At 46.1% G+C, this 144,179-nt stretch overlaps 1 long non-coding RNA gene across 1 annotated transcript; it reads left to right on the top strand.

The window, feature by feature from the left end:
- Positions 1-35,854: 35,854 nt before the first annotated feature.
- LOC146789172 (uncharacterized) lies at positions 35,855-130,559 on the top strand. Its single transcript, XR_014969760.1, has 5 exons — positions 35,855-35,945; positions 78,313-78,567; positions 79,061-79,162; positions 80,047-80,137; positions 128,365-130,559. It is a non-coding gene; the product is annotated as an uncharacterized LOC146789172 (long non-coding RNA).
- The last annotated feature ends 13,620 nt before the right edge of the window (positions 130,560-144,179 follow it).

Genomic DNA, 144,179 nt, shown 5'->3' with positions numbered 1-144,179 from the left:
TTGAGAACGGGGGCTGAGCTAGCCAAGGAGTCCTGGAATTCCCGTTTATTAAGGGTACTCCATTTCCTGATCATGCCTCCCTCGGCCGTGGGGGTCTCACTACTGATGGGAATCTTTGCTGTGAACTTTATTAGGTGGTGATCCAACTATATACATGGCAAGATCGTGGGCACAGATACTGTGAGGTTTGTGGTCCAGACTTGGTCCAGTGTGTGCCCTTTGATGTGAGTGGCTGAGGATATATGGTGAGTGAAATGAAGGTTGGTCAGTAGGTCAGTGAGATCATCAGAATGAGGCCCACCGTGTACGTCGTTGCATCAATAATTCATATCACCGATTAACAGTATTTTGGCATAATTCGTAGCAAGGTTAGCTATTTGTTCACTCAGCAAAAGAGGGAATAAGGCCATGTGCTGCTGGGGACTGTAAACAAGGACGCAGATGAGTGTGCCTGAGCTGGAATCGAGTTTAATGACCATATTATCCACTGCGGGGAGACTTAAAGGGGTAATGGTAGTGAATTTATGCTCCTTATGGATGATTGCAGCTACTCCATCACCCGTTTTTCCTGGAGGTCGATTCACATGTAGAAGGTAGTAGTCATGCGGTAATGCTGCTAGCATATCAGGGGTGGAGTCGGGGTTTAACCAAGTTTCTGTAACAAGTAAGATATCTGTTTTTTCAGACATTAAGAGAAGGAAAATATCCAGCTGGTGCTTGACTAGGGACGGGTATTAAGATAAAATATGCGTAACACTGTATGTTTAATTTGGGCAGAGCAAGGTGCACGAGGAGTGTGGAGGATAAGTGCCGGTAATTCAGCGCAGGATCTCCATGCTTGAAGAATAACCATGAGGCTTAGGCTCTTGAGAATGGAAGGGTTGGGTGGGAGCGCCAGCTGAGCGAGTTTCCTAAGTCCCTCCGAGGAGTATTTAAGGATTTGGGCATGGATTCTGGCCCCTGGGCCTGTCAGTGCATGGATGGGCGCAGACAGGCATGCCTTTTGCACGCCCGCTGCGCGTGTACGCTGTGCTCCCGCGTTGCAGCGGACATATGTACCGTGTCCCCGCCTCTGACTCCTCCCCCACAGCCCCGTTGAGAAAGCAAGTAGGCTCTCATTGACAATGTGCCAAAAGGTGGCCCTACTCACACATAAGTAATCTCACACAAAACACATGCACATGTGCAGTACCCTGAAAAGCTGCAGGCCTGTGAGCCACACTGACAAGGCAAGTGACAGGGCATGATGAATAGCATGCCTGCAGGAAAAACATATTTACATGGTGCAGGACACCTCACTGATGTGGCAGAGTGTGGACTACATCCTTAAAGGAGCAGGTCACACTCTGACACATCTTTCTGTGCACACAACCCCTGATGTGAACAAGACATTTGATGACCTACTATGCACAAGTGTCACAACTCTGACTAAGACACCTAATCACCACAGCTTTCAACATCTTGGCATTCTACATTCACAGAGGTCAAAGGCTCATCGCCTGAAAGGGACAAGGGGCAGTAAAACCAAAGCAGCAGGTGCCACTATCATACAATGCAGTGCACACACATACAAATCTGAGTACATGAACATTGACTACTAGGTGTTACGAACTGCATCACTCCCACAACTGAACAGAGGACACAACAGGTAGTGTTTGTGTGTAGACACTGTCAAAACACATTTGTCATATTGTCAAAATGTGAGATGAAAATGTACAAGTACAACCTCACATCCGTGATGTCCTTGAAATTATCACCATCCTGCAAAAAATATGCATCTTGTGCAAAATAGTCAAAATGTATATTCTTACGCAGTCTGCTTGTAAAGTCAAGAAATGCATTCTCCTCCATGTAACACACTGTTAAACTGTATCTCCCATATCAATTGCAGAGGGAGAGACAACACCTCCTGGACAGCAGAATGGCCCACTCCTCACCGATAACTTGGACGATTACCCCACCATCAACCAGGAGGAATTCCTACAGATTCTGGTCTCCCTTGGCACACAATCTACAGGAGCAGGGCAACCCAGCAGCATTGCGCCAACCCCACCCCCTGCACAAACCAACCAGCAGCAAGCACCTTCCACCACAGCTGCCTCCCAGGACCTTGAGGGCCTATATCAGGCTTTTCACTGCCATGTGCTTGAGGTCCAGAGGGAGACGCGTGAACAGGTGCGGGTTGGGTTTGAGAGCCTGAAAGCCACAATGGACGAAATACGTGGGTGTCTGAGTCCCATCCAGGAACACATGCAGAGGATGGCAGACATCCACATCCCGCTCAATGCTCTCCAATGATCCCTGGATGACATTGCTGGAGACATGATTCAGAGAGTAGACCAACTGACTCAGCAGGGTGGCTCCAGTAGTGTCAGCGCAGATTTGGCCCGACTTGCCCGGATAAGGGAGAGCAGGGAGCAGATGGAAGAACAACAGATGGCTGCCACGGCTGCACACCAGCTAAATGTAGCTGGTATCTACCAGGCCCTGCATCTTCTCGTCACCTCAGTGCTGCCCAAGGTCTGGCACCAATTGTTGCTGCTGCTGGTGCCTCCACATCCTCAGCTCCGCCCGCTGATGTGTCCGTGCCTGACAGTGCTGCACCCACCATACCACCACCCACATGTGAGCCACAAGACACTTCAAAGGACGAAGATGAGGATGATTGTGCCATACTGGTAAGGAGAAAGCAGAGCAAACATTGACGGCAAAAGGCCTGTTTTACCTTGGTTCTGTTCTTACTATCATGCCACTGTACTTCCTCTTCCATTGTCTTCCAATGTCCCCCATCACTCACCTTGGACCTACAAATGGACTTCCATATCAGTTTTTTTTCTTGACAATGACACTGCAAACTCCGCGTCTTCCCTTGGATCTGTCACTCCCAAAGGACTCTGTCTGCCCCTCTAACGGTCATCCATGCAATGTTGGGTTGTATGGGCAAGTACTGTTCCTGGTTTCCTCCTTGTACTGTAAATAGAATTATCCAATTCACACAGATACGTGTTTACATGACCAATCAAGTATTGCACTCAGTAAATAATTTATGGACTGTGAATCCACAAGAAGGTCCACCAAGGGAAATCAAAGCAATGTACATGTGTAACCTGACACAGATAGGCAGTGAGCTGAGCGTGTGTGTGTAAAATTTCTGTACCCTCATTGATCAGATACCACAATGTAGCAATATACCAACTTTGTCCCACGTCCATTGAGGAAATAGGCATGTGTGATAACATGTACAAGTCTGTTGCAGGACACAAGTAATGTCACCCTGAACGATTGCAAACCATAAGCTCCTGGCGTATCTACTTACACTTGACATGGTGGACAAAGCTTGTTGTGATGTTGCACATTGCATATCACATCCCTAAATGTTGCACACCAGATTCACATTGACGAGGAGACCTAAGGGCACATGTCTAATATACATATATGGAACAACAAAGTCTGCCTCACTGAAGTTGAGTTTACAATAGTCACTATAGCCAAAGTGCAAAGCGTCAGTCAGCCCCTACCTGTGCACAAACAATGCCATACACATTTTGAGCCCTCTCATGCTGTGCACACTGTGAGCATATTGGCCAATGTGTCCACGGATGTCTGTGGAACTGCACTTAGCATATAGTCAGATTCAGTGGCAACATTTCAAGGGTGTCATCACTATAAGCCAATGCTAAAAGTAACAGCTGGGACGAGTGGCTATGACACTGTTGGTACAGGGAGCAATGCAACATGTCAACACTTGTGTGCAGCAGAACAGTGTGCCTGCTACAAAACGCCATCTGTGACAAAAGCGTAACTAAACTAATTAAGGGAGGCACAAAAGGAAGATAGTAGAAGTTAAGTCAGTATACCTAACAGTGCAACTCCTAAATGACATTTGTGAATAACCTCAATTGTAAAGTCATCACTCATTCTCACATAACTCATGTGAATCACAAACACTGTTGTGCCATGTGACGTTACCAATGGACACACAAATGACCTACATCATGCATGGTGATAGAGCATCCATGCACAGGAAAATGTAAGGCAAAGCAAGCTAATGCACTGGGACCACTCAACAAGTGTGCAAAGGTATGTGCAATGTAGATGGACTCAGAGCCCGGAGTATCTGATATGCATGTGTTTGTCGCTATATGTGGTAGTCGGTGCATACATCTATCTCCATGATGGATAACTGTAGCAACTTCAATATACTCACAATGCAAACTTCAATATACTCACAATGCAATGTCCCTACGTTGTGTTGTAAATGAGCAACAATGTGCAGTACAACTCTGTGCGTCACACTTAAGATGTAGAACGTCATGAAAAACTGTCCCTAGGCTGGGCCGTAAACCATACTTGCCAACCCGTCAGTCATGCAAGTTCACAGTGCTCACATCTAAGGTATCCTGACACAATTCATCCTGCTAAGTAACAGGTCATGACCATAGTTACACACAAGGATTTGTCCAGTGATGGTATGAGTTGCATACAATGGAACAAGACCCACTCCCCCACATCATCCCTGACATAAGTGCAAGCAGAAATCAAAAAGAACATTGTTTATTGAACACTATAAAATATTTTAATTTCCTACACTACCACTAATCACTAATACTAACACTAAATAGAAACTAACTATAAATATATTATTTAACTTAACTCTCTAGCCTAACTAATCCTAAACATGCAACAACATTAAAGACATCAACCCCCCACCCAAAGGATAATGAAACGTATCCCAAAATACCATAAAATTGTAAAAATGAAAGAAATTACTTAAAATCTACCTCTAACTAGGATTACACTAAAAAAAACTCTACCTAACACTTACAAGACTGCCCTAACACTACCTAACATTAAAACATGAACATTGTGGGAAGGGAGAAGAGGGGGATGGTGTCCAACATGGGGGGGAATCACTCCAGTCCGAATGTCATGCAAGTTCCTGTTAAGGTACAACAACTCTCGCCGAATGTCCAAAAGCAAGGAATTGTTCGCAGTGAGCATCCTCCTGTCCGTGTCATTAAAATGCTCTACGTGATCCGTAGGTGCAGGCGCAGGTGGTATTGACACCTGGGCGGGTGTGGTCGGCGAGGAATGATAGGCTGAGACACCACACTGGCACCAGAGGGTATGGAGATGGGTTGGCTGCCATTTTTTTCAAAATCCTGCAAGGCCTTCCATGTTCCTGCCTTCCTCTCATTCCGATACCTCCTCGCCATCTGTCTATAACCTTTGGCAACGTTCTTGACATGAAGGTACCGGTCCTTGGCCACCTGGATGGCATGCTGCTCTGCTGGTGTCATGTTGTCTGTAAAATATATTCACTGTCAATTTCCAGTCCTTCAGACTATGTCAATGTTCAACATGAAATATGTATTCCAAGATCAAATCAACATGGGAGCCAACACACCAGCATAACTTTGTGAAGTCAGAGACTGGCCTGGTCAACCAACGGTTGAAGCATGAATCATTGACTACATGCATTGAGTGCATGGCATGGGACATGTACTGTCACAACAAAATGAGAGTGACATGGTCAAAACATGGCATAATTGGACACGCTGACTGAGGGGGACATGAACAAATAATTGTGGGAGAGAGGCATTAGCCCTCCGTGTACAGCACCACACTCATCATCTCCTGTGACACACTGCTGCATCTTATGTACAATGCACATGTGCAACCCTGTGTCCCCCCAGCAACTGTGTGCAGTTCATCAAGTCTGCACCAAGACAGACACTCTTGCACAAGAGTGCGAGGGTGTCTGTGTGCAGGTGTGCCTGTCAATCTATTGTAAGGTCACCCTACATGCACAGGAACAAGACTGGGACAGACCTACTCACACTTTCAACCATGAAGCACACATGGAAACATGTTTGGTGTCTGAGTGCTTACTTTTACATGATGCGCTGTCCCTCACTCCCCCATTACTATACAATAGGTAATATTTTACCACTGAGAGGGGGAGATATCTTTTCAACAAAATTGTCACGCATGCATGTCTTCTAACCGCTAATCTCACTCCGTAGTAAATAAGTACACGCATGCCTTTACAAGGCAAACTGTTACAATGCATTCCACATTGCAATGGCACCCTGTGGTCATGAGGGTTGTGTTATTGTTATGGCTAATGCTTACTCGCAGATAGTGTCGTAGAGCCCTGCATTGTTAAATATATGGGACAGCAAATAATGCAGAGCTAAAGCATGCGCTGAAAATGCGTGTGGAGTAATGTCAACAATTGTGACGGAGGAGTTTATACACATGATCCAGAGTCAAGCATGGAATGTCCCCATGGGCACAGCCTGACAACACCATTGCAGTCCACAAAGATGCAATTGCTATTAACATACACATCTTTGATATGTGTTTGTGTAACCTGCCATTGATATGTTTGGCTCTCAGCTACACACTGCCACTTCTGTGAAGCTGCTATGCAGCATACCTAAGAAATCACTGTGCCAACATGTCTGTGAGCTTGATAAACACAGCATGAAAGTGTGCCTTATTGACAAGGCAGCGTAACTCAACATCGGCAATAAGCTGAGGACCCTATTGCCAACACAACTTCAGTGAAAGTGACGCAGTGGCGGCATTAGGGGCTTGAAATTATGCCCCTCAATTGAAATGTGCATCACTGACTGTTGATGTGCACAGTCTCAACTGTGAATCAGATGCATAGTCCTACCTTCACCTACCAATTTGTACACAAATCAGACTTACACTATGCATCTTCACATTGTAGTCAAGGGACATGCCATTCACACCCATACTGCTAATCGACAACGTGTAGCATTTGGCACAGACATTCATGACACCGCAACATGCCAATATTTAATGTCCATACTCACCAGTGGCGTTTGGGTCCCGGAATCTGTCTAAGTCCCCCTGTGTTAAAGGTCGTCGACCATCTGTGAAACAACAAATGTAAATATGTGTTGTTACCAGACGTAAACAAATGTGACATATTCATGATGAAAATTATTACAGCAACTGAAAATGCTACATAACTGGGGTGTTGACTTTCATGTTGGCCACATGAATATGACTACTTTGAGTGCCATTCACACAAGACCTGTGAATGCAGAGGCGGCCCGCACAATAGAAAATGTACAACATACAGCCCAAGGAAGCAAGATGGTTTGCCAACAAACTTCGCGAGTCCAGACGCACTTGCTGCCGCATCAAAAAGGCATGGAGGAAAACCAAACCACAGAAGACCACAACAACATGAGAGACGCCACCAACGGCCACCACCAACTCATCAGGAAAAACAGAAAAAAGACATTGTAGACAGAATCTCCACTCATGCACACAACAGCAAAGGAATATTCAACATCATCCAAGGAATTAGCCCAAAACACCAGCGAGTTCACCGACATCCTTCCCTCACAAGACCTCTACGAAAAACTCAGCATCTTTTTCCACCAGAAAACCATGAGCATGTACACCAACTTTGACGAAGACAACCAACACACTGAACCTTCACCAACCACCACCGACAACCGGAAGTCAGCGATCGACAACTGGGCAGCCCTCACCACCGAAGACACACTGAAGATGATGGAGTCAATACACTCCGGGGGCAGCATAGAATCCTTCCCCCACCACATTTTCAACTGGGCCACCAACAACATTGCACCCATGCTCTGCCACACCATCAAATGCTCCCAGGCAAACACCTCATTCCCCAATGGCTGGAAACACGCCGAGATCAACCCCCTCCTGATGGAACCCTAGGCAGACCCCACCCACATCCCAAACTACAGAGTCATCTCCTGCTCCCTTTCCCCAAAAAGTCATTGAGAAAGCCATCAACAGCCAACTTGCAACATTCATCAAACAGCACAACATCCTTAAATCCTCACAGTCCGGCATCAGGAAAAACCACAGTACATAAACCGCCCTCCTCACAGTGACAGATGACATCCGCACCCTACTGGCCAAAGGAAAAACTGCTGCCCTTATTCTCCTTGACCTCTCAGCGGCGTTCAACACTGTCTCTCAACGCACCCCAATACGCAGACTCCACAACGCAGGGATCCAAGACAAGGCCCTCAATTGGATCGGCTCCTTCCTCTCCGGCAGAACACAGTGGGTCAGACTCCCTCTCGTACCCTACACCAACCACCTGCGGAGTCCCCCAGGGATCCTCTGACAGCCCTATGCCCTTCAACATCTACATGGCTCCGCCCACACCAATCGTCATAAGCAACGTACTCAACATTGTATCATACGCAGACAACACCCAACTCCTCCTCTACCCATCCAACTAACACAACACCGGCCTGACACAACTATTGAGAAGGCATGGAAGCCCTCGCCAAATGGATGACAAACAGCTGTCTACAACTAAACAACAACAAAACGTAAGTACTCATCATGCTCCAAAACACCCATGCATGAAATTACACCTGGTGGGCCCCTGCCTTTGGAAGTCCACCCATCCCCACGGACCACACATGCAACCTGGGAAACATCATGGACTCAGGTCTCAAAATGTACCGCAAGATCTACTCCGTCTCGTCCTCCTGCTTCCACACCCTCTGCCTCCTACGTGGGACCATGAAATGGATCCCACTCAAACACAGATAGACAGTCACTCATGCCCTGGTGAACAGCACACCTGACTAAGGCACCACACTCCATGCCGGAATAAACACAAACCATACCCACAACCTACAGGGCATCCAAAATGCCACCGCAAGACTGATCCCCACACTGCCAAGACACTGACACATTTCCCACCACCTGCGCACACTTCACTGGCTCACCATCGAAGCTAGAGTCACCTTCAAGATGTTCAAACATGCTCACAAGGCCCTCCACAACACTGGCCCAGCATACCTTAACGTCCGACTCACTTTCCACGCCCACCAAAGGACCCTACGATCAGACCAGCTATCCTGCACCATGTTCCCCCGCACCAGAAATACCAGATTGTGAGTCCACTCCTTTTCCTACATAGCAGACAGAGCCTGGAACGACCTTCCGCTCCACCTCCAACAGAAAAAGTTGCTCCCCATCTTTAAACAAAACCTCTGAACATGGCTCTTCAAGAGACACCCCCCTTGATAGACTTGAGCATGCAAACCCTCCCTCGCGCATTGCGATCCTTACGGCTTAGTAGACGCTCACAATAAGCATGTGATTGATTGAAAGTGTCCCACGGGAGACCTCCATTACAATGTGGTCTTTGCAGCGCCATACTTTTTCTACGCGGTCATTACAACGGAAATCGACACTACAACTTGCGCTGGATGGCGCTCTACAATAAGGGATATTAGGATTGACTATTCTGACACCTACCCTACTGCTGCACACACTGTAGTGGGAAGACTAAATCATACAAATCCAAAGCCCAGTGCATCAGGCGCAAGTCTTTTTGACGACTTGCATTGTATTAACCACGTTGTAACAGTATCACGGTGTTAAGACAGCTTTATGACATTATACCTTCATGTCCCACACGGCAATTATTTATGTACGTAACAGTATTCATGGTTAAAATAGGGTTTGTACTTACCACCCTGTATGCCAGGCATGACTCCAGTGAAATCAAGGATGTCTGCCTCACGTGCCAGCATGTCCTGCCAGCGGTGCTTCCACTGGCGCACATTGCGGTCCACCCCAAAGCACCGGAGCATCTGCACCCACACACACTCCCAAAGCAGCTTCCTCACAGTCACGCTGTACCCTTGCAGGATACGTCCTCCCCTCTCCAACATCAATGGCAGGTTAAATTTGACCAGCCAAAGGAAGCCTTCCCGACCTGTCTACAGCCTGCATCTCCCTGCACCTCAGTAAACCCTCAACCCAAAGTAAAATACCCCAAGACAAACACCCAACAAGTCTGAGGACAGGAGACAGTTAAACAATTTAAAACTATTACAACAAAATTAACAGACACTTTTCACAAGACACAAGCCACAGCAACACTCTCAAAATCTCACACCAACAGCACAAACCAACAGACACCTCCTTCACTCTTAAAAATTACCAGCAATGTGCTAGAAAGAGAAAGTGAAAGTGACAGGAAGCATGCATACATCACTTCCTTTGTGTCTGCGGCCTGTTTTTTTTAATGCGATAAAAATCTGCACACAAACAGCCCACAAATAGGCTTAGATTGGTACTGTAATGTGTATGCTGCCCGTTTTTTTGGAATGCGATTGAAATCTGCACGCAAATAGCCCGCAAATAGGCTTAGGTTGGTACTGTATTGTACAGTGAGTGTGTCTAGCGATGTTTTTTCCATAGGGCGGTTAAAAGAACATCGCGTTGGCGTGAAGATTTCACGCAAAGACCAATTACATGCACAGAAGGACAGTCTGAGAAACGTTCTTCTCAAAGCCCAAGAATACAAGGAAAAGTTTAATTTGCACAATGAAGACAGCCTGCATTTGATATTTCAAGACAGATGACAGCCTAAATTGCATGTAATGTGACTCATCTCCACCTCACTAGCAATTTGCACAAACAATAAGTCAATAAATGATGTTAATTGTAAGGGCACTACTCACCTGTGGTGGTCTGTAGGCGATGAGGTTGTGCACAGATCAATCAATCCATAAGGGGGGTCATAAAGTGTGCTACTCACCCGTGAGGCTCATAACGAGCTTGGGGAGGGAGAGTGCAGCTCCATCTCAGGCAAATAGCAATGTCTTGTTGTTCCTCCTGAAAGCATGCAGGGTGGGAGAGCATTTGATGTTGACTGTCATCTCGTTCCAAGCTTTGACAGCGACGTAGGAGAAAGCTCATCCTCCCGCTCTGGATTAGCGGATCCGGGGAGAGTCTGCGTGGGCAAGGTTGGCGGAGCAGCCGTTCCTTCTGGGGAAGCTGAAGGTTACTCTCTCGTTGATGTATTTGTGTCCGATGATGTGGAGTGATTTCTAGGCATGTGTGAGTAGTTTGAAGGTTACTCTCTTCTTGACGGTGAGCCAGTGGAGGTTTTGTATGTGTTGGGTCATGTGTTTGTGACGTGGGCTTCTGATGACGGGTCTGTCTGCGGCCTTCTGGATGTTTTGGAGCTTGTGTAGTAGGGTTTTGTTGATTCCTGCGTTGAGGGCATTGCCGTAGTCCAGTCTGCTGGTGATGAGTGCGGGGTTGACGTTTTTGATGCATTTGGGGATTATCCATTTGAATGTATTGCGTAGGATCCGTAGGCAGTTGTAGCTGGTGAAGGCAATGGAGTTGATCTGGCAGGTTATGGTGAGGGAGGAGTCGAGGATGATGCTGAGGTTGCGTGCGTGGTCTGCCGGTGAGGGCAGGATCCTGAGGGCGCAGAGCCACCAGGTGTTGTCCCATGCGGATATGGATGGCCCCAGGATGAGGAGGTCAGTCTTCTCTGAGTTGAGCTTTGGACAGATGTTTTTCATCCAATCTGCAAGTTCCGACATTCATTCCTGGAAGCAGAGTTTGGTGTCTTCAGAGTTTTTCGTGAGGGAGAGGGAGAGCTGTGTGTCGTCTGCGTAGGATACTATGCTGAGCCCATGCGGTATGACGATGGCGGTGAGGGGGTCCATGTAGATGTTGGATAGCATGGTGCTTAATGACGACCCTTGGGGTACTCTGCTGTTGTTCTCTGTGGGTTTGGACATGAAGGGGGGAGTCTGATCCTTTGGGTTATTACCGAGAGGAAGGAGTGGATCCAGGAGAGGGCGGTTCCTCGTATCCCAGCGTCGTGGAGTCTGGCGTGCGGTGTGAGACAGTGTCGAAGGCTGCGGAGAGTTGTAGTAGGATGTGGGCCGCAATGTGACCCTGATCAAGTGGCATGAATATGTCGTTGTTGGCGGCGAGGAGGGTGGTCTTGGTGTAGTGCCTGCTGCCGAACCCAGAATGGGAGGTGTAGGAGAGTAGGATCTGCTTCACATGGGTACCCCCACTTTTTGCTGGTGTTTCACTATTTTTCGACCTTAGTCTAGCTGTGGACCTGCTAATCAGGCCCACAGCCTAGCTGCTTCCTCTCTAAAATGGTTTTTATGTACATTAGGTACATATCTAATTGGATTCTGGAGTGCCTTATAAGCCCCTAGTATATGGTATACTATCTACCTGGGGCATAGGTACCTCTGAGGCATACCAGGGGCCGAAGCATGTATTATGCCACCCCTGAGAAGCACTCCACAATGACACAACAGGTCTGCTACTGCAGCCTGGGTAAGGGTGTGCTTGCACCCCTTACAGTGGTATAGGCTACCTATATCAAGTCTAGTCAAGTCAAGTCAAGTCAAGAACATTTGTATCGTGCACAAATCACTCATATGAGTCTCATGGCGCTTGCAGCCAGCTCTGAAAGGACGGACTAGATCTAATTTCCAAAAAGCCAGGTCTTCAACTTTTTGCGAAAACTGCTGTGTTCTGGCATACTGCGAAGATAGTAGGGCATTTTATTCCAGGATGCTGGGGCCAAGGAAGAGAACGCGCGGCCCCCTTGCCTAGCAGTGTGGATTCTAAGGGGGGTCAACAGGGCCGTATCACTAGAACGCAGTGTCCTGGACGGTTGATACAAACGTAACTTTGACAGCCAATATTTTGGCCCGATTCCATACATATGTTTATAGGTTAGACATAGCGTTTTAAAAAGGGTTTGTTTTTTCACTGGGAGCCAGTGAAGAGTATTTAGACATGCTGCTGACGGAGATCTGTATGGGCGATCAAGGACTAATCTAGCAGCCGTGTTCTGGAGAATCTGAAGTCTATTTATGAGGTCTACGTTTATTGACAGCAATAAGGTGTTGTCGTAGTCCATTCTGTTAATAATCAGTCCTTGTATTAAGGGTCTTTGTGCCTCTAGGGGAAGCCATTTAAAAACCTTTCGTAGGCTACGCATAACACCGAAACAGGTACCGACGACATGATTAACATGACCCCGCATGGATAGCCAGTTGTCCATGTAGAATCCTAGATTACGGACCACGTTCTTATGGGCAGGACACGGGCCCAGCCTGGGTGGCCACCAGTCATGCGTCCAATGGTCAATAGCTTTGCCAAAGAGCATGATCTCGGACTTGCCCCCGTTAAGCTGGAGATGGTTAGATCTCATCCATTTATCAACATGGATCATGCAGTTTTTAAAACATTTCTTAGTATCATTAGGGTCTGTGCCTAAGGTGACCAGAATCTGCGTGTCATCTGCGTAGGATATGACATCGAAACCATATAGTCTGATCACCGCAGCTAAAGGGGTCATGTAAAGATTGAAAAGGGTGGGGCTCAAGATAGAGCCCTGTGGGACACCCATCTTTACTGGTCTCTCACAGGAGGTAGTGTTTCCCATCTGGACGGTAGTTATACGCTCCGATAGGTAGCTGCTGAACCATTTAAGAGCCTTCCCTCTGACACCAACCTCCCAAAGTCGCTGTTCAAGAATCTTATGGGAGATGGTGTCAAAGGCAGCCGACAGATCGAGCAGAATGAGGATAACTGATTGATGATTGTCTAGAGCTAGTCTAATATTATCAGCAACCTCGATCAGCGCAGTCTCCGTACTGTGCGCTGTTCTAAAGCCGGACTGAGAGGAGTCTAAAAGTCCGTGGCTTTCAAGATGGTTTACCAGCTGTTGATTCACAAGAGACTCCAGCATTTTCCCAAAATAGGGCAGTAGGGAGATGGGTCGATAGTTTAAGAGTACCTTTGGGTCAGCCGACGGCTTCTTTAGAATTGGCCTGATTCTAGCTGCCTTCCAAATTGAGGGAAAGTCAGCTTCCGCAAAGGACTTATTAAATAGGTCGGTCAAACCATCTAAAACTGTAGGTGCCATGATTGAGAAAAATGTTGAAGGAAAAGGGTCAGCGGGAGAGCCTGATTTTATCTTTAACATGACCGAGGTAACAGACTTGTGGTCACATTCCATAAATTCATTTAAAATACAAGGAGGGTCAGGTAAAGAGCAAGAAGGTTTTTCAGAATGGGGGAAGTTGGGTGTGGGAGGGAAGGTCCAATGAATATTCATAATTTTTTCCTCAAAGAATTCAGATAGAGAATCAGTCCAATTTTGAGAAACAGACACTATGGGCTGATTTATAGGAATGGTGAATTCTTTGAGAATATGATGGAGTTCCCTAGAGGAATTTTCTGCCATTTTTATCCGGTTGATCAAATAGGATTTTTTTGCCAATTTTATTTCTTCATGTAGCCATGATGCCGTTTCTTGTAATTTTCGCGATCTACAGAGTTTTCAGTTTTTCGCCATAGTTTTGCGGCGGTTCTACACAAACTTTTAGCGATTCTTAATTGATCAGTGAACCAGGGAGCAGTTCTGATCTTAAACTTAATATTTCTATTTGACTGCGCAATACATTTTCCAAGGCAGTAATTATATTCGTTCATATATATCCACATATATATATACAGACACATATAAACCTATAAGTCACTCCTATGGCAGGCCTTGACAATCCTGAAGGCAGAGTGCTTGGATTTGTGTGAGAGGGTGCCCAAGCATGAGCTGAGCCCCTCTGCAGCTTTCGGAAATACTTCCTTATGGCTGTCCTGTGATACAGCCATACCATATACTCTTAAGTGCATTTTAACTTCGCGGTAAATGCTAACTTTGGAATGGCTGCATCAAAACATATTGTGTTTGGTGTCAAACATCTTGGAATACTACCCCCCTGCCAGTTCTGGTGGCGAGGGTAGCATTCCACCCTTCTAGAGGGAGAGACATGTTCACACTGCTTAAACCCGGTAGGACTTTCCTGAGCTCTTGCATCACAAAATGGATGCCTCTGTCTGGCCTCCTGCTGCTGACCAAAACTCCGGCAGGGGAGGCCTGGACAATAGGTTTCCTGTCGAAGGGGGATGTAACCACCTCCCCAGACAGGCAGATGTGTATTGGGGTTGGGCGGGAGCACTCTCTGGTGCTTTGAAGTCCTGCACTGGGGGCACATTTGGTGTCCCTGTGCATAGTCCATTTCAAACCATTTGCAGGGGCTACCTGCCCCTGCTCTGGCGCAAAACTGGACAAAGGAAATGGGTGTAACCACCCCACCTTCCAAACCCACCCATAGGTGGGGCCTTAGAGTTAGTCCATCCCCTAAACTTAGTATAAGTATAGGAATCCAGTCCCTAGGACTTTAGATTACCCTGGACGAAACTATGCAACATAAATCCTGGACCTTTGACTTTCTATCCTGACTAGAAGACTGAAGAAATCTCCCTTGGGGTCAAGGAGTGACTCCCCTGCTTGGCAGGCACCAAAGAAGCAACTGATCGGTCTGCATTGTGGAGGCTTCCGCCAGATGCCGAAGTCTTTGCATCGCCAGAGGTAGATTTCCAGACTTCCCCGAGGCTACCCTGAGTCCATAGCAAAGCTGAGGCCCGTGGCTATCATGGGTGATGTGGAACCATGACCCCTGGACACCGTGATCTTTTGCAGCAACAGCATCTTCCTGGGCTCCCATGAAGTTGTGCTTTGGGCTCTGAATAGCCCCAGCCTTGAGCACCTCCTGCACTGAAGATTGCTGGCCTCCACTGCATGAGTTACCCGTTGGCCAGTTTCAAGTGCGACCGCTTGAGGCTCCTTTGCGATCACTAGCCCGTTGGCTAGCAGGTCACCACGAAGGCAACTTCTCTTCTACTTGGGCTTTCCTAGTTGCTCCAGATGTGCCCTGACTTACCCTTGCTGGGTGAGTCCCTCAGACCTTTCTGGTGTGCACCGCAGTCCTTTCTCTAAATTCGAGTGACTTACCGTTGCCAAGGCTTCTTGGGTCCAATCTGGTCACTGACACTGCAGCACTCAACAGACTTTTTGGGACAGCTTGAATCCGGCTCATGTACTTTGTTGACACCTCCTGGACCTCATGGCTGAATAGTCAAGACACCCATCAACTCACCTGAATCACCCGACATCTGTGGGCATTGGTCCATCCTGCCCTCGGTCACTGGCTAGTGACCCAGACTCTGTCCCCTCTGCTTTCAGGTTCCTTCCATCCTAGATCCAGGCTTGGAACTCTTCGGACACTTCTCCTCTTCACGGCAGCAGCAGTTCTTTGCATGCTTCCATTGCAATCGAAGACGCAACCCGACACCAAAAGACACCTATGCACCCAGATTCCCTGGGTGAGGTAACTTGAGTACTTCGGTGCTCCCATGGGTGCCAGCCCTAGAACTTCTTAAGTCCAAAAGGCTTTGGTCCTGACTCGATTCTAAGTGTCCCTAATCTTTAAAATTCCAACCCCGACATTGCCCATGGAAGATAATGGGAACCCACGGTTGTGTTCACACACTGCATACAGTACCCGTGGGTCCCCTGTGTCACCACCTTGGGTGGTTCCTTGGGGTCCCAGCGATTCTACAGGCTCTAGACCTTGTGTCTAGTTCAGTAGTGGTTCTTATACCACTTTATTGATATATGGTTTGGTACGTCCCTAGGGCCCAAACGTGTATTTGTGCTATTACTGATGATTGCACACTTGTAACTTAAGTACTTCGAACTCCAGTCTCATAAAGAGACTAGAGGGGTGTGTTTTAACCTAAATACATATATTTTAAATATATACCTGGTGTGGTTGTCTTTTCATTTGATCATTCAAGAGATTATAGACTGGTAAAACAAACTGCTTTACATTCCTTCAAGACTTAGCCTGAAGGCTGCTCTCCATAGCTACCACTAGGATAGCTTTCAATAAAGGTTGGCTTTAACCTATCACCATAAGGGGTTGTTTGGACTGATACAAAGTGCCCACTAGAATTAGTGGACAGCATATATTAGGCCACTTTCTCACAGGAGGGGTCCATGATGGAGTACTCTTCAATGGAGGCAGTCAGCTGGGTGTTTATGAGTCTCTAGGTGACTTTGTCCACGAAGGGGGGGAGGGAGATGGGCCGATAGTTATTCAGGTCTGTCGGGTCATGCCACCAATACGCCGATTTGTTCGACAAAGAGACAGGTCTTGATGTGCTTCATGAAGGTGTTCAGGGATGGTGCGCATGTGAGGTCTGCTGGTGTCTCATTCAAAGTCTTGGCTGCAAGGTGAGATGATTTTTTCATATGTGACCCCCATTGCACACCCATTTTTCACGTTTTAACCCCCGTTTCTCGCCCATTTTTCAAATTTTACCACCATTACACACCCATTTTTCACTTTTTAACCCCAATTTCACACCCATTTTTCACTTTTTTCCCCCATTTCACACCCATTATTCTAATTTGACCCCCATTGCACACCCATTTTTCATATTTGATCCCCATTGTACACCCTGTTTTCATGTTTTACCATTTCACAACCGTAAAAGGATAATTTCACACAGACTAAACATTCATATTCACTATTTCCCACATACACCCTCATACATTTCCAGATTTTAAAATGACTACACCCTGGAAATCTTGATTTTCTTACAATATGACACACTAATTGAGGATTTGGGTGGAACAATTTACACATTGGTAAGTCAAGTTGTGCACAATTGACACACTATAGCTTCTCTGTACAGAGGAGAAATGCACACCATGATTTGACTTTTGTGATCTTAATTGCAATTATTGTGCAATGGTAACATTTCATAGTGATATACTTATTCAGGAGAGTAACTTGCAGACAGGGTATGTGTGTTGAGTTTGTTTATTGTCACAGACAGCTGTTCTGGTAATTTTTCACATACATATATTTGTTTTTGTCACAATGTGATGTGCTCAAGTGAAGTAATTGTTCATTATCCTGTCCCTTCGGGCAATTCCTGCTGCAGTGGCTGTGGGTGTGGTCCACCTCGCTGATCTTCCTCATCATCTTGGTCATCGTCCAGTGCAGCAGGCACTGGGATCCAGGGGTCATTGGTGCGCACACAAATGTTGTGCAATACAAAACATGATAGTATGATTTTATTTACCATTTCTGGGCTGTACAGCAGTCTGCCACCTGACATATCCAGGCAACGGAAACGTGACTTCAGCACCCCAAATGTGTGCTTCACGATGCAACGATTGCGTCTATCGGCAGCATTGTACTGCCTCTGTGCCTGGGTGGTAGGGTTTCATATGGGTGTCATCATCCACGGGCAGAGAGCATATCCTTGATCACCTGTAACATGTAATAGGGAGATGTGTCCATGATTCATTATACCTACTGTGTTGGCAGTGTTGACAGTTTTGTGTATTGTGTTTTTTGCAAGTTTTAGTTTAGGTCGGCCATGTGTTGCTTCTGGCTATTTAGCGACATAAATGCTAAGTACATTGCCTCAGTGTTGATCCTCCAACCAGCGATTTTGGTAGTGTGTGTGCTGCGCGGTTGCATCAGTGTCAATACAACTGTACAAAAGTGTGAATCAGATCTGCGCATATCTGCACAACTGACACAAACACCAGCAGGCACCCGGGCTCTCCTACCATCTTGCGATGGCACTAACCTACACTCATAGCACTCAATGCCATGTGAATGTTCAAATGACATAGGCCACACCTGACACAGCTCACATTTAAATCTGCGTCTGATGCTGACGCCAGAACTGTGACAACACACAACGGATGCAATTGAATATCCAGAGCTAACACAAAGCAACAGCCAGCAGCCCCCTCGCCTGCAGGGCCCACTGAGGGCAGTGACGTTTTGCACACAACATCAACAACATCATTCACATGCCACAACGTCAACTTCCTGGACTACGTCCTCAGTCACGAGCAGAGCCTCAAACTCACATACCACAACTACTCAAAATCAATTACACTCTGTGAGTTATTTGGCAACATCAGACTGTCCAAACACTTCACCACACTGATACACATGGCAGGGCACATCTTTGCACACTTCTTGGCATTTGTAATATTTTTGCACTTAACACAACAAATTCAACACACATGTAGTGACCACAAACACATCCACTTACTCATCGGGCAACCACAATATACACGATATCACAGATGGGACAATGTAAAATATGTGTAGCTGAGTCAGAGAGGAGATGCTACACATCACCATCAACAGCAGCACCCACAACACTGCAGTCAACACCAATGGCGCTAGGTAGTGATTTCAACACAGATTTCTCCACCTGTGTATACACATTTGCCCCACTATGCAACTCCAACATTCAACGTGCATTGATACCTTGGTCATGACAAAGCTCTGAATTAACACACTGATGAGACATGGGGGACTACTTATGCGACATTGAGTCAACCATAATTGGTCATGAGGTTCTTTAATTTCGACTCCATTTTACATTCACCGCCATTTTGTGTTGCCTTTACACAGGCTGCTCGATTCACAAAGCCTGACAAATTAAGCAGGCCAATAATTTGGTATTCATAGAATGTCCTTATATGCATAATATGTCCACAATTTTAAGGGGCTTAATCTAGCCATTGCACAACATTATAAGTCAGCACACGACTATATGAGATGATGAGCCACTCACACACAGCGTTTCTACTTAAGCACTGCCACAGCTGACATTGCCCAGCCAGGTTGCATGTCAACCGCTGACATGGGGGCTGACGGGTTCTGTGCCATCAACCAGCTGGCTGGGTACATGCCGGGTTGGACGTGCATGCCTACGCAACAGCCGCCCTTCTTAACCCTGTGTTCCACTGGCCGGCGTCTTCCCAGTAGAATTGGGTCAGGCAGCCGGGACAGGCGGATGTGGACTTTTGAAGGTAATTTAGGTGCCATTTTTACAAACCATTATTCACTCTTGCGATGTATCATTATTTTGGCCTCACCAAAGGGAATTTCCTCCTTTGTGTCCTCCGTAGAAATATTACAAGAACATTTGAAGCAATTTCAGCACATTTTTTGGGATTATCTCCAGATAGACAAGAATTCAAGGGGTGGTGATTCTGAGTCACTGATTACTAAAATAATATATGAAGGCTCCAAGATATATTAACTCACATAACCACACATTGTGTCGGGTATGTAGATCTGATGCCGGGCCCTCTATATATATTGTTCTGTTTTTCCAGTTACCCTCGGATGAGGCCACTCAGGAAAGTTTACCTGTTTTGGATTTTCAAGGTAGGGACTATACAATTATTGGGAGTAATATACAGACTCACTGGTCTACATGATCTTACATCTGGTCAGCACCAGTTCCCATATAGCTTCATTTGGAGGATTCCATGTACCTTTAATGATCTCTCCACTACTTTTAACAACCACAAGGCCCATACCCCAGTGAGAGGTGTAGGAGAATCCCTCCCTTTTTCACCTTGTTAAGACTAGGTATATTATATTGATACTCTCTATTAATACCTTGTTTTTTACCATACAGGCTACATTCAAATATATTCATATTCCTGAAGAAGGCCCTGAGTGATGTTTTACATTTGCACTCTTTAAATAGGATCAAAATGTTGCCGTACATATCAGACATTCCATATTAGTACTCCACATATCGGTGTTAAATAATAAGGCTATATGTGTCAATATATATGCTAAGTCACTACGGATGCCTAAATAAGTGTTTTACTTCTATGTGTATTGTGAATGTTAAACGTTTGCATTGTGTTTATTGTAATTATATGGCACATATTTAAGTACGTAAGAGTATATGTTGTCGAACTGTCTTGTGTTTTTACATATTTGTATATGTGGTGATTAACACAATACATGATATTTAAGATATCGATCACATGTTATGTTATGTTATTTTAATTTATTCAGCACACAGCTACTCGGAAGTGTCCCGGCGCTATAGACCGCTGGGGAACCCGTCCTGGCTATCCCTGTGAGATGGTCCCTTTCTGGGTATCTCCAAGGTGAAACCAGGCATCCCCGGCGTTTGTGGGGGGCCGTTGTAGAGATGAGGTAAGCTTAATGCCCAGAGTTGCAGAGTGTGTTCCTGGTTAGAGTAGGTACCGAGGCGAGAATTATCGAGTACGTTTTGACCCTGGTCCACGACCCTGCCGCGTCGGGAATTGAACCCTGGTCCCTGGCCGATTCTCTGCTTACGGGTCTGCCACCTCTAACCAGTGAGCCACACCCCTCCATGTCTATAACATCAGTCTTATTATTTCTTGTGTTTCTATGGTATTCATTGTTGACTGATTACCATTGATTGGTTTTCCTATTGGTCAGGACAAACAAAATGTTTTAAAGCAATTCTGCCCATCTCAACAGAACCAACCATTAGCGATGTAGAAGGCAGGTCCTCTACTTCTGCTTTGGTGGATGTGGGGAATGTGGGTAAATGATAGGGAGACAGAGTACAAACAATTTGATAGTTTGTGGAAGATCAGGTGGTGCTTGATGTAGGCCAGTCCTTGGTTGTGCAGAGCCTTGTGTGTCTGGGTCAGCAGCTTGAATTGGCACCTCTTCTGTACAGGGAGCCATTGAGTTGGTTAAGGTGGGGTGTGATGTGGGTACATCGAGAGAGGTCAAGGACGAGTCTGACTGCAGCATTCTGTACTGTAAGGAGTCTCTGCAGGAGGTGTGCAGTAATTCCTATGTAGAGAGCATTGCAGTAGTCCACTCAGTGATGATGAGGGCCTGTGTCACTGTGCGTCTTGTGTGCAGGGGTAGCCACTTGAAGATCTTATATAGCATGCGCAGAGTGAGGAAGAACGCAAAGGTGACAGTGATGATCTGTGAGGCTATGGTGAGCTTGATATCAACGATGATACCAAGGTTTATGGCATGAATGGTGGGTATGAATGTGGGTCCCAGATCTTGGGGCCACCAGGAGTCATTCCAGGGGTTGCTGTTGTTGCCAAAGATCAGCACTTCTGTCTTGTCCATGTTCAGCTTCAGGCAGTTGTTTTTCATCCTGTCGGCTATGCTTGTCATGCTTCTGTGAGAGTTGGTCCTGGTGGTAGTAGGACCATCAGTGTCGGAGCAGATGAGATGGGTGTCGTCTGCATAGGATGTTAGGTTGAGCCCATGATATCTGAAGATGTTGGCCAGTGGGGCATGTATACATTAAAGAGATTAGGGCTGAGGGATGGATTCTTGGGTTTGATGGTGAAATGTGGTAGGTGGATCCTCTGTGTCCTTCTGTTGAGCAAGCAGTACGTCCCTTTGGATGCAGATGTGATGGAGTCTTTCGATCAGTGTGTGGTCGGAAACGGTGTTGAAGGCTGCTGAGTGGCCAAGGAGGATCAGGGCTGCTGTTTCCTCTAAGTCGAGGGGGGGTTCAGATGTCATCGGTGGCTGTGATCATGGCAGTCTCGGTGCTGGGATTGCTGCAGAAACTGGATTGGCAGGCATTGAGTAGCTGGTTCTGCTCCAGATGTGTTGTGAGTTGCCTGTTGATAGTCTTTTCAGTACCTAGGCTGGAAATGGCAGCTAGTAGATAGGCTGATAGTTTTGAGTTTGCTGGGATTGCCAGAGGTTTTTTTAATAGTGTTCTGACTTCAGCGTATTTCCAGGTATCAGGAAATATTGCTGTGGTGATTGGTGTTGAGCAGGGTGGTGAGTTCTTGTCTGACTATGTGTCTCCCTCTTGGAATGGTGCCTCCAATAGAGGAGTTTAACACCTGGGTAAGCATTTTGTCATGCATTTACATTAGTACACATGGTATGCCTTCATTGGCTGTTCTCCCTGATGTACTTGTACAGAATGAGCACGGAGCTGCACCAACTCTAGACTTTCGAATGAAGTTAATGAGGAACTTACCTACAGTGATCTGTATATTTTTTTTTTTTTAGAGTTTTATATAGCGCGAACCAGACCCATGTAAGGGTATCAGAGCGCTTTACAGGAGGAAAACGGTGAGCACTTACAAAGGAAAACAAAACATATAAAAAGACAAACTCCAAAAGACACAAGGAGTAAACAATGAAATGAATAGTTCAGGAGGTACAACATTCAACGTTCGTGTCGGTATACACTTTACGTGTCAACTTTAGTAAGCAATGCTCTGGGTCTTGCGATATAGTTCAAGCTCGTGTAGATTAAAGATCCTGTCAAGCAACCCATAGCTGAGGTAGTTAGTGGATGAGGTTCTGGGGACAGGATTGTGCAGAATTAAAGTAGGGCTTTGCTCATCAGGTATGCTTTTTCTTCCTTTTTGAAGATAAGTGTAGCGGAGATTTTTCAGATGAATGGTGGAAGAGAGTTCCATATCCTTGGCGCAGCCCCGGAGAAAGCTCTGTTAGAAGTTTTTGACTTTTTGAAACGTGAGGGTTTCAGAAGTAGATTGTTTGAACTCCTTGAATGTCTGTTTCCTCCAGATAAGGTGAGTTTTTGGGTTAGGTACTGGGGGGTGTTGTGGTGTAACGCTTTGTGTGTGATGCAAGCTATTTTTAGCTGGATTTGCGCTTCATAGGGTAACCTATTGAGAGCTTTTTGATGAGGTGAAATGTGGTCAAATTTCCTAGACCTTGTTATGAGTCTAGCTGCTGCATTGAGACAGGCTTTTAGCGGTGCGGTAGAGATTTTGGGAAGTCCAGCGAGGGTGGTGCAGCCGTATTCAAGCCTTGAGATAACTAAGGACTGGAGTGCGGATTTGAGGTCGGAACTCACGAGTATCATCCTAAGCAATCAATCAGTGTTTGTAAAATGTGGTTACTCACCCGTAAGGGTCTCAAGGTGCTTGGGGGGCAGCAGATCTGAGTTCATCCGAAAAGCCAGGTCTTGAGACCTTGCTGGATTGAGTCAGCGAAGGTGATTTCCTGAGGTGGATGGGCAGTGTTTTCCATGTCTTGGAGGTGAGGTAGGAGAAGGACATTCCTTTTTTTAAATTGATTTTTATTTGATTTTTACCAATTATAATCAGTACAGTCGGTTACATATACAATATATCTCCCGACAAAAAAAGAAGAAAAGAAAAAGGGAATGTAGAATAATACACAGGAACATTTGAGTTTGAATTATGAGTTCATCCAAGATGGCTAGGAAAGAAATACCCAAAAACAATCAGCTATGACCAATGCCAATGAGACCAAATGTTCCCAAATTTTTTAGCTGAGTGAGGACCCCGGGCTATAACAATTGAGATTTCGGATTCGTAGATTTGGGGAAGCATAGCCCAAAATTCAGACACCTTGGGAGGTATAGGATCAATCCATGCCCTAGCGACACATAGACGAGCGCTAGCTATTATGATCATAATTAATTCCTTCAAGCTGGGGGCCAATCCCAATTTATTACTTAGCATAATTTCCTTATAGCTCAAGTTGATCTGAATCCCAGCATGTACTGTAATTAATTCAAATAAGCTATCCCAATAACTCTTAAGCTTAGGGCAGTTAATCAACATGTGTAATATATGTGCTGCATGTTGCTTTCACCTGGGGCAGTATGAGCGCTCTGAAATCCCATCTGTACCCCATTTTGAGATACAATCTGGTGTATAATATGACATACAAATTGTCTTAAATTGCTGTAATCTGAGACTGGTCGAACGGATTGACTGATCTAGACTAGCTAGTGTGTCCTTTAAATTAACAACTGTGACTGAAGTCATCAGGCACTGACTCCACTTTAAAGCAAGTTCAGTACTATTGTCAGGAGCACAGGTCATGTACTTCTGATAGAGTATACTTATAATGACCATCTTTGCTTCTTGTCCGGATAAATAAGTGGAGAGAAGGTCAGATTTTACTACATTATTGCTTTACTTAAGGTCATTAACAATATAGTCTCTGACGTACAGATATTTGAAAAAGTGGTGCTGTGAGTGCCCAAATGCAGCTTGTAGAGAAGTAAATGCTCGGAAGTCATTCCTTTCAAACAATTGTCCCAAGCTGTCTATGCCCCCCTGACCCTAAAATTGTACTGCGTTATTGTGGAATATGTCGGGGAATAAAAGGTTGCTCCAAAGCGGAATCCATAGATGTACAGTTGGTAAAGAAAATCTTGTTCAGATTTCTCGCCAAAAACGCATGATATACTTAAATATTTTAAACTTCACCTGCTTGAAGTAGATGGGATCCATCAATTTATGCAAAGAGAATCGAAAATCCGTACCTAGTGCTAACTGGTACCCATATGCGATTGGCACAGCCTTGTTTCCAAGCAATAAGCTTTGAATACGGCCAGTTAATGATGCCCAAAAAAATAACGTGAAATGTGGTAGTCTAAATCCGCCCCGTATATAGGGTAGGTTCAGGAAGTGGATGGCACGCCAGCGTTTTCTATAGCCTCATATAAAACTGGTAATTACCCGGTCCAAATGTTTAAAAAAAGATCTGGGACTCGAACTGGTATTGAAAGAAACAAATACAGAAACTTTGGAAGTATATTCATTTTTACAATATTACATCTGGATACTAACAGGCACATGCATCAACCACAAAACCGGTCGCAAACGGGCAGATTCGCAGAATCTGCCCCTTTGCGACCGGTATTTTTGCATTTGGGATGCATCATCCCAAATGCAAAAATCGCAATTTAAGGAATCTCATAGCGATTCCTTAAATAGCGATTACATTTAAGGAATACCTAATTGAGATTCCTTAAATGCAATGCATTAAAGTTGAAAAAATAGCGATTTCGCTAATAGCGGGAGCAAATTACCATGAAGCTGGACTTCATGGTAATTTAGTAAAACTTAGAAAAATGCACTTATTTGCATTTTTCTAAGTTTCATGTTGCGCACACACATGCCCTTAGAGCATGTGTGTATGCAACATGTGTGCAGAGTTCAAATACATGGGTGTAATAGGGTGTCACTTTGACACCCTTGCACCCTAGAAATGGCGGGAGCAATTTGCGAGTACCTACCGGTACTCGCAAATTGCTCCCGCAATCTCCAATGCATTCCTATGGGCCTGGAGGCCCATAGGAATGAATGGGAAGCCATTCATTAATTGCGACTCGCAATTTGTGAGTCGCAATTAATGAATGTTAAGGAATAGCTATTTTATTAGCGATTCCTACATGCATAGGCTTTTGCGAGTCCTTAATTGCGATTCCTTAATATTCGCAATTAAGGACTCGCAAAAGCTTTTCTCGATGCATGTGCCTATAAATGCCCTACTTTGGCATGGGTTCCTCCGGCTTGTTCCTTTAAGTGCAAGCAATTTTCCTTTCATTTTCAAATAGAAAAACTAGACCCTCTCTCTCCTGACCTCGCTGAGTTTAAGTTCTTAAGCCTTAATTGCCGGTCGCTGGCTAAGCACCACGCCGAGGTCTTTGACTTACTAATTGATGAGTCTCGAGATGTATTATTTTTAACAGAGACTTGGCTCACACAGGACTCTGTTTCAGAGCCCTGGCTGGCTCTCCCACAAGATTTTATGATGAATCAAATCAATAGATCAGGAAATAGAGGGGGTGGCATTGCAGTAATTTTCAAAGAGTCGTACCACTGCAGTTTTATTAAGGAGGACATCCCTGACAGCGAAAGCGCCTTTTTTAAAATAACGTTAAATCATATTCTCAATGTCACTGGTCTTCTTAATTATCGACCTCCAGGGCCATCCAAAGTGTTCAGGGAAGAATTGCTGAATAAAGCTATCCCCATAGCTAGTAAAGCGGTGAATTTTACTATTTTGGGTGACTTCAATTTACATCTTGAAAATGTTGGCAAATCGGAGATCGCCAGTTTTTTGGCAGACTTAGAGGCCTTTCAGCTGGTTCAATGTGTCCCTAAGAGCACACATGTAGTAGGTCACCTGTTGGACCCTATATTCTCCAACTTGGGTTCCCTAAAGGTTCTGTCTCCGATCCCTGTGGTCTGGTCAGATCAGTTTCTCATCTCTTTCGCCCTGCGGTGGCAAGGAAAGCCTGTTATGAACTGCCCAGTACCTATCTTAAAATGTCCTTGGCAGAAGTTAGACATCAACCATTTTCTGGATTTATTGTTAAACCACAAGCCTCAGCTTCCACCTGACATTGAGGATTCAAATTTGCGTTTCCAGGATTGGCTGACGCTTGTTTTGGATAGTTGCATCCCTGCTAAATTGAGTGTAAAAAAAGAGGGCAGTCTAATCCTTGGTTTAACGACTCACAGAGTAAAGCTAAAAACACTGCAAACAACTTGAGCATGCCTGGAGATGAACTTATGATGCAGAAGCTAAAAAAAAGTACCGAGCATCTATTAAGCCCTATCATAAACTGGCACGGAGAGCCAGAGCAGAGTTCATAGCTGGAACAATCTCGGCGAGTAATAACCCCTCTAAAACAATCTTTACCCTGCTCAAGGTCATGAAGAGTTCTGGGTTGAAGGTGGATTCACCTATCACCTCAAATCTTCAGTGTGACGAGCCTGGCCAGTTACTTTTTGAATAAGGCGAAGAAGATATATACGAGCCTCCCTCCGGTCACTGGTACCATTTACCTTGTGGAAAGGCAAAGGAACATTGGATCCACTGTTGTTAGTGTACTCTCGTCCTTTTTGAGTCTCTCTGTTTGAAAATCAAATCTGGCTCTCCAGTCGACCCGTTGACTCCTACTCACTTTTGCCAGTTTCATACTCTTATTTCGCCAGTGAGTAGAGATCTGGTTAACCTATCTCTAACCACTGCATCTATTCCATCTGTGTGGAAGCACGCTAAAGTTGTACCACTCCTGAAGAAGCCGTCTCTAGATCCATCTGAGCTGGGTAATTACCGTCCTATATCTCAGCTGCCGTTTCTGGCAAAGACAGTAGAATCACCATGTAAACACCATTCTTACAGAGTTTATCGAGAGAAATGAAATCCTAGACTCTTTGCATAACGGTTTCAGATCTCGCCACAGCACCGAATCAGCGTTATTGGCAGTGATGGAAGAAATCCGTGGGAGAATCGATGTGAGAAAATCTGCTGCCTTGGTTCTCCTAGACTTAAGTGCAGCTTACGACACTGTCTCCCACGTGATACTTTAAAATCGTTTTCAGGAGATAGGAATTAGGGGGTCGGCCCTAGATCTTTCCAGGTCCTGGTGCCAACTTTTCACTCTCGGGAGTATGTCCTGCAACTGGGGGTGCCTCAAGGCTCAATATTGAGCCCCCTACTCTTCAACATTTATGTTCAACCCCTAGCGGTGGTGGCTAAAAGTAGGGGGTTGTCGTTGGTGTCGTACGCTGACGACACCCAATTGGTTATTGCCTTCTCTAAGAAATGTAACCACAACCTCGTGAAATTTAAGGAGGATTTGCTGGTGATTGCAGACTGGATGGCTTCAAACTATCTGCAGTTGAATGCCAGTAAGTCAGAAATTCTGCTGTTCGGGAGAGATCATGATATGTGGTCGGAGCAATATTGGCCAGAACGATTAAAACCAGCACCCCTGCCCAAAGAGGCAGTTAAGAATCTCGGTGTTTGGATTGATAGTGGTCTCTCCTTTGATATGCAATCTAAGTCAGTAGCAGGTACCTGTTTTGGACTCAGGCGAGGATTAAAACCTTTACTTGGCTTCTTCAACTCGAAAATCCGCCAGACCATTGTCCAGGCCACGATTTTATCCAGATTAGACTATCGCAACTCTCTTTATTTAGGTGCCAATAATTCCAGTATTCGACGATGCAGAGAATACAGAATGCACCAGCCCGCATTCTCCTGGCGCTCCCAAAATCATGTTCAGTGTCTAAACTTCTACCTAAATTACACTGGCTACCAGTGGAAAAAATAATCCAGTTTAAAATGCTATGCGTGACTCACAGAATTCTGACTCAACAAGCACCACTGGGGCTGGCAAATCTGCTTGCTCTCTATGTTCCTCGGCGTACTCTATGCTCAGCTGACCAAGGGTTGGCTTGCATTCCCCGTGTCCTGGGAGCCAGAGCTGGAGGCCGCTCTTTTAGAACTCTTGCGGCTAGACTCTGGAACTCGCTCCCAGCCTCCATCATAGGGATCCAGAATCATTTTGCCTTCCGCAGAGCCATAAAGTCCTGGCTTTTCCTGGCATGACTCCCCACCAGCCTCTACAGTCTCAAGTCTTTGGTTGCGCTGGGACGCACCGTCGCTGGGGCAGCCATGCGCATTACAAATCTTACAATAAAATAAATATTACATCTGCCTAAGATGCTCCGCGGAAGTTTGATCCATTGTCGCAATTTCACTACAACTCTTTTCAGAAGAGATTCATAATTACGTGAAATAATCTTCTCCGCACAAATACACAAACATATACCAAGATACATGGCAGTGTCTGCGACCCCTATAACAGGGAAGTGTAACTTGAAGTTTAGAATAACCTACATCTTTGAGAGGTTCAACTTGTTCGGCATCCTTAGATATTATACTAACAGCTTCATTCGGATTACCGGTCAGGTTGAATACCCTTACTCTGACTTAAGTGTCTTATTTAGGGTTCGATATATAGGGCAAACAGCAGGGGAGAGTGTGGACAACCCTGCTGTGTGCCCAGTGCTATTGGATAGAAAGGAGACAAGTGGCCCCCAATCATTACTTTAGCTACCAGGTTCTTATAAAGCCTCTGAACCAATGTAATAAACCGATTGCCTTCCTACATATATCCATAATCAGCCAGAGTGCTTCCCAATTAACCCGATCGAAAGCGTTCTCTGTGTCCAGCATAATAATACTTATGTTGTTCTTAGTTTTAGCAGCCACATCAAATGCCGCAATCGCGGTATTGCTATGCACCATGGTGTGTCTACCAGGGAAAAACCCATGTTGTTGTTCTGAGACCACATTATACATAACTGGAGCAAGACGCAAAGCTAGAATTTTAGAGAAGACCTTTGCGTCCGCGTTTATCAGGGAAATAGGCCATAAGAACTCCATTCCTCGGGTGGTTTGTCTTTTTTAAGAAAAACAACATTGTTGGTATTTCCCTATGATAGCGAAGCAGCCTCTCCATTACTGATAGCGATTGGCAGGTACAAGAGCTCTGGTGCTAAAATATCTATAAAGATTGTATAGAATTCCAACGGTATTGAATCCTCCCTGGCTGCTTTCATGGCGGGTAGTGCATTTATATCTATCTAAACCTCCCCAAGGCTAATTTCCCCCTCCAGGACTTGTTGCTGTTCGACAACAATTCGGGACACACCATACTCCTGCAGGTACTTGCCTGCAGCCTGATAGTTGTTGCTATCAGACCTGAGATACCAATTTCACTACAATATATAAAATTGTTCCATGATTGATTGAGTGTTTGTGTATACTACAGCACTTTCCCCTATAATCCAGCAGATGGTATTATTTGCTTCTTAATCAGAAATCTGATATGCCAACAGACGCCCCACCTTTTCCGCATACTAATATTGGAAAGCTTTGTTTTTCTGATAAATGGCAGCCACTCTCTCATTTAAGCCCCTACTAAGCATTTGTCATCTCTCAATCCACTGTAACAGTAGTGACTGCTCCTGCGGGTCTCTTAGAAGAATTGCCTGTGCATGGTCCTTTTCCAGATGCAAGCAATACTGCCGGATTTGGGCTTTCTCTAACTGTTTGTTCTTGTTTTGAGCCAGAATATACCGGAGAGGCACACATATATGCTTAAATTCATAGTCAGTCTGTTGCGATTGAGGCAGTGCCTTTATTATTTAATAGATACTCTAAAAGTAAGTGCTTAATTTAAGCCCGATATTCCATACTGGCAAGCAGTTTTCTAGGAAATCTAAATAGTCGTCAACCATCCCTTCCATCCGCTGACCCAGACTGCATATAGAATATAATAGGGTTGTAGTCTGATGTGACTTTAGGACAGATCTCAATGGATGCCTGTTGGACTTGGCCCTTCTGGCAGGTTCACCCCTGAACTTTTTGCTTTTTATTGGTGACTTGGTGTGGTGATTTGTTTGGTTCCTGCGCACTTTCCCTGTGTCCCAGGGTAAAGTGCGTGCGTGCTCTGAGTGCATGTGGTGAGATAGGCCTGCCCTCCCATAGGAATGCATGGGGAATGTATGTGTCCCTAGTAGTTCCTGAGGTGTGGGGTGTGCAGGCCCGAGTTTGGTATGTGCGGACTCGTGGGAGTGAATGCTGCGCGATGATGTGTGCGGCGTGCATGTACCTAGTGTGGAAGTGCCACTTCTAGAAGTGGGCACTTCTGTGTGCAGTGCATCTGGCGTGTGATTGGCTGGAGCTGGCTGGTGAGCCTGGCTCCAGGAGTCTGGTTGGGTCTGCCCCAGTGGTGAGTGTGTGATTAGCATGCTGATGGCTGGGGAGGAGTGCACCTTGGACCTGAATAGGGCAGGGTTTTCCCCACACACTGCTGGCTCCGCCCCCTGTGGTGCGACTGACGACCCTAGCCCTGCCAGTGAATAGAGTGAGGGGCTGAGCACATCAAGGGTGCTCCCCAACCAGCTGCGACTGGTTTTCCCCCTCACCCTGAACCCAGACAAAGGGATTTGGTGTATAAAAAGGGGCTGTGCCCCCTTACAAAATGTTCTTGTTCTGCTTTGGATCCTGACAGGGGGGGCTTGCTGCTGGTGGGGCCCAGGAGGGACCGCCATGGGGGCTACCTCCCTGCTGGAGGGCCCTGTGTGCTGGCCCCTGGGCCCTGCTTTGCCCCCCTGGACGCCTTCAGGACCTTTTGGACCTTTTTGCTGGTCCTTTGTCTCTGCTCAGGCTTGGTGCAGCCTGCTAGCGCCCTGGGAGCGCTACATCGCTTTATTTTGCCCCATAGGAGCGCTGGAGCTCCGAAGCGAGGCGCTGCCGTCTGTTTGGAGGGAATCCCCATCGCAGGGATTCCCCCCGTGATGCTGCCGAGAGCGGGTGCCCACCCCGCATTCTGATTATGCCTAGCGGGAGCCCACCCCGCTTATATTGTGCCTTTGGTGCGGGTGCCCACCCCGCTTATGTCTTCAATTTACGGGTGCCACCCCGCTTCTGTGGTTTAAATTTGCGGGTGCCCACCCCGTATGTGCCGACATCGTGCAATCACCGCCGCGGCCGCTTAGGCAGGAAGTCAGGCAGAGATTGCCTGGGACATGGGCGGGGCCTCCCTGGAGTCCGGAAGCCCCGCCCGCCGAAGAAAGGACGGCCCGGAAGACGGTGAAGCATGGCAGGGCTCCCATGAGTGGAGAGAGCCCCGCGCATGTTCCTGAAGCCCCGGGTCCCAGGAGGGGGCCCGGGCGAAGCGAAGGAAGCCGAGACCGGAGGAAAGGAAACCGCCCCCAGAGCCGGTGAGTGAGGGCTCAAGGGGGCGGGGGAGATCCGGTCGGGGCCTCAGAAGAAGCCGGTGAGTGGGGCTGCCCCCGGTCGCCTCATACTGGCTGCACGCGGGATGGGGACAGAGTGTTTTGCTACCAGGAGGAGCCCGGTGAACGGGGCTCCTCCGTCACCCTCGGTGCCAGTGTCCATTCTTGGGCATGAGCGGACCCGCCGTTGCGGGCCGCTCCAACACGGGGGCATGTTGTGCAAAGCGCCAGGGCGCTCCAATGCGGGGCACAGGTGGTTCCCGAGCCTGCGAGGCTCCAACGTGGGGGACATACTTGTTTAGAGCCTAGCATGGCTCCAACGTCGGGGGCATTGTTTTCTCTGAGCCCCGAGGCTCCAACGCTGGGCAGGTGTGCTTTAGAGCACTGGTGCGCTCCAACGGGGGTATAATTGTTTTTAGAGCCCAGTGAGGCTCGAACATGGGGGCAGAGTAATTTCAAGTTCCCTTTTGGCCGCGATACTCACAGCTGCCCCGCTACTCAGTGGGCAGCTGCAACGATGGGGCCATAATTGTTTTTAAAGCCCAGAGAGGCGGGCATGATTATTCTAGAGCCCAGAGAGGCTCCAACTTGGGGACATGGTGTGTGATGAGCCTAGGTGGCTCCAACGTTGTGGATATTGTTCCAAGGGCTAGTGAGAGCCCATGCCTTATTTGCCTACCACAGCTGCGCAGCACTTAGTGCCAGCTGCAGCGTTTAGGCCCTGCTTTGTCCCCAGCTGCCCAGCAAGTAGTGGGCAGCTGCTACGTTTAGGTTCTGGTGCGTCCTGGACTCTAATGTGATTGAGGTGTTATTGCGATTCATGCTAATGTGCTTTTGGGTGCTAGGAAATGTATTGTGTATAGCATGTTTTGCGCACCCTGTGTCTGATACCTCTAAATGTGGTTATTTCTGCCTAGAAGGTTGTTTTACCTGCTTAGGTTGATGGTAGGGAGAATGTACTTCCCTGTGCGATGTGCGCCCCTAGTATAGTTATAGCTAGGTGGTTAGGTCTAATGAGTTAGACCAATGAGAATTGCATAATGTGATTTATGCCCCTGTGATAGATACAGGATAGGTTTTATACCTGATGCTAGTGTGATGACACTGAGGTCATTATTGCGCCAGTAGAGACTGGTTGTGTTCTACAGTTACTTTGTGTTATGTTCCACATTTACTATTGGTGATTTGTGCTGTGTTCCAAGTGCTAATTCCTGACAGTGGTCCAGGTGGCCCTGTCTTGTACATAATCCCTTGTAAATTCTGCCCGTGCCTGTTGGCACATTGTAGAGTGTGTGTTTTTATCTAATGTGTTGTGTATAATACAAAGGCTATTTTTATAGAATACCTTGTGTGGAGTTTCCTTTGTTGTGGGCCTTGGGTGTTGTTGCTGGGTGCGCGCGCAAACGCTTTACACATCGCCTCAGAGATAAGCCTGACTGCTCGTGCCAAGCTACCAAGGGGGTGAGCAGGGGTTATCTTTGGCGTGTAACTTCCTTGCCCTGACTAGAGTGGTGGTTTCTGCCTGGCTTTGGCGCAAGCCTCAGCCAACCAGAAATCCCATTTCTAACAATGCCCCTTCCAACAGCTGTCTTTGTACCAAAATCAGACCAAGATGAGGATATTGTCTATTGGGTGTTGAATAGTAAGTATAACCAGGTACCAGGGGGAACAGAACTCCCTATGCATCGACAAGACAGTGCAGTCTAATTATTTCCATGATTGATGCACATGTTTTTGGCATCCGTGCCCTAGCTTGCCGATCAGTAGAATCTATATGATAGCCAATCACACAGTTAAAGTCCCCCATTAAGATTAATTTCCCACCCCAATCCAATAGTTCCAGATTTAAATAGTCAAAAACTGCTGGATCATCAGAATTAGGGCCATAGACTACACAAATAGTATTAGTCTGCCCATTCATGACAAGCTGCGCTATAGCCCATCTGCCCCTGATAGGAGATGCTGTTCGGATAATCCTAGCAGCTAGTTTCTTAATTGTTAAGTTTCGCCTTGCTATCGCGTAAACGATTGCAAAGCGAGACTATAGAATACGGGTTTCAAAAGTGCTCCCAAAAAGCGGATTGCATGGCTAGCACGCGCACAATCACGCGCATCGTGTCGCCATGCAATCCGCCTTTTGGGAGCACTTCAAAGGGTCCGCTCCCCCGCCCCCAAGCGCGCGCGCGCGCCACTCTCCGCCGGGCTTTTTTTTTTTTTTTTTCATTTGCAGCGCCGTCCACACGCTTGTAATGGCCGCTCTGAGAGCCTCTCCTGCTTCAGCCCCCCAGCCTCGAAAACTGTGAAATTCTGCTGCATCATCAACTCACCCTATCTCTCAAAGCTGGTTTCCCCACACAGCCGTTTCTGGACTTTTAAGTTTGCCCTAACCTTCGAAGCCAGGTTTGTCACAATCTCTTCCTTGTTTAGCTCGTGATGGTTTAGGCTGCTGTCTGTTGAGTCCCAAGTTTCTAACCCCTGACATCCACTTTTCCTTAATTTGCTCGTTTTCTTACTCTTGAGAAAACGCCCACTTCCCTTTGTCACCTTGGCTTGCCATACAGAGCGCAAGATATTATCTTGCTAAATCCTCTTCCCTTTCCTCTTCTGTTATCAGGACCCCCACCCCTCTCAATAGTCTCACTGATCTGTGTTTGTCCCGAGCACTCATGGTTAAGAGTTAGTTAAAAAGGATCACTGAAAGTCTTACGCCCACTTGCTCTGTTCTGATGGCTATTTCAAAGTCGTGTGCGATTTATTTTAATGAGTCACTGCGGCGGAGTCAGAAAGAAATGGTAAATGCCAGCATGTGTAAGGTGACTGTCTCAACGTCTGGCCTGCTTCACAAAACCTGCAAGCTTACTCTGCTCCCTGAATGTACACCAGCAGATTTCTGCGCTCAGAAGGTGCAAGGGTGCAGTGTTAGTGTGGTAAAATGACAGTTTTGTCTCGATTTTTTTCAAATAACCATTGACTTCTTTTGATAGAGCATTTGTTTTTCCCTGTTCCCTCTACCAAGTTTCCTCAGTTACTGCAGCCCCCCTACACCTCGGGCCCTATGTACGGACACAGTTGCTCACAGACACAGAAAGGGCAAACACCTTTGATACATCTGGCCCCGCGTCCATGTGGGCCAGATACAAAGGTGAGGCTTGGGCCTGGGCCAAATGTCTATTACGTCGGCCGTAATCTGTATAGTTTGGTTAATGTTTGTTATACTTGGGCGAAATTTCCAAAATGACGCCGTTTTTGTTCTTCACATAACTAAGCCGTGTTTGCAGCACAATCATAGCACTGGAATAATGCGAATAACTGGAACTCAAGCAGCTTTTTGGCGCTATGTAGCCAAATGCCATATTTGCATTTCACATAATTTCCCCTAAATGTCATGTAATTACCTGAAAATAAATTATGCACATTTGGCAGATCACTGGAGAGCATGAGGTATTCCAAATGTAAATATAAAATAAGGTTCACTGAGAAGTTTGTTGATGACGTCTGACAGACTTTTATTGTTACCTAAATCAGCGATGCCCATTTTATCGACCTTGGAAGAGTCAGTGAGATTTTTTTTTACCTTGGAAGGGTCAGTGTGTTTTTTGTTTTTTTAACCTTGGAAGGGTCAGTGAGTTTTTTTGTTTTTTTTTAACCTTGGAAGGGCCAGTTTTGTTTTTTTTAACCTTGGAAGGGTCAGTGAGTTTTTTGTTTTTTTTAACCTTGGAAGGGTCAGTGAGTTTTTTTCTTTATTTTTAACCTTGGAAGGGTCAGTGAGTTAACACCGTGCTCCCCATTTATATGATTTTTTTTCAGTTTCAAGTCATCCCGCCTTAATGGTTTCATCCACTATGTAGTAAATGGGTTCTCGTCCCTTCGCAATGTGGCAGGTGGTGCAGTCCGAGTGTATCAAGGCGTGGCTATACCCGGGCCCGCCCCCTCTAGTTCTGTCCAGCTTTTGCCAGGTGCGGATGACCTTTCACCTACGGGCCGGATGGGAGACGAACCGTTCTCTGCCATCAGAGGAGCGGCCTGTGGACAGGTGTGTACCAGCTACCACCGTGATCTCCCCCTGTAACAAAAGTCTCCCACCCTCTAGCCACAGCTTTCGAAGTAGATCGAAGGTTCATATTAGTTGTGTGTCGTTTATTTTTTATTTTTAAAGCTGTAACAAAATTCTCGCACGCTTTTGGCACAGCTTCGAAGTAGGCCTGCTAATATGTTAATATAACCTTTCCACTTGTGGTTGTCGGGTGTAGACAGAAATGACACGAGCGCGGCGGAAACACCTGTCCCTGCCCTGTAAAAAGCATCAACAACTCCTGATTGCATCCAAGCATCGTCTAACAAACCGCGGCAATGCACGGCGATCACTGGTGCTCGGCAACGGAGGGATTATTAAAGCGCGAGGCCTTTTTCCGAATCGTCATTGTACTGCCGGTCTCCTGCATTTTTTCGAACCTTTTGTTCCTTATTTATTCAGCCGCTAACATTGTGGAATCTTAGGATACCTTTCTTTCATTAAGGATGGATGGGAGTTGCGGACAGGCCTTTGGAGAAGTGACCATCGTGGCAGTAATATACATTATTTTAACGCTTAATGCAGCCTTAAAGCTTCAAAGCTCCGTAAGTCGTAGGTATTATTAACCAACTTTTTTTTTTTTTAAACTCCCAAAAATTCGCAGGTGAGTGGGGCCCAAGGTGAGTAGAAGCAGTGACGTGGGTACAGGTTACAAACCCGCTCAGATAGCGTAGCTGCCAAGAAGCCAATGGAGTTGCAGTACCATGGGCCGTAGTGCAAGGAAGGAGATGCCCCCCCTCCCCCCTTGAACTATGAGATGGTGAGCTACGCCGGCTTCAGGGGGTTGTTTAGGTCTCGGCACCAATGGTAGAAGTGGCCCCGTTTCATTGGACACCTGCCAGTTTTTGCCAACAGCCTTCTCGGCCTCCACGTCTCGGGATACCACAATTTCTATTTCGGGCCGACCTGGTGCACTCTGGGAGTTGTAGTCTTTGGTACCATTGAATAACCGTTTGTCAGTCCTACCTGATAGTAATGATTAGTAATAGAAAAACCCAGGACTGGACGCCTGGCGTCGCGGGCGCTTGTGAGCTGCACCGAAGGAGGAGCTAATACAACTGGAAGCCGTGTACTGCCCTTGAGCTGTACATTCTTTGCAGCAGGCACAAAACACGCCGAGCTGCCGTACCCAGCTAATGGTGAATAGTTTGTGTAATCTACACAATCGCTTATCGCAGACCGAGTTTTCATTTCCCGGCAGGTGTATACGTTTCAGGGAGATTGGAGGGTCTTGCTTGTCCGCACTGCAGCCTGCAGCTCCCTGTGGATGTTTTGCCTGGAAGCACATAAGCCTCTCCTCGGAAGCTCAGAGGAGCTTTTTGAACTGGAGGACTTGGACTCATCGCCCTGCAGGCCCGGGTTGAACAAGACCTTCGAGTCCTACCACCTCCGTTGCACTGCAAGTGGCTAGCGCCCTGAGGCCCCTGCTGAACTCGCCCGATGCAGTGGGTGGGAACATGGGTGTCCACAGAAATTATTCCAGGGGGGGGGCGGGTTATCCTGGCAAATGAAGGGGCGTGGCTAATGTTAATCAATAGGGGCGGGGCTAAAATGGTAAACAATCAGGATCGGGTAATGCTGAGGCCAAGCTGAGAATAACAAACATTGGCATAGCCAATAGGTCTCGCCTTTGGGACCTTATATGTATTTAGTTATGCAGCAGGTCCCAAAGGTGAGACCTATTGACTATGCCAATGCTTGTTATTATAGCAACCCCTATATAAACACTGCTTGAGAGATGAAAATAAGAGGTTCATACATTAGCTGCTTCAAAGCTCCTCGATCTTTGAATGCCAAGTGAGTTTCAGTTACCCCCTTGTATGCTACTAATTCCTCGTGGATTAATTGTCGCTTTCTCCTCTGATTTAAGACTGCCACATTCCAACACATTAATCTGAAACTAGTCATGAATTGACCAATCTATACGACCTTGCAGCCTAGCCACCACCTCAGACTGCCCACCACCCTACTCTCTGCGGTACATGCTGGATACAGTTTCAAATTATTTTGACTCCTATAACTACCCCCACCCCCTCACCGTGAAGTGCACATGCCATTTAACATAACCATTTTCCGATGCCCCCTGAACCCCTCCTGACCAAACCGACCCACTCTGTAACTATGAAAGGGAATCAACCACCCCTCCTTGTGTTGTCAGTTGTTTTGACAGCCCTCCAAAAGCACTGTGCATGCCGCCCCATGCCACCCACACCACATCCCTACCACTCACTTATAATAAATTCCTCTCTCTTTTTTTAAATTTATTTTAATTACATCTATATAAGCTACTCCACATCAGTAAGACTAGTCATATCTCTGATCCCTGTGGCACCCCCTCACAGCTCTAGTTTAGACATTAGGAGTAACCTTAAGAAAAAGACTATAACGTCCCTTATCACCATTGAATGAGAGCTTGTGAAGCTTCAAATTACATATGAAAAACCTGTGGGTCACCGTTCCTGATGCAACACACAAACATAAACTCTCGGGTCTGAGCAACTTTAGAACTAGAGCATGAAAGGAGAGATACTATAGTCAAGCTGTGTCTAAAATGACAGTGAACAAATCAGAAAGGAAAGGAATCCCTTTAAGGATGAATGCCCTCACTCACCCGAAGGTGACATGCTTCATCATTTAGGCTTTCTCCTCTCAGTGGGAAAACCTAGTCCCACTGAGGGCTACAACCACCGCACTGAGAAGTGGGAGCTCAGGGATGTTTTTGTTTAAGATTTTAGGATACTCAGATCCCAAAGATGAGCACTAATGTGAGAAGAGGGCGCAGCGCAAAGAAATTCAAAAGTGTGTGAAGTGTGAGCTAAAACTGGCTAGCGCTATTGAAAAAATGATTTTTATTGACTCATTAGCCCTGCCAAAGATAAAAAACAGTGCAAAGCAGTTACTATTGAAAACTGCTAGATGACAAGGGTCAACATGTTTCAGCCAATGACCATCTCAAAAGTATGTGTGGCTTTCATCAGGACCAAAAAACAAAGCTGCTGCTAGAAAGTGTTACACACGTGCAAATAAAGTTTGAAAAAAAGACCAAACCAGTTAATGCTTTAGCGGATACAATCTCGCTGGAACTTGTCTGAAAATAAGAAGACACATATAGAAAAAGTAAATCTCCAAACCTCATTAGTTAACAGTCAAGTCTGAAACACTGGTATATGTGGCTCAAACATAGTACTTATGTCCAAACTGTTAGAAAGCTCTAGTAAAAAGACTCACCCAATCTGTGGGACAAGTGAGCCTACCTCAACCTGGTTACAACTCAGGGAAGGGAGCCCCGCTCTGTGAAAATAAGCAAGTATAACCTAATCAGTATAATTTACTTGCTCAATAGTGCCATAAAAAGTGAAGAATATCAGTAATGTCCAACAGACTAAAACGGACTCAAAACAACATAGAGTGTTATAACGATGTCACTCCCCTTATATCCTGGAAGTGTATGTACATAAACCACTTGTTAAGATTTTACAAAAGTGGTCAAGGACGAGGGAAGTCAAGTGGCTGAAAATTACGAACTCATGTTCAAGCCAAGAGTCTATACACTGAAAGACTACATCATGACCAAACACAGCAACAATTATCAATAACTTAAACCAAATCATCAAGCAGAAACTCACTAAAATGCATATCAACACACTCACCTCTCCGTCGGTACTCCGTCGATGTACAGAGATTGCAACCGGAGGAACCGACAGGGTGGGAAAAGTGAGAATAAATACCCAAACACTGATGGCTCCGAATGGAGAAATAAGGACCCCATAGGTGTCTATCCTGACTGCCTGCATTCGTGAAGGGACATAAGGACCCCATAGTCGTCTTGCTGTAATGCCTGTCTCTGGCAGGATGCTAGTGACTTAATAAAGCAGTGTACGGCAAAGCGCGCATGCGCACTCGGATGCATTTATATCATGGAGTTTTGTTAGCGAAGCCCGACCAGAGACAGCAATGATTGTTTATCTGTAGCCTAGCAACGAGAACATATAGTTTTTTCAGAAGACGATACAAACCGGAACACAAGCTTTATTAGTCAATGGGCACAACCAAATTGCTGAATGTTTAAGCAAATCGATTTGTGCATAATTAATGAAGGCCCAGTATTAGCAAAGTACAAAACCCATTTGACACAAAAATGTGTAAAAAACGCTAAGAAGGCATGTGTCGTATTTCACCACAAGTACAGGATTCAGTAAATAATAGTGCCAAAGTTGACTCTACAAGTAAACAAACAATCGCTCCACAGTATAATCTCAGGAAGGATCTAGATATACCCAGTTGTTTTACGTATTTACTGTGGGAATGTTGTAATATCAAATTATTTGTTGGAATTGCTAAAGGCAATTCTCATAGATGGTATAAGGTCATAGAGACAACCAAGGAATATCCTCGTTCAAACCTATGTTGTCACTTTTTAAGCGGAACACCCACCGCTGTTCTCTTCTGAAGAGAAATTTTGAAATATCTGTGATATGCTGGGGAATGAGAGGCTGCTCCAAAATGGTCCATGACAAATCATCTGCCTGATGATTAAAATCCAGGAAGTGGTTTGTCATTTTAGTAGCCCTCCTCTTGCACCGAATGGTGCTCTTGTGTTCAAGGATTCTGGTTTTGACCTTGCGTGTAGTCATGCCCACATACTGCATGGAACAGGGGCACGTGATGAGATAAATTACATTGTCGCTATTACAATTAGTGTGTTTTTGTAACAGCCAAGGTCTACCAGTGCCAATATCCACTTGTGTCATGTGTGAAGTCTGTGGACAAGCCGCACATGAACCGCATGGGTAATGTCCTTTCACCGGTGGTAAACCCCATAATGGCTGTTGTTCACTTGTATTGTGCAAGATTCTCGGTCTGGTGTGTACAATGTGGTCTTTAATGTTGGCACTCCTTTTAAAAGCAAAAAGTGGAGGTTCTGAGGCCTCAGTACCAATGTTCAGGATTTTCCAGTGTTTGAGGATACTGCTCTTGATTTTGTTAGAGTAAGTATTGTAAGTGTTCACACAGGTGAGTCTATCAGAAGGTTCTTTGGGGCTGGGCAAATCAATCAGAGCTGCCCGATTGTTGTTTGCTGCTCTTTTTCTAGACATATGTACCACTTTCTTGGGGTAATTACGCTCCTTCAGTTGAGTGCTGAGATGTTTCGCATGCTCATTGTATTTGGCAATGGATGAACAGTTCCTCCTTATTCTTAAAAACTGTCCAAAAGGAAGATTCTCCCTGAGGGATTTGGGATGGAAACTCTCAAAAGATAATAACGAATTACGGGCTGTAGGTTTGCGATATAACTCAGTACCCAACCCTCCGTTCTCTGGGAAAATTCGAATATCTAAAAATGGTAAACTTGTATTTGAAAGTTCAACTGTGAATCTCAGGAAGTTGTTCTGTGTGTTCATCCATGTATGGAAAGCCATAATGCTGTCAGATGATCCCTTCCATACTACAAATACATCATCGATGTATCGTTTTCAGATGCTTATATGGCTCCTGAAGGGATTGTCTTCTCTGAATATTATAGACTGCTCAAACAAATGCACATACAAATTCGCTAGACTGGGTGCGAAAATGCTGCCCATAGATGTTCCCGATATTTGTAAGAACAAGTCTTTCTCAAATCTGAAGAAATTTTCCTTCATGGCCATTCGTGCACACATCATAATGAAGTGTACAGGGGTGATGCTATTACTAGATTTTGATTGTAGCAGCATCTCAACTGTTGCAAGCGTTTCATCTTGTGGTATGGAGGTGTATAACGCCTCCACATCAAATGAAACCAAGAAATCTTGTTCAGGATCAAAGGGAATGTCATCCAGGAGGCGCAATAGATGTTTTGTGTCTTGAAGATATGTAGGCATCTCTAGGACCAATGGTTGCAAAAAGAAATCAACGAAAGTTGATAGAGGTTCCAACAAGGAACCTATCCCAGAGATGATTGGTCTCCCTGGAGGTGGTGATTGTCCTTTATGTACTTTTGGAAGTACATAAAAATAGGGTATAACAGGATGTGATACCACTAAAAAAGCAGCCTCATGATCAGTGATCCATCCATTGTCTTTGGCTTCATCAACCATCCCTTTAATCTCGCAGGAAAGGCGTTTGGTTGGATCCAATTTAAGCGGTCTATAGGCATCTCTGTTGTTGAGTTGTCGCATACATTCTGCTTTGTATGTGATACTATCCAAAATCACGATAGCACCCCCCTTGTCCGCAGCTTTAATCACGATGGTACCATCTTTAGCCAGCTCTTTTAGTGCTTTTTCTTCTGATTTAGGAAGATTGTGATAATGTCTTGTGTTGTGTTGAAACAACTCTTCGACATCTTTAAGGACCGCTTTTTCAAAAGTGGCGACCTGCACAGGTATCAAATGCGATGGAGGATTAAAAGTTGAACGTGGTCTAAGACCAGTATTGGTATTTCTGTAGATGAATCAGTGGTATCTTTTGTAGAAAAAAAGGACCGTAAGCGTATTTTGCGGAAGAAACAGGCCAACTCTTGTCTAATCAAGAAAGGGTCACCAGTATTCGTGGGGACAAACCCCAAACCTTTCTTTAGCACAGACATTTCAGTAGAATTGAGCTGTCGCCTGCTTAAATTCATAATCAGGTCGTTTCCCTGCTGATCCCTGGTTGTACCGGAGGCTGGACATTGCTGCGGAGTGTCCTGGAAGTTACTGGTGCATCCCAATGGACTGATGCCCGTTGATTTCTTCTGCGGCCTCTTGACCTTCTTGGGCCAAACCCTAAAAAAGGCTGCGGAGGAATCATACTGTTGAAAGGCTGGAATGGGTACATCGGTGATTGAAATGGTGGTTGTGGTGGATACCCAAAAAGGGCCTGGCGGCCACCATTGTTGTTGTCCTTGGCCATATTGACCACCTCTTTGCCCTCTATTTCTTTTGTTGGTGTTGTTAGATCTCGCGCCTTCGAACGGGGTTGTGTCCGAATCCGTCGACCCATCTTCACTAGCTGATGTAGAATAATTTGAACCATATCTCCTTCCTTTGTGGTTGAACTGGGGAGGGACATAGGTATCGCTAGTGTATGGGTATACTTTGTCAAATTTAAACTTATCAAGATCTTTTTTGAATTTGACTATCTTGCTTGCCAAAACTGAATCCTTGAACTCTTTGTTGTTTTTATTAGTTTCTTCGGCCTGCTTCTTGTAGACAGAAGAAACCAAGACTGACTTTATTTGTGTCTCCAGTGTCTGTATTTCTATCAGTATTGTGTCGGCAATACGCTTTGCGGTACTGATTATCAAAATGAGCCAGTCTCTGGTACACCGCCAGGCAATCAGAGACCAGTCCTTTAGAAATTGCTTGTCCTGTAAGAATAAACGAGGAGCATTGGTCACAATGAGACCTGTTGGTGCGCAATTTGCTCTAAGATACTCGGTCATGATTGCCCCGTGTATATATGTGCGTGAATGTGATCTTTTAAGAACCAATAGGTTGGCCCATTCATCAGTAGGAGTTGTCCCAATGCTGGGTGTAATATCCAAAATACTAGGTGTCGATAGTATATCCCTAGCCATAGCCTCATCAAAAGCCAGACCCAAAAGTTCTGCCATTGTATACACTCTGATGCCAGTCCTGGCAGTCTAATCGTTGGAAAGAACTTAAATAGAACACAATACCAAACAGCTACTAACAGTTCATCATTGTGGTGAACCAAGTGGTAAAAGGACCCACGGCCGTGGCCGTACTGAACTGTATAACACACAAAATGGATAAGGGGGGTCCAAGGGAACAGATTTAAAGACCTGCGAGAAGTTTCATTCCCCTAATACGTAATATGCAACACACAAACATAAACTCTCGGGTCTGAGCAACTTTAGAACTAGAGCATGAAAGGAGAGATACTATAGTCAAGCTGTGTCTAAAATGACAGTGAACAAATCAGAAAGGAAAGGAATCCCTTTAAGGATGAATGCCCTCACTCACCCGAAGGTGACATGCTTCATCATTTAGGCTTTCTCCTCTCAGTGGGAAAACCTAGTCCCACTGAGGGCTACAACCACCGCACTGAGAAGTGGGAGCTCAGGGATGTTTTTGTTTAAGATTTTAGGATACTCAGATCCCAAAGATGAGCACTAATGTGAGAAGAGGGCGCAGCGCAAAGAAATTCAAAAGTGTGTGAAGTGTGAGCTATAACTGGCTAGCGCTATTGAAAAAATGATTTTTATTGACTCATTAGCCCTGCCAGAGATAATAAACAGTGCAAAGCAGTTACTATTGAAAACTGATAGATGACAAGGGTCAACATGTTTCAGCCAATGACCATCTCAAAAGTATGTGTGGCTTTCATCAGGACCAAAAAACAAAGCTGCTGCTAGAAAGTGTTACACACGTGCAAATAAAGTTTGAAAAAAAGACCAAACCAGTTAATGCTTTAGCGGATACAATCTCGCTGGAACTTGTCTGAAAATAAGAAGACACATATAGAAAAAGTAAATCTCCAAACCTCATTAGTTAACAGTCAAGTCTGAAACACTGGTATATGTGGCTCAAACATAGTACTTATGTCCAAACTGTTAGAAAGCTCTAGTAAAAAGACTCACCCAATCTGTGGGACAAGTGAGCCCACCTCAACCTGGTTACAACTCAGGGAAGGGAGCCCCGCTCTGTGAAAATAAGCAAGTATAACCTAATCAGTATAATTTACTTGCTCAATAGTGCCATAAAAAGTGAAGAATATCAGTAATGTCCAACAGACTAAAACGGACTCAAAACGACATAGAGTGTTATAACGATGTCACTCCCCTTATATCCTGGAAGTGTATGTACATAAACCACTTGTTAAGATTTTACAAAAGTGGTCAAGGACGAGGGAAGTCAAGTGGCTGAAAATTACGAACTCATGTTCAAGCCAAGAGTCTATACACTGAAAGACTACATCATGACCAAACACAGCAACAATTATCAATAACTTAAACCAAATCATCAAGCAGAAACTCACTAAAATGCATATCAACACACTCACCTCTCCGTCGGTACTCCGTCGATGTACAGAGATTGCAACCGGAGGAACCGACAGGGTGGGAAAAGTGAGAATAAATACCCAAACACTGATGGCTCCGAATGGAGAAATAAGGACCCCATAGGTGTCTATCCTGACTGCCTGCATTCGTGAAGGGACATAAGGACCCCATAGTCGTCTTGCTGTAATGCCTGTCTCTGGCAGGATGCTAGTGACTTAATAAAGCAGTGTACGGCAAAGCGCGCATGCGCACTCGGATGCATTTATATCATGGAGTTTTGTTAGCGAAGCCCGACCAGAGACAGCAATGATTGTTTATCTGTAGCCTAGCAACGAGAACATATAGTTTTTTCAGAAGACGATACAAACCGGAACACAAGCTTTATTAGTCAATGGGCACAACCAAATTGCTGAATGTTTAAGCAAATCGATTTGTGCATAATTAATGAAGGCCCAGTATTAGCAAAGTACAAAACCCATTTGACACAAAAATGTGTAAAAAATGCTAAGAAGGCATGTGTCGTATTTCACCACAAGTACAGGATTCAGTAAATAATAGTGCCAAAGTTGACTCTACAAGTAAACAAACAATCGCTCCACAGTATAATCTCAGGAAGGATCTAGATATACCCAGTTGTTTTACGTATTTACTGTGGGAATGTTGTAATATCAAATTATTTGTTGGAATTGCTAAAGGCAATTCTCATAGATGGTATAAGGTCATAGAGACAACCAAGGAATATCCTCGTTCAAACCTATGTTGTCACTTTTTAAGCGGAACACCTACCGCTGTTCTCTTCTGAAGAGAAATTTTGAAATATCTGTGATATGCTGGGGAATGAGAGGCTGCTCCAAAATGGTCCACGACAAATCATCTGCCTGATGATTAAAATCCAGGAAGTGGTTTGTCATTTTAGTAGCCCTCCTCTTGCACCGAATGGTGCTCTTGTGTTCAAGGATTCTGGTTTTGACCTTGCGTGTAGTCATGCCCACATACTGCATGGAACAGGGGCACGTGATGAGATAAATTACATTGTCGCTATGACAATTAGTGTGTTTTTGTAACAGCCAAGGTCTACCAGTGCCAATATCCACTTGTGTCATGTGTGAAGTCTGTGGACAAGCCGCACATGAACCGCATGGGTAATGTCCTTTCACCGGTGGTAAACCCCATAATGGCTGTTGTTCACTTGTATTGTGCAAGATTCTCGGTCTGGTGTGTACAATGTGGTCTTTAATGTTGGCACTCCTTTTAAAAGCAAAAAGTGGAGGTTCTGAGGCCTCAGTACCAATGTTCAGGATTTTCCAGTGTTTGAGGATACTGCTCTTGATTTTGTTAGAGTAAGTATTGTAAGTGTTCACACAGGTGAGTCTATCAGAAGGTTCTTTGGGGCTGGGCAAATCAATCGGAGCTGCCCGATTGTTGTTTGCTGCTCTTTTTCGAGACATATGTATCACTTTCTTGGGGTAATTACGCTCCTTCAGTTGAGTGCTGAGATGTTTCGCATGCTCATTGTATTTGGCAATGGATGAACAGTTCCTCCTTATTCTTAAAAACTGTCCAAAAGGAAGATTCTCCCTGAGGGATTTGGGATGGAAACTCTCAAAACATAATATCGAATTACGGGCTGTAGGTTTGCGATATAACTCAGTACCCAACCCTCCGTTCTCTGGGAAAATTCGAATATCTAAAAATGGTAAACTTGTATTTGAAAGTTCAACTGTGAATCTCAGGAAGTTGTTCTGTGTGTTCATCCATGTATGGAAAGCCATAATGCTGTCAGATGATCCCTTCCATACTACAAATACATCATCGATGTATCGTTTCCAGATGCTTATATGGCTCCTGAAGGGATTGTCTTCTCTGAATATTATAGACTGCTCAAACAAATGCACATACAAATTCGCTAGACTGGGTGCGAAAATGCTGCCCATAGATGTTCCCGATATTTGTAAGAACAAGTCTTTCTCAAATCTGAAGAAATTTTCCTTCATGGCCATTTGTGCACACATCATAATGAAGTGTACAGGGGTGATGCTATCACTAGATTTTGATTGTAGCAGCATCTCAACTGTTGCAAGCGTTTCATCTTGTGGTATGGAGGTGTATAACGCCTCCACATCAAATGAAACCAAGAAATCTTGTTCAGGATCAAAGGGAATGTCATCCAGGAGGCGCAATAGATGTTTTGTGTCTTGAAGATATGTAGGCATCTCTAGGACCAATGGTTGCAAAAAGAAATCAACGAAAGTTGATAGAGGTTCCAACAAGGAACCTATCCCAGAGATGATTGGTCTCCCTGGAGGTGGTGATTGTCCTTTATGTACTTTTGGAAGTACATAAAAATAGGGTATAACAGGATGTGATACCACTAAAAAAGCAGCCTAATGATCAGTGATCCATCCATTTTCTTTGGCTTCATCAACCATCCCTTTAATCTCGCAGGAAAGGCGTTTGGTTGGATCCAATTTAAGCGGTCTATAGGCATCTCTGTTGTTGAGTTGTCGCATACATTCTGCTTTGTATGTGATACTATCCAAAATCACGATAGCACCCCTCTTGTCCGCAGCTTTAATCACGATGGTACCATCTTTAGCCAGCTCTTTTAGTGCTTTTTCTTCTGATTTAGGAAGATTGTGATAATGTCTTGTGTTGTGTTGAAACAACTTTTCGACATCTTTAAGGACCGCTTTTTCAAAAGTGGCGACCTGCACAGGTATCAAATGCGATGGAGGATTAAAAGTTGAACGTGGTCTAAGACCAGTATTGGTATCAGTGGTTGGGTATTTATTCTCACTTTTCCCACCCTGTCGGTTCCTCCGGTTGCAATCTCTGTACATCGACGGAGTACCGACGGAGAGGTGAGTGTGTTGATATGCATTTTAGTGAGTTTCTGCTTGATGATTTGGTTTAAGTTATTGATAATTGTTGCTGTGTTTGGTCATGATGTAGTCTTTCAGTGTATAGACTCTTGGCTTGAACATGAGTTCGTAATTTTCAGCCACTTGACTTCCCTCGTCCTTGACCACTTTTGTAAAATCTTAACAAGTGGTTTATGTACATACACTTCCAGGATATAAGGGGAGTGACATCGTTGACTGACTGACTGAGTTATTTATTGAGCGCACTTATGCCGAGGCGTCTTGGTGCTATGATAGAAGGGACGAGGTGGAGCTAGATTAAGAATTGGTGAACAGCCAAGTCTTCAAGGCCTTTCTGAAAGGGATCATGTTAGTTCCCAATCGAAGTGCTGTTGGTAGAGTGTTCCAAAGTTTTGCTGCTTGGAACGAAAAGGCCCTGCCTCCCCATCGCGACCTCTTAAATTTTGAAGGGCAAACTAGGCCCATGGTAGAAGATCTGAGTGTGCGAGAGGGGACATAGGTAGGAAATAGGGATGTCATGTCATCAGCCCCTCCTCCATGTACAGCCTTATGCACTAGACATAAAGTCTTAAACTGGATCCTGTTACGAACAGGAAGCCAATGGAGCCTCCTCATGTAGGAAGATGTGGGATGATGCTTCGGGAGATCAAGCAGGACTCTGACAGCCGCATTTTGCAGGGATTGAAGCTTAGAAAGCTGCCGCTCCCCTATCCCGGCATACAATGCGTTACAGTAGTCTATACGGGAGAGGACTAGGGCCCCCACTACTGTTTTCCGCAAGGTGAACGGGATAAAAGGTAGGACCTTCCGGAGTATTTTAATCATGAGGAAACAGGCCGAGGTCACCTGATTGACTTGGAACGTCAGTGAAAGGTCTTTGTCCATCAGGAAACCTAGGTTCTTTACTTTGGGTGCGGGAACTGGACAGATGCCCGCTTCAGATGGCCACCAAAGATGGTTCCAGAGAGACGGCTTGTGGCCAAATTCTATCACCTCCGTCTTCTCAGTGTTAAGTTTTAGGAAGTTCAGGCTCATCCAGCTCATCACTCTGGATAGACAGGTTTTAAATTTCTCCGCTGTAACTTCGACACTTTGTGACAATGACACTACTAATTGTGTGTCGTCAGCGTAAGAAACCAGGTTTAACCCATGATCCTTTATTAATTTAGCTAGTGGGGTAACATAAAGATTAAACAATGTGGGGGATAATGCTGAACCTTGAGGCACACCACAAGGAAGAAGAAGTTCTTCAGACTGGAGACCATCCCAGTGGATCTGCTGATATCTGGACTCGAGAAAAGATTGGAGGAGCGCCAGAGCAGAATCCTTTATGCCTAGCTGGATCAGTCTGTCATGTAGAACTGCATGATTAACGGTGTCAAACGCCGCCGTTAGGTCTAGTAAGACAAGAGTGGCCCTGCCCCCACTGTCCATGGCTCTACGAATTTCCTCTGTAGCCATTATTAAGGCAGATTCAGTGGAGTGGCGCGGTCTGAAACCGTGTTGTGTGGTGTCCAAGGCGCTGCTAGTATCGATGAATTGCATTAGCTCCTGATTGATCACTTTTTCTAAGACTTTGGCGGGCAAAGGAAGACAGGATATAGGGCGATAATGTTTGGTGACCTGGGGGTCAAGTGCAGGCTTCTTAAGAATCGGCCTTATACACGCCTTTTTCCAGGTTGAAGGAAAGACACCTGAGCTAATGATCTCGTTTAGCAGGGGAGTCAGAGATGCGCTTATCACCGTAGGGACCAAGTGATAAATGCGAGGAGGGCAGGGATCTAGAGGAGAGCCAGATTTAATTTGGAGTAGTATGTCACTGACCTGTTCCTCACTGAGAGGAGAAAATTGGGACAAGCTGTAGGGCGGTGTGAGAAGCTCCAAAGGCTGACCTATGATATTCCCAGGAGCAGATTGTAGCTCCTGGAGTTCCTTATAGACAATCTTGAATCTTGCGTTGAAAGAAAAGGGCAAGATTGTCAATGAATTTTTGGTCAGGACAGAAAGTAGAATCGTTGGGACTCCTAGAAAGCAATGTCACTATTTTGAAGAGTTCCTTCGACGAACTATTAGCCTCTTGAATTTTATTAGTGAAGTAAGTGACTTTGGCTTGTTTTATTAAGGACTTGTACATATCCAGAGTACGATTATACTCCTTCTTTAATGCAGGACTGTAACCTGATCTCCAAAGACGTTCCTGCCGTCTACATTTGATTTTGGCAAGTTTCAGCTCTGGTGTGTACCAGGGTGAAGTCACTAGTCGTTTTTTTGGCTGAGTGGATTTCACTGGGGCTAGTTTGTCAATTGCCTTGCTGATCCAGGAATCAAATTTAGTAGCCCCGCCAGTGCTGTCCTTAGGGTGAGGGATACCCTCTAGCAAGGCTTCAGCTAGTTCGGTGCCTTGGATGTCCTTCCAAGGGCGGGTGTTGACCGGCCGAGGGCGGGATTTTCATCCCGTTATAAGTAGATGGAGGTTCACCTTAAAAAGGATTACTGCGTGGTCCGTCCAAGGGACCCGTTGAATATTTTTTACAGCAATCCTATCGTTATTGGTGAAAATTCCGTCTAAAGTATGGCCTGCCAAGTGGGTGGGTTGAGATATGATTTGGCAAAGTCCATAACCTGCCATGATGTCAACAAGGTTGGAGGAGTCTGAATTGGTAAGGTCTTCTAGGTGAAAATTAAAGTCACCTAGGACTGTGAAAGTTGTGGTATCGTAACACGATTCAAGAAAGGTCTGTAGAGATTTTGTGAAAGGGGCTCTTGCTCCAGGGGGTCGATAGACCAGTAGACCGGATAGAAGTTCCACATTATTAAGTTTTATAATAAACGACATGGCTTCGGCCTCTAGTGAGGATTCTTGTTTAAAGGAAACTTTGAGGTGGGAGCGATAGATAAGCGCAATACCCCCCCCGACCGATCCTGTCCGGTCTACTTGCGCCAGTGAGTATCCCGGGGGGACCGCATTGTTCCAGTCTGGGGCAGAGGTAACCGGTGACCAGGTTTCTGTAAGAAAAATCAAGTCAGAACTGGTGGCTGAGATGAGATCCTCCAGTTCATACTTATGTTTTGCCATTGACCTAGTGTTCAGGAGAATACAGTGCAGCTCATTCAACGATTTTGCGGTATTGGCAGAGCTAACGTTCCTATCATGGGGGGCTTTTTGTTCAAAACATTGGATTGGAGGGCTAAGACCGGAGTGGTTCAAAGGGGCGGAGATACCATAAGGCGCAGAGAAAGCCGTCTTTAGGCCGCACATTGAGCAGCAGTTAGGGCCTATTGTATCATGGTCGAACAAAGGAGTCGGCCGCTGACACTTACCAGTGTTTAAGGCGCGTAGTTCATCCGGCTGGTACCCAAGTCTGATACCGACCGTACGGCACATGGCGCTGGCCGCGATCTTGGCGCGGACGTGTGGTAAATTGAAACGACGATGTGATTAAGCATTTACTAAAGACATTAATTCCCCACTTATAGATCGTGTTTTCTCTGTTATGTTGACCGTAGTTTGGACTCCATTTTGTATTGTCATGCTTCCACGTGTTCCCCACGAGAAGAGTCCAACCTCTGTGTTAGTTGCTCTTGTAATCTGCCTAGTAACAGTCTATAAATAGCTCCTTTGTCCATCTGGCACATGCCCAGACTTGACCACATCTGTTATCAGTTAGCCTTGCTTGACCATGTTTTCGCGGGCTCAAGGAGTGTGTTAGCTCCGCCCACGTATTGATTCAGTATCGAAAATGACCATAAATGGTAATGTTCTTCGGCCTCATGTTGTATCCACCCACTTATGAGCCCCTCTATTATGTATAAAAGGGGACCATGTACGTAAGTTCTTTGTGCTACTCTATGCAATACTGAAGAGTGTTGTGTGGATTGTAGGACCACCTTTAAGGGTTAATAAATGCTGTCTTTGTACTTTGCAGTTTCCGTGCCAACTTCCTTATAGATTCCATTACAGGAGAGCGAACCCTTGTGTCCTGCGGGCCTAGCTGGGGCCTGTATTCATCAGACGGGCGCAGACGGGCTTGCCTTTGGCGCGCCTTCGGCGCGCTGCCGGCGCGCCCGCTGCGCGCGTCCGCTGCGCGGTCGCGTCATAGCGTGTTTTATAGTGTGCGACCCGGGAAACTAGAGCGCTGACTCACTTCGGGAGGGCTTGCTCCGAAATGGGCTACGCGCTAAACAGTAATGACACCCAGATTCCTCTCGTTAAAACATGTTAAAAACACAGTGCAAATTCAACAGGAGCAATCAATAATTTTAAGATTTTAAAAAGCGGTGGTCTGAGCAACAATCTGAAACAGTCTCTCTCCCCCCTTCAATCAGGTGCGCGGTCGCGTCATAGCGTGTTTTATAGTGTGCGACCCGGGAAACTAGAGCGCTGACTCACTTCGGGAGGGCTTGCTCCGAAATGGGCTACGCGCTAAACAGTAATGACACCCAGATTCCTCTCGTTAAAACATGTTAAAAACACAGTGCAAATTCAACAGGAGCAATCAATAATTTTAAGATTTTAAAAAGCGGTGGTCTGAGCAACAATCTGAAACAGTCTCTCTCCCCCCTTCAATCAGGTGCGCGGTCGCGTCATAGCGTGTTTTATAGTGTGTGACCCGGGAAACTAGAGCGCTGACTCACTTCGGGAGGGCTTGCTCCGAAATGGGCTACGCGCTAAACAGTAATGACACCCAGATTCCTCTTGTTAAAACATGTTAAAAACACAGTGCAAATTCAACAGGAGCAATCAATAATTTTAAGATTTTAAAAAGCGGTGGTCTGAGCAACAATCTGAAACAGTCTCTCTCCCCCCTTCAATCAGGTGCGCGGTCGCGTCATAGCGTGTTTTATAGTGTGCGACCCGGGAAACTAGAGCGCTGACTCACTTCGGGAGGGCTTGCTCCGAAATGGGCTACGCGCTAAACAGTAATGACACCCAGATTCCTCTCGTTAAAACATGTTAAAAACACAGTGCAAATTCAACAGGAGCAATCAATAATTTTAAGATTTTAAAAAGCGGTGGTCTGAGCAACAATCTGAAACAGTCTCTCTCCCCCCTTCAATCAGGTGCGCGGTCGCGTCATAGCGTGTTTTATAGTGTGCGACCCGGGAAACTAGAGCGCTGACTCACTTCGGGAGGGCTTGCTCTGAAATGGGCTACGCGCTAAACAGTAATGACACCCAGATTCCTCTCGTTAAAACATGTTAAAAACACAGTGCAAATTCAACAGGAGCAATCAATAATTTTAAGATTTTAAAAAGCGGTGGTCTGAGCAACAATCTGAAACAGTCTCTCTCCCCCTTCAATCAGGTGCGCGGTCGCGTCATAGCGTGTTTTATAGTGTGCGACCCGGGAAACTAGAGCGCTGACTCACTTCGGGAGGGCTTGCTCCGAAATGGGCTACGCGCTAAACAGTAATGACACCCAGATTCCTCTCGTTAAAACATGTTAAAAACACAGTGCAAATTCAACAGGAGCAATCAATAATTTTAAGATTTTAAAAAGCGGTGGTCTGAGCAACAATCTGAAACAGTCTCTCTCCCCCCTTCAATCAGGTGCGCGGTCGCGTCATAGCGTGTTTTATAGTGTGCGACCCGGGAAACTAGAGCGCTGACTCACTTCGGGAGGGCTTGCTCCGAAATGGGCTACGCGCTAAACAGTAATGACACCCAGATTCCTCTCGTTAAAACATGTTAAAAACACAGTGCAAATTCAACAGGAGCAATCAATAATTTTAAGATTTTAAAAAGCGGTGGTCTGAGCAACAATCTGAAACAGTCTCTCTCCCCCCTTCAATCAGGTGCGCGGTCGCGTCATAGCGTGTTTTATAGTGTGTGACCCGGGAAACTAGAGCGCTGACTCACTTCGGGAGGGCTTGCTCCGAAATGGGCTACGCGCTAAACAGTAATGACACCCAGATTCCTCTTGTTAAAACATGTTAAAAACACAGTGCAAATTCAACAGGAGCAATCAATAATTTTAAGATTTTAAAAAGCGGTGGTCTGAGCAACAATCTGAAACAGTCTCTCTCCCCCCTTCAATCAGGTGCGCGGTCGCGTCATAGCGTGTTTTATAGTGTGCGACCCGGGAAACTAGAGCGCTGACTCACTTCGGGAGGGCTTGCTCCGAAATGGGCTACGCGCTAAACAGTAATGACACCCAGATTCCTCTCGTTAAAACATGTTAAAAACACAGTGCAAATTCAACAGGAGCAATCAATAATTTTAAGATTTTAAAAAGCGGTGGTCTGAGCAACAATCTGAAACAGTCTCTCTCCCCCCTTCAATCAGGTGCGCGGTCGCGTCATAGCGTGTTTTATAGTGTGCGACCCGGGAAACTAGAGCGCTGACTCACTTCGGGAGGGCTTGCTCTGAAATGGGCTACGCGCTAAACAGTAATGACACCCAGATTCCTCTCGTTAAAACATGTTAAAAACACAGTGCAAATTCAACAGGAGCAATCAATAATTTTAAGATTTTAAAAAGCGGTGGTCTGAGCAACAATCTGAAACAGTCTCTCTCCCCCTTCAATCAGGTGCGCGGTCGCGTCATAGCGTGTTTTATAGTGTGCGACCCGGGAAACTAGAGCGCTGACTCACTTCGGGAGGGCTTGCTCCGAAATGGGCTACGCGCTAAACAGTAATGACACCCAGATTCCTCTCGTTAAAACATGTAAAAACACAGTGCAAATTCAACAGGAGCAATCAATAATTTTAAGATTTTAAAAAGCGGTGGTCTGAGCAACAATCTGAAACAGTCTCTCTCCCCCCTTCAATCAGGTTATAACACTCTATGTCGTTTTGAGTCCGTTTTAGTCTGTTGGACATTACTGATATTCTTCACTTTTTATGGCACTATTGAGCAAGTAAATTATACTGATTAGGTTATACTTGCTTATTTTCACAGAGCGGGGCTCCCTTCCCTGAGTTGTAACCAGGTTGAGGTGGGCTCACTTGTCCCACAGATTGGGTGAGTCTTTTTACTAGAGCTTTCTAACAGTTTGGACATAAGTACTATGTTTGAGCCACATATACCAGTGTTTCAGACTTGACTGTTAACTAATGAGGTTTGGAGATTTACTTTTTCTATATGTGTCTTCTTATTTTCAGACAAGTTCCAGCAAGATTGTATCCGCTAAAGCATTAACTGGTTTGGTCTTTTTTTCAAACTTTATTTGCACGTGTGTAACACTTTCTAGCAGCAGCTTTGTTTTTTGGTCCTGATGAAAGCCACACATACTTTTGAGATGGTCATTGGCTGAAACATGTTGACCCTTGTCATCTAGCAGTTTTCAATAGTAACTGCCTTGCACTGTTTTTTATCTCTGGCAGGGCTAATGAGTCAATAAAAATCATTTTTAGGTCTCGGGACCATCCGGTCGGCAGACCAGAAGTCCGGAGATTTAATGTCTTTGAGAAGAGGGGCTTGCACCCGCCCCTCTTCTCTCCTGTTCTCCATTGGCTGGCCTCTTAAATGCTGGCCAGCCACTGGAGAAGAGGTCCAGTCACTCCGATTATGCCCCGTCCTTTTCGGATCGGGGGCGTGTTTTTTGCGAGAAGTCTCAGGGAGGAGACAACAGCAAAACACGCCCCCAAATCCGAAAAGGACGCTCCCTTTCTCCGAGGCATGCTTCACCTCGGAGAAAGGTGGTGGTGTGCTTAGTGGTGTGCTTGTTAAATGTATTTGTGAAAATGAGTTTGTGTTGTGTAATCTGGTGCTCGTGAAATGCGGCCTTCGGCCGTTGTGAAAATGAGTTTGTGTTGTGTAATCTGGTGCTCGTGAAATGCGGCCTTCGGCCGAGTTCGCGCTATGTAACGGCAACAAAAAACAAAACCAACAAAAAATGCTGTGCATTTGTTTTCCCATGGTGGCTATAGTAAATTGTACCGACCACCAAGACAGATGTCGTTTAAAACACTTTTTGGGGATGTGATTTTTGAATCTTTTTACGTAGATCTGAAAGGTTTCCGACTTGGTGCATTCCTGTGCGCAGTACGATGTGAGGGATTTATCTGTGTCTTAGCAACGAGTCCTCCGCACACAGACATGTTGTGTATCTAGTAGTAACGGAGTAAAAATAACAGGTGCTGGCCGATGAAGCCAGGCTTTTCTTCACTGCAAAGTGGGAGTAGATCATCCCCACGAAGTAAGGTTTAAATGTGATGTGGGAATTTTAAAATACGTCACGTTAAAATACATAGAAAAATGGTAAAGCGAGGGTGCTAAGGCGAAAGCTGAAACGGTGCAGTGTGCTCGCCTCAGAAGATAGCTTGATACTCCTGGTGCCACACTGGATGTGCCATGAGAGAGCTTGAAACCCCTAAATGTTGCTGTTGGTGAATCCAACGGTGCTCCCCCTTCCTTGTTAGTTGGGTCGTTCTCAAGAATACATGCGCTGCCTGCACATTTCCGACGATCCCTAAAGCACGGGAAGGCGAACCCTTGATCTGTTCTATTGTTCCCGGCTTGGCCGCTTACCGCTGGGGTGGCTGCTGTCATGCCAAAGATAGAGAAAGCGGACTGCAAACGCCGAGGAGTCCCATGCCGGCCATTTTAGCGCACATCGTTCTTTTTTTTAAATAAGCTCAAAGAGCTTCCAAACAGATAACGAAGGTACAAAGTTAAATCGTCATATATTAGTAGAGATATTGGTTTGAAATTAATTAACAAGTAAGTACTGCCTACACATATTTTAGAAACAGGTTGCCTTTATTAAAATGGTTTCCGAAAATTGTTCCTAAGAAAGTATTTCAACTCACAAAAAAGTATGCATTTATAATTCAACTTATGAAGCTGTTACGCACATAAAGCTGAAGGTCGCTGATAAATTCGCGTTAGGCCGTTCTCTTCAGGATGGCGTTCATTTGATCGGGAGCCACAGCTGACCAGACTTTACACCCATTTCTGTCAGTGCGTAGTACCTCCGGCTTAGTCTAGGGGTCGCTGCCGAGCTCTTTCGCTCCCTCCCTCTCACACAATCCCCTTCTCTCAGGCGAGCAGCAGCCGCCGCGGCCTCGCATATCCCGGGCTCTTTTTGTGTGTGTGAGCGTGTGCAGAGCGCGAGTGCGTCCTGTAAGCGGGCGCGAGCGGCCGGTGTGTGATCGAATGTGGTAAGTGCAATACATACACACATACACCTTCCCTGGATGTCTCCCGAAAGAACCGACAGAAAAAACCCATAAAAATCAAATAAACCGGGGAAAAAACACTGGATCTCTCTTGCCGAAGCTGGGTGAGAGGCATGGAGTGGGGCTCAGGGGAGCCTGGTCTGTGTTTCCGTTGGCCCTGCTGAAGATCCCAGACCCCCCCAGTTCAGCCCGCCGACGGCCCTGCTATCACCCCCCCCCCTCTTTAAATACCAACTTTTCTTTGAAAAGAGACCACTCTCCGGCCTTTCAGTCCCGAAGACGACGATGGGGACTCGGGTTCCCTAACACGGAGAGAGGGGATTAAAAAAATAAATACAAAGGGGAAAAAATACATTTTGTTTTTAAAATACCCAAAACGATGGCAAACTCGACGGGGAAACCTCAAAAGGACCAGCGGAGGAAAGGGCAAGCTTTCCTGGACGAGCTGAGGCAGTTCCACCACAGCAGAGGGTGAGAAGACCCATTTAGCCTTAAACCTATAAGACACGGGGGTGGTGGAGGGGTAGCTTTGCCAGGGGTCCGGTATCGCCGGCCTCGTCTGCCGGATCTCTCTAATGCTCTCTATTTGTGCACAGGTCCCGGGTACGAAAGCTGCCAGCTGTGGCGGGCAGGGAGCTGGACCTGCATGCTCTGTACACCCGGGTCACTACTCTGGGCGGCTCCTCTAAGGTGAGCGGGGGCCGCGCCGGCAAACTTCATTCTCCTGTCAAACACTGTTTGGATTTCCCTCGCTGCTGCTCGAGAATGAAAGCCAATGCCGTTTAAAATAAGCGCTCTTGGCACGTTGCCTGGCCCTAACGTGGCCGCTGGTTTTACGCATGTGCAGTGCATAGGGTGGATGCAAGGATGCTTTACCAGGTCTCGGATGCAGAGCTGGATAAAGCCTGCTGTCTTGCGTTTTGCTAATAAACATCTTTGTCTCAACTTTAATACTTTAAATGCATTAATATTCATTTAGTCTGGGGCATGGCTTGTCATAAAGATGGTAGGGACTCCTGTTCTTCAGCCCATCAAATGTAGTTACAAAAACATGTACATTGCCTTTATCAATAATTTTCGTTTTGGTTTAAATGACGCTTATATAACCGAATAATTGCAACTGTAACAAATAATTATTAGCACTATAAACGAATATCACAGTATATCATTAAAATTATTCCAAGATGTACACATTTCAGAGAAAGGTTCTCTAAAATCAGTCTTCATTTGTGCTTGAAAAACAATAATTATTTACGCAGGTCTTTAAATCTGTTCCCTTGGACCCCCCTTATCCATTTTGTGTGTTATACACCGTTCCTGATGACCTTCAACCATGCTGGCTCCTTTAAAAAGACCTGTGTCCCAATAGCTTTTAATGGATCCGGTCCAGGCAGCACTCTCCCCAGCAGCTCCGCCGGTTGATCACTCGCCCGCAGCCTGCCACCAGCATAGTACCCCCAGGGGCACCCCGCTTTCCCCCCTCCCCCAAATTAGGTTACCCAATGACACACAAGAAACAGTTGTAAGTGGGTAACAAATGCTGCAGGTTTATTACATAATTCCCCGCAGCCTGCCACCAGCAGAGTTCGAGCCTCGTGCCCACCTCTGCTTCAGGTCCTGTGATTTTGAGCTCTGTATTTCTTGTACATTCTTGCAAATACTGTTGATCTAGCGCATTTAGCGCTTTTGCCTCTGTAGCCTTTTCCTGCTTGTCTTTTGTTTTTCCTGCCAGAGTGCCCTGCTCACTCCTCCGCTGTCACCGCCGCCGCTCCTAGTTAGTTCCCGCCCCACCCCCTGACCCAGCCCCACTCCCGCTTCCACCTCTACTCCGCCCCCCTCCCCTACATAAAGGTGACAGCTGTGGGGGAGCGCGTGTAATCCTTGACCTCCGGTCCAGGCTGCACTCTACCCGGCAGCGCCGCCGGTTGATAACTCGCCCGCAGCCCGCCACCAGCAGAGTTTGAGCCTCACGCCCGCCTCTGCTTCAGGTCCTGTGATTTTGAGCTGTGTATTTCTTTACATTCTTGCAAATACTGTTGATCTAGAGCATTTCGCACTTTTGCCTCTGTAGCCTTTTCCCGCTTGTCTTTTGTTTTTCCTGCCAGAGTGCCCTGCTCACTCCTCCACTGTCCCTACTGCCGCTTCTAGTCAGATCCCGCCCCGTCCCATGATCCAGCCCCACTCCCGCCTCCACCTCTACTTCCACCCCCCTACCCCACATAATGGCAACCGCTGAGCGGTCGCGCCGCTGGCTCGCCGAAGTCGTGCCTAAGGCAAGCCCGTCTGCGCATGTCCGCAACGCGACCGCAACCAGCGCCAGGGACCCTGGTTCTCCCGGTCCCCACCGCTACGACTCAGCCACCCTCCGCGCTCACAACCCCAGAGGCCACACCGACTGCGTAAGATCCTCACCCAACATTACCCATGGACAGTTCTCGTGTAGACACTGCCAAAGATCCTTCACCATCGACAAGACGCCCGTAGCTGCCAAAGAGCCACCGACTGAACAACCCACTGAATCCCTGACTTGCATCCTTCTCAACGTGCGCTCCCTACACCGACACGCTGTAGAGATATGGGACCTGATCGACACCCTCTCGCCCGACGTCGCATTCATCACAGAAACCTGGGCCAACGCCACCTCTGGCCCGACATCACCACAGCAATCCCTGATGGCTACAAGCTCCAGAGAAAGGACCACCCACACTGCCCAGGAGGAGGAATCACCATCGCACAGCACGAGTGACCCCCACTGCAACACGGAACACCTCCACTTCGAGATCCAGACCAGCCCCAGGACCATGCTATGCAGTACCCTCATCTAATAACCACCAGGACCCCGCACACAGCCCGCAACCACCATCGCCAAGCTCGCCGCACCCCATGCCATCACCTCCACAGACTAAATCCTGCTCGGCAACCTGAACTTCCACCTCAAAAACAGCCAGGACCCCGACTCCACCACACTCCTCGAGAACCTCGCCATCCTAGGACTGAAACAGCTCGTCAGTACTCCCACCCACAGAGCAGGCCACACCCTCGACCCCATCTTCGTGGGAGGACCAAACATCCACTTCAGCCACACCACCCAGCCCCGCTGGACGGACCACCACTGCGTCCATTTCACCTTTAACACCTCCACCGCACCCAAGCCTGCCCACACCCGCCGCAACGGAACTGGAGTAAGGTCGCCGAGGAGCACCTGAACTCTGCCCTCCTCCAAGACCCCCCCAAGGCCACAACGGATACCAACTCCGCAGCCAGGGAACTCCACCACTGGGTCTCCTGCTGTGCCAACAAGCTGGCACCTCTCCACCGCACCGTCAAACAACGCCCTCTGAGGGCCGCCTGGTTCACCACTGAACTCCAAGAAGCCAGACGTTCCTGCAGACGCTTGGAGAAAACCTGGAGGATCCAGAAGGGATGTATGTCGTTACAACGCACACTTTTACAACGCATTTTTTACAACGCAAAATCCATTACAACGCATTCCATTACAACGCATGACACTACAACGCATTTTTAAAAACTACCTTTACAACGCATTCCATTACAACGCATACTACCTTTACAACGCATACCATTACAACGCATAATATTAAATTGCATTTAAGGTAAGTATTAGATAGTATAGGGGTAAAAATTACTTTTCTAACTCCAGGGGGTGCAACAGTAGGGTAAGTGTTGGATAGTATAGGGGTAAAAATTGCTATTCTAACTCCAGGGGGTGCAACAGTAGGGTAAGTGTTGGATAGTATAGGGGTAAAAATTACTATTCTAACTCCAGGGGGTGCAACAGTAGGGTAAGTGTTGGATAGTATAGGGGTAAAAATTACTATTCTAACTCCAGGGGGTGCAACAGTAGGGTAAGTGTTGGATAGTATAGGAGTAAAAATTGCTATTCTAACTCCAGGGGGTGCAACAGTAGGGTAAGTGTTGGATAGTATAGGGGTAAAAATTGCTATTCTAACTCCAGGGGGTGCAACAGTAGGGTAAGTGTTGGATAGTATAGGGGTAAAAATTACTATTCTAACTCCAGGGGGTGCAACAGTAGGGTAAGTGTTGGATAGTATAGGGGTAAAAATTACTATTCTAACTCCAGGGGGTGCAACAGTAGGGTAAGTGTTGGATAGTATAGGGGTAAAAATTACTATTCTAACTCCAGGGGGTGCAACAGTAGGGTAAGTGTTGGATAGTGTAGTGTAATATTATGCGTTGTAATGGTATGCGTTGTAAAGTTAGTATGCGTTGTAATGGAATGCGTTGTAAAGGTAGTTTTTAAAAATGCGTTGTAGTGTCATGCGTTGTAATGGAATGCGTTGTAATGGATTTTGCGTTGTAAAAAATGCGTTGTAAGTGTAGTGCGTTGTAAAAGTTGCGTTGTAAAGGTTGTTCCCCATCCAGAAGACCACAGAAGCATGGAACAACCACAAGAGCGCCCTGAAGGACTACCACCAGCGTCTAAGGGACACCAAAAGGACCTTCATCAGAGACAAAGTCGAGACCAACGCACCCAAGGTCAAGGAACTGTTCAACGTTATTCAGCAGTTCGCAAAACTTTCCTGCAAAGCCACTGACATCACACCCTCCCAGGAACTCTGCAACAAACTCAGCTCCTACTTCCACCTGAAGATCAAGGCTCTCTATGACAACTTTAGCGAGCCAACAGAAAACAGCACCACACCACACCACCCACCACAGCCGAGAAGCTGACCATCACCTCCTTTACCCCCCCGTCCGTCGAGCTCATCTCCTCAACCATGAAGAAGATGCACTCAGGAGCCCCAACGGACCCCTGCCCCCAACACATCTTCCACAGGGCCACCACTGTCATCGCACCCGAACTAGGATAAACAATCAACTCCTCTCTCATATCCGGCACCTGCCCAGACGACTGGAAGCATGCAGAGGTGAATCCCCTCCTCAAGAAACCAACGTCCGACCCAACTGACCTGAAGAACTACCGATCCATCTCTCTCCTCCCCTTCGCAGCCAAAGTCACCGAAAGACTCGTGAACACCCAGCTGACCACCTTCATTGAAGAAATCTCCATCCTAAACGCATCTCAGTCTGGCTTCCGCAGCAACCACAGCACCGAGACCGCCTTCCTCGCCGCCACTGATGACATACGCATGCTGCTAGACCAGGGACACACCGTGGCCCTCATCCTCCTAGACCTCTCTGCAGCCTTCAACACCGTCTCACACCGTACACTAGCTGCGGCTCGTCCTAGGGACACCACGCCACGAACATATGACCCAACACCTACAAAGCCTCCACTGGCTCCCCGTCGAGAAGAGGGTCACCTTCAAACTCCTCACCCACGCCTACAAATCCCTTAACAACATCGGATCCAAATACCTCAACGACCGAGTATGCTTCCACGTACCCAAGAGGAAACTCCGCTCCGCTGATCTCGCCCTGGCAGAGGTCCCCCGCATCCGCAGAAACAGAAGCAGGTTTTCCTACATCGCAGCCAAAACCTGGAACAAGCTCCCGGTCAACATCAGACACTCTCCAACCCTCCACATGTTCAGGAAGGACCTCAAGACCTGGGTCTTTGACTGACCCGGAGCTGCTTCCCCTTCCCCCAGTGCTTTGAGACCCTCACGGGTGAGTAGCGCGCTCTATAAATCACTGATTGATTGATTGATCTATGAGCTGGTGCAGCTTTAAACGTATATCCATAGTCGTCTTGTAGAGATCTGAGTGAACGTAGATAAAGAGTTAAAAGAACATGGGGCTGTTGAACAGGCTTTAAAATAGATCACCTGCTGCAAAAGAAAATTTCCAACATAGATGAGGATGGGGCGAGGGTAAGGGCTCTTAGAGTTCACTTCTTGCTTGGTGTAAAGGGGTAGCCTATGAGCTCGCTGGATTTGGGAGTCCATATCTCAGTCTGCGAAAATCTGGGAGAGCTTTCTGTAATAGGCTAATGACAAAGGCCTGGGCATCGTTGCCTTCTTTTCCCTCTGGTATTCCAAACAGCCTAAGGTTGCTCTGACATTGCCTGTTCTTCAGATCCTCAACTTTATTTGGACGTATGCAATTTGTTGTTTATGCTCTGTGATTGCTTTAGTTGTTGCTGTATCCACTTCCTCCGCACCTGCTACACAGTGCTGGAGCTCAGCCACATCTGAAGTTAAGCTAGCCATTTTACTGGTGACTTCCGTTAGAGCTTGCTGCCTAATTTTATTATCCTCTTTAACTTGAGCATGGTGCTCCAAAGTCTCAGCTCTTTGTGCGTCTGAAGGAGCTGGAGGATGATTGATAGGGGAGCATGGCGCACATGGGACAAGGGTTCCCAGGAACCCTCCTCTTGTCCCCCCTTAGTTGTCTGCTCATTCCCAACCACCGCAGAATTATTAAGAGAGGTACCATTATGTACTGAGCAGCTTGAAAATCCAGGGGACCATCGGTCACATACATTTCCGAGTGTGATTGCAGGGCTCAGAGTCTCACTAGCATTAGAGCTAGTGTCACTTGCCGGTTGTACTACGTCCCTTAATGGGGACAGGTGGTGTTGGAGGGCAGAGCTTCTTTTAGATAGTCTTGAAATCAAGGCCTTAACCTCTCCCTTAGGGATGCCTCACTTCCAAAGGGGACTCTTCTTAGACCCCCATGTATTTTGTAAGGAGCTAAGTTCTGGGTAGAAAGCCTCTTGGGGTTTCCAAAGGCCATGGCAAGTTTTCCCTGTCTTTGTCTTGACCTGCCTCTTCCCAGGGGGTCCTTCTTTCTCAATAATGGGTGTCACCTCGAGAGGGCCCTGTAGCACCTCTGGTTCGGTTAACTCAATACCCTTAACTACTGCTCTTACATCTTGGTTCTCGTTATAGGACTGTGCCCCCTCCTCAGCTCCTGCCCCCCTATCGCAGGCTGCCGTGACAGAGCCTGGGCTTACCATGCCTTCAGTAAATGACTGCGGGTTCACAGGTTTCAAGCCCACTGTTGCCTCTCACCTAAAGTTTTTAGATCGCTCAGTCCGACCCCCTCTGCCAGTTCCATAGGTTCTGTCAGGGCCCCACAAGTCTTACCTTGTATACTCGTGGAGCTATCTCGTAGGGACGACGTGAGCAACCTCCTCCGTCCCCCTCCTCACCTGATCAAAGGTGAATATACTGACCTAGGCAAGGATGGGACTAGGGGAAGGTGTCTAGTGGTGTTGGGAAGGGACATCGTCTGTGAAGACCAGGTGGGGAGTCTCACTAGACAGAGGGCACTCTCCTGGGTATCGCCAGCTAGTCAAGAGAACAATCAAGCGGTTAGTGCTTCTGCCCACCCTTCTACCTTGGTCATACACACAGAGCAGCCATACCAGCAGCCATACCAATACTACGGGTGTTGATTCAAGGTTGCATAGTCACCTGGAAACAAAGGTTTGCGCTCTGGTAGGAAGTCTCCAAGAGGAAGTGCTACAGGAAGGCAGGCAGAGCCAGCTCCAGTTCCTGCCACGCCAGAAGAGGGTGGTATCAGTGCTCCCGTCGTTTGTGCCAGGAGTGTGAAAGGAATGCCACGCACACCTGCGTGGTAGTAGGGCAAAAGTAAAAAACAAAGGGCGCTCCTGCGCCGTGAACAAAACAAGGTTACCGCGATCACGCTTCCCTTTGCGTGTCGCGGGGGCGTGAGGAAACAGGCGCTCCTGCACCGTGAACGTAAGCAAGGTTTGCCATGACCACGCTTCCCTGTGCATGTCATGGGGATGTGAGATAACAGACGCTTCTGCGCTGTAAACAAAAACAGGGGTGCCGTGACCACGCTTCCCTGTGTGTGTTACGGGGGTGCAAGAAAACAGGCGCTCCTGTGCTGTGAACAAAACAAGGTTACCACGATCACGCTTCCCTGTGCGTATCACGGGGATGTAAGGTAACAGGCGCATCTGCACCGTGAACGAAAACAGGAATGCCGCGACCACGCTTTCCTGTGCGAGTCGTGGGGATGTAAGACATCAGACGCTCCTGCGCCACGAACAAAAACAAGGTTTGCCACGACCACGCTTTCCTGTGCGTGTCGCAAGTCAGTAACCAGCAAGGCGGTCCAGCAGGGAGTTTGCCGGCCAAGAAGATGCTTCAGCGCATCTGCGAAGGCAAAGCACCCAGGAGGGGATGGTGGTTGTAACCAGAAGATCTGAGGTGTAGGCAGCTAGTGGAAGGCATCAGGAATAGATCAGTACTAGAAGCACCAATGGAATTGAGCACTGCCGATTTATGCGGTCTCACCAGGGGTGCTTTTCGTCTGATCTGGTGCACTTCCTAGTCTGAGTGCTAGACCGCTGACCTAACCTGCAGTGTTGCACTCCACCCGTGTACCGGAACTCACCACACACACACCGCTAATCCCCCTGGGGCAGAACCATGACAGGTTCCCGGATTTTGTTTAGCCCAGAGTATACCAAGGGTGAAAGATCAAGCTCATTCTCAGGCAGAGTAACCCCCATTAGAATAGTCAAATCCTTTTCCTTATTACTCAAAACACCCAGTTCCAATTCAAGGCCAGTATTAAGCTTTACACCAGTGCCATGTTACACATTTTTACCTTGCTAGAGGTAGGATCCTGACTGCCAGGGGAAAGAGTAATGCTCGTACCTACTGCCCCCTTGTCCATTGACACAGCGCTCAGAAGTAAGTCCACCAGCAAGGACTAGATGGCTCCCGGGTTACCGGAGTGTAGTAGATCACTTTCGCCACTTGACTAAACCACTCTGAGTATAGGATACCCGACACTTGTGCCAGCGGCTTTCTGTGTCAAATGGATCCTTGATTCCTCTTCCTCGGCACTGTTGGATGTTTGCTGTGCCTTGACAGTAGTAAAATTTTGAGCCCCGCTGCCTCCTCGACCGCCATGATGCGCATTCACCCATTGGGGAGCTATAACTGGATTCAGATTTCCCTCCTCTAAAGAGATGCAGGTGTTAGCACTGCGGGTCAGATGCAATGAAGAGTATAGTGGCACAGCCGGCGAGGCTGGGCCAGCAGCAATCGGCCCCATTCCGCTCTGAACAACAGCCACTGCATGTGGAACTGTTACCACCTACAGAACAGCACTAGAATCACCATTGTACGCAGGTATTACTACGAAGATAGTAGAATCCATCCAGTAACACTAGGAGGTGGTTGCGAGAGGTGATGGGGGACATTATGGGGGCGGCCTCAACCTGCGCTCCTCATCACGGAATCTGCTTACCATCTTCCCTCCCATCATCTGTTTTAGCAATCGAAGGACTTTCCTGTAGTTCTGGTCTTGCAGATTCATGGGACGGCAGTCAGGAAAAGCTGGGAAAAGCGAAGGTGTCTGTTGGATACGTGAAATGTGAGGGAGTGATTTGGGTATGCGGGTCTGGCATTGTGAAGGGCATTGTATGCGTGGGTGAAGAATTATTCTTCTGTCGAATGGGATCCAGTGGAGGTCACAGCGGTGTTGAGTGATGTGACTGTGATGGGGGATGTTGAGAATTAGTCTTGCTGTGGCATTCTGGACATTCTGGAGTCTTTGGAGGAGTTTCTGGGTGACGCTGGCGTTGAGTGTGTTGCCATAGTCAATTCTACTGCAGATGACGTCATGAACAACTGTCTTCCTGGATTTGGTGCGGATCCATCTGAAGGTCTTTTAAAGCAGGCAGAGTGTGTTGAAGCATTCTGAGGAGACCGTGTTTATCTGGTGGTCCATTGTGAGAGCTGAGTCCAGTACGGTGCCAAGGTTTCATGCGTAGTTTGTGGTGGTAGGCGGACTTCCTAGAGCAGAGGGCACCAGGAGTTATTCCAAGCGGAGGGGGGACTCCCAGGATGATGACTTCTGTCCTGTCCAATTTGAGCTTCAGGCAGCTGTCCTTCATCCAGGCAGCGACGGCTTTCATTTTTCCATGGAATTTGTTTCTGGCAACAGTAGGTTCTTTGGTGAGGGAGAGGATCAGCTGGGTGTCGTTAGTGTTGGAGAAGATGTTGAGCATGTGGTTCCTGACAATGGCTACGAGTGGGCCATGTAGAGGCTGAGGAGGGTGGGGCTGAGGGAGGAGCCCTGGAATACTTCACAGCTAATCTCTGTTGGTTTCGAGAGGTACGGTGGAAGTCTAACCCATGTTCTGTCAGTGAGGAAGGAGGGGATCAAGTTGAGGGCCTTGTCTCGGATTCCAGCATCATGGAGTCTTGTGGCTAGGGTGTAGTGGGATACGGTGCTGAAGACCGCCAAGAGGTCCAGTAGGACGAGGGCCATGATTTTACCCTGGTTGACGAGGGAGCAGATGTCGAGGAGGGCGGTCCCCATGCTATGATTGCTTCAGAATCCTGACTGAGAGATGTCCAAGATGTGGTTGCTTTTAATAAAGTTGGCTAGCTGGGCGTTGATGGCTTTTAGGAAGACTTTGGCTGGGAAGGGGATCAGGGAAGATGGGCCTCAAGTTCTTGAGGTCCGTCGGGTCTGCGGAGGGTTTCTTCAGGAAGGGGTTAATATCAGCATGCTTCCAGATGTTGGGGAAGGTGGCTTTCTCAAGGGGGTAGTTGCTGGTCTGGCATAGCTCAGGTGTAATGGTGGAGGCAGCTCTGTGGAAGATGCGGTACGGGAAGGGGTCTGAAGGTGCTCTGGGTTGGCTGCTTTTCATGGTGTTTATGGTATCATCCGTAGTGAGTGGGAACCAACTGTGCAGGGTTGTCCAGGTGCAATTAGGCAATGTTAAGGGAGGGCCTTCAGCTCTAGCTGTACGTCAGAGACTGAAAGCAGTTCTAGTTCAAGATCGTGAACAGGAATAACCAAAAATTATTGCAGAAGTTTATACCTCTTAGGGTGGAGAAATCTTGGGTACTCGACCCGTTAAGATACATTTAAAACCTAAAAATGACACTGAGGGTTCTCTTAATAGAGAAGTCTGCAATGGAAAGGAAAGAAGAAACAGAAAGACAAAGAAAAGAGATGGACTGAATTACCCGCTTGTCAGGAATCTAGCTGGGGTGGTTATAACTTAAGCGACCCGATAACGTTAACAATACCTGAACAGTATCATTTCTGATAGGCTCTCTTCATGTTCTTTTCAAGACACTCACAGTAAAAGAACAGACAGGAGGAGCCACTCCGAGTACTGAAGAAAAGAGGAGTATAGTAGGAAAAGCAAAGAAGAACGCAAGACTAGCTTCAGCTTAAAGAGAGAAGAGAAAGGATTGGACTCTAACACCACAATAAAGAGGAATGAAGTGCCAAGAAACATGCTGATATAGCTGCGAGTCCTCCTGCAAATCAGAATTAGGGCAAGAGAGCTTCTAGACAGTGCAGCAGAAGTAAGGCCAGTGCATCAGACACTTCAAAAGTTTCTGGATGTCATTAACACTGATGCCTTTATACAGATGGAGACTCCAGAAAAACAAATCCTCCTCATAGCGTTTACGATGTCAGTTATAAGAGTCATACTCAGTAACTATGGTTATTCCTACTAGACTTCAAAATTAAAAAGAGTCACCCTTTCTTGTCAAAAGGGCTGGGTGGGTTATACCACAATCAGAAACTTTCCCCTTTGTGCAACCTTTCACCTATATGAATCCCAATATTATCTTCTCACAACTTTGTGACAAAACATTTTTTGTAAACCCCCAAAGCAGAAAGATATACTTTTATTTCTTTATTTGCTTTATTCTTTTTGTTTGTATTACTGGTCCTTTGTAATCCAGTGATTATCTTGTGCGGCTCTCATCCATCATGAAATTCAAATTTCTTTCTGAAAGAAAAAAGCAAACAAAGAAATTAAAGGATGCATTACTGCAATAAAGGGTCACAAATAAAAGTTTTGTGCCCTCTATTGAGGAGGTGGGATATATACACATTAGAAGTTATTGTGAGACACTGGAGTGGATTATATCAATAACATCTGCTGATTTTAAATAGAAAAACAGGTCCTGGCTGGCAGATCCAGCATACCACCAAGTTGTCCATAGTGGGGAGATTTGATGATTGGAAAATAGGAATTTGTGTTTGATCTGTTTAAAAATATTGTTGTCCTGAAGAAGGTGAGGTGAACTAATTCAAGTATCACCGAAATGTCGTGTCAATAGAACTTTAATAAAAGTGTAACTTTAAAAAAAGTGTTTTGAGCTATTCTTTATTATTTGTACTGTTGAAATGAAAGACAGGTATTTAAAAACAATTGACATGTAGTGGCAATGATGTTTAGTAATACACATACAATAGAGTATGATGAACTTTAAGAAATGTGTGTTTTAATCTCTGTATGTTTATAATTTTCATATACTAGATGATGTACAAAAAGAATACATTATTGAATTTTCTTAAAGAGGAAATAATGCTTTTAATAAAAACATGGAGACAAAGCTGTAAAAGTTTTTTATTGTAGAACAAGTTTTCACTGTATATTTATATTCAGTGCATCCTAACTGAGCCTAGGGCAGATAATATCAAGGTTCATATAGGAGTACTGTCCACAAAGGGGGACTTTTTGGATTGTGGCTATGCCTATGAAACCTCAATGAAGGGCAGGCGGCAACTATTACTACAAATTTCACTTGCATTCCTTAGCTGAAACACATTTTGCTTCCATCTAAAAGATCCTGATCACTTCACAAGTAGCTATTTTATAGGAGCGCCATTTGGCACAAGGAAAATATATCATTATTGTTTCTCCTGGACCAGCACTAGAAGCAGCAAATGAGGCAAACATTCCTAATGCTTGTGCCATACTTCCGAGATGGGTTCAGAGGGTTTCTTCTTTAAGTGCATTGGATGTGATGTTTCGCTTCGACGAAGACAACCAACACACTGATAATCACCAACCACCCCCGACGCCTGGAAACCAGCGATTGACAACTGGACAGCCCTCACCACCGAAGACACACTGAAGACAATGAAGTCAATCCACTCCGGGGCCCCCACGACATGAATAACTATATTGAATTCTTTATTTTACCTCCATACTGTACCATGCTCTAACTCTATCTGCCTTCCCCGCCTTCGCTCCTCCCTTCTAGTTCTGGGTTTCCCTCCCCTCGTGGGCTGGTCCTAGCCCCCAGCGTGTACCGCGATCCTACATCTTCCCCTTTCTTAACAATTTGAAATACTTCAAGTGTGTCCATGCATGTCACAGTATACAATAATAGCAAACCCCATAGTTACAGTTCTTCGATCAGGCGAACGGGTCTTCGATGAGTTCGCTGTGGCCGGAGGGATACTTCTTGAGCCGCCCATTCCCCTTCGACCAGAGACATGGCAGGTTGATGATCGCTTGCTACCTCAGGTGTATCTCCTTGAACCGCACTACAGGGTGCTGTTAGCATATCTCTGACATGAGGCGTGCACTTCTGAAAATGCGTCACATTCCTCGTGATTCTCATAGTCCCCTTTTGCTTCGTCACCAATAGAGGACATGTATGATATCGACAGTCTGCTTTTCTTTGTTGTTCTTGTCGCACCAATACCAAGTCTCCTTCCTGGATAGATGGCTGTGCAGCTTTTCTTCGTCTGTCTGTGTATTCCTTCATCGTCTCCTTTTGTAGTTTGTCTCTTGCTGATATTTCTTCGTGGTCAGAGTCTTGAGACACGCCACAGGCTACGTCTTCCCAGACCGGTATTCTTGTGCGCACGGTGCGACCCAGCATTAGTGTTGCTGGACACCTGCCTGTGGTAGGATGCAGTGTAGTTCGATATGCTCGTAATACCTCATTCAATGCCAGTTGCACGTCACCTGTGGACAGTTCTGCTTGTTGAATGGTCTTCTTTAGGGTGGCCATAAATCTTTCCACCATTCCATTGGCCTGTGGCCACAAAGGAGTAATTTTCCTGTGTCTGAAGTTTAGATGGTTGGCAAAATCAGCAAATTCTTGCCCATTGAATGGTGGGCCCTTATCCGTTTTGACTACCTTTGGTATGCCCCATGCTGCCAAGACCTCATCCATTACAGGTATGATGGAGGCAGCTTTAGTTGATGCTGTGAGATGTGCGATTGGGAAACATGAGTACTCGTCCATTATGACCAAGATGTACTTGCCAGATTGTAACAGGCCAAAGAAGTCCATTGCGACATGATGTCACACACCATCCGGCAGTTTAGACATTTGGAGAGGCGCAGGAGGCTCCTCTCGATTCACCAACTGACACTGTGGGCAGTCCTTCAGTGTAAGTTCGACTATCTGATCAAGCGTCGGGAACCAGACTCGCTCCCGCAGCGCCCTCTTTGTGGCAACGATACCTCTGTGCCCTTCATGCGCTAGGTTGATGACTCCTTGGCGCAGTTGTTTCGGAATGATGATTCGTTTGTCCCTTAGTATAAGACCATCTGAGGTGATAGATAGTTCATCTTTCACATGCCTGAAAGAGGAAAGCTCAGGACTGTCAATATGTTCACTCTGTCCGAATTCCTCCAAATGTCTCCAGCTATTCGTCTGAATGTGATGTTTTATATTTTGGAGTGTGGCATCTTCATTGGTAGCGTCAAGGATGGCCTCCAACGGGACGGCTGGTGGTCTGGCTTGAGCCACCACAAAATGGATATATTCTTCAGCTACAGAGGGAGTGGATGTGGACGTTGCCTTGGGATGTCTGGATATATAGTCAGCCGGATTGGCAGCTTTTCCTGGTTTGTGGATGATGGTGTAGGTATATTCTTGAAGGCGGATACCCCAGTGCTCTATTCTGGGTGGCATCTTGGCTCGAGGATTTCCATAGATGGTTACCAGGGCCTGGGGATCCTTGATAAGTGTGAAATGCTTTCCGTAGATAAAGATGTGAAAGTGTTCGCAGGCCCAGACCACCGGCAAGCTTTCTTTTTCCGGCTGAGAGTATGCTCTCTCTGTGTCCGTGAGACTCCTACTGGCAAATGCTACAATATGTCGCTGATCATTCTCTCTGTCATATTGAGCTAGTATAGCTCCAAGTCCTACAAGACTCGCATCTACAGAGATTTCCGTTTTTCTTCAATGGGTTAAAGTATGCCACGTTGTTGGCCGATTGAACCGCAGCTTTGATTGAATTAAGTGCTTGATCACATCTCGTGCTCCATTGAAACAGGTGTCCTTGTTTGGTCAGCTGTCTCAGAGGGTAACTGATGGTGGCATAATCCTTGATGTATCGGGCACAGTAGCTTGCCATGCCCAAAAACGAACGCACATCACCTGCGTCTCGCGGCCTGGGGGTCTCATTCAAGGCAGCAATCTTTTCTGGATCAGGTTTCATTCCTCCGCCGGAGAAGATGTGGCTGAAGAATTTTAGTGTGGATTTGTGAAATTCACATTTGTCTTTGTTTAACATGAGATTGGCATCAAGCAGAGCATGACAGACTCGGTCTAGTGCTGTGTCGTGTTCCTGCAGTGTCGCGCCATAGACAAGGATGTCATCACTATAGTTCAGCGTGTTGGGAATGTGATGAATTACCTTCCTGATAGCCTCCTGAAAAATCTCAGCGGCAGATGAAACTCCAAAACTGAGTCTCATATACCTAAATAGGCCTGGGTGAGTCGAGAAGGTGGTGATATATCTCGATTTCTCGTGAAGCTCCAGTTGATGATAACCGTTGTTAAGGTCAAGTTTAGAGGATATCTGCGCACCATTGAGGGACGCAATCATGTCATTGATGTGAGGCCCTGGGTGTCGTTCTCTTACTATGGCGGTGTTGGGTGCTCTCATATCTGCGCAGGGATGCACTTTGCCAGGTGAGCCTTTTTTGGGCACTACGACCACTGGCGAAACCCAGGGAGTGGGTCCTGACGTCCTTTCGATGACGTCAGCCTGGATAAGGTCCTGCAGTTCCTCCTCTACAGACTGTTGAAGGTGAAACTGGATTTTCCTGTGATGTTGTGCTAGGGGAGTCGCACGTTCATTTATGTGCAGTCGAACCTGACAGTGTGCCATCTTTCCAAGTCCGGTGAATAGCTTAGGAAACTTGTGAACTATGTCAGGTTGATCGTCAACTTTGTATAAAATTTCAACTAAGCGAAGTCGTTCCGCCGTTGGCAGGCTGAGAAGACAATCCACTTCACGACCATCAATGACATGGATGCGGGCTGGAATAGTCCTGTCTTTGTATGTGAGATTAGTCGGGAATTGTCCCAAATACGTGAGAGGTTCCTTTGACATCCAGGTGTACACGCGGACGGCAGCTTTATGCAACTGTGGTGGCGGATTCATTTTCTTGTATTCTGCAACTGAGATATAGTTGAGAGATGCTCCACTGTCCAGAACAAACTTGGCCAAGTGAGTGTCCATTTTAAGGTGTAATTGCGGGTATTTTTTTAATCGGTCCGGATCCGCGACCATGCAGACATACTCATCGCTGTCTTGCGTTATTGGTGACAGCGACCTTGACTCGCGAGACTGCGATTGACGGGATTGATAGGTCTCATGAGAATGACGGCTGGATTGTGAAAAGCCCGTGGACGAATCTCTGCAGTCCCACACCGCTTTGGCATGATGACGAGTGTTGGACGGTCTGGAATGTCTGTAATTGTCTGCTTGAGTGTATTTGCGTGGTGCTCCGCACACATTCTCAAAATAGTTGTCCCGGCCACACTTCCTGCACCTTTGGCCTAACGCAGGGCAGGTCTCCGTGTGAGGGAAGTCATATCCACAACGATAACACTTAAGCTGGCGATCCTGTCTTTTATCAGCACCACTGGTACTGCGACGACGGCAATTTGAATAGTGAGACTGCACTTTGGATCGGGATGGACGTTGCTTTGCAGGGGAGTACCTTTTAGTGTTGCGAGATTGGAGCCTAAATGCCTGTTCACGTTTTTTGCCTCTTCCAGCTTCCATTCTCTTGGCATGTTCTGCTGCCTGATCGTGTACTCGCGTCATTTCTTCTATTTCATCCAGAGAGTAGCTTTTCTTTAATAGTCGTCTGCGTAACGACTCAGACTGGCATCCTTCTATGATTCGCAGGCGAAGGGCATCTTTCGTCATGAAGGAGTCAAATTCACAGTAACGAGCCAAACGTCGCAGTCGCATAATGAACGTGCTCATGGGCTCATCTTTTTCTTGAGATGCCAGGTTAAATGTGTACCTTTCATAATCAATGTTTCGTTTGTGCAGAAATTTTCTGTTTGGGCGTCATGCACATTGACGTATGATGAAGCAGCATCGGCCGGAAGTTCTTTTATGATCTGACCAACGTCTTTCCCAATTAGATTGTGTAGTGCAATCAGCTGTTGCTCTTCCTCCGTCACATGTGACCCTTTCATGAAGTCTTCAAACGACGACCCATGCCTCCCCCAGATATGAGGACTAGAGGGTCCGGCGGCCGTAAGAAGGGGACTCCAAGCACGCCAAGTCTTTGGCCACCCATGTGCGCGGTGGATGTGGACGACACCGGTCCAGAGCTAGTACTCGCAGAGGCATGACCATGCCTTGATGTGGGTGTTCCAGACATGATATGCGACTGTGTAGAGGACAGATGATCACCTCCTTGGTAGTGACTAGTCTTGCACCAGAGCCCTCGTAGCGCTTGTCACTCAATTTAATGCAGTGTATGTGGCAAGTGTCCGCACTTGTATGTTCCGTAGACTCACCAGCAGGGAGCCTAGTGGAGATGTAATCCACGTATAATGCTGATGTGGCTTTGTACTTGTCGTTTAAAACATCACTAGTCTTTCAGGGGCGCATTTGCCAAGGCTTGTTGCTCTTTGCAGCTATTTGCCTGACTCCAAAATGGCCGCCGAGCACTCCTTGCGAGAGGATTGGAGGAGTTGCCTGACTCAAAGATGGCCGCCGTGAGATCTCGCTCCTCGCCAGATTTGCAAGCCCAACACACACGAGGGCAGCAGCTGCAGCAGGGTATACACAGGCACCGGTACCTGAACGCAGCTGGATTCGACCACTGGTCGTCTCACAGTATTCAGCACTCCTCCCACGACGGCAGCAGCAACACGAGCGCAGGGCACAGACCATGCGACTGGGGTGGGCTCCCGGGTCGCGGCCAGCAGATCCACTGTCGGAGGGCACGCATGCGACCGGGGTGGGCTCCCGGATCGCGAGGACAACGTCAGCACTACAGGATCCCATATGGCTGGGGCGGACTCCCCAGGGTGCAGCAGAGCTCCGAAGTAGCGGAGATCGACGTGGGGGTCACAACGCAACCGGGGTGAGCTCCTGGTCTGCGAAACAGCACGGCTTCCACAGCAGCGAAGCACATCAGGCTGGAGGTAAGGGAGGCAGGGTCCACGGCCACTCCTCATCGCCAGTTGTAGTGTCGTACGTCAGCAATCACGACACGGACACATGAATAACTATATTGGGTTCTTTATTTTACCTCCGTACTGTACCCTGCTCTAACTCTATCTGCCTTCCCCGCCTTCGCTCCTCCCTCCTAGTTCCGGGTATCCCTCCCCTCATGGGCTGGTCCTAGCCCCCAGCGTGTATCACTATCCTACACCATGCCCCACCACATCTTCAACATCATCGCACCCAAGCTCCGCCACACCATCAACCACTCCCTGGCCACCGCCTTGTTCCCCGACTACTGGAAACACGCCAAGGTCAACCCCCTCCTGAAGAAACCCTCGGCGGACCCCATCGACCACAAATACTACAGACCCATCTCCCTGCTCCCGTTCCCAAATGGATGAAAAAAAGCTGCCTACAACTAAACACCAACAAAACAGAAGTACTCATCGTGGACCCAAACCCCGATGCCTGGAGTGACACCTGGTGGCCCCCCACCCTCGGAAACCCGTCAACCCCCACGGACCATGCACGCAACCTGGGATTCATCCTGGACTCCAAGCTCAAAATGGACCGCAAAATCAACTCCATCTCGTCTTCCCGCCTCCACACCCTCTGCCTCCTCCGTAAGACTTTCAAATGGATCCCTCTCGAACACCGACAGACTGTCACTCACGCGCTGGTCACCAGCAGACTTGACTACGGCAACGCACTCTACGGCGGAATAAACAAAAACCTCACCCACAAGCTACAGAACATCCAGAACGCTGCCGCAAGACTAGTCCTCAAACTACGAAAACACTGCCACATCTCCCAGCACCTGCGCACACTCCACTGGCTCCCCGTTAAGGCAAGAATCACTTTCAAGATACTCACTCACCCACACAAGGCTCTCCAAGGCACCGGACCAGCATACCTGAACAGCCGACTCAAATTCCACGCACCCCAAAGGACCCTACGATCAGCCCAGCTCTCCTACGCCGTGGTCTCCTGCACCAGAAAGACAAGATCGGGAGGCCGCTCCTTCTCCTTCCTCGTGGCCAAAGCTTGGAACGCTCTTCCGCTCCACCTCAGCCAGACAACATCGCTCCCCATCTTCGCAAGAAACCTCCAAACCTGGCTCTTTGACAGACCCCCTCCTTAATGGAATGGTACCTGCACCCCCCACCCTAGCGCCTTGAGACCCTTACAGGTGAGTAGTCGTGCTTCAACAAACCCCTGATTGATTGATTGATTGATTATGATACTGCTCTTTGTACACAAGCTTTTCTCCAGTATGAACAGGATTCTGCTCCAACTGTAGCCATTTTATTTTTACCCATTGAGTCTTACTGGAGCATATTCTATATAGATGGCACTGCCCAACTAGTAGTTGGAACAAAATATAAGTATCCACAGTCTGCGCAGCATTACAAGGGGTACTGGATAGTGAATTCATTCCACAGTACACCCACATTAAATTCTTAGGTGACAGTTCTGCACAACATGCAGAATTGCATTCCCTGTTATGTGCATTTAAAATGGCTGAATTGTTAGTGCCCACACTTATTGTGCCTAACTCATCCTTTTGTACGCAAGGTTACATTGTCGAATTTGCAGCACTGGTGATTGAATGGATTCAAGGATTCAAAGGGAAACCTACAAAGTCTAAGAAGCTTTGGGGAAAGATAGCTGTCTTACAAGGTAAGCTTCTAATGGTACATGTGAGGCACACTTTGGTCTGTCAGCATAATGGCATTCATGCCAGTGGGAACTGTACAGCCTATCTATCAGGAAAGGTTGCAATTCAGACTATTAAAGAAGCAGTCCTAATAACTCAATCTCAAACGAAGATCACACAGATATGTTTACAGCCATAAAGGCAGCCAAACACAGAAGGAAACCTCTTGCAGTTTTCCTCCCAAATACTCCTACACTCTTAATTCAGATAACATCCCTGAAGTCACAGAATCAGGTGCAGGAGACATAATAATTCCTAATAGTTTGTCTAGATTAGGTTTAATCAATGAATCCCAAGAGGGATGCCTCGGCGCAGTTTGTGGAGACACGATACGCAGAACTCTTCAAAGTTTTCAAAGAACTCTGCCATGCTACATGGAGTTTCATGATCAGGCAGTTTCCTGGCACACCTGTTTGCATTGCGTTTTCACGTCAACTGTAACACAGAGCGCATCCTCGTGTTTGAAATCGTGAGTGGGCGGCAGTTTGCATGGGGTGGCCATCTTATTTTCTCTGTCCTGTTCATGGTGCTGAACCTCTTTTTGAATCCCCTGTTAATCTTTTCAATCCTCTGCCTTCATCATTAATCTACCCCTAATTTGTATTTATTATATTAGTGTGTGTTTTTATGTCTTTGTATTTTGCATTAATTTCAATTTTTCATGTGTTTTTGTGACTTTGTATTCTTTTTTTTTTCCTTCTTTCCTTTCTTCCTTGCTTCTTTCCTGCCTTAATTTCGTCCTTCCTCTCTCTTTCTCCCCCCCCACACTCCGCCTTGTTAGAACAGAAGAGTGGCAGTGCCAGGCCTTGACCAGACGCCTACCCTTTGGATGGTGGCGCCACCCAGGTGTGCATCCTAGGGCTATCTTCATTGCGGTGAAGGTGGCAGCACTGATTTTTTTTGTGTAACACCACCTCCCCTCCATGTGAGCAGCAGGCGGCAGGCTTGGTAGTGGGTACCCCCTGTGGGAGCGTCATCTGTGTTGGTTTGTCGGTGCACCAGGCAGGTTTGGTGCACTGTCCAGCAGCTGACACACCGCTGGACAGATATCCTTGACCGGCAGCAAGACCTGCACGACCTGCTTGGTGTTGAAATTCTGGGATTCAGTGAGTATTAGATATTTGTTATATTTGTGCTCTACAATGCTAAAAACAAAATCTAAATAGCATGCTGCTCACACTCAGAGGTAAGTTACATTTAGTTTACGTTAGAATATTATTATGTGATCCAGTTTCAGCTTGGCAGGTGCTCAACGCTACATAATTGTACTCATCAGTGCTTGCTTTGGCTGAATTATTAATAATCCATTGCGAACTCTTCTGTCCTCCTGTCACCATAGTGAATCAGTGATATCAATGAGTAAGTTTTCCCTGTGACTTTTTTTATGTACTGTCATGACATGCCGGCATGGACCGAGGGTGAGGGAGACAGTGAGGATGTATTCCCCCCTTACATTTCTCCTCTCCTCTATTTCCAGCCTCCCTGGGATGTTGCCGTATGTCAGGAGGAGGACGTCTTTAAGGAACAGCACTTCCTGGAATAACAGCTGGCCCATGTGACGATGTCACATGGGCCAATCATTGGCCCCGGTGGGCCAACGAGGAGCCTTTTCACTGGCTTCCTGGATCCGTACGAGGAGTTCCCGAGTACAGGGGAGTACTCCAACGCCCAATCCCTGATTTAGGTTACTCTGAACCCTTAACCCAAACAAGTCTCTCTCTTTATTCCAAGGGTGAGTCCAAACAGGAAGAATCAAACCCCCTGGACAAGAAAGCAATCACCTGTGGAAGAGACAGACTGTAAAGCAATTAAAAAAAGGAATAAACTTTCTGTCCAACCATGATAGTTCCACTCTTGTCATTATTCAAAGTGCCACACGTACCTTGTACAGTCCCAAGCTATTTTACAGTTATTTGTAGTACGCATCTATGAATTGCAAAAAAAGGGAGACCTAGTTGGTTCATCAAGGGTATTGAGAAATTAGAAAAGAATCAAAGATCATTCGTTGCAATGTATATTATTTCCCAATGTAGGATTTATTAAGGCATTTTGGAATAGGCATTTTAGGATGGGTATGGCCAGCTCAACGACAGTTGAAAGACTCAAATCAAGTACAAAAGGGGATCTGTTTGAGATAAGTACAATGTGACTGTGTTTGCGTGTCATCATAATTTTGTGGCGATTAAGTTTACCACTTTAGTTATCTTCTTAATTTCTCATATCAGCACCCAAAGGCAAGAAGAGGGGCAGTGCAGAGGATGGTCTGGAAAGGGCTGGGGATGCGGTGCTGACCACCAGCCCCACCGCTGATGGATCCGCTCAGCCTAGTAAGTCCTATTATTTATTATTATTATTATTTTCCTAATGATGGGTTTTATGTCTTTCTTTTATGTGTTGACAAGGATGAGATATGAACATGTGCGCGAAGCACAATGGATTAGCTCTTTTTCCTCTACCTATTTACTCCTTTTACATTTTGCCTTGTAATTTTTTTCATACTGTCTCCTTTTTATTCCAACTCCCCTGTCCAATTTTTGTTTAATTCCTTTCATACCTGCATTATCTTTTTTTTCTTTATTTCATGCTTTTTTTTGGTAGCTGACATTATCCAGTACGTACTAGCTCCAGTTCACTTATCTTCTGTATTGTTGGTAATCATTCCCTCTCTCCTATATATCTTGAAGAACAGATTTCTGGTACTCTACTGTCTACTGTGAAGATTGCAGGACTGAATCAGCTAGCATATAAAATATATATACACCATGTATGTTTGTTGAGAAGGCTTTCTTTTTGTTGTTCATGCAATAGTTAACGAGAGAGTTGCCATACCCAGCCAATGATGTGCTGTGTAATTCATTCATACAGAATACCAGCAGTTTCCATGACAGTTCAGCATGGCTGGAAAGTATGAGGTCCTATTGCATTTGCCAACCAACACCATACGTCGTTCATCGACCATTATTCCACCCTTTCATTGTGCTTCAGTGACTCAGAGTCATCATGATCATCATAGGTTATAGCTCTGCCCCTCTATTACAAAACATCTTTGGTTGGCTTAACTACCTGGCTTTGCCTAGCGTGAAATTGTTGCTAGAAGATACTACAGTGCCAACCAAACTGCAGTGATGTACTTTGATTGTATATTTTTATACCCCAAAAATTAAGGGGAGGCGTAGCTTGCATCTAAAAAAGTTATAATGTTTTTTATTAGCGACACCAGACCTCAGTGCCACCGGCTCAAGTGCCACTGCAAGAGGAGGAAATTCAGCTGGTGGGGAGAAGCGGTGGAGGGCCTAAAGGTGGTAAGTCACATTGCTTGCTTGTTGAAAATTACTATTATACTCACTAGCTACAAGGCCATCATCTTGACTTGTGATGGTGAACCCCCCCTTACCAGCTGCAGTGGTGTTTCAGTTATGGTGTCTTCTATTTGCAACTCAGCAAAAGCTCTAAAGAACGTTTACAATGATGGCTTGACTGAAATGGGAAAGAATGGAAGGTTAAAAGAAAGGATGGGTAAAATGGTATATGAGTGAAAGGTATGTGGATGGGTATTGGGTAAAGGAATGTATGGGTGAAAGGATGGTTGAAGGAAAGGGTGGATACTGAATGGATGGATAATCGATTCAACAATTTTGATGAGAGAAAGTAAACCTTAAATCAAGGTGGCTATGAGTGAATATAGAAGACTGAAAGGATGAATGAATAATTGGATTGCTTGGATAAATGAGCAAGGCAGCTCTTCTGGAGAGGGGCATGAAGCTCATCTACTTTGTTACTTTGTTTGATGGTTATTAAAGCTATGGTTCAAAGTTTGGGGTATTTTTTGACTGTTTGTTCTACTACCTTGACTCACTTTATCTGTTAAGTGAGGCAGATATGTATTCAACCCATCATCATTCATCACCCCACTTCCTGCCCCAGGGTTTTCGCCACCCATGACCAAAGTGCAGTATGGTTTAATTCACGACTGCAGTGTTGATTGTGTAAATGCTGCATAAACTGAAGCAGACACACTTTGCAAAGTTTTCAATGCATTGCAAACTGAACAGACAAGAGGACATATTTACAAGCCCCTATCACCACCAGAACATCACATTTTAGTGACTTTGTGATGGTGATAGCTTTGCCTTATTTACAAGGCACCGTTAAGCCACTTAACGTGGCATAACATTGCCTTGTAAATAAGGCACTTATTGTGAAATGGGTAAGCAATGTGTAGTGTGGTGGGCGTTCCACCTCAACACCCATTGATTTTGACGCTGCCCCCTATTTACAGGAGCGGTGTAAATAGGAGGCAGCACCAAAATTAAGAACAGGGAAAACCTGGTCTTAAACAGGCAAAACAAGGAGAAATGCTTTTTTTCTCCTCTTTTTTGCTGTTTCTGTCATTAAGCAGCACACATGGAAGTTACAAAACGGCATTCAAAGATTGTTTATGTGCTGGAAGGGACACCTCCCTGCACATAAACAATCTTCCCCTACAATGCAGGCACCCCTGCACTATGGTGCAAGGGTGCCTACATTGGTGCTGTGCTAGGCAGCTAAATGTAGTGCCAGCGTGGGGGGATACGCAGAGCTGCACCATATTCTAGAAATACGGTGTAGCCCTGCGTTTCTAGAGTAAAGACGCATGCTGTTAGCTTTCTTGTGAATATGCCCCACAGTGTGCCTCCAATTTCGCCCACTAAGTCACCTCTGAGTACTTCACTCCTTTGTCCTTTCCTAAGTTCTTTTGCCTCAAACTACCAAAAAATTGAAAATTACATTCTTTCCATGTGCCAACTTTTTCATGGTTTCCCATAACAGATTTATTTAGCGCTTGATCAGATCTTTCGACTTTCATCACATACTGTGAATGAAAAAATCAAAGCTTGAGAGTTGCATGACAAATCGAGTGGCATCCCTCTATTCTATATCAAAAGCTCTACCTTCCCGCCTAATCCCAGCAGTAGAGTAAATCAAGCTTCCTTTCCTTAATGCCTAATCCCAGCAGTAGAGTAAGTCAAGCTTCCTTTCCTTAATGCCCAGCAAATTAATTTGTTGGAAATAATTGGGGGTTGTGGGCGAGGCTAGTGAGTATAGTGGGACTAAGTGCATGATTGGCATATGGGATACACTGTGATGAGCATGACAAATACAATCTATATAACCCGTTCCTTTCCCTGCAGTGCATCATTTTCCCCAATGTCTACTAACAGCAGGCAGAATAATATCCACATTTTATACACAAAGTGTGCGATGCAGTATCTTATTTATTATTCATCTGCCTCTTTGGAGTCATGGTAGAAAGTGAAAGGCATTTGGAGAGGAGCAGGGCCATTGGAATTACAGATAGATAATTCTCAACTACAGCGTCCCCAGCTGCAGACCATAGCAAAGTACCTTTTGTGCTGGCTAGCATGCCTCCATTAATTTGACACAACACAACTTGTACTCCATAGTGCATAATACCTTACTCATTAATGAGAGGTAATTTATTTTTATTTTTCCACTCAAATTGTCTGTTTAGTTACTAGAAAAGCCTTTAAAAGAAAGAAAAATCACTGTTTTTTAATCTGGTGTTATTCTGCCTTAATACGTTTCTGCCAAACAGTCAGTGCTTTTTTATATGAGGCATGTGTGGGTGAAATAGAAAAATGGCCTGGTGACACTCCTAATCATAATCACCTCAAATTTCAAAGGGAATAGGGTACCAACAACGTAGTGCTACTGAGACACCCACTAATTATAAACAACTGTTTTGCTCACAGTATTATTTACAATTGGTCTTTTTTCTTTCAGTCTTTTTGATATAGCTACTCCTGCTGGTCCACCTGTAGCACCCAACAGGCAGGAGTTAGAGGCCCAGCTGCAGCAACAGAGGCTGGACACTATCCAGCTGGAATAGCGGCTGGGGGCCCAGGGGGATGAAGCAATAGCTGCCTCTCAGCCAGGCCCCAGTGTAGCCAATCAGCCACAGCCTTCAGCCTCCCAGCCATTCCATCGCTCCAGATTTCAGGGGTCCTGACAGGAACTGCTGCCTCCACCTCCCCCTCTTACAGGGCATTGTGTGGCCCATCCTGCAGCAGCTGGACCACAAGAACTTCGGACTGATCTCACTCCTCCCCTTCCTGTCAGGAATCGGAGGCGCGGTACACAAACGCGCCTACCTAGAGTATAGACTATACATCCCAGCAGCCTCCGGGGCCCGGAAGAGGAAGCCCATATAACGACGTCATACCCGGCCGGAGGTGTGCGTTATTCATTTACTTGGATTAGGTTCGGAGGAAGGAGTTGCGGAGCGAGGCGATCCCGGACGACGGAGCTCAGAGTCCCGACTTCCGTCGAGCGGTCACAACCGAGGGTGTGTTCATCGCGGCCGGCGGCTTCCCCGAAGATTACGGAGCAGGTAGGAAATGTCCCTGGCTCCCTGACTGTTAAACCCTGAGGGTTGCAAGGCGACCTGTCCCAACCGCTGAGGAGCGGTATTCGTGTTACACGCACCATAGGAGGTGCACTTGCTCAATTAAGGCCGAGGGTGTCCAAATCCTTTCTAACCCCCGCATCACCCACCCTGGACAGGGAGACTTTGCCGGCTGGCATTTATGGATGGGGGCTTATCAGAGGCAAGGATTCTAGCTCGGCAAGACGGCGAAAACTTCGGGTGTCTTGACACCAGACTGAAGGCTCCGGGGAGTGCGCAAGCGGCGTAAATCCCATTGGGAGGATCCCCGGGTGACGTTAACCAGGGAGAGTCCTCTAAACTTACTGTGTCAAATCCATGGGCGTGTTGATCCTCACGTTGTGAAGGAGCGCTTCTACCTACGAACGCCGGCGGCGGTTGTACACCGTGGAAGCCTCTTGGAAGTACTTGAACTCCGTTAGTATAGCGGGGAACTAGGATCCCTCAGTCTGAGGCAAGACTGAGGATAGGCCAGAGCGTTGCCTGGCCGGTGTGTTGTTTTGAACTAAGAAAGCCACAGGACTGGTCTGTGGGCTGAGAGACAAGATTTAGTGGTCCTGAGAGAGGCATCTCAGGGGTCATGGGGAAGGACTCCCATACACCTGGTAAATACTGGCGCTAGTGAGACCGTAATGAGAGTAGAGATAAGTGTTGTGCTCATATGAATATTGTCTTGTTTTGTCTTTCAGGTTCGATTCCCTGCTGTTCCTTTCCCCCCTTCCTTTTGTCCCTCACCTGATCGCCTCTGGGCTCTGTAACCTATCGGTTGGAGTCCGGGGATATCGGGAGGTGGAACCCTGTTGCGTCGCCCGGATCCTGAGGAGCCCTGTATTCGTAACAGAATAACGCACCCACGATACGCGCTCCTCCCGGTCCGGGGTGGGCAACATGGCTACCTTGGATGAAGTAGTACAGGCTTTAGCCTTAGTCCAACAGGAACTAGTGGCATCGCGTACAGAAACCGCCGCCTTGCGGGACAGGGTAGATAGGCTAACACGTAACCCCTTTGATGCGTCCGCAGCGGGCGGCCCACAGATTCAGGTGACGGTGCCACCCCCCATTCTCTTAGCCAGCCCTGAAAGATACGCAGGAGATCCCCAGAAAATACAAATCTTCCTGACGCAGGTCATGATGCATTTCTCGTGTAAGCCATCGTCCTTTCCCACCAATCACTCGAGGGTAGCTTTTGCCATTTCTTATTTAGTGGGGGACGCGGCGTCTTGGGCGGTTCCGTTGGTCAGAAATAATGATCCTGTTCTGTCCGATTGGGATGCGTTCAGGACAGCGTTCGAAGCCGTGTTCGATAGACGAACCACCACGTTTAGCACTGACAAGGAGTTGTTATCCTTGAGACAGGGAAAGAGCGATCTGGTGACCTACCTCACCTCCTTTAACAGATTGGTGGCGGAGACGGCATGGCCCGAAGAGAAGAGGATGTCCCTGTTTTATCAGGGTTTGAGCGATGATCTCAAAGACATAGTGGCGCAGATAGACCCCCAGCCTACCACCTGCGCCGCCATGATGAACCTGGTCTTGCGCCTAGACGGGCGCCTGGCCGAGAGAGGTGGTGATAGATATCGAGGAGGAGGCTCCGCAAACAGATACACCCGGAGGGAACAGGCTCCTTTGGCCACGGACCACGAACCTATGGAGGTTGGGGCAGTGAGGGCCCCCTTGTCCAAAGTTGAAAGGGAAAGTCGCCGCACGTTGGGCCTTTGCATGTATTGTGGGAAACGCGGGCATTTTGTGCGCGACTGTCCGGCAAAGCCCAAGGCCACCACTATTCCCTATAGGGGAAAAAAGGCGGCGGTGTCGGCATTGGGTAAAGACACAAGCAGCCAGGAGAGAGGCCAGGTGGGAACGGTGGGGGACACGGAATGGAGAATACCGTCGTTGACCACGACCCGTTCCACTGACACCGAAGCACATATCGTTTTGCAGGCAAGACTAGAGGTAGGTCAACAAGTACATCAGGTCCTAGCGATGCTGGACTCTGGGGCCACGGGCAACTTCATAGACCAGGGGTTAGTTCGAACCTTAGCCATAGGGGTCGTACCACGGGGGTCGCCAGAGGAAGTACTGGCGGTAGATGGGAAACCTTTGAAGTCTGGCCGCATTACCCTCCACACAGAAAGCCTTAAGATGTCCCTTAAGGACGGGGCCAACCAACATACGGAAGAAATAGAACTGAACATTATAGAGGCCCCTCAATACGAGGTCATTCTAGGGATGCCGTGGTTTTGTAGCCACAATCCGACGGTGGACTGGAAGGAACGGACGGTCCGGTTTCTGTCACCCGGGTGTGCAGAGCATTGTCTGAGGGAACATCAAGCGATAGCCTTAGCATTGGCGTGTCCCTTTTATGTAGCTACAGCCGCCGAAAAAGAAGTGGAACTACCGGCCGAGTATTCTAAGTATGCTGACGTTTTTAATAAAACGCAGGCGGAACATCTACCCCCACATAGACCGTATGACTGTCGGATTGACCTGGTGGAGGGAGCAGTCATCCCCACATGTAGGGTGTATGCTTTGTCAGAGCCGGAAACACACCATTTGAGAGAGTATTTAGATCACTACCTGACTCTGGGGTTCATCCGACCGTCCCGATCCCCGGCTGCATCCCCACTATTTTTCATACCAAGGCCAACGGAGAGTTGAGGGCGTGTTGCGACTACCGGAGTCTCAATAAGAACACTATCAGGAATAGGTATCCGTTGCCACTCATTAGCGTCCTGTTGGATCAAGTGCGGGAGGCAGTGATATACACTAGGTTAGATCTACGAGGGGCCTATCACTTGGTAAGGGTCAGACAGGGGGACGAGTGGAAGACTGCGTTCAAGACCCGTTTTGGGCTCTATGAATACCTGGTAATGCCGTTCGGGCTCTGCAATGCCCCGGCGGCATTCCAGTTTTTCTTGAACGAAGTCATGAGGGAGTACATGGATATCTTTGTAGTCGTCTACATTGACGACATTTTAATCTATTCAAACACCGTGGATGAACACACTAGACACGTAGGGTTAATTCTCGAGAAACTAAGAGCCAATAAACTGTATTGTAAGCTCAGCAAGTGCGAGTTTGGGGTGAACACGGTGGAGTTCCTGGGAGTGATCTTGAGTCCCACTGGGTTGAACATGTCAGAAAGGAAAGTGAAGGCCATTCGCGAATGGCCCCTTCCAGGAAATGTGCGGGACGTTCAGAGCTTTCTGGGATTCGCGAACTATTATCGCCGTTTCATACAGGAGTTCTCCCAGATTGCAGTGCCGATGACTCGTCTGCTACGGAAAGGAGTGCCGTTTGTGTGGACTGAGGAAGCCACCATAGCGTTTGAGCACCTTAAGACAGCGTTCACCTCGGCTCCCATACTCCGGCATCCGCGGATGGATGTTCCATTCATCGTGGAAGCCGATGCATCGGAGGAGGCCGTCGGGGCCGTTCTGTCCCAACGAGACAAGAGCACAGGAAGGCTGCACCCGATCGCCTTTCTCTCAAAAAAGCTGGATAAGGCAGAACTCAACTATACAGTCGCCGAGAAAGAACTACTTTCGATCAAAAAGGCCTTTCAAGAATGGCGTCAATACTTGTGGGGGGCGCAACATACGGTGACGGTATATTCGGATCACCGAAATCTTCAATTCATGAAGACGGCGAGACATTTGACTCCAAGGCAAATGCGATGGACTCTCTTTTTTGAGGAATATGACTTTATAATCACCTTCAGGCCTGGCTCAGAAAACCGGAAGGCCGATGCACTGTCCCGTCAGTCCATGGAAGAAGACCGACCATCCCCAGCGCCGGTGGCTATCATTAACCCGTCCAAGGTAATCTGTGTGCTAAGGGCAGACCGGTTCCTGGAAGAAGTGCGGATCAGCCGTTCCGTGGAGGAATGGAAGAAGTGGGCTCAGGAGAAGGCAGTGAGAGGGCTAAAGAGGGGACTCCCTTTTTATCTAAATCGGCTGTTTCTACCGACAAGAGCATTGCAGCGACAGGCGTTTCAATGGTGTCACGCAGCGCCCGTGGCCGGTCATCCGGGGATCCGGAGAACCTTGGAAGCCATGACAAGACATTTTTGGTGGGAAACCATGTCCCAAGATATACATCGGTTGGTAATGCAGTGCGAAGTATGTGCCAGAAACAAGGGAGAAAGATGCCGCAAGAAGGGGAAACTGCTCCCTCTACCTACGCCTCAACAACCCTGGAGAAACATCAGTCTGGACTTTGTAACTGGGCTCCCCATGGATCAGGGGTGCTCGGCGATCCTGGTAGTGGTGGATAGTTTGACCAAGATGGGTCACTTCATCCCATGTAAGAACCTCCCTACTGCAGGACAGACCGCACAGCTGCTGTTGACCCATGTGGTGAGGTTCCACGGCCTGCCGGGGGTGATCGTTTCAGATCGAGGCCCGCAATTTATAGCCAGTTTTTGGAAAACATGGTGCAAGGCGCTGCACATGGAGTCCGCCACCTCGACCAGCTTCCATCCGCAGACTGACGGTCAGACAGAGCGCCTAAATCAGACTTTAAAACAGTTCTTGCGGTGTTATGTGACAGAGGCACAAGGCTCCTGGGTATCCTGGCTTTGGTTGGCAGAGCTGTCTTACAACAACGCCCGGCACAGCTCCACCGGAGTGTCCCCGTTTATGGCAAACTTTGGGTACCACGCCAAGACACTTCCAGTAGAGATACCAACCGAGGTAAACAATCAACCGGCGGTGCAAGAACATGTCTGCGCTCTAAAGAATCTGCATAGGAAGACGCAACAGGCACTGCAGGCTGCCAAACAGTCCTACAAGAGGTGGGAGGACAAGAACAGGATCGATGGGCCTCAGTATGCTGTGGGAGACAGAGTCTGGCTGTCCACCAAGAACATCAGGTTCAAGCTTCGCAGCATTTTCCACCCACGCTACATAGGTCCTTATACCGTGGTGCGACAAGTCAATCCGGTGGCGTACCGCCTCCGGTTGCCAGGCTCTCTCAGGATCCACCCCGTTTTTCATTGCGGTCTGTTGAAACCGGCGTTATCAGCCAGGAAGAGGGCGCCACCGCCGATTTGCGGAGAACAAGGTTTGGAATACGAGGTCCGAAGCATCCTAGACGCAAAGTATCGCAGGGGCAAGTTGTGGTTCTTGATTGCCTGGAAGGGGTACACGGCGGAGGATGATTCATGGGAACCGGCGGTGGCGGTACATGCGCCGAATGCGGTGAAGAGGTTCTATGACAGACATCCCGGGAAACCTGGTGCTAGGAGGCGCTTGGGAGGGGGGCCTTCTGTCAGGAATCGGAGGCGCGGTACACAAACGCGCCTACCTAGAGTATAGACTACACATCCCAGCAGCCTCCGGGGCCCGGAAGAGGAAGCCCATATAACGACGTCATACCCGGCCGGAGGTGTGCGTTATTCATTTACTTGGATTAGGTTCGGAGGAAGGAGTTGCGGAGCGAGGCGATCCCGGACGACGGAGCTCAGAGTCCCGACTTCCGTCGAGCGGTCACAACCGAGGGTGTGTTCATCGCGGCCGGCGGCTTCCCCGAAGATTACGGAGCAGGTAGGAAATGTCCCTGGCTCCCTGACTGTTAAACCCTGAGGGTTGCAAGGCGACCTGTCCCAACCGCTGAGGAGCGGTATTCGTGTTACACGCACCATAGGAGGTGCACTTGCTCAATTAAGGCCGAGGGTGTCCAAATCCTTTCTAACCCCCGCATCACCCACCCTGGACAGGGAGACTTTGCCGGCTGGCATTTATGGATGGGGGCTTATCAGAGGCAAGGATTCTAGCTCGGCAAGACGGCGAAAACTTCGGGTGTCTTGACACCAGACTGAAGGCTCCGGGGAGTGCGCAAGCGGCGTAAATCCCATTGGGAGGATCCCCGGGTGACGTTAACCAGGGAGAGTCCTCTAAACTTACTGTGTCAAATCCATGGGCGTGTTGATCCTCACGTTGTGAAGGAGCGCTTCTACCTACGAACGCCGGCGGCGGTTGTACACCGTGGAAGCCTCTTGGAAGTACTTGAACTCCGTTAGTATAGCGGGGAACTAGGATCCCTCAGTCTGAGGCAAGACTGAGGATAGGCCAGAGCGTTGCCTGGCCGGTGTGTTGTTTTGAACTAAGAAAGCCACAGGACTGGTCTGTGGGCTGAGAGACAAGATTTAGTGGTCCTGAGAGAGGCATCTCAGGGGTCACGGGGAAGGACTCCCATACACCTGGTAAATACTGGCGCTAGTGAGACCGTAATGAGAGTAGAGATAAGTGTTGTGCTCATATGAATATTGTCTTGTTTTGTCTTTCAGGTTCGATTCCCTGCTGTTCCTTTCCCCCCTTCCTTTTGTCCCTCACCTGATCGCCTCTGGGCTCTGTAACCTATCGGTTGGAGTCCGGGGATCTCGGGAGGTGGAACCCTGTTGCGTCGCCCGGATCCTGAGGAGCCCTGTATTCGTAACACTTCCTAGCCAAGGTCCTAGAGAAGGCCATCAATGCCCAGCTCTCCGAGTTCATCAAAGTAAAATATGTCCCTGACACCTCCCAATCAGCTTCTAAAGCAACCACAGCACAGAGACTGCACTCCTCGCTGCCACAGACAACATCTTCCCTCTCCTCAACCGGGGTGAGAACACAGCCCTCATCCTACAAGATCCTCTCAGCCTTCTTCAAAACTATGTCCCCCGCATTCTAATCACAAGACCCCACGACGCCGGCATTCACGAAAATGCGTTGGACTGTATCCACTCCTTTCTCACCAGCCGGAGCCAGCAAGTCAGACTATCGCCGTTCCTCTCAGAACCCACAGATATCAGCAGGGTTCCTCCCTGAGCCCCACCCTCTTCAACGTCTACATGGCCACCCTCGTGGCCATCTTCAGAAGCCACTGACATGACATTGTCTCCTACACCCAGCAGATCCTCTCCCTCACCAATGAACCCACAACCACCAGAACCAATTTCCACAGTGGAATGAAGGCCGTTGCTACCTGGATGAAAGACAGCTGCCTCAAGCTCAATTCGCACAAGACAAAATTACTCATTGTGGGACCCACCCCTTCAGCCTGGTATGACTCCTGGTGGCAAGCCGCTCTGGGATCTACCCCCACCCCGAAGGACCACACACGCAACCTCGGCATCATACTGGACTCATCACTCACTATGAACCACCAAATCAACAGAGTTTCCTCAACTTGCTTCGACACGCTCCACATGCTTCGGATGGATCCCAATAGAATCCAGAAAGACATTCACTTAAGCACTCATCACCAGCAGACTCAACTACAGCAACACACTCTACACCGGCGTCACCCAGAAACAGCTCAAGAAACTACAGAACGTTCAAAATGCTGCAGCCAGACCTGTCCTCGACATCCCCTGCCACACCCACATCACGCAACACCTCTGACCACACCACTGGCTCCCATCAACAAGAGAGTCACTTTCAAACTCTTCACTCACGCCTACAAAGCTCTACATGACAAAGGACCAGCATACCTGAACCACTGCCTCACATTTCACATACTCGCTAGAGAACTCCAATCCTCCAAACTAACACTTGCCTCCATGCCCAGTATTCACAAGACCAGAACAGGTGGAATTCTTTCTCCTACCTTGCCGCCAAGACCTGGAACACCCTGCAATCTGCATTGCTGACCCAATTCAGGAAGGACGACAAGGCCTGGCTCTTTGAATGATCCCCCCATTCCAACCAGCAGCCCCCTCTCCAGCGCCTTGAGACCCTCATGGGTGAGTAGCCATGCTATATGCCCCTCATTGATGATTGATTCTTTGATTTATTGATTGATTGTTTGATCTCCCTTGTTGCCACCCAAACGAAAATTCCTGGCTAGCATACACCTTACTGGAGGAGAGGGGCCAGCTGGCCACACTGCACTGCACCACATGTCATACATAGTGCCTGGGCATCTGGTGTGACGATGGGCCACCTGCACATGGGGGCGGTGTCAACACCTAACCTTCACCCTGGAGTGCGCAAATCATCGTAAGCTGACTGACAAGGTGCATGACATTGAGCAAGAACTTGCCAAAGTCCACCCTATTACCTGGAAAGCAGCATTGGAGGTACAGCAGCTAATGGCATGAAAGAAGAGCGGAGGATGGGGACCATTGTTGCTGGCAGAACAACATGCAGGTGGTAGGTCTGCCCAAGGGAGCAGAAGGAGGTGATGCAGAGGGATATACTGAGACATGGTTGAATGACCTACTGCCAGCAGTTGCACTCTCCCCATTCTTTGTTGTGAAGAAGGACCATTGAGTGCAGGCGAGCCGTCTGCTGCCAGGGACAGGTCCTAGACCCTTTCTCTTCCCCCTCCTACAGGGATTGTGATGCTGCCCTGATGGAGGTGCACAAGTTGGGGGAGGTGAATGTGGATAATGCCACATTACTTTTCTTCCCTGACTTTGCCGCAGGTGTGCAGAGGCAGAGGGGGTCATTTCTAGTGGTTAAGCAACACCTCAGAGAGTTGGGTATCAAATGCTCCCTCCTCTCCTTCGCAAGGATGCGAGTGGTCTCAGATGGTAACACGTGATTCTGTGATGCCGCTGAACAGGTTTGGATCTGGCTGGGGTCTACTGGTCGCCAGGTGCTATGGACAGAGGTGGTGGTGGTGGTCTCCTTGGTGCTCCTAGCTGCAAAGGCAGGAAGTCCATGGTTTTGTTGACCTTGCCAAAGATGAATTGTGGGAGTTTTTCTATTGTCCAAGGCCCTCATTTGTGAGGCCCTAAGTGGCACTTTTGCATAGCTGGAATGTCACTTTTTTGACGTTCCAGTGGCTCAATGTGCCACCCCATGTTTACAAGGCCATGTAAAGCCACTTTACATGGCTTTTTATTGCCTTGTAAATATGTGCCCCTTTTGCGCATGAAACTGCTTGAATGGGGTGTTCCATGGGGGTTGCTGTGGGCGTTCCCAAGCAAAACCCATGTAATCTGAAGCATTCCCAGTTTTACTAGAAACCAGAAACTTGGGAATGCATCAGAATCTAACACAACCCCAAGGGGGGGGGGGGGGTTTGGGAATCACGAAGAGGATGAATGTTTTCAGTCCTCCTCTTTTTTTCATGTTTCTATGTGTGCAGCATTCTACAGCACACATTGAAATTGGAAACCACCTGCATTGATTGAGGTGACCCTTCCTGCACAAAATCAATCAGCTCCTATAGTAGGATTTCTTAGTATATGGTGCACACTTATTTAAGTGAAGCACCCTGCACTAATCCAGACAATACGTATGGTGATTTTAATGGTCTTAGACAACCAAAGAATGCTCTCTCAGTGATAGCTGCGGAGAGCAGCCTTCAGGCTTAGGCCAGAAAGAGTGTAAAGCAGCTTGTTTTACCAGTACTAATAATATAGTGTTGGTTAAGTGAAAAATAACCACAGTGTAGTTATAAAAATATGTATCTATTATAAACACTCACTAACACATTGCAATATCTCCTACCCGGAGATATAATCACAATACACACAATATTTAAACAATAGAACAGGTAAGTAGAACAATTGCACAGTGGTCTCCAGGGAGAGATTAACCATATACTAATAAAGTGAAATGCAAACAGCAACCGAAGTTGAGACTGGACCCAGAAGACTTAGAAGAGCTGGAGACCCAAGGACCCATTCAAGGTAAGTACCAGAAACCCCAAACTCACATAGGCCGTGTGCAGAGTTGAAACACAACGGAGTGCTCAATACATGTCAATCGGGAAGTCGGAGTGCTCAATACAAGTCAATCGGGAAGTCGCTGTTGCAGTTTTCAAGAAGAAGGACCCTTCCCAGAGGACCCTGAAGAAACCCCGTGGAAGATGGAAGGTTGGAGAGTCACCCCACCCTTGGATATCCTTGGAAACCTCGTGAACCAGGATACCTACATAAAGGAAGCCAGACGCATAGCAGCAAAGTGATGTCGAAAACCGACGTAGACCACAATGGAGGACTTCAGTAAAAATGCTGCTGGCAAAGAAGGTAAAAGAGTCCGGTGAAACCCAAGAATGGATTCAGGAAGAGAAGTACCTGAAAGCAAGTGGGACAGAGTCAATGCCACTCAGGAGGGAACACAAGGCATATAAGACGAATGCTCACCAATGTCTGAAGATGCAGAAGAGCCAAAGGTCACCTTGGAGCTGCAGCTGTGCATACCAGGCGATGCTGTGGAAGACCAGGAGCCATTCATGAGCTGTCCCAAGCTGAATGTCAAGTGCCAGGGGATCGGTGTGTAGCGGGAGCTCCAACATGCCTTGGCTGCTGCAACAAACATGGTGCAATGTCGGGACCAGCAAGGTCCAATAGACTCACCAAATGCAGGAGAGTCAGAGCAGGCCCAAGCAAGCAAGGGAGCCCACTGGACCCAAAGGCCAGAGGCACAGGAGTCACGTTAATGCTAGAAAAATGCAGCTAACAGGAGTTAGCAGTAACTTGTAAATACGGCAATAAAAATAGCTGCCGTAATGTGAAAAACTTGCCGCTACGGAGGCGTTAAGTCCTTGCAAATATGCCCCTTTATGTTGTTTGGTGTTTTTACCAAAGTCTTTCAAAATAAATATCCCTTCTCCTAAAGAGGGATTTTTTGTTGTTTTGGTATTGTCATCTTTATTAAGTTTGATTTTTCTAAATTGTTGTAGGAACCTTTTGAGTGGAGTTTTCACTTTATTACTGTTTAAAGTGTTGACTGCTCTGTGTCAAGCTACCAGAGGGTTGAGCACAGGTTAATTTAGGGTTGGCTTGTGCCTCACCCTGTATTAATCACAATAAAGAAAAGGGGGAGAAGGTATAAACCCTACCTCATCCTCCTCAAGAATAAAGTTACACACACAAAACAGGAGGTAGGGTATAAAGAGGCCTCAATCAAATGGCAATTGTTGGTAATTTCAAGAAAGCACACATGTTTTGTGAAAACTGCCCTCACCCACAACAAGTTGTGGCATGCTTCATCATCGGGCTGCTACTGACGCCTCTGCGCCTACCAACGCTAGAGGCGGAGCAATAGGGAGGGGTAAACAGTACAACAATGATATAAACAAACAAAAAGGCAGGATCCTTTAGTGCAGAAAAGGTGAGTTTAAAAACTGACCCAGGGATGTCTCTATAATAATTTTATTCCTGGATTCCCCAGTCAGATTAAAAAGGTATATATGTGAAGAAACTATATACCAAATGGATGATGGTGGAGTGAGTTAATTTAAGTGCTCACCACCCCTCCATGCTGCATAACAGTCGACATGTTTCTGCCGATCCAAAATTAAATCTTCGGCATTCCTCAGGACAAATTGGATCCTTATGCCCTTTTCCAAACCCCCGTAAATCCCCACTATTGTGGGTTATACTTCACCTATCAGTCTGGAGTTCCTTGTGTAACTTACTAAAACAAAAAAAACTTTATCACGTGTGCTTCTTGGACAAACAACAGCAATTGCCAACCGCCTATTTGGTGTGGCCGAAATTTTAGTCTATGTGGAGCTCAATTCACCATCATAATTCAATCAGGCAAGCAATGGCCCATCCAGTGGTGTATTCAAGACACACTATTATGTGCTTAGTACCCACAACAATATCTGAATGTATTTATTACATCACTCACACGGAGTAACACGTCGCACCACATGCCAGAGACATACTCCAACACCCACATATGTAAGTAAAAGTTATTTTGGGGTTATTACCCCCATCATAATAGGAGGTATTTCCAACAAATACGTGTAAGCTCAGTACCATATCCAGCCTGTCAATATGCTTACCAGAGTTTATTAAGCACGTTGCTCGACAAGGCACTGGAGTAGAGAGCGACCCTCTGTAGTCACACACTGCAGAGGGGGAAACAAAAACCACAAGTGTGTTTAATGTTAAAGATCGTCAGTCGAGTCCAACGTGGTCCCTCTATACGGTCTAGCTTATGGACCCGTATATGTCACATAATTGCACTTATTCCTTATTCCTTATTCCTATTATCCTCGTTGTATTAGCTATGGAAGTTGTACTCAGTCCTCCTCATTCACAGCCTCTTTAGAAAACCATGGAGGCTCTCGTGAACTTCTGCTTAATGCGTATGTACCCCCTGTTGTAAAGAGGGAGCCGGAGATACCTTGCTACACTCAGGCTTCTCCTTGCATGCTGCCGGATCAAGTGCTCTAAGTTCTTCCCCTCGATAGCTATAAACTCGATCTGGCTCACTTCACTCACTCTCTCAGCAAATACCCCTTACTTCGTCAAGAGTGGTGCGCCGCCTACGGACTCCGTCTCTCCTGGTGCCGCGAAGATGGTCTCACTGGCAATTCCTACGGTATATCACTTCCGCTATCATAACACGTAATGCGTGCTGATGACGGTGTGCGTGACACGTGATCGGGCGTCAAGGCTCGTTCACACTTCTATGCTAGACTGCTAACCTTACTAGTACACTCTCAATTTAGTAGAAGTTAGGAGGCCATTATGTCTACAAACGTAGTGATACAGAGTCTCGGCATGATGTTACATACAACTTATTATGAGTGGGCTCAGAAATTGTTATATGTCTCTGATGTAAACTTTAAATGTTAGAGGATACCTTAGTGTGTGTCTCTACCCATATTAGCAAGAAGTTAACCTAGACAAACAGAAAAAACGTCCTTTCGTCTCCTTTATTATAGGTATGCCCATTGATCCTCTTATTTGTTCCTGATACTATAAGACAATAAACTCCAGGGACTCCTCAAATTCACCAGGTGACTGTTGCCCACTGTACTGGATCATTTTCTTCCTAGAGCTGACCACGGTATGTCATCGTTGAGTCCAGTTTCATGACTTCTAGTACGAAGGATTGTGGTTTGCTGTTTGGCCAGGGCTCACACCCCAGTCAACTAACAACCCAAATTCACACACTGTGCCTGAGGGTATAGCTTGTGAAAAGGTTTTATATCAGATTAAGGGACTCACTGAGACATTACAATTGCCTTGTGTGATAAAAATGTCAAAGACTGATACTATAATGCCAGGTTCTATTTCAGATGATTAGAGCATTGAGACTGTTAAAAGTAAAGAATGATGTCCTACATCTGCTAATCCATTTTGCTTCTTGCTGTCTCAATGTAAATTCCAAATCGCCTCCTCTGATGTGTGGTATAATTATTTGCAAGCCGTGAAACTTAAAACCTGTTCTTTGTGCATGTTCTTTCAGCATATGCTGATAGACTGGTGAATTCTCATCTCTGTTAATCACGGCTCTCCTATGTTCTTGTATTCTAAGTTTTAAAATCCTCTTTGTGCTTCCAATATAGATCTTGGAGCAATTGCAAATTAGTGCGTGAATTCCTTTATACTGTATTTCTTTATAGTGTTGTAACTAAATTCGAGGGTTAACTAGGAAACACTTAAGTTAAGAATATGGATGGCACCGAGGATATTACGTACGGAAATTAATGATGGTAGATGAAGGCTAGTAATGAGTGATGGTTAAACAAGCACTCGCTAAATGTAGGGGTCCTATTTACTATTAGAAGGTCAATCGCTTCTGCTACTTGTTTCTCGTCAGTACGATGATCTGTTATTTGACGGTGAATATATGACTTTATTTAATTCTATTTTTATAGAAGTAATTCCAAAAATGATAGTTAGAGCATGATATGGAGTGACGGAGAACATCTCCAGAATTCGTAGAATTAACCGGTTACGATTGGTGGAAATGGTAGCGGACCAGAAAGGGAACAGGGATTCTGATCTCTTATTGGTCAAAGGGGTATGTAGAGATTCTCATTGGCCCACGGAGAACACACGAATAGGCTGTAGTGAAACGTACGGAAAACTTTGTTTTAATATTCCCTGTAACAGCATGATGATTGGATAAATAGAAATAGCGGACCATGGAGGGAGCTGGAGAAAACAAGCAGTGGTTTAGAAATTGGAGCTTCTCATTGGTGCAAGTGAATCACCAGCCTGCCATTGGTTGGATGGGCCTTTTTAGGTCTCGGCTAGCGAAGGCTGCGCTTGCGCAGTCTCGCTCGCGAGATTTAATGACTTGGAGAAGAGGGTCTTGAACCCGCCTCTCTTCTCTCCTCTTCTCCATTGGCTGGCCTCTTAAATGCTGGTCAGCCATTGGAGAAGAGGTTTGTCTCTCCAAACAAGCCCCGTCTCTTTGCGATTCGGGGGCGTGTTTTTTTCGAATCTTTCTCTGGGCGTGTTTTGCCCAAGACAGCATGTCGTGCTCACGCTGCCTACACGCGCCAGTCAGCTCTCTGATTGGTTGGCAACTACCAAATGAGCACTGTGATTGGTGGACCTTGTCAACCAATCAGAGAGCCTACTGGCGCGTACAAGCAGCATGGGGTCCCTAAGGCACTGCGACGCGCATCCCACCTGCTTCCTCCCTACCTTCATGGTCCTCTCCCATCATCCACCCCGGCCTGCACCTCGCCCCTCGTGTCCCCTCCCCCTCTTTCATCTCTCCCCTCTGTCTTCCTGTTTCCCCCATCCTGTCTCCTCCCCTGCTCTCCATCCCCCCACCTCTCCCGGCCGCTCCGGAAGTCTCTCTCCATCATGGCCGCTAAGTCGGATGGCGGCGGTGGCTCGGCGGGGGCTGTGGGGGCCCGGGTCCCGCGGGAGTACCAGCTGCGGGACTGCCTGTGGGTGCTGCTGGCGCTCCGTCGCCAGCCCGGACCAGGCGTCGCCTAGCAACAGCTACCGCTGCTGGAAATGCCATGCTCGCGGGCAGGCGGGGCTGCCTTGTTAAGCTGAGCACATGAGCCCCCTGCCCCCATACAGCATGGAGTTTCTCTAACACCGGCACTTCTTGCGCTGCACCCCTAGCGCTCGCACTCACCCCATCTCCCCCGGGGCTCTCCCGCCGGGCTCCGTGTCTCCCGCCTCTCCGCCCCCTCGCTCCGGATCTGCAGACCGGCTGCAACTTCGGGATCCACGGCCTGCTCGCCCCGCCAGTCAGGGAACGGCAGGCGCGGCACTCCTTTTCCTGTGGCCGCTGGTTTTTGTGTCAAGTTGGTGATGATTTGTAAAACAGTTCAGCAGGTTAGTGCACAAAAACAAAAATAATGTCATGAGCAATGCCAATAGCTCTAACTTTAACAATGCCGAGACCGTTGCATTGTAAATGCTTGTTAAGGAAAGGTTTTGGCGGAGCGCATTATCGGTGGGATTTATCGGGCCGTGCTGAACGAGAACACACACGGAATGATGGAATTGGTGGTGAGTTGATTACGAGACAGGCGCGCACTTTCAATAGTGAATTTAGAGAGGTATACGATCAGAAATTATCATGTGACATATTGTATGTATATACATATTTTTTTTCTTTAATTTTTAGTTTTAAAAATTGAATAAGAGGACAATTTAAGAATTGACCAAATTAAGTTGGAATTGGGATATTGGTGAGTTGATTATTACTATTAACAATGACTATCTGATGAAAAACACTTAATAGATCAGTCTAGATAATAATGGTTTGTTGTTCTGGCTTCCTCAGAATATTTTCTTGAAGATATATACTTAAGGAACTGAATGCTGGACTAACTATATGAATATAAATTTTGGTGAGTCACATTAAATGATGGATACTGTTAGATTGACAAGGGATTAGCTTTTAGATTAGGAATTCCAGACTTATTCATATACATACATTAAAATGAGATTGACTCCATATACATGACGATATGAGTATTTGCCCTTCATACATAGGGCCTAAAATAATTGAGGCATTCATATTGCTTGGAAAATGGTCCTGGGTGCTCTACAAAGGCTAGAATTAAGAAATGAGGATTATAATTAAACAGTATAAAATAATTCCAATTAGGAGTGATTAGTCATTTATGAATTATTGGGGTGCCGCTCGCAGCTGCTGGCTGAGGTGTCTTTGGTTTCTACGGACTTTGCCGGGTGTGGGACTGCGAGGACCAGCAGTCCACACCAACATCAGCTGGTTCCTCTTCCCGCCCCGCCTTCCTGGCGCTTCAAAGCGGCTCGCGGCCCCCGCTTCGCGGGAACCGCTCGCAGCTGCTGGCTGAGGTGTCTTTGGTTTTTACGGACTTTGCTGGGTGTGGGACTGCGAGGACCAGCAGTCCACACCAACATCAGCTGGTTCCTCTTCCCGCCCCGCCTTCCTGGTGCTTCAAAGTGTCTCGCGGGAGCCGCTCGCAGCTGCTGGCTGAGGTGTCTTTGGTTTCTACGGACTTTGCTGGGTGTGGGACTGCGAGGACCAGCAGTCCACACCAACATCAGCTGGTTCCTCTTCCTGCCCCCCCCCTTAACGTCTCTATACATTCAAGGCACCAGCCGCTGCGCGGGACGCGCGCGGGACATGCCGGGCGAAGCCCGGGCCAAGGGCGGGCCCGTTTGAGCCCGTTCGAGACCTAAGAGACTGGGCTGGGCCACCCCCTGTGCATTTACATTCCGGATGCAGATTGTGAACAATTGAATCCCGCCTGAAGTAGGTAGCACGACAATGGCGGGTGGAATGATTAGAGGTAAAAGCGCTATAGTTGGTACTTCTATGGCAGGTACATTGGACAATTTCATCGTAAGAGCTGCTACCCTTCTTGAACGTGAAATTGATCTCACAGAGCGCCGTCTTTCCCTAGACCCCCTTTCTCAGAAACGATCATCTTTGGGCAAAATCGCACTGTCTGCTACACCTAAGGTAAATACAAAGAATCCTACCGTACTTGACTCCACGGTTAATGAGGATGACAGTGATGTTGCCTGCACGGACTTGACTCTGGAAAGCAACCACGGTAAGGAAGGCAGAACCACCGCTAGGCTTGCAACCACTATGGCAGATATTATGGTCAATGATACTGAAGGTGTATCCACCAGAGCACAATTACATGCTATTACTGAGGCCACCACCTCTTCTTCGGGTCATAACTCAGGAGCCAAACCAAAACAGAAACCTGTTCAGCGGGGAAAAAAGGGTAGCCAACCGAGATTGATGAAAACTAAAAATATAAAACTGGCATCTAGTAATTTACCAGGCGCCGCTGACCAATCCCTGACTAAAGTACCTGCAGACCAGGTTGGGAATCTGGACGAGGGTCTTTGCTCAAAAATAGGGGAACTTTTTGCTCTTGCAACTCGCCCTATCGTGGATAGAATAATTTGATAGAAGAGCGCCTTAAGAAATTTGAACAAATTGCTCTTTCTAACTTTGAACTTAACCAAACGTTGAAGACAGGCTTATTAAGAGAGCCCTCGGAGCAGCTTCCCCCTGGTAATCAGGCAAGTAAGCCCACGGGGAAAACTCTCGTGCCCCTGATCCCTTCCTTAGAATCTTTGAAGGGAGTACATCGGGTGAATGGAGAAGATATCTCATGCATTAAAAACTCCACAGATGTTAATGGACCCAAAGACCTATTTATAAGAGAAAAGCCTCCAAAAATTTCCTGATGCTAATGAAAAAGTAAATTGTGGCAGGGCACAGAACCCTAACGAGTTGGAAAATAGTTCTGCTTGCGATAACAATAGAGTTTCCCTGCTACCTAAATTAGATTTACCGCCAGAATCTTCTCCGTATGTTATCGTATTGGCAGGAGTTCCTGTCTTGGAAAAAAACACCATTGAAACATACCATGAGCTGAAGAATAAAACAATGCACTGGCTCAATACTAATCGGCCACTTCCCCCTTATGTACAAAGTAAAATCTTGTTTGCCCGGAGAGTCAGGTGGGTGGGTAAGGGGAACAAAGATATACCTGGGGACTGCATTGTTGTTAACTTCAAGGATACACAGGCTGTAAAATATATCCAGCAGGTACGGCCACTGCTGCCTAATACAAGGATTAGGCCACTCCCTCTTGGTTACTTTTATGACTTCAATCAAACTAATAATAGTATGTGGGAAGAGGTAGGGAGGGGTAAAACAAACACTGATTTCCAAAGATGTAGGATGGCCCCAGTTGACCAGGGCTGGTTAGAGGCCTTCCCGAGATCAAATAGATATAGCTGCCTAGATATGGTCGGTTGACTGCCCCCAAAACCTATTGCATCCGAAATTACACGGGAGGTGATAATCAATGTCGGGTTAATTCAAGTTTGTGATTATAATGTACCCTCTGGTATTTTGCCAGACCAACTGTCGATTGCTCCTCAGGATAAGTCTGAAAATACCTCCCCTATTATCAAGGATGGAGGGAAAAATATTTATCCTTCATTGTTTGAAACCCCAAAAGGATCCTCTGAAAGAGGGGTTCCCCTTGAAATTTCCAATGTGAGACCATCTAAAGTTGCTGACAGAGTTCCTGATTTTACCCTCCTGACTTGGAACGTCGCAGGGCTGTCCGCCAGGTTAGGGGACATAAACTGTATTTCCTTCTTACACCAGTTCTCGGTTATATGTTTACAGGAATGTTGGACGATGGACCCTATTCATTTGAACGGATATCGTACCTTTCACACTCCGGCAACTTATACGACAAGAGGGAGAAACAAAGGAGGCCTTTGTACTTATGTATCAAACTGCTTAAAAGAAACCAAAATTTATTTTTCCTCTGTTTCTGTTTTTTACCATATATTGTCTATTACGTTTGGGGGTAAACAAAATATAACCTTGATAAATTTTTATAATAACATTCCGAGAGGTGCATGGGCCCCGACACTCAAAGAATTATCTGAGACTCTTAAAAACATGGATGGAAATCAATCACCTGATACCTGTGTGATTTGGACGGGCGATTTTAATTCCTTTCTATGTCCATTTGGTGATCTAAATTGAGGAAATATGAATTTTTATGGTCAATTGTGTCCCCTATCTAGACCCCAACGGCTCCATGTACATGCTACAAGTACATGTATGTTCCCTCCACTTCAAGCTATGAAGACGCAAATACAATTGTGTCCAACGTTAATATGTACCCTTTCATATCTGCCATGAATGGGCCAGATATTCCGTTCCTAAGTATGCCTTGCCACCGTCTTTATATGGTATACTTTTCACGTTTTCCAGCTCTGGCAAGGTAGGCCCTGAATCCTGCCATCGAGCTTTTTCCTGCTTCTGCCTCTGAATGCTCCAGCCTGGACCTGCATCTGTATCCATGAACTTTGTCTTACTTCCTGCGTGGCTAACGGTGCCTAGCCCGGCCTGTTGCCTGCCAAAACTGTATTCAGCCTTCAAGTTATCTGTTCCGCTCCTCAAGAAATACATTCCTGTCTAGTAGCTTAGGTAAACATCCCTCTAGCTGCAGAGCAAAGGGCCCGGCCTTACTGTCTCCGTGCAAGTAATTCATGCCTTTCGTTACCATGGTAGGCCCATGCCCCCTCGCATCTCATGTAGACACTTAGACGCTTGTACACGCACTAGCAGTCAGTATAGAATAGGATCTGTCCGAGAAGACCTTTCCTTCCAGATAATATAGTTCCTTAAACACAAGATATTAGATATGATTTAGGACTAGGTTGTCCTGACACCCCAGACTTCTGTCTCCTCATGTAGGGCTAAATGTCAAGTTCCCTTCACCCTCTAGTTACACGTCAATCACACGTCATGCGGCTGCGCGCGCATCTCTGCCATGTATTTCTGCTGACTTTGCAGGATTCTCTTATGGATCCACCCACATGTGTCATCATCATAATGACGTTTCTAGTATACGCCTCTATGCACGCCTATTGTAACGCCTTTTCTATTACGTATGTGTATTCTTATCAGCTGTTACGCCTCCTGCATCTGTCTTTACTGTAATGCATTACTATATATGCTTTAACCTGTCAATAATGTATTGCTGATCCCTTCCTGAACCTTCGTGGTGACGGAACTCGATTGCCTGGTTCGAACCATCATTCCTTTGTAAGGAATAAATTCCCTATTATACCCTCGAATACCACGGATTCTGCCTCTTATTTTTACTGAGTTATTCGTATTGTATTTTACCGCATAAATTAAGTCTAGGCAATTTAAATTTACCACATAATATCTGTGGGTTGGGAGAGGTTGAGGATGCCCCTTCGGCACATTTTCACCACACGCTTTTGGGTAACTATCTAGATGAAATACTTTTTTGTTTGGACTTGGGTTTTGTACACAAACTCTGCTCTCCTCCAGTCCCTTTTAACACCACATTTATAGGAAGGGGTTGTAAATCAATTATTGATTTTATGCTAATATCCAAACGATATTCTAGACACATCTGCCGTATCGGGCGTATTGTTTTATTAAAAGATTCTAGAATTATTTTAATTAGATCGGTACCTAAACCTCTCCATTTGTTCATGAGTAGTTCTATCAATATATCAGGTAGGGGACCAGGATCAGAGTGTTGGCCTTTATATAATATAAGGAGATGTTGTATCATGTATATACTAGCTAAACGCTGTTCGTCTGGGGCGAGATTTCAGAAACGTGTGTGCTAGCGCATCATCACTATATTTTTCAGAGCTGTCAGCCCATTGTACTGCTGATCTGGCTAATTCTTGTTCATCCATAGAATCGAGCACATGGTACCCCCTTCGTTCTCGAAGTAATTTATCAGTAGCCTGGAATAAGTGTTCAGGGGTCCTTGGATTTGTAATAACTGTTTGAAAAATTCTGTTACAGTCTGGACTGTAACAGAATGGGGTACCATGTGCTCGATTCTATGGATGAACACGTTTCTGAATCTCGCCCCAGACGAACAGCGTTTAGCTAGTATATACATGATACAACATCTCCTTATATTATATAAAGGCCAACACTCTGATCCTGGTCCCCTACCTGATATATTGATAGAACTACTCATGAACAAATGGAGAGGTTTAGGTACCGATCTAATTAAAATAATTCTAGAATACAGACATAGATATAGTGCCTTTTTGTGTCCAGGACATGATCCAGCTCCTGCCATGGAGAGAAAAACGTATTACATAGACAGACAGAATCCCTGACGCGAAGTACACCCAGTAAGAAATGATGACAATACGTTTAGACGCGTGTTTGTGTACACGCCCATAACCAAAATAGAACTATTGGAAATGAAAAAATTGGTGCCCAGCCATGACAAAGATCCAGCAGGTTTTCACCGTGAACTAAAGGACATGTTACTCATGGGTGATTATACCTATCCTGACATTATGAAAATATTGAAAGTATTATTGCCTGCCGGTATTTATGAGAAACTCAAGGAAAAAGAATGGGAGGTGGGAGACCAAAAGATTGATTGGACCGCATTAGAAACTGAAGAGAATAGCAGAACTGCAGGCGTAGGGCTTGGGGACAAAACAAAAGCATTGCCAGGACTATTAGTACAAGTATTGCCACGTTTATTAACTACGAAAAAGGAAGATTGGGGAGCAATCTCAGCTTGTAAACAGAAACCCGATGAAGACACTAGTGATTTTTATTCCCGATTTGAAAAATGTTTTGGTATTAATAGCGGCCTGAAAGCAAATAGCGAGTCATATCCACATCTTTTTGTAACAAAACTAGTCGAGAATTCCCTGCCACAGGTTAAAAACAGAGTATTGAAAGTTGAGAGCACTTGGCAAGCTAACACTCCTTCACAAATGTTACAAATGTTACAGTATCACCAGAATAGAATAAGAGAAGAACAAGAACACGAACAAAGACGTATGAAAGACACGAAAATGAAAATGCTTGTCGCTCAGTCAGTTCCAGCTGACGGTCATAAAAAGGGTGCGACACAGTCCAGTAATTCAGCGGTTCCCGTTAAAGGGACATGCAACTATTGTAAACAGCCAGGTCATTATATAAACGATTGTGCAGTTCTAAAACATAATATCTCCACGGGTAAAACCAAGGAGAGACCACGTCCGCCTAGACAGGATCAGATCCAACAACAAGTACCTCAGAATATACAGCCTAGGCAAGCTGCACAACAGACCGTACCACAACCACAGACACAGCCTATTGCTGCAACACAGAACATGACACAACAGATGTACCAGTATGCACAAAATGACTATCCAGAATATCAGCGTTACACATGAAATAGCCTAGAGAGGGAAGTTGGCTTACCCCTTATTGAGGTTCCTGTAGATCAAGAGGGTCCCTATGTACAGAGTCAAGTATTAGGGAAAGACAGAAAGTTTCTACTTGATACAGGGGCAAGCAGAACAACTATAAGTCACGATGAAGTCGCAGGGGCACCCCTCTCAGGCTCACAAAATATTTCCCTTGGTTTTTCAGGAAAGCCCACTATTAACGAAGTATCACAACCACTTGCATTTACAGTCGGTCCATTAACACGGACTACAGATCTATTGCTTACAAAATCTTGCCCAGAAAACTTGTTAGGTATAAAAACATTGAAAGTTCTAGGAGCTATAATATGTTGTTCTCCGGACAGAGTACGACTATTTTTGCGTGACTTTAAAGGTCACTACGTGTCTAGAGACATGGATCACCGGTTACAGAATCTACCTGCACATTTATGGGCACAAGGCCCCACTGATGTAGGTTGTATGCACATTACACCATATCGAGTTAAACTCAAAACAGGAGTGGTACTACCACGAATGCGACAATACAAGTTACCGCCAGATGCTGTAGTGGCTTTACTGCAAATCATTGACGAGCTCATTGCCCAAGGAGTGGTTGTAGAAACCGACTCCAATGTATGTAATTCTCCGATTATTCCGATTCTTAAACGAACTGATCCAAAAGCACCCCCAGTATATCGATTAGTTATTGATCTGCGCGAATTGAATAAATGCATTGTACCACAATATCCCGTGGTCCCAGATATCTCTTCATTACTGACAGCTATTGATTCAGAGGCAACGTTCTTGTCAAGAATTCCTGTCATACAAGGGAAACACGCCCTTATGTAAACAGGAGAGCTGTTACATAACTCAAGGGAAACACGCCCTTATGTAAACAGGAGAGCTGTTACATAACTCAAGGGAAACACGCCCTTATGTAAACAGGAGAGCTGTTACATAACTCAAGGGAAACACGCCCTTATGTAAACAGGAGAGCTGTTACATAACTCAAGGAAAACACGCCCTATAAAGGGAGGAACCGGGAGGTACAAGGCTGTCGGATATTGTGTTTACACCGACGTACCTGCTTCGTGAAGAGCAGTGTTCCGGAGTGGTGCTCCAGTAAGGCAAGAACGGAGGTAGGTCGAGTCGTTACTCCCTGGGCCGTGTCTTGCCCCATCGTCACCTGTGAAGGACCCGGAAGCTCTACCGGTCAACCATTGAGCTTCGCTTTTTGACTCGGCTGAGTCCAAGCGCAGTTGCGCTTTTGCTGGTTGGAGTCGTAACTCCCAGCCCGACCAGAGACACAGGGACTGCCAGCTGTAACGCACACCAGGAGGTGTTTGCCGCGTTACAGACTCGGAAGTCCACAGGATCGATCGAGCGGCTGCTCTCGGTTCAGTCTTCTTGCTTGTGATTGGGGTATCGGTGACGCATCACCAGGAGGTGACTCCGCGTCCCGGTGCAGTCTGAGGAAGAGGTTGAGCGGCTGCTCCCTTCAGGTAGAGACCCCGGCTGGGTGTTTCCCTGACTCCTCGATTCTCCCCAACACTCTTCGTGCCCCTCACAGCCTACCGATTGGCATTGTCGGCCATTTCATTTCTGCCCTCTGTTGGCATACGCCGGGATCGGCGTATATGCAGAGGACGGTTAGGACCATCCGTGCTGTGGGCTGGTAACGTACTTAGCCTGGAGGATTCCAGTGACTATAACTTTTGTTTGTTCTTTGTATTTTATTTGCCTTCATTAAAAGAACTAACCCTTCACAAGTGGTTGCGTCCTCATTGTCGTGTCTGTTAAACGATCCTGAGACGTTCAGGGCGTTACAGTTCTTTACTGTAATTGACCTCAAGAACGCCTTCTTCAGCGTCCCTATCGATCCGGAAAGCCAATATTTGTTCGGATTCAGTTTAAATGGACGAAGTTTTAAATTCGCACGCGCACCTCAAGGATTTACAGAAAGTCCTAGCATCTACAGCCAAGCACTGAAAAGACAACTTGACAGTATCCACATGCCTGTTAACACTGCACTGCTTCAGTATGTCGATGATCTACTGATCACCGCCCGAAGCGAACCCGAATGTGAAAAAGCATCACTGACGGTTTTACATTTCCTAGCCGACAAGGGGCACAAGGTGTCCCCTTCAAAGCTGCAATTTTGTGCCCAGCAAGTTGTGTACCTAGGGCACTTGCTGTCCAAATGGGGGAGACAGCTCACACCTGACCGTATCCAGTTAATTGTAAACATGTCACCACCCAAGACACAAAAGGAGGTACGGGCCTTCATAGGCCTCACTTCATACTGCAGGCAGTGGATTCCCCAATATGCATTTTTAGCTAAACCACTCATTCAGTTGACAACCCAGGAGGCAGCGACATCGACTGTCCTCCCTTGGACTCCAGAACATACTCAAGCTTTTGAAGACTTAAAGAAAGCTTTATGCCAAGCACCTGTCTTAGCGACACCATGTTACAGTAAACCTTTTACACTCTTTGTTACAGAACGTGAAGGTACTGCCTTGTCAGTACTCACGCAGGAACAAGCAGGATCACACAAGCCATGTGCTTACTTTTCTAGCACGTTAGATCCCGTAGCTCAAGCTCTTCCTGCGTGTCTGAAATCAGTTGCAGCAACAGCTCTAGCGATCAGACAAAGCGATTCCATAGTATTAGGACATCAATTGACAGTACAGGTACCACACGCAGTAGAGGTTCTCTTGAACCGGACACAGACACAACACTTGACTGTAGCACGACTGACAGGTTACGAACTCACATTGTTTCAGCCACACATAGAAATCAGACGTTGTAGTACATTAAATCCTGCCACACTTTTGCCATTAAGTGGAACAGATCCACTGGCACATGATTGTATTGAAGTCATTACTATTACGACGAAACCCAGACAAGACTTGACAGATGTCCCATTACCAGATCCAGACCTGACACTTTATGTAGATGGTTCATGTATGAGAACAAGTACAGGAAAGTTAGTGGCCGCTTATGCAGTCACGACAGACACCGAAGTCATTGAAACAAATTGTATCGACACATTATCAGCTCACGCAGCAGAGCTTATTGCTCTGACACAAGCCTGTATTCAAGCCAAGAATAGAAAAGTTAACATATACACAGATTCACGTTATGCATTCGGAGTTGTACACGACTTCGGAGTCCTTTGGCGAGAGAGGGGTTATTTGACTTCTCACGGTGCCAACATTCAACACGGTCTCCTCATTCAAGCTCTATTAGATGCAATACATCTACCTACTTCAATATCTATCATGAAGTGTAAAGCTCATACAAAAGTCACCGATATTATTTCCCAGGGTAACGACCTAGCAGACCGAACAGCTAAGCAAACAGCCCAGAATCAGACTCATGCAACTGACTTGACAAAGACAATAGTTCCGACGCCGACACACTGCATGACAGTTAAGGATCCCGCCCTTGATGTAATTGACATACAGACACATGCTACACCAGAGGAAATAAAGAAATGGACTGAATTAGGAGGGATCCAAACAGATCAGGGATGGATGACGAAGGGAAAATCTATATGGTTTCTCCCCGACTCAATGGTTCAAGTTATCATTAACACAATACATAGTCCAGCACATCTAGGAGAAAAAGCTATGTTAGACAGTATTCAACACATTTGGTTCAACAAACACTTACGAGCTGCAGCCAAACAGAAAGTCCGAACTTGTATGATTTGTTGTCAGTTCAATCCAGGTAAAGGCGTACCTGTAGAGCAGGGTGGATTTCAACCTCCCGATCACCCTTTTGAAGTCCTCCAGATGGATTATATCCAGATGGAACGATGTCGAGGATTCAAATATGTCCTCGTAGTTGTATGCGCTCTTTCCCGTTGGACAGAGGCGTATCCCGTCTCAGATTACACTGCCCCGACTACTGTCAAACAATTAGTTCGTGAATTCTTCCCACGGTATGGTTTGCCCCGTATCGTGTACTCAGATAATGGCCAGCCGTTCTCATCCGAGCTAATGAAACACATTTCACTCTTGTTAGGATATCAATGGAAATTCCACTGTGTCCGACATCCCGAGGCAGCAGGTCTCGTGGAACGTCATAATCAGACCCTGAAAATACGACTTTCTAAAATCTGTAGAGAGAAAGGTGTCGACTGGATAGTAGCCTTACCGGTTGCACTATTTTACATGAGAATGGTAGCACATTCTCGCACAGGGCTATCCCCGTACGAGGTGGTCTTCGGTAGGCCACCAAATATGTGGGGGACGCCTATACCTCGTAAAATAACTGATGTTGATTGTAATATACTGACAGATTACCTTGCTTCCTTGATGTCTGCACTACAATCTTGCCGTTTACAGGTAGCTGCAGCCTTTCCCGACAACACCGAGGTAAAGCCCCATGAAGTAGTTCCGGGAGATCTCGTTTTCGTCAGAAACTTCGACAGGAGGAGCCCGTTGGAGCCTCGCTGGCTACAACCAAAGCTGGTTCTTCTAACGACGAGGACAGCAGTGAAGGTCGAGGGTCGCAAGGGTTGGTTACACTCGAGTCATATCAAGAAATTTCATGGACTACCATCCGATCTGAACTCTCAGCCCTGCCCCCTTCCAGAGACTGATTCAAAACTCCCCCTGGTTGAACAGACCGAATCTCAAAACTATAAACTGAAACTAAGGTCTAGCAAGTCAGACAATTCGATTGTTTAAGTCCTCTCCAAGGTGAATCGGTTGAATTAAGTCTTCGACATGTATCCTCTAGACCGAATGAGAGAAAGAAATAGACAGAAACAGCTCAAGAAACATGCATACTGTAAATCACTTCATAGTCACTGTATAGTGACATTGTTGATTATGTTTTTTCTAAGTCTTTTTATTATTGCTGCAAGTATACTGTTACATATGTACTATCCTATTTTCAAGCGTGCTTATAATGTTACAGCCAAACATTCTTTTAGTGAACTACCCCCACATGAGTTGTCCTATAGATTTGCGCTGCGCAACAACACATTCATTAGTATGTTACACCATTTCCATCAGACCAGCAATGCTACAAATTGTTGGATATGTGGCCGACTCCCTCCCTATCAGAAATACAAAGGAGTTCTGCCTCTCTTTCCGTATCCGTTCACACACAATGGTTCCTGTGGAGCATGGTTTAGTTTGATTAACTCTTTAGATTCAAACACTGTAGTTTACCAGAGCAACTGGGTATGGGGAAACCTGAACTTAGCCTGTTATCCTAACAAGGAGGGACTTCCCAAAAGAACAGGAACTGACCTAGAAAATGAAGTATATGGATTAGGTAATTTTACACTTAACCTCATGATTCTAAATGTTGAATCTGAAGCTACACTAGTCTTGCCTGCTATGTCCGTATTACCAGTAAAAGGTGAATTATGTGTAAGAAAGAATGGTTCAGTACACCTGGGTCATAGTAAATGTATTACTGTGATCGAATTCAGTGATAAAGGCAAGTCTACATTTAGAGCTTCCCGTCACTCCTACTTCATCTGTGGTCACACCGCATATATACGCCTACCCCTAGATTGGGATGGTACCTGTTACATTGCATTCCTTCTGCCACCTGTTTTCCTAGCCCCTCCTGATTATCATAGAAATACCAATCTAGTACACCATAGACCCCAGAGAGATATCCCGATTGTTGATTACACCGAAACAGCGTGGGAACAATATACAGACTTCAATAAAGGTCTCTTTCCTTACATAGGTGTTGTCTCAAACAGTAAACTGATACGTAGATTAACCAGAACCCTTGAAGCAGTAGTGTATGAAACTACCTCTGCCCTAGGCAACTTAACAGAGGAGCAGTCTGCGATGCGGATTGTTGTTCTCCAAAATCGTCTTGTCCTTGACGTCATCCTAGCAGATAGGGGCGGAGCTTGTAGGGTCATCGGATCAAGTTGCTGTGTTTTCATCCCAGAAAACGCGCCATCCGTATATAAAGCTATAACTCGTCTTCACAAGATTGCAAACCAGATACATCAGAATGCAGGCACTTGGACATGGTCCGGTTGGTTCTGGAGCGTGTTGTCAGCCTGGGGATGGAAAGTCCTATCCTTCCTAGGTATTGGCCTTCTCATAGTATTCAGTTGCTGCCTATGTCTACAATGTGGACCAGCGATTTGCGGCCTGTGTGCCACATCGTGTATTCCACGTTCAAGTTTTCATTCAAGATCCCGGAAGAAGAAAGAAGAGCAAATGATGTTACATGAACAGATTGATGGATTCCTGAAGATCGATATTTCATGAAGGGTCGTAGGGGACAAGGAGGGAATGAGGAAATATGAATTTTTATGGTCAATTGTGTCCCCTATCTAGACCCCAACGGCTCCATGTACATGCTACAAGTACATGTATGTTCCCTCCACTTCAAGCTATGAAGACGCAAATACAATTGTGTCCAACGTTAATATGTACCCTTTCATATCTGCCATGAATGGGCCAGATATTCCGTTCCTAAGTATGCCTTGCCACCGTCTTTATATGGTATACTTTTCACGTTTTCCAGCTCTGGCAAGGTAGGCCCTGAATCCTGCCATCGAGCTTTTTCCTGCTTCTGCCTCTGAATGCTCCAGCCTGGACCTGCATCTGTATCCATGAACTTTGTCTTACTTCCTGCGCGGCTAACGGTGCCTAGCCCGGCCTGTTGCCTGCCAAAACTGTATTCAGCCTTCAAGTTATCTGTTCCGCTCCTCAAGAAATACATTCCTGTCTAGTAGCTTAGGTAAACATCCCTCTAGCTGCAGAGCAAAGGGCCCAGCCTTACTGTCTCCGTGCAAGTAATTCATGCCTTTCGTTACCATGGTAGGCCCATGCCCCCTCGCATCTCATGTAGACACTTAGACGCTTGTACACGCACTAGCAGTCAGTATAGAATAGGATCTGTCCGAGAAGACCTTTCCTTCCAGATAATATAGTTCCTTAAACACAAGATATTAGATATGATTTAGGACTAGGTTGTCCTGACACCCCAGACTTCTGTCTCCTCATGTAGGGCTAAATGTCAAGTTCCCTTCACCCTCTAGTTACACGTCAATCACACGTCATGCGGCTGCGCGCGCATCTCTGCCATGTATTTCTGCTGACTTTGCAGGATTCTCTTATGGATCCACCCACATGTGTCATCATCATAATGACGTTTCTAGTATACGCCTCTATGCACGCCTATTGTAACGCCTTTTCTATTACGTATGTGTATTCTTATCAGCTGTTACGCCTCCTGCATCTGTCTTTACTGTAATGCATTACTATATATGCTTTAACCTGTCAATAATGTATTGCTGATCCCTTCCTGAACCTTCGTGGTGACGGAACTCGATTGCCTGGTTCGAACCATCATTCCTTTGTAAGGAATAAATTCCCTATTATACCCTCGAATACCACGGATTCTGCCTCTTATTTTTACTGAGTTATTCGTATTGTATTTTACCGCATAAATTAAGTCTAGGTAATTTAAATTTACCACATAATATCTGTGGGTTGGGAGAGGTTGAGGATGCCCCTTCGGCACATTTTCACCACACGCTTTTGGGTAACTATCTAGATGAAATACTTTTTTGTTTGGACTTGGGTTTTGTACACAAACTCTGCTCTCCTCCAGTCCCTTTTAACACCACATTTATAGGAAGGGGTTGTAAATCAATTATTGATTTTATGCTAATATCCAAACGATATTCTAGACACATCTGCTCGTTTGATAGCAATGAGCGACCATTTGCCACTCAGTATGTCCTTTATTATTATGGGGGGTAACAGCAAGTCGAATACAACAGTACAAAACTTATATAGTTATAGGTTGGGACTTCCTAGGAAGAACGGTTACACCCTAAAATGGGACAAAGTGGAACCTGTGGCCTTTTTAAGAAATCTAATCCGCTCAAAAGAGTTGTAATTTATTACCTGTCTCTCTGAGAACGATGATCCCTCCAATGTCCACGAAGCATTTCTCAGTATCTCTGAAGAAATACGAAAGTTACTTTCAAAACCGCTGAAAACCGGGGCGAGTAGGACGAACAGGTGGTTTGACAAGGAGTGCAGCAAGACCCATGCCTGCTTAATGACACAGCTAAAACGAGACCCTAGGGTCATGGCTGAAGTCAGATCTGCCAGATCTGCCTATCAACGGGCAGTGAAAAATAGGAAAAAACAGATTAAGCAGGTGTTCTGCTTGGGTTTTCGGATCAGATAGAACCCGCTCATCAGAGCCTCACTAACCCAGCCAGAACGTTAGCCCCTCCCTAGAACCTATTTACAATCCTACAACCACATATATCTATCACCTAAGGACAGGGGATTCCTACTATGCATACCAAGATCTCATAAGTGGCGGCCTCGCGGTCCCATACGAACCCAGACCTCTCTGCCCATACGACAGTATCACAAGTGGCGGCCTCGCTGTCCCATACGAACCCAGACCTCTCTACCCAGACGGCAGTCTCAGCACAATCGGCGGCCTCGCGATCCCATACGGATCCAGACCTCTCTGCCCATACGACAGTATCACAAGTGGCGGCCTCGCGGTCCCATACGAACCCAGACCTCTCTACCCAGACGGCAGTCTCAGCACAATCGGCGGCCTCGTGATCCCATACGGATCCAGACCTCTCTGCCCATACGACAGTATCACAAGTGGCGGCCTCGCGGTCCCATACGAACCCAGACCTCTCTACCCAGACGGCAGTCTCAGCACAATCGGCGGCCTCGCGATCCCATACGGATCCAGACCTCTCTGCCCATACGACAGTATCACAAGTGGCGGCCTCGCGGTCCCATACGAACCCAGACCTCTCTACCCAGACGGCAGTCTCAGCACAGTTGGCGGCCTCGCGATCCCCTACGAATCCAGACCTCTCTACCTAGACGGCAGTCTCATACGACAGTTCATCCTATGATCACCATAACATACAAAAAGGGAATCAGTCTCACTATTCATCAGATCACACAAGGATTGCCAGTTCGGGCATAGCCTGTTCTCAGGTTTGAGGGGCTCCTCTTTCCCTTATTCAGTTACCACTTACCTGATCAGGGTTAACATCTGTTCATGTAGCCGCAGCTGACTAGAAGAATAGGCTACCCTCTTATACAAGAACACACAGCATATGTTGGTTCACTACAAACTGGATACTTTATTACTCATTACACATACAATCACATAACATTATGATATAACACATAACCTGCAAAGAAAATTGAAAGATTAAGTTGTACACTCTAATAAGAAAGGGTCGACATCACCTTAGTAGTATGTAGCCTGCACTCAGTGGTCATCTAGGCTCCCTTCTCGTCTGTGCCTCGGCTCGCCTGGAATCACCCTTCTCCGAGTCACTGGGACCTCTTCCTTATCGGCTACTCTCTCCTCTCTGGTTATTCTGTTAGGAAAGCATCTGTCTCTCAGTTCTTCTCCGCCTTCAAGATGGCGTCTGTCTTCCCTGGAATAAGTAGTAGCTCTACTGCTAACGGCTAGATGCCGCCTACGGACTGAACATGTAACTGCCTCAAACTTTCACTAATATAGAGGTGCATTTCCTCATGGAAAATTCCGGCCCGTAACCTGCCGCCCACCAAATTCTTGTACCTCCCCGTACCAAGGACACGTTCCCAGCCGGCCGGCCTGATGTAGTGTCTTCGGCATGAAGAAAAATACAATCCTTCGATAAGGGCCGGCCTGAACCGGTTCTCTCCAAGCGAATAATACCTCATAACTAAAACATCGCATTTGACCTAGAAGAATCCCAAGCTGCCGGAGCAGAAAGAAAGATGGAGTCTCTCCCGTTTGAGGCCTACCAGGCCTGCATTCAGCACGGCTCCATGAAATACCCTCACTACAGGACAGGTTATCCCTAATACTAACGAATCTATCCCCTAGGCTATATGTGCAAGCCCTGATCTATGGGGAAGAGCACAGAATCATGGCAAAGTGCCTAGTAAATAGGCTCCATCCACTACTCTAACCCTTAGGCTTGAATGGTAAGAGACTGAAGTCACATTCAATCACTTGTTAACACAAGAAGGCCAGGAAAATCGAGCAGAACATTTCACCCTTGACTTCAGTCTATTATACATTCATTAAACAGAACTAACATCTGTGGAAGAATAATATGAAACAAAACTAACTGATCTATGTCTAGTACCAGGTGTACAGAATTGAAGTAGTGAAGGAATACACTGAATAAAGCAACAGATGGAAATCAAAATGCCGATAGTAATCAGAATACCTCCTAATATTTGACGTAACATATGTAAATCAGGTAACCAATTAAAGAGCCAGTCAAACCAGCCCTGGTCAATGTGTTTTCTAACTTCTTCTGTTAAGTCATGTAGCTTATTAATGAGAGCTCGAATGGATTGTGTATGATCAGACAAGTTAAAACAACAAAGACCCTCAAAATCAGAACAATCGTGTCCATGTTTAAGCAAAAGATAATCAATGGCCGCTCGATTTTGCAAGATAGCCCTTCGTTCACCCTGGGCGTCTAATAGCATGTCCGACAGGACTGTAGAAGTATTATTAATGGATTTCACCATCCAGCAGGCCATTTTCTCAATAGATTTTGCATTATAAACTGCCAAAGCAGGAACACCAATAATTGAAATAGCCAGGCTAAGGTATTCGGACTTAATTCTAATTTCTAATTTAAAATACTTCTAAAGCGCAGCGTACACCTTGCGGTTTCTTGGCGCTGGGGGGATTGGCAACTGAGGGGGAAAGACCAGGGAGAGGTGAAGGGAATTTTGAGGGAGTTTAAGTGAGGAAAGCCTGGCTGAAGAGGAACGTTTTCAGATCTCTGCGAAAGGGGAGATACTGAGTGGCAGAGCGGAGGTGGTCAGGGAGCGAGTTCCAAAAGGTTGGAGCCAGGGTGGAGAAATTGGCCCCGCCCCACTTTTTGCGAGTGAAACGATGGATCTGGAGGAGGGACTTGGAGGAAGACCGAAGTTCTCTTATAGGTACATAAGACTTGATTAGTGAGGAGATGAAGGCGGGGGCAGTGCCCTGGCGGGCCTGGAAGACCATGACTTAGAATATAAATGCAAAGATGAGTCACAATCCTCCTGTAACCTCACTGTATCTCGAATCACACGAGAGTTGGCATTCGGATGTGATGAAAACATGAGCAAGCTTAGTCTAGTAATGGCACAAGGGCCTCCAGAAATATTTGCGTGGACATATGGCCAGGAAGTATTACCACATGAGAAAAGCCATCCGGCAGGTAGTAACATCGTGCGATAATGACTGGGGGCAACTACCATACTCTTGCAAGTCATGTTATTCTGAACAGAAGTACATATTTTCGGTGTCCTTTGAAAGCACAAAGTCCGTTCATGAGTGGTGAATGAGGTGACACCTTTCAATTTTAAACGCATACATTCCGAAATTGCACTAGGATTACACGTAAGGAAGAAACACAAATCACCTTGTGTGATATTATAAGTAACTATTTGGGACTGGATGGGGGGTAGCGGATCTGACAGTTCAGTACACAAGGGGCAATACTGATGGGTAGCGAAATCGCCCAGGAGAACATTGGGGCGAGCGGCTGATATATTGAAAATATAAGTCAAAGTCTCCAACGATGCAGGGACAGCAACCAAACAAGTTGCCAAAATGTCGTTTACTGATCTCATCGATGTCAAGCAGAAATGAGGGGCGCTAGTCACCCGTTTCGCTAGTGAAGTCCAAAAGTTCGATGACGAATCCCACGCAGCAAAGGAACGCGACACTCGGGTTTTCAACTCATCCCGGGTTGATGGGATCCCTCCTCTCTCGTCGCACCAGCCCGAAAACAGTCCGACGCTGACACATCCTGCAGCAACAGTCCAAAGAATGATCTGAAAGAGAATCAAATACAGGCATTATTCATTCTCGTAAGTAACATTTGTCAGCCGGGACTGCTTCCCAGCTATCTTTCCCTGGTCTCATAACTAAAATGGTATTATCTTGACCGGTTGCAATGACCTCTGCTTGTTCAGGGGGATTCTTAGGCGACTGCACCCAAACTCTGGCCCCAGGATTGTCGGTGGAGCCAAAACCTTTCTGGCCTCGTACAGTTAGCAACGTTGGGGCAGTGCCTTTTACCATCTCACCACTGAAGACAGGCATTATTAGCAATTGAGCCACTCGGTCAGTTTTATGTATCAGTAGGTCAACCTCACTGCTATTTAGCAGGAGCACCTTAATCTCTCCCTGATAATCACTATCAATTATTCCTCCAAGCACCTGAATGCCTTTTACAGCCAGCCCCGATCTAGGGGCAATTAATCTGAAATTTCCAGGTGGTATCTGAACACCAACACCTGTCTCAATGATGACTCGGTCTTTACTTTTTATAATGATGTCATCCATGGCATGCAAGTCTAAACCTGCCGACCCTGGGGTCGCTCTGCATGGAGCCAAAGCTCCGGGAGTAATCTCCCAGTACATCACAGTCTCTCTGATCTCGTTAGGTTTAGCATCAATCAATCAATCAATCAATCATGGAATTTATAACGCGCACTACTCACCCGGAAGGGTCTCAAGGCCAAGCATCAACATTCGGAGGAAACAAACGCATAAGTGGGGATTCAGCATTTAGAAAAGGACGGTTATTCAAAATCAATGGCGCTTGAGACAAAAAATCTCGCCAATTCTTATACTTGTCATCTGTTAATTTGCGAAGTTGGTCTTTTAGCAGGCCATTCAACCTCTCCACAAGACCCGAGGCCTGTGGATAATAAGGTATATGAAATACCCATTCAATATTGTTTTCCACACAGAATTCCTGTACCAATCTTCCACGAAAATGGGATGCATTATCAGATTGAATTTGGAATGGCACACCATAATACATCATAATCAATTCCAATGTTTTAATAGTATTCAATTGGGTAGCTTGTTTACAGGGAAGGGCCACCAACAGGCCACTGTATGTATCAACAATGGTGCAAACATATTGACAATTCCTACTCATAGGAAGTGGACCAATGTAATCAATCTGCCAAATTTGAGCGGGCAATTTCCCGCGATGTAAATGACCTTTAACAATTTGGGGCACTTTGCGCTGCCTGATATGCTGACAAATGGGACAATGTAGAATAACATTTTTAATTAAATCTAGGGGAATATAAATTCCTCGATCAGCAGCCCACCTGCTAGTGGCTTTCTCTGAAAAGTGTCCTGCTTTCTGGTGGGCCCATTTCGCCAATCCCGCAATATCAGAATCTTGCGTGTCCACCACTGCCTCAGCAATTTTAGATTTCTCATCTGCAATATTATGAAAGAATTTGTCAAGAGAGTCTATCGGGGTATGAGCATCCACATGGAAGATTGTAACAGTACTCTGTGGGAGCATTTCCCAAATCTCCTGCCATAATTCTTTTCCCCACAATTCCTTGGAATGGATTTTCCAACTATGGGAATGCCAAGTCGGTAACCAAACTGCCAGTCCATTGGCAGTAGACCAAGAATCGGTAAAAATATGACATGTGCCAGGTAACTCTTGTTTCAGAACTTGATAAACAGCATAGAGTTCAGCAAATTGACTGCTCTTACCCTCACCAGTTGTACTCAGCAATTTTTGTGTGATCGGATTATAGGACACTGCTTTCCAATGCCGTTTCGTCCCTATGAACCTTGCTGAACAATCCGTAAACCAGACATGGTTTCTGTCCTCTGCAGACAAATCATCAAAAGGTTTACCCCACTTAACAGGAGACTCCTGTACTAAGGGTACGGAACATTCACTCTCAGTTTCAGTTGATGGCGCCCATGCCACCTGCTCATGCAAAGATGCAACTCCTTTTTGTCCCACACGTGCCCTGTCTTGTATATACCATTTCCATTTAATCACACTCGCCTCTTGAGCGTGTCCAATTCGGTGAGTTTTCGGCAAACTCATAACCCACTGCATGATAGGAATTTCAGGTCGCAAAACTATATCATGTCCCAAAGTCAATTGCTCGGTATCCACCAGAGCCCAATAACATGCAAGTAGTTGTTTCTCAAAAGGTGTATAACGCTCACCAGCATCAGGTAACTTTTTGGTCCAGAAACCTAACGGTACTCTACTCTTACCTTGTTTCTGCCACAAACTCCAATTCGCATAAAGGCCTTGTACAGACACATTCAAATCCACATCACCATCACATACAGGCCACAAATCCAGAGCATGCTGAATTGCTTCTTTTGCCAGACTGAACGCATCTTGCTGTGGTTTACCCCATTCAAATGCATTCTTTTTACGAGTGACCTGGTACAAAGGGGCCAATATTTGACTCAAATGAGGAATATGCTGGCGCCAAAATCCAAACAAACCAATGAAGCTTTGGGCTTCTTTCCTATTTCTCGGAACTGCAAAATCAAGAATTTTCTGTTTAACCTGAGGGATCACTTCTCGGTGCCCTTCATGCCAATTAATACCCAAAAATTTCACAGCCTGGGACGGACCTTGTAATTTATCCGGGTTGATTTCCCAACCTTTCTCACGCAAGCACTCAATGACTCTATCCAATTGGGTCTGAACATCCTCTTGTGATTCACCTTGGATCAAAATATCATCAATATAGTGACATATTTGAATTTGTGGATGAACTGGTACCTCAGCCAGATGCTCTGCCACCAGCCGGTGACATATCGTAGGACTATGCACATAGCACTGAGGAAGACTTCTAAACGTCATTTGACGCCCGTTCCACGTAAAACTGAATTGTTCCTGACACTCAGGGGCAATCGGAATCGAAAAGAAAGCATTAGCAATATCAATGGACGCATACCATGTACCTGGATGTTTTTGGATTCTTTCATTAGGGTAATAACATCCGGTACTGCAACAGTCAAAGGGGGTGTGTGTCTATTCAATTCTCGATAATCAACAGTCATGCGCCAAGAATTATCACTCTTACGTACAGGCCAAACAGGATTCTTCCAAGCAGAAGTAACTGGGGTTATAACTCCTGCATCCACCAACTCCTGAATAGTGGTACTTATCTCTTCATGACCACCTGGAATACGATACTGCTTCTGACGAACCACTTTTGTCGCCTGAGGAACTTTTATGGGGGGCATTCTTAAACGACCAACCCGTACAGGCCTGGACGATATATAATGTTTAGTTCCAAATTGGTAACATCCATCATCTAAGTGCAAAGTCATTCCTTTCAAAATATCAATTCCAATTATGAATTCTAAGAGTGGCACCACTAATACAGAGTATTCTTTTCTAGGAATTCTACCTATTCTCATTTCAAGTAAGGTTTGAACTGCGGGAGTTTCCTTTCCACCTAATCCGGTAATTGTAAAAGGCTGACCTTTAAACTTCTTTGATTTTCCATGAATAAGAGTGGCCTCCGCTCCTGTATCTACCAATGCTCGGGCCCTTTGGATATTACGATGTCTCCAATAAATATCAATATCTACATAGGGTCTATTATCTCTGTGAGCCCATCTGTGTACTGGAGCTTGACCTATTTCCTAGTCCTTTTTATTGTGTTCTGTGTACCAGGATAAATCAGGATAAAGACTCTCACGGTTCCTAGGTATCGATACCTCCTGTTCATATCCATCTCCATTACGAAATGGATTACTGTTCCCTGCATTGTACTGCGGGTTTCGATCGGCCAATATGTGTCGATCCTCTCTCCTTCTCAACTCAGGGGATTGATCCCTATCATCTCTACGTCTGCTGTTAACATAATCATCTCTCCCCCTCTCTCTTTCCCCCTCTCTCTCCCTGTCTCTCTCACGATGGGGGGACAAATCACGCGCATAACGTCGATCATCACGACGATCAGAGCGCCCACGGCGGTCGTCATCACCGCTACCGTCAGAAAAACCACGATCACACTCAGTTGTCCGAACACGCCGGGCACCCTCCTTTCGATCCAAGCCACGTTTGCGAAACATTTCCCACAAACGAGAAGTAGTCTCACCATCAATGTCCTCCTTACGCACACCATCAGCCAGAAGAGCAAGAAACATATCACGTCTAGTAAATTTATTTTCACCAGGAGTACGAGTGTCAGGCCGGGACTGCCGTTCAGGTTTAAACCACTCACCCAACTCACCGAGTTGGCGTACCGATTCCAGCACCACAGATAACATGTTACCAGTCTGATTAATCAATAAAGTCATCATGACCTGCTTATAAGCAACAGGGGAAGAACGAATAATACGATTCCGCACAGAAGATGTCAAGAAAGCATCAAGCAACCGGTCAGCAGTATTCAGAAAAATTGCCGTTTTCATCACCTCCTCTTTGAGACGTTGCGCAGCATCGCGCAAAGTATACCATGGTTTGTCATTCACAGGCCAGTCAGACTCAGTAGGATATTTTTGATTACAACCCTCAGTCGCCAATTGAAGCAAAGAAATTTGACCACCACCATTAAAGTTACGAAAATGATCCTGTACAGTAGAATCCGAACTCAAGGAACAAAACTTCAAACAATCACCAGCATCCAACATAATGCCAGCAGCGCCCAGTTCATAAAGGCGCACCATCCATGTGAGCAAGGGCTCACCAACTCGTTGCCGAAATCGCTGCAAAATATCACTAATTTCTTGTTGAGTAAAATCCTCCAAAGAGTCTAAAGCAATACCATTCGGAGCACCGGGAGCCTGCTGCACCTTCCGTCGAAAAACTGGATGCGCCGAGACCGCGGGATGAGCATCACAAGGAGCTCGACCAGTACACGTAGAGGAACAATCAGTGGAAGAAGCGTCGACCCCGCTCGAAGGACGAGCGCAATCACGGGGTGCACCATCAGAGGCGCAAGAAGCAGATTTACAAGCACGGCCGGAGCGAGAGGACTCGCGCATGGCAGACTCCTCACCCGAGGAAGGAGAATCACTCGAGTTCCAGATATTACCATCCCATTCATCAGGATTCCAATCCAGTCCGGCTTTCGCCACGACCAGACACACCTTCCGCGTCGAAACCCGACCACGCCGATTCTCGTATTTATAACGAGCAATTCGCACAGCCGCTCTCTCGGCAATAGTTTGGTACGTCTCAAGTTTGTCAGCAAGCAACTTATTTTGACACCGTAACAAAGTATGAGCATTCTGAATCTCAACAAAGTTCGCTTCCAAATCCTTATGCAAGTTCTGCAACTTCAACAACCTCTCATGGAGAAGCCTGTACGCAGACAGAACAATCCAACCTCTGCGCCCTAAAACGGGAAGCTCATCACCCTTAGATACCGGCGCCTTCTGTAAGCAAGTAATCACATTAGCCGGCTCCGCCAGCTCCAAAAAAGAATTCCAATTCTCACTCAAACCAGTAGAATCAGCCCACTCACGGGCTAAGGCTTCATAAGGCGTTGAATCCCAACCGGGAATATCAACGGGCAACTTAAAAGTAGATTTCGACTTTCTAGAAAACATTTTTGAAAAGAAAGAAAAAGAGAAAAAGAAAAAGAAGAAAGAGAAGAGAAAATTATACGCAGGTAGATACAAATAATATACAAACAAAACCACGCATGCGCCAAAGGCAAACACAATACAACCACAACGCAGACAGGTTTCGTAAACGGTTCGTGACGCCAAATGTTCTGCTTGGGTTTTCGGATCAGATAGAACCCGCTCATCAGAGCCTCACTAACCCAGCCAGAACGTTAGCCCCTCCCTAGAACCTATTTACAATCCTACAACCACATATATCTATCACCTAAGGACAGGGGATTCCTACTATGCATACCAAGATCTCATAAGTGGCGGCCTCGCGGTCCCATACGAACCCAGACCTCTCTGCCCATACGACAGTATCACAAGTGGCGGCCTCGCGGTCCCATACGAACCCAGACCTCTCTACCCAGACGGCAGTCTCAGCACAATCGGCGGCCTCGCGATCCCATACGGATCCAGACCTCTCTGCCCATACGACAGTATCACAAGTGGCGGCCTCGCGGTCCCATACGAACCCAGACCTCTCTACCCAGACGGCAGTCTCAGCACAATCGGCGGCCTCGCGATCCCATACGGATCCAGACCTCTCTGCCCATACGACAGTATCACAAGTGGCGGCCTCGCGGTCCCATACGAACCCAGACCTCTCTACCCAGACGGCAGTCTCAGCACAGTTGGCGGCCTCGCGATCCCCTACGAATCCAGACCTCTCTACCTAGACGGCAGTCTCATACGACAGTTCATCCTATGATCACCATAACATACAAAAAGGGAATCAGTCTCACTATTCATCAGATCACACAAGGATTGCCAGTTCGGGCATAGCCTGTTCTCAGGTTTGAGGGGCTCCTCTTTCCCTTATTCAGTTACCACTTACCTGATCAGGGTTAACATCTGTTCATGTAGCCGCAGCTGACTAGAAGAATAGGCTACCCTCTTATACAAGAACACACAGCATATGTTGGTTCACTACAAACTGGATACTTTATTACTCATTACACATACAATCACATAACATTATGATATAACACATAACCTGCAAAGAAAAGTGAAAGATTAAGTTGTACACTCTAATAAGAAAGGGTCGACATCACCTTAGTAGTATGTAGCCTGCACTCAGTGGTCATCTAGGCTCCCTTCTCGTCTGTGCCTCGGCTCGCCTGGAATCACCCTTCTCCGAGTCACTGGGACCTCTTCCTTATCGGCTACTCTCTCCTCTCTGGTTATTCTGTTAGGAAAGCATCTGTCTCTCAGTTCTTCTCCGCCTTCAAGATGGCGTCTGTCTTCCCTGGAATAAGTAGTAGCTCTACTGCTAACGGCTAGATGCCGCCTACGGACTGAACATGTAACTGCCTCAAACTTTCACTAATATAGAGGTGCATTTCCTCATGGAAAATTCCGGCCCGTAACCTGCCGCCCACCAAATTCTTGTACCTCCCCGTACCAAGGACACGTTCCCAGCCGGCCGGCCTGATGTAGTGTCTTCGGCATGAAGAAAAATACAATCCTTCGATAAGGGCCGGCCTGAACCGGTTCTCTCCAAGCGAATAACACCTCATAACTAAAACATCGCATTTGACCTAGAAGAATCCCAAGCTGCCGGAGCAGAAAGAAAGATGGAGTCTCTCCCGTTTGAGGCCTACCAGGCCTGCATTCAGCACGGCTCCATGAAATACCCTCACTACAGGACAGGTTATCCCTAATACTAACGAATCTATCCCCTAGGCTATATGTGCAAGCCCTGATCTATGGGGAAGAGCACAGAATCATGTCGAAGTGCCTAGTAAATAGGCTCCATCCACTACTCTAACCCTTAGGCTTGAATGGTAAGAGACTGAAGTCACATTCAATCACTTGTTAACACAAGAAGGCCAGGAAAATGGAGCAGAACAGCAGGAAGCATGGCAGACCTTACAGAAAGCCTGCCAGTTAAAAGATAACATTGCTTTTTAGAGAGCGGTAAATGCTCCCTTTTTTAATGACAATCCAACAGATTCTATTGAGGTAGCCATTACTGAACAGTCTTGGGTGACTTACTTTGAGGAGCTCTATCAAGCTGATACTGTGGTAATCTCAGAGAGGGGGCTGAACTCAACAGGTCAGGAGCCTGTACTTTACCCAATAAATGTTGAATTTTTGTTGGAGGATGTCCAGATAGCCATTGACAAGAGTGTTTCCGGGAAGGCCCCGGGCCCAGATGGAATTCCCGTAGACATTTTTAAGGCCAATACTAAGTTATGGGCCCCGCTTTTAACTAATGTCTTAAACAGCTTTAGTAAAATAGGATTTCCATCCACTTGGCAGGAAGCCATTGTGGTTCCTATTTTTAAGAAAGGTGATCGCAACGAACCAAAATGCTATAGACCGATTTCTCTACTGGATTCGCTTATGAAGGTTGCTGGGAGAGTTATACTCAATAAACTGCAATTATGGGGTGAAGATAAGGGCATTCTCTCACAGTTCCAATATGGTTTTAGGGAAGGTTTGGGAACAACTGAGCAAGGTTTGAATTTAGCACTCCTAGTCGCCAAGTATGTTGAGGCCAAAAATGAAAGCTTATTTCTTACGTTTGTCGACCTAAGCTCGGCCTTTGATTGTCTTAATCATAACAAACTTTGGCAAACAATGCAGGAAATGGGAGTGGACCCAAACCTTCTAATAGTTATTAGAGAATTATATCGAGGGGCAGGTGCCAGGGTACGTTATGGGGATAAGGGGGACTGTACTTCTAAATTTCCAATAGGAAAGGGTGTGAGACAAGGCTGCATATTAGTTCCATTTTTGTTTAATTTATACATTAATTCGGTAGCCTCTCATCTCCTGGAAGATATACAAGATTATCCTAAAATTGGAAACTCTCATATCCCCATTCTTTTATATGCAGATGATGCCGTGATTATGGCCCGGACTCAAGTGGGCCTACAGAGATCGATTAATACATTTTCTGACTACATGGGAACTAGGGGCCTAAAGATTAATATAAGTAAAACCGTTAATATGTGTTGTACTAAAGAGAAGAATATTGTTTGCAATTCTTTTTTATCCAACACAAAAATTGAGACCATAAACACCTTCTCTTATTTGGGGATCAATTTTGAAAAAAAGGGCTCCTGGACAGTAGCAGGTGAAACAAGAAAATTAGTGTTTTCACAAGCAATTGGGGCTGTCAAAAATTTAGCAAACAAGGTGGGAGGACGCCCAGTACCAGCCCTAGTAGACATCTATAAATCTAAATGTGTAACCAAGGCGCTATATGGTGCAGGGATCTGGGGGATAGCAAACAATTCCAGTATACAGCTTTGTCAGAATGCTTTTCTCCGCTATTTACTGGCAGTGCCCGGGTCTACCTCTTCTTATGTATGCCATCAAGAGCTAGGCCTACCATATATTATGGATCTTATTAAAGTGGATCCCATTTTACTGTGGCACAAAGTTTGGTCCTCAAATGAGACAGGTTTGAATAGGGACATAATTAGGGACTGTTTAAGTCTTGATGGGGCTACAAAGATTTCCTGGCTCAAATATATAAAAAATTTCCTTGCGGATATGGGATACCAGGAATTTTTTGATATACCAAATAGTATGGTAGGTTTGTCAAGGAAGAAGTTCAAGGAAACGTGCCTGCAATTCTTAGCGGAAAAACGCTGGCAGATAGAGAAATGTAAGAGCACTGTTATGGCTAACTACTTACTTACACAAAATCGAGGTATTCAGCCATTTTTGACGACAGTGCCCAGCTGCTATTCCTGTATGCTATTGACTCGCCTCAGGGTAGATACCTTTTTTAGATTAGTTACCTTCCCTGAAATGAATTGTTGGTCAAAAGATTTAATTCCCTGCCCCTGTGATCTGGTTTCTGCCCAATCCTCCCTTCACTGTATTATTTTTTGTAAATTTTACTCAGAACCAAGGAAAGGTATTTTACTTCCTGTTTTGAAAAAACTTGGCCTGAGATAATGTAGAGTGGCACTGATCAGATTACAAATGTTAGATGATGAATTTCTTAGGCTCGCGGTGTCAACGTTCCTCAAAACCATTATTGGATTTAGGACCTCCATGAACTAGGTCATTTTTAACGAAAAAATCGGTTTTTAAAGGATAAATTGTTTATTAATTATGATGTATTTTGTATGAACTGTTGTAATGTGTGCTTTTATGGTTTTGTTTTTAAAATCGAATAAAGCTGTTTCTGAATTATTAGGAATAAAATATTCATGTTATGAATTTTTGCCCTTTTTTTGTCTAGATCCTCCATCTTGATCTTAGATTATTTAGAATGGATATAATGGTTTATTTTTAATGTGATACAATGGGTTATATTGGCTGAGTCAAGGTAGCTAACAATTAACATTGTCATAATTTTTCTGATATATTTTTTGTTTGTGTAAATATTTCAGCCCTGATGATGTCTGTTTAGGACGAAACGCGTCGGCTGACATAAAAAGTATAATCTGATCTAAATATTGGAATGTAAATTTTGGTAGATACAAACCTTCTGGAACATGTTTCTAATGAACTTTTGTTGGATCATCAAATAAAAAAGAGGAATGTAAATTTTGGTAGATACAAACCTTCTGGAACATGTTTCTAATGAACTTTTGTTGGATCATCAAATAAAAAAGAGGATCTTTTTAATTGAATTCGATTGTTTGAGGACTTATTATTATATAGATCACAACTTCTAATTCTCACTCAATCAAATATTGGCGCTCCTCCTCTTTGAAGATTATTAAGTATAGAACAAGTTGAAAATGCACCTTTTAGAGTTAGTGACACTCCACCTAACCCAGTTCATACACAGTATTTTTTCTTTCCCCATTTCAAAGTTTAATTTTCACACTGCCAAAAATATTAATCCATTGGCTGTCATGACACCATGCACAATATGCAATTGTTCTATTCATGGAAATATCCTTTATCCCACATCTGTTTGAATGAAAATGAAGATGATCCTGAGTATATTGGTATAGAAAATTGTTGAAATCCCCTTGGACAATCCCTTCTGTGTGACACCATATCATTGCATGGAATGTTTAGCAGTTTGATGCCAGGTCTACCTTGTGTTTGATCTGTTTCCCCTATTTCAGCCATTCCCACGCATTATGAACTCCTGAATAACAGCTCTCACTAATTTCTAACAAATGTTACTTGCTGTGAGTTGGAACCCAGCCAGTCATACCTGATAACAGTTTTGGAAACAATACAGTGTTGTAGAAGGATCTTATACCCGCCACCTCCAAATATTTTAACATCCCTTGTCCAAGTATAAACACGGAATCCATGCATTTTGATGATCTAAACAAGCTATTGTCTGTTCAATTGCAAAAACAAAAGTCCTGTTGACTTTAATGGTTAAACTTCCAGTGGCTGATACACAAGTGTAAACATACACTTTTGTGTAAGTTTACAATTGTTTACTATTCACAAAGGGACCTATGTGTAGTATCTTTCCGAGTGCGGAGTCTCTGCACATAGAAAGACCTATTTTTTATGTGCTGAAACTCCACTCTCATAAAGATACTACTCGTAAATCCCTTTGTGAATATCAAACTATTGTAAAGTTACACAAGAGTGTAAGTTTACCTTTGTGACTCAGACCAAAAATATGAAGACAGCCAGAACTGCTTCTGAGATTCAAAGGATCTTACACAAGCAATAACCAAACCGTTTTGCGCTATCGTACAAAAGATATTTACTTTGCCTTTGATGACTAGTGTTGTGCATCTTTTTAAGTACATTGGATCTGCACTGGTGACTGGATTTAAAACAGTATTTGGACTGATTGCATAATTTTTTCACTCTTTGTTCCCTAGCCTTTTTAGAGGATTTCCCAACATCATCAACTTTCTCCTGTTCCAACAAGGAAATCAACAACATGGAGTGCGCTTATCAAGTTGAAGGAAGGTGCATAGAGAATCTAGCATGCTATATAGGACATGCTTTGCTTTCTGAACTCAGCAAGCACTGGATGCTCATATTTCACAAAATGGATGCTACACAATTAAGACCTGTGTTCGGGTGCATAAATTGTCCAACTCGATTAACCTTGGACTTACAGCTGGAACAGCCCCCAGTGGCATATCTTGCCATGGAAACCATTATTCAACCTCTACAATGAGTAACAAAGACAATGCTTAGCAAGGCATCTATCCCTTCTGCAAGATACTACCTGTGAAAGAGCAATATCGCTAGTGGCATGTTTCGACGCAGCTCTTCATGAGTGGCCTGATTCATTGTTATGCTTCAAGCCCCCTGAAGAGGAGACACAAATACCATTTGAGTACTAACACAGCAGAACACACAATCAACCTCGTCTTTGCAGGAGGAAACAGCATCTTCTTCAGCCCCACCACGAAACTGCTCTGGACTGACCACCACTGCATCAATTTCTCCTTTAGTAAACCCACCGCAAACAAGGACACGTGTCGCCTCCCACACAGCATCTGGAACAAAGTCTCCGAATAACACCTGCCCTTTTGGCAGCCTAACACCAACACAGGCAGCCTTGCCGCATGGTGCAAGGGTGCCTGTGTTGCATGCAGGATTGTTTTTGTTCAGAAAGGGGCACCTTCCTGCACAATACCAATCCTCAGAGGCATATTCCTGTTTCTCTGTTTGCTACAGAATGCAGTACACATAGAAAGAGGAATACAGTATGAGAAATAGAGATATTTGTCTTCGTTACACCTCCCCTGGGAAGATGTACGTTTTTGGCGCATTCCCAGGTTTACAAGTTTTTGTAAATCTAGAGATGCGTCTAAATCTATGGGAGTTGAGTGGGAACACCCACGCAATGTCCATCGAACTCCTAACCAGGGTGAAGTAGCGCAATGCCACGATTTGCACTGTGTTGCGATACTCCATGTTTATTAAACCATGCAAAGTCGCTATGAAAATCTGAGTTAGAGGTTTGTGTTACTCTTGTACCATGTTGTATGGTGCAAACATAACACGACCCTATTAAAAATGAGGTCCACAGTGCCACACCAACTCATGCAGAGATCCACTCACAGGGACCTAACAGGTCTAGGTGATTTTTTTCCCTGTGATCAGCTGCTTCAGCATTGTTGATTTAGCTTTTGTTTTAGTATTGTTTGTGTGCTCATATAGCTAAATATTGTTTACTTTATGTGGTTACCATTTGGTAAACTTTTTTATATATCACACTGCTATTTCTTTATCTAGTGTGGCTTTTCCTTAGGGTCCACATCTTTGGTATCACATCTTGAATACTAGGACTACATCTCTCATAATGCACCTTGTTTTGCCATGTTTCCAATATAACGTATTTAACTTCATCCAACCTTATGTTCTTCTTGTAACTTCTTTTATATCACATGTAACATTTTTCATTCTTTACCCTTTGCAAAGGAGTAACACGTCAATGATGTATCATGTTTTAAGCTAATCTGTCAGTCTGTAATGTTTTCTGAAAGTCATATGTTCAGTGGTCACACTGTGGTGCCACACTTATTGCTGAAGGACACTATCCTGCCTATACTTTGCAACTCCTGGTTACCCTCACAACCACACTAAGCCATTAACAACAGGTTTGCAATGCCATTCATGGTTTCTTAAATTTGGAGTCAGGGTTATGAGGCTCAAGGACAGCATTTGTGTATAATTCTCTTTTGCCACTGCTGTGGCATTTCACCACAGGTAGGAACCCTCTTATGAGACTTTACCTCACATGGCCAAGCTTTACATTTTATATTCACTTAAGTATTAAAGGTAAGTTGCACTCCTTATGAAAATCAGGTATTAGGCAATGGGTTTGTCTTTTTTAGGAAGAGATCATATCTACTTGGCATGGTACATCTGTGTTCCAGTATATAAAAAATGAACATGATTTTCAGTGTTCAAAAACTAGTTGCTAAAAATGTATTAATCTTACAAAATACCAAAATCAACTGGCATCAAACATGACTATGAACCACATTTGGAGTTTTGCAGACAACATACCCAGTGACAAACGGGATGATTATCTGTTCACTTTATTACAAATGCAATAGGGTATAATGAACTTATATTAAGTAGATTAAATATATGTCATGTTTGCAATGGAGTATGCCATTTGATGGAATCAATAAAAGGCCCTGTTTCCCTACAGCCTACTATACTGTATTAGTCCCTTCTTCATACCTAAAGGAGCATCTTTCTATCTATCTGAGTTTCAGCTCAGCCTTTGTAAAATGCATTCTACACATAAGACATGTAGTAAATGTTTGTTAAGAAAAGTGTGTGTTTCATTAGCACACTGTGTGCTGAGATACCCCAGTTAAGGTGATTTGTGCTCGTTATCAAATCAGTTCATTCATTCAATTGATTGTTATTGCTATTACAGTTGCAGGACCCTCAGCCAGAGGGGAAGTCTAGCAACCCAGTGAAAAGGTCCCACCCAACACTTCAACTCATGCAGAAACCTTCAGTGGACAGACATCTTCTGCTGGTCTTGTTACTAAGGAGGAACAGGCTGGTCCATCTAGTTTGTCTGATCAGGCTGCAACTGTGAGCCTCACTTGGCCAATATTTGCTGCCACATTAGGTAGGTAGTTGTAAAGATCCACTTTCCACGAACTTTGTGAAGACAGGGTATCTTTATTAAAGAATAACAGCAGATACCTCCAGCTCAGCTTCACTGCTCATGAGAAATCCAGTAACTAACAAAGAATAACATTCTAACCTAGCAACCCATGACATGCAGATAACTCCACACATCTCCCCCTCACATATTATATTAATATAATAAATATGATACATTTAAAACATGTAATTGTCAAGAAAGGTAGAGGAGCACAACATTTGCAAACATTACCAGTGCTCCAAGCAGAAACATCAATATTATTAAGTGTGATACATTAAAACATTTCATTGTCAAGAACAGGTAATGGAGCACGACATTTACAGACATTACCAGTGCTCCAAGTAGACCCATCATACAGGATGACAATGTTCTTCTTTACAGATTTCACTTGCATTGGCTTAGAGAATGCCAACACGTTTCACAACCACCCAATCTCCAATTTCCACTTTATGACTTTTCACACCCTTCCTGACATTGTAATACTTTGTTGCGGCTAATTGGCGTTGGGTTACTCCACTTCCTACAGCATTACGATCAACCCACACACAATCCTTGTCTTTCAACCACCCAGGTACCTTCTTAACACCAGGTTCACATCCTTTGAGAGCAATAAATGGCAAAACACCAGTCATAGAATGCGGTGTCACTCTGTAAGACCACACAAGTTTCTTGAGCTCCTCACGCTATGGTAAACCATTCGAAAGTGACAACTGTATATTTTCCACAATCAAACGGTTGACTCTCTCAACTAAACCGTTTGCTTGGGGCCTGAACATAGCAACTCTCTCATGACTGACTCCCAACTTGCATAAAACACTTAGCATTTCTTTAGATACTAGTTGGACTCCTTTGTCCGACACCAAAACCTTCGGAATCCCTTCATTCAAGAAAACTCTTTCCATAAACGCAATTACCCTCTGCGTCTTCACACAGTCTGTGGTCTAAACTACAAACCATTTGGAATGGTAGTCAACCAAGCCATCATAAATTTATCACGTAATCCCAGTGTAGATATTGGTCCTAAAAAATCAATTGCAACTCTTTCCCACGGGCACTTCAGAAATGACACAAATGCTAAAGGAGGTTGTCTAACAACTTTAGATTTGTCAGCTTGGGCACATGCATGTCATTCTTTCACAACATCTTGAATATCACTATCCATAACAGGCCACCAATACGCCTGTCGGACTCTCCTTTTGGTCATGTTCCTTCCAAAGTGCCCCTCATGTGCAATGTTTACAATTTTCTCACTCAATCCAAACAGTGGTATAAACTGACACCTTCTCATTCATTTTCCATCACATACACTCAACTCACTTTATACATGATGGTAACTTCTGAAACTAATATCCTGCGTGACACTTTTACTCCATCCCATGGAGACACACCTAACTACACACTGCAAAATGTCATCTTTATACATGGCGTCCATACATTCTTGCTTGGAGAAGGCAGCTTCCTCACCATTGCAGTTAGTGTTAAACACTTCCTCAGCTACATCATCTACATCTGAGGCAACTCCATCAATTGGCATCCTTGATAAATAATCTGCCACTACATTTTTGAATCCTTTAACGTATTCAACAACAAAGTTGTTTTCGAGTACTGACAACATCCACCTGGAGATTTTTGGAGTGACACTACCTTCAAGCCCTCTTCCCCCTTTGAATAAGTGAACTAAGGGTTTGTGATCTGTACAAACCTTAAATGGTAATCCCCAAACAAAATATTTCAAGTGCTTTACGCCCCAATAACATGCTATGGCCTCCTTCTCTATTACGGAAAATGTCAATTCAGCATCAGGTAACCTCCTCGATGCAAACCCAATAACTTTCTCCACACCATCACTCATCTGCGTTAAAAACTGCACTGATCCCAATTGCACTTGCATCAGTAGCCTTGATATTAAAATGTCTAAGAGTAGAAGCATTAATAATACTGTTTTGTTGCATGCGAAATGCATGATCGCAATTTACATTCCTTTCAAATATGATCCCTTTTTCATTTGCGCTCTTATGGGTTCCACTATTTCAGTGAATCCTTTCACAAATATCGAGCAGTACTTTGCCAGACCTACAAATAACTTTAATTGGTCTTTATTCTGTGGGGCGGGGGTATCCTTAATAGCTGAAATAATACTTTTTGATGCCATCTTTACATATCTCATGTCCTAGATACGTTTCATAAATTTTTTATAGTTGACACTTTTCTTTTTTTATAGTAAGCCTATTAGTTTGCATTCTTTTTACCAAATTATGATTTTCATTGTCTTTCTCCCATGATTAAGACATCATCTTGAAAAACTCACAACGTCTTTCACAAAAATTTGCTGCATCATCCTTTGAAACACCGCTGAGGCAGATGCCAAACCGAAAACATTCTGCAATAGCAAAATGCACCCAGCGGCGTGACAAAAGAGGTGAGGTGTCTTGAAGCTACATCAGTACCACCACCCATTGCTGTCAGCATCTCAGAGATGTTGGGCAGGGGTTGCCTGTCCACCCAAATATTTTTATTTAAGTTGCGTATGTCCACACACAAACACATTTTCTTACCCCCATCCTTGTGTGTGACCACAATGGGGGCCAATCATTCTGAGGCTTCAATAGGCTCTTTGATGTTTTGCGAAAGCAATTTCTCAAGTTCATTTTGCAAAGGATCGCTCATCAAATATGGCAAATTCCTCACCTAATGCACAACAGGTATTGCATTTCTTTAAAAATAATCTTGTGAGAATCTTTTTTAAGTTTCCCTAGTTCCTCAGAAAAGACTTGTGGGTACTTTTCCATCAAACCCGACTGATACGTTGCATCAACATCATGTATCACTGTGGAAAAAACAGGCTCTCTTGCATTAGGAATCAGAATTATATTAAGATCTTTTTGGTGTTGCCACCCTAACAAATTGGTTCCTTGCTTGGTCAAATACACTCGTCCATACACCTTTTTTCCACAAAACGAAATCACCATCCATTTCAATCCAAAAATATCGTTTTTCCACAATACCCCACCGCCTTAATATCAGGCTTGTCCCAAGATTTGACATCAGCCTCATATTCCCAGATCTTTGAATACATATCCATAGACAATAGTGTGTATAGACTACCTGAATCTAGCATAGTAACAAACATCATGTTCATCTAAATGTATGACACAATGAGGCTTACTCAACGTGCTTTCTTTAACTATATCACATTCTAAAATGGTATGATCATGATCTAATCCAATATCTAATCCATCGACACATAACATAAACTCCTGAACATTCTCATATATATCATCCACTTCTTGTATTTGAGTTTTCGTTCTACACACTTTGGCAAGATGTCCCCTCTTCCCACAAGCTCTACACAAAGCATTCCTGCCCATACATCTAGGGCTAAAAGCTATGTGCCCAGGAGCACCGCAACAATAACATTTAACATTCCTCCAATTAGTTCCCAAAACAGCCGTATTTATATGAGCAGTATCACTAAACTTGTTAAGGACCTTACTTGAAACAGCAAAGTTTGTACAAGCAGTATCACTACACTTGTTAGGAACCTTATCGGTATGTTTCGTCGATGAATCTATTTCTTTGGTTTCATCGACACATCCTGACTGAGTTTCCGCACCCTTGACAACCTGCTCTTTGGCTACTGTGGAATTGCTACACTTTTCCATTTCCTTTATCCATAAATCAGTATGCTCTAGACCTTTAGCTATTTGTATTGCTTCCTCTAAAGTTGGATCTTTAATGAGAAACTTCTCTCGCACTCTTTTATTATTTGTACACCTCACAATTTGGTCATGTATGAGGGAATCTGCTACACCCTCAAAGCAACAAGTCAGTGAAAGACCGCGTAACGCAGCAAAATAAGTCCCAATATCCTCATCAATCTTTTGTTTACGACAAAAAATGTATGTCTTTCCAACACAATATTGATTTTAGGAGTAAATCGTAAATCCAAAATCTGCATAGACACACTATAACTTGCAACTGCATGTAGAGAAGACAAAGTACTTACAATGGCATACAGTAACCAATTTAATAGCACACAGTGGAATTGTAGAAGAGGGTCCAACTAATAACGCAGTATATTCATCCAGTAGTAATGCAGTATATTCATCTTGGGGTGGAGGTACCGATTATTATCTGCCCCCTGCAGAGATCAACTCATCGCCAATGTAAAGATCCACTTTCCACGCAATTTGTGAAGACAGGTTATCTTTATTGAAGAACAACAGCAGGTACCTTCAGCTCTGCTTCACTGCTCATAAGAAATCCAGTAGCTAAAAGGATTAACTACAAAGAATAACATTCTAACCTAGCAACATGCTGAAAGTTCCATGACATGCAGATAACTCCACAGTAGTCCAGGCTCCTCTTCAGCAATCTGTTGTTGGGTCAGCTCCCTGTGCCCCCACAACCAACAACGCTTCAGTAGTATGCACCCCAGTCCTGTCTCCTGTATATACTACAGCTGACACTTCTGCTGTTGAGCCAGAACCACTATACTGGTGCACACTGTCAAGAATTCCTGTCATGCGAGGGAGGAAAACTGTAACCAGCGAAAACGGACTACATCTCCCAGGATGCTTAGCGGTTGAGAGGTTATGTAAACAGGAGAGCTGTTACATAACTCAAGGAAAACACGCCCTTATGTAAACAGGAGAGCTGTTACATAACTCAAGGAAAACACGCCCTTATGTAAACAGGAGAGCTGTTACATAACTCAAGGAAAACACACCCTTATGTAAACAGGAGAGCTGTTACATAACTCAAGGACAACACGCCCTTATGTAAACAGGAGAGCTGTTACATAACTCAAGGAAAACACGCCCTATAAAGGGAGGAACCGGGAGGTACAACGCTGTCGGATATTGTGTTTACACCGACGTACCTGCTTAGTGAAGAAGCAGTGTTCCGAAGTGGTGCTCCAGTAAGGCAAGAACGGAGGTAGGTCGAGTCGTTACTCCCTGGGCCGTGTCTTGCCCCATCGTCACCTGTGAAGGACCCGGAAGCTCTACCGGATAACCATTGAGCTTCGCTTTTTGACTCGGCTGAGTCAAAGCGCAGTGGCGCTTTTGCTGGTTGGAGTCGTAACTCCCAGCCCGACCAGAGATACAGGGACTGCCAGCTGTAACGCACACCAGGAGGTGTTTGCCGCGTTACAGACTCGGAAGTCCACAGGATCGATCGAGCGGCTGCTCTCGGTTCAGTCTTCTTTGCTTGTGATTGGGGTATCGGTGACGCATCACCAGGAGGTGACTCCGCGTCCCGGTGCAGTCTGAGGAAGAGGTTGAGCGGCTGCTCCCTTCAGGTAGAGACCCCGGCTGGGTGTTTCCCTGACTCCTCGATTCTCCCCAACACTCTTCGTGCCCCTCACAGCCTACCGATTGGCATTGTCGGCCATATCATTTCTGCCCTCTGTTGGCATACGCCGGGATCGGCGTATATGCAGAGGACGGTTAGGACCATCCGTGCTGTGGGCTGGTAACGTACTTAGCCTGGAGGATTCCAGTGACTATAACCTTTGTTTATTCCTTGTATTATTTTTGCCTTCATTAAAATAACTAAACCTTCACAAGTGGTTGCGTTCTCATTATCGTGTCTGTTAAACGATCCTGAGACGTTCAGGGCGTTACAAAATATCCGACCTTAATAACACTAACTGTCTCCCGGTCGATAACAGACATGGCAACACTTGATGATGTGCTGGCTGCTTTAGCGACCGTGCAAATTGAATTGGCTGCCTCCAGGCAAGAAACAGCCGATGTAAAAGCCAGACTGGATGCTATCCAATTGGACCCGCTCACGCCCAGCACCTCCCTCACGAACCAGACCCCCGCGGTAGTAGTGGAAATGCCGGTAGCCGTCCCCTTGGCAACACCAGAGAGGTACAGTGGGGATCCTAACACAGTGCAGGTATTCCTCACACAAGTGGCGCTACATTTATCGTGCAAACCAAGGGCGTTCCCCACGAGTCAGGCTCGTGTGGCTTTCCTTATATCCTATTTGGCTGGAAACGCGGCACAATGGGCCGTACCTCTGGTGAGCAGGGACGACCCCATCTTATGTGATTGGGGTGCTTTTCGCGAGGAATTCCTGAAGGTCTTCGACAGAAGGGCTGACTCGTACACGGCGGACCGTGAAATGCTTGAGTTGAGACAGGGATCCAACGACCTGGTGCAGTATCTCAACACGTTCCGAAGGCTGGTTGCGGAAACCAAGTGGCCTGTTGCTAAACAGACGGCGCTCTTCCATCACGGGCTGTGCGATGAGCTCAAGGACGCCGTGGCTCATATTGACCCACAACCCAAGACATGTGAGGGCCTTATCAACCTGGTATTACGGCTGGAACATAGGCTAAGTGAAAGAAAGGGGGATCATGGGAGAAAAGGAAAATCCCTTCCATCCTATGTGACAGTGGGAAGTCCTGAAACTTCCACCGCATCCAAGGGAGAACCCATGGACATCGGCGCAATACGAGCGAGCCTCACAGCCACGGAGAAAGAGTCACGCCGTAAACAAGGATTGTGCCTATATTGTGGCAAAAAAGGCCACTACGTATGTGAATGCCCTGCCAAACCGAAGACGTCACGTTATCGGGCCAACCGGTCGGTAACAGCCGTGGTGGACGTACCGGCGGAAAACTAGAGGACTCCCAGACCAAAGAAGGGGCATCTCGGAGTCACTCATCCATCCCTTCACTTTCCAACTCGGTCACTAAGGGACAACGACACCTGTTTCTCATGGTGCACGTGGGAGTGCATGACCAGTGGATACCCGTTGTGGCCATGGTGGATTCAGGGGCCACTGGCATGTTTATGGACCACAACGAGGCATGCAGGCTAGGGCTAGTGCTTCTTCCCAAAGCTGTACCCGAAGACGTCTATGCTGTAGACGGAAGGCGATTGGTGACGGGGCCCATCGGGCAGCACACGGGGGTCCTTCCGATGAGATGTGGGAGGAACCATTTGGAACAAATCGATTTTAACATCATCCGAGCGCCCCAATATGGCGTCATATTGGGATTGCCGTGGCTACAGAAACACAACCCCTCTGTGGATTGGCCAACACATCGCATCGAACTGACGTCACCGTATTGCATCCTGCATTGTGGAATAAGAACGGAATCCCTTGACGCAGATGAGAGCGGGAGTCAGACGGTGGCTACAGCGGCAGAAAAAGATGTGGCTCTCCCCCAGGCTTATCACAGTTTTGAGGATGTATTTGATGAGGTGAAGGCGGAAGTGCTACCACCACATAGACAGTTTGACTGCCAGATCGACCTGGTGCCAGGGGCCAGCGTTCCCAGCGGCAGGCTGTATGCCCTGACGGAGCCTGAAAACGTGCATCTCCGGGGGTACCTGGATAAACTCCTCAAGCTAGGATTCATCCGCCCGTCCAAGTCTACGGCCACCTCGCCACTCTTCTTCATCCCGAAGGCTAATGGGGAGCTGAGAGCCTGTGTGGACTTTAGGGCATTGAATGCGATAACCGTAAAGAATCGGTACCCCTTGCCTCTCATCAGTGTACTTCTGGAACAGGTCAAGAAAGCTCGTATCTACACCAAGTTGGATTTGAAAGGGGCATACCATCTGGTGCGCATGAGGGACGGAGACGAGTGGAAGACCGCCTTTAAGACCAGGTTCGGCCTTTTTGAGTACCTCGTCATGCCGTTCGGTCTGTGCAACGCCCCGGCAGCCTTTCAGTACTTTTTGAATGAGGTATTCAGAGAGGAGTTGGATTTCTACGTGGTCGTATATATCGACGACATCCTCATCTATTCGTCCAGTGTAGAGGAGCACGTACACCACGTCAAAGCTGTGCTCCAAAAGCTGAGGGAAAACATGCTGTTTTGTAAACTCAGCAAGTGTGACTTCCACGTCACATCCGTGGAATTCCTCGGAGTGATGCTGAGTCCAGAGGGACAGGAGATGGCAGAACGAAAGATCAAGGCGGTGAAAGAATGGCCGGTGCCCCAAAGCGTGAAGGACGTCCAAAGTTTCATTGGCTTCGCCAACTTTTACAGGCGGTTTATAGATGGATTTTCAGGATTGGTGGCCCCAATCACACAGCTACTGAGGAAGTCCCAGGAGTTTGTCTGGTCCCCTGAAGCGAACAAAGCCTTTGAGGCCCTGAAAAGCGCCTTTGGTAAGGCGCCGGTGTTGGCTCACCCCGATCCGGATCTCCCCTACGTGGTGGAAGCGGACGCATCGGATGTGGCGCTGGGGGCTATCTTGTCCCAACGCAACCACGACACAGGGGTGCTTCATCCCGTTGCGTACATGTCCCGCAAACTCAACCACGCCGAACGCAACTACCATATTGCGGAGAAGGAGCTTCTCGCAATCAAGGACGCCTTCACCGAATGGAGGCATTGGTTGATGGGGGCAAGACATGTGGTATCGGTGTACACGGACCATCGGAACCTACAGTTCATGACGGCCACAAGACACCTTTCTCCCAGACAGCTGCGGTGGATGATCTTCTTTGCGGGGTTCAACTTCCGCATCACATATCGGCCGGGGACGGAAAACCGGAAGGCGGACGCCCTGTCCCGTCAATCTGCAGTTAAGGAACCATTGCCTGCGACCGAGCATTCCATCATTTCCCCGAGGATGGTATTGGGGGTTATCCAACCGGATACTTTCCTGAGGGGAATAAAGAGAGGGATCAGGTCATTCGCATGGCGGAGGTGGCTCCTTAGTCACAGAGAATGGCAGCTGAAGGACGGGATACCCCTGAAGGGCAGGTGCCTATTGATACCCACGCCTAGGCTAAGGAAACAAGCATTCATCTGGTGCCATGACTCTCCATGCGCAGGTCATTTGGGCTTTGAAAAAACGGTGGCTAGCATGGGACGGCATTTCTGGTGGCCAACCATGAGAGTGGATGTCAGGAGGTGGGGACAGGAGTGTCCTACGTGTGCTACCATGAAGGCCGACCATGGCCGAACCCAAGGGCTCTTACATCCACTTCCGACCCCGGATAGACCATGGGATAGCATATCACTGGACTTCGTGGTGGGCCTACCGGTAGACCAGGGGATGACGGCAATACTGGTGGTGGTGGATTACTTGACGAAAATGGGGCACTTCATCCGCTGCAAGAGAGTCCCTACGGCCGGGGAATTGGCGTCACTACTCCTAAAGAATGTGGTACGACTGCATGGATTACCTGGGGTGATCGTGTCGGACCGGGGGTCGCAGTTTACTGCACAATTCTGGAAGACTTGGTGCACTGCGCTGCATGTTAAGACCGCCCTGTCCACCAGCTACCACCCTCAAACGGACGGCCAAACCGAGCGCCTGAACCAAACGCTCAAACAGTATCTGCGATGTTTTGTGGACCAGGGCAGGGAAGAATGGTTCGACTTGCTATGGGTTGCAGAGATAGCCTATAACAACGCCACTCACAGCTCCACACAGTCATCTCCGTTCTATAGCAACTATGGCCAACATCCCAGGTTCTTGCCATTTCTACATCCGTTCAGAGAGGACAGGATTCCCGCCACAGCGGACAGGGTGGCACACATAAAAGACACGTTGATGCGCTCAAGGGCTGTCCTAATAGAGGCCAAGAGAAGATACAAGGCTGCGGCAGACAGGAAGAGAAGGCCCGGGCCACTGTACCGCACTGGAGACTACGTCTGGATATCCACCAGAAACATGAGGTTTCGAAAGAACAGTGTGTTCCATCCCAAGTACATGGGCCCCTATCGAATTACCAAGTGTATGGGTCCCGTGAACGTGAAGGTGTGCTTGCCCCAGTCATTGCGGATACACCCTGTCTTTCATGTATCATTGCTCAAACCAGTACCCTCCAAGCCATCTGGGACACCTAGGCCGGTATGCGTGGAGTCGGAGGTGGAGTATGAAGTGTCGGGCATACGGGCGTCCAAATGGCGCAGGGGGAAGCTGTGGTACCTGGTTGCGTGGAAAGGCTATGGCCCGGAGGAGCAGTCATGGGAACCGGCTGAAGGGGTTCATGCTCCTCGCTTGGTCTCCTTGTTCCATCGGCGTTTTCCTGCCAGCGCTGGACCCGTGGGGAGCCGCTGAGAGGGAGGATGTACTGTCAAGAATTCCTGTCATGCGAGGGAGGAAAACTGTAACCAGCGAAAACGGACTACATCTCCCAGGATGCTTAGCGGTTGAGAGGTTATGTAAACAGGAGAGCTGTTACATAACTCAAGGAAAACACGCCCTTATGTAAACAGGAGAGCTGTTACATAACTCAAGGAAAACACGCCCTTATGTAAACAGGAGAGCTGTTACATAACTCAAGGAAAACACGCCCTTATGTAAACAGGAGAGCTGTTACATAACTCAAGGAAAACACGCCCTTATGTAAACAGGAGAGCTGTTACATAACTCAAGGAAAACACGCCCTATAAAGGGAGGAACCGGGAGGTACAACGCTGTCGGATATTGTGTTTACACCGACGTACCTGCTTAGTGAAGAAGCAGTGTTCCGGAGTGGTGCTCCAGTAAGGCAAGAACGGAGGTAGGTCGAGTCGTTACTCCCTGGGCCGTGTCTTGCCCCATCGTCACCTGTGAAGGACCCGGAAGCTCTACCGGATAACCATTGAGCTTCGCTTTTTGACTCGGCTGAGTCAAAGCGCAGTGGCGCTTTTGCTGGTTGGAGTCGTAACTCCCAGCCCGACCAGAGATACAGGGACTGCCAGCTGTAACGCACACCAGGAGGTGTTTGCCGCGTTACAGACTCGGAAGTCCACAGGATCGATCGAGCGGCTGCTCTCGGTTCAGTCTTCTTTGCTTGTGATTGGGGTATCGGTGACGCATCACCAGGAGGTGACTCCGCGTCCCGGTGCAGTCTGAGGAAGAGGTTGAGCGGCTGCTCCCTTCAGGTAGAGACCCCGGCTGGGTGTTTCCCTGACTCCTCGATTCTCCCCAACACTCTTCGTGCCCCTCACAGCCTACCGATTGGCATTGTCGGCCATATCATTTCTGCCCTCTGTTGGCATACGCCGGGATCGGCGTATATGCAGAGGACGGTTAGGACCATCCGTGCTGTGGGCTGGTAACGTACTTAGCCTGGAGGATTCCAGTGACTATAACCTTTGTTTATTCCTTGTATTATTTTTGCCTTCATTAAAATAACTAAACCTTCACAAGTGGTTGCGTTCTCATTATCGTGTCTGGTAAACGATCCTGAGACGTTCAGGGCGTTACACACACACTATCAAGGTCACAGGGTAATGATGATGGCGTGGGCCTGGGTTGCCTCTGCTGAGTGAGGCCACAGATGCCGATAGTTTACAAACAACAATGGGCCAGAATATCATAGGTAAAGCCTGCAGACATGGGGATCAGATGGAGTTGATGATAGTTCAACTACAAAACAGTTATGGCCTTCTGGGAGAGCAAAATTAGTTGCAATGATCACCAGAAGGCCATGAATTACTTTCTGGAGCATTACAGCACATGTTCGTATTCTAGGGTGGTGCAGGATGGGTGCAGGGACATTTTTAGGGTTACGAGGAAATCCTCTACCTCTTTCTGTGGAGAATCATCAACGTTCACCTTCCAACCAGGTTCCTCCACAGAAAGAGATGCTCAGGAACCTGTTAAGACATCTAGCATCATCTCTTAGCCTACAGCTCAGGGGACATCAGTTCTCCTCAGGATGGAGCATTCTTCTGGACCAGCAGAAGTGAATTCGAAAAACACCATTAACAGAGGCACATGCACTAATGTTCTTCTGTGAACCACCAGCATTCTTTTTTCAGACAAATTCTATAACACAATAGCATTTAAAAAATGTTTTACTTCTGGATGTGGACTTCAAATAACTGTGAACTCATCCTAGTAATCTCATTCAAACCAGAAAACCTTTTGTTTATGGTATAACGTGCATTTGCTCATTGAAAAGCAAAGATTTTATTTTCTTCTAATGTAATGAATATAGTCTATTTTGTGTTTTCCATTGTGTTGTCAAAACATCTTTTTTTTTGCAACAAAATCTTTCAACATATTGAAAGTATCATTTTCACATTGTATTGCCAGACAAAAGCATCATGAAAAAAGTTACAATAACACAATATTCCTGGAATACTCATGTGGGTGTTACACATTGTACAGTTATGTCGCACATATAGATGGTGAAGTTCATGAAACTCAAAGCAATTAGCATGGCACAAATATCTTAGCCAGCATTTAGTTTGGCAAGGAGTTTGTTGCTTCCATAAAGTAAATCAAAATATGTTTCAAAATTAATATGAGTGTTCGCAGAACAGACTCATACATAACCATAACAACATTTGGTTATATACAATGCCCCTTGAAGGCCCCTTCTGCTTCTCATTTGCTCAATATTTATGATTCTATCAGACATACAACTGTGAGTTTCCTGTGCACCATGTTCATAAATATGGGGTCTGAGGCACACCCATATGTGTTGGTGTCATGTCAGAAAACACACACACATTGGAATCACTCCAGGACTCAGAAAATGTTGTTGCAGTACAAGATACCCACAGACACACAAATATGCAGAAATTGTACCTTCAAGATCTATACATCACTAGTGATAGTACTCACACATGAAAACATACACTGATGATTCTCTAGTGTTATGTGTATTTGTAAAATACACTGGAGATGAGTAGGTGTGTGTGCCTAGCCCTGCATTTGACACATTGGTTTAACTAAAAAAACAGGTTGTCAGCTTTTCACAGAATTTCCGAAGAGAGAGGAAGGCTCTGATATGGAGTGGCACACCGTTCCACACTTTAGGAGTGATGTAAGATAGCAACTGTCCACCTGATCTGGCTCTGTATATCTGTGGATGGCATTGTGAGTTGGAGTCCTGTGGAAGGAGGTGTCTCGTTGCTTGGTGGAAGGTGATATGACTGTTGAGGTAGATGAGGCCTGGGTCTTGCAGTGTCTTGCATGTGTGTGTGTGTGTGTGTGTGTGTGTGTGTGGAGTTTGAACTGAGCGATGTGCCTTGAGGCGCTCCACAGATGAGTTTGTAGGCTTCCATGGAGTAAGGTGTCAGCCTGACAGCTTGTGTTCTATCTCTTAAAAAGGAAAAGA

This window comes from Triturus cristatus, chromosome 10 (assembly GCF_964204655.1).
Source record: "Triturus cristatus chromosome 10, aTriCri1.1, whole genome shotgun sequence".
NCBI classification, from domain to species: domain Eukaryota; kingdom Metazoa; phylum Chordata; class Amphibia; order Caudata; family Salamandridae; genus Triturus; species Triturus cristatus.
This window is presented reverse-complemented; position numbering and strand designations above follow the sequence as displayed.